Source organism: Heloderma suspectum, chromosome 1 (assembly GCF_057233095.1).
Source record: "Heloderma suspectum isolate Gila_16-S chromosome 1, 16-S_ref, whole genome shotgun sequence".
In the NCBI taxonomy this organism is placed as follows: domain Eukaryota; kingdom Metazoa; phylum Chordata; class Lepidosauria; order Squamata; family Helodermatidae; genus Heloderma; species Heloderma suspectum.
In genome coordinates, this window is record NC_139458.1 from 81413267 (window position 1) to 81517453 (window position 104187).

Consider the following 104187-nt stretch of genomic DNA (forward strand, 5'->3'; position numbering starts at 1 on the left):
CTTCAACTGAGCCAATAAGGTGGGGAGCTTTTGTATTTGTCCTTCCTACCAAGGCTATTATTGATTATACCAACAACCACCTACTTCAAAATGTCCATAATATTCCCCCTCCTTCCATTCTGTAAGTCTCAGGGGAGAAGGGGGATCAAGCTCTGAAGAGCCTGGCTCCTGAAAGCAGAATTATGAAACTTGCATAAACTTATTCTAGTCACAGAACCTTGATTTCTTTGACAATAGTTTTCAAAGCTCTTCAGGTAGGCTTACCTCCTAGTTCTTTTTCCTTCTTAAAGAGCAGTTCAGCCTCTCAGGTATGACAAAAACGTCGTCCCATACAAAACTTTATTGAACATCTCAATATCATGAATAAGAGTTGAACAAAAAACAGGAAAAAACCCACAGCAGTATCTGCTGCAATATAAAACCCTTAAGGCCACTAGCCCTGGCCACAAGCAGCCTCTTTAAGAAGCTTCTGTCCTTCTATATTGAGGCCCAGGCAGTTCTGTAATATCAGCTAACTTTCAAGCAAATGCAATTGCCCCCAGGTTAACAGTTACCTCAAACTAGGCAACTGAAGAAGGGATGGTGGGAAAGAATACCCAGATTCACCTTTGTATGCTCATATTTGGGGGCCCAGTACTAGAGGACAAACACAGGTTGCTCAATACACCGAAGAGAGTCAGTTCTGAAAATACAATCTGAACTGTCAGCATAGCCCAGTTCACTACACTGTACCATGTCCCAGATGATCACAAACCACCAACAATGCAGAAATACGGTATTCCTTTAGGCCTAATTAAATGCATGTGTGCACAGCCCATTCTTTGTCCTTAATAAAGGATACCTTGTTTTTGCAACACAACTCCCATGATCCAGAGAAGTTGGATTAGGAAAAAGGGCTTGCCCCCTCCAAAGCTGCTGTAGCCCAGCATGCCAGCACAGACTTTGCTCTAAATCAACACTACAGATAAGCTTGCCCGATCAGTCCTGTGGATCCTTTCCCTTCCTCTTCTCTTGTAATTTGTGTACTTTGTCCTTTGTTTTAGTGTCCTCTAATTCAAGACTGAGTACTTTAGTTTTGAGTTTGCTTGTTCCTGTGTTTGACTGCCTCTGCCGCTGTCCTCCACGTTGCGATAAGTTCCTGAGTCCGATTCCCTGCTCTGTCATAACTTGCATAAGATGCTCCTGCTTCTTGGTTATCATCTCCTCCCGACTCCAGATCAGAATATTAAAACCTGCCAGGAAAACAGTCACAATTTTAGGAATTCTGATTTGGATACAGTACAGCATAATAAAAAGGTATGTGCCAAGAGCTCAGACATCATCTGGCAGACCAAGTTACTTCCCAGTCATTAAAGTTTAATGGAACAATTGGCTTTTGATACCAAGCCTACAAAGTCTCATTACAGGAACAGAATTTCAAGTAGTAGTTAATAATTGCGCTATGTAATTCACCTCGCCCAACACAACACAGAGAGCAGTATCTTTAACCAATGGTTATACAATTATGTCTGACTTGTTTTATATGATTGTTTTTTATTCTATTATTGTATTTCATTTCAGTATGATTATTTTGGTCATGCCCTGTAAGAATGAAAGGCAGTTTAAAAATATTTTTAAAATACATACACAGATGTTGCTAATTTCCCTACAAGTGAGGAAGGGCCTTTTAAGATATGAACTTTACTAGGGACAACTATGGAAGCTAGCAAAAGTTTACTGATTCTGTGAATAGTCCTTAAAACAATGTAATGAATAGTCAAAACTAGTATCCTAATGGTTCTACTAAACACTGTCCCAGGTACTAATTTCACTTGAAAATCTTAAAAGAAATACTGTTTAAACTCCAAGATTTATGTATTATGGTCCTTCCCCTTTCAGCATTACTGCTTAAAAGGCCAACAGATGGCAGCATTCCCTCCTTTCACAGGCAGATTGTTCCTAGGGATGGCGGAGAATTTCTCCCCGAATCTTCGGGAGGCCGAATGCCAACACATTCGGCCCCCTGAAATTGGTGGGGAAATTCTCCGCCGGCCCCTCGCCCCCCCCCCCGGATGGGACTTACCGTGGCTGAATGTCCCTCTCGGCGGCGGGTCCCGGCAGCGGTTCGGTGGGGGCGGCGGCCGGTCTCCTGACCGGCTGCCGCCGCCGCCATTGCAAAAAAAAAAAGTAAAAAACCCCCAAAACACCCGTGATAGGTTACGTAACGATTTACTAGCCTATCATGGCTAGATTTCCAAAGTCAGCCATGATAGGCTACGTAAATCGTCACGTAGCCTATCATGGGTGACTTTGGGAAAAAAAAAAAAAAGCACGTACGCAAATGGCGGCGGCCCATGGGTGCCGCCATTTGCGTTCCTTATTTTGGCACGTCTAGTCTACGTAAAGATTTACGTAGACCAAGGGGAAAATAAGGGAACGCTATTTGCGTTGCCCTTATTTTCGCTGTAGTCTACGTAAATCTTTACGTAGACTAGACGTGTCAAAATAAGGGACGCAAATGGCGGTCCCCATGGGAGCTGCCATTTGCGTACGCGCTTCCCCCCCCCCCCCAAAGTCACCCGTGATAGGCTATGTGACAATTTACATAGCCTATCACAGCTGACTTTGGAAATCTAGCTGTGATAGGCTACGTAAATCGTTACATAGCCTATCACGGGTGTGGGGGTGTTTCTTTTTTTTTTACTTTTTTTTTCACGGCCGGGTAGACGGGGCGCTTCTACCCGGCCTGAATTTCGCCGGCGAGGGATGGGGCACCTCCCCCCCGGCCTGAATTTCGGCCGGGCGAGGCGGGGCGCCTCCCCCTCCTCGCCTGAACTTCAGGGGGAGAACCGAAGCACCTCCCCCCCACCGCGAAGCAAGCTTTGAGAACAGGTAAGGGACTTTCGTCCATCCCTAATTGTTCCAACCTACCATTTCCAACCTAAGAACAAAGCCATCAAGTAGGTGTGATATGGCAGACATATTTTCTATTTTCACATGTTTGCCCCATTCACATATAAAGCAGGAATGAGAGTCTTTAACAGTAAGAGGAGGGGATGGAGAGGGGCCATACCCCAGTGGTAGAGCCCCAGCTTTGCATGCAGAAGGTCCCAGGTTCGATCCCCAGCATCTCCATGCAGGGCAGGAAAATCTCCTGCCTGAAACCCTGGAGAGTTGCTGCCAGTCAGTGTTGACAATACTGGGCTAGATGGACCAATGGTCTGATTCAGTATAAGGCAGCTCCCTGTGTTCTTATGACCCTACAGGAAAGGGATGCTGAATGCTCCCCCAGTCCCATGCTTTATCTCCAGCCATTTCTGTCCACTTCTGACTCAGTTCTGGTATTGGAGCCGAGAAAAGGGCTGGAGCAACAGACTAGTAAGGTAAGGCAGGACCCTTCATTCCTGAGCTTTTGATGTCAAAGCCATCGCCAATCCTTCCCTTCTGTATATGTGAATATGCAAGCAGAGCTACTACTGTTAAAATATGATTCTTATTTTACTGTTTTGTTTGTTGTTAGCCCCCTTGAAATTCTTTTGAGGAAAGGAAGGTTTAAAAAAGGTGTTAATTAAACAATGAAATGGGAGGTTTTATGAGCAAAGTCACAAGTTCAAACCCATTCTTAGCACATCTTTGTCTGGCAAATGTGTTTACCTTGATCTTGGAGGAACACAGACCCGCCATCAACTCTGTAAGATTAAACTAATCACTTACCCATTCCAGAAGCCAGTGTGTCTCCCATAGGGTTAAACTTATTGAGCTGCAAATGTAAACATAGTAATGCATTGTAACTTTGTCAGCTGCTCACTTATCAAATCAGAAACCAGAACATTCTAACAGAGCAACGGAGAAAGGCACAGCATTGAATGTGGAAGTGTTCTGCACAAATCAGCAGAGCTGAATCTGAATGGCAGAATCTGAATGGCAAGCCTTTCCCCATCTCCCAACTATGCTAGCAGCCTCCACAGCGCAGCCAGTGCATCATGAGACCTATATGGTGACAAGTAGCAAAGGAATAAAAATCCTTCCACAGAAAGTGAATTGGGGAATCTCCCTGGGACCCCCAGTATGTGGCACTCATGAAACTTAAAGGAAATCTGAGAGCAGGCAGCCTGGGCAACAGCATGTAAAACATTTCTTACACCCCAAGGACAGAGATGAAGCCCTGCCTTAGAAACTGCACAGAATGCACAATCAGATGGTCAACTAAAGAGTTATTCAGGCTCTAGTTCTGAGTCTGAACATCCCTCATGGAAACAAACACTAAATGCTGGCTTACTCTCTTTGGGTTTCTTTCCCCAAGCCCACACAGAAAGTAAAGTGACATGAGCTTTGCCGAAGCAATTCAGATCAGAGATCCACAGCTATCCCCTCATCTGTGAAATTTAGAAAATATACAGGCATGCCTGTAGAAGAAAGGGATGGGCCTGGAATGTTATAGTAGTCCATACAGGCATTCAGCGGAATACTTGAATCTGGTGGTCAACACCATCCATTACAAGATCAGCAGCTCTAAACAAAACAGCTAAGCTTGAAAAAAAGAGGAGGGAATCAAACAGAATCACCTACTAGAGTTCACAAAAACAGTTATCAGGTCAGTAATGGCGACTATAACTTTGATTCTGGTAATCACCTGTGCCTGACCCAGCAGAAGGTGAGAGATGCCACTTCTTTTCCAAGATTTCCACACACTGCAGAGAACTCTTGAGGGTTCTCTCCATGGGGTTAAGAGGCACAAACCATGGCCATACCCAAGTCGTCTTAACATGCACAGAGAACCCAGTGAGAGGGGAGTGGTCTGATCTCTGACCTCCTGCTGGGCTTTGAAGGCATTCAGAAGCAGCAAAAAGTCTCAACCACAGCATAAAGTCCGAGAAGACACAAATGCACCAAGTCCTCTTTGCATGCCAGAAGACTCAGAAGGGCAGAGTGATGGAGACCACAAATAATGCTTGACTACAAAGGCCTGCTAAAATGTCTGGTTACCTTGTCACATCTAATATGAAAGAGCAGGAAAGGTTTCAGACGGGGCCTACTCTTTCTAGAGTAAGCACCAGAGGTTCTAACAAGAAGTATTAATGCAGGTACTGAAGGGCTCCCTATCCAAGTAAATTCTTGCCATGAATATGTCTAGAGAGCCCTTAAAAAGAATAGTTTAGGAAGCTACAGAACCCAAGTATAGTGGTCTGTGCTAATGAGAAACCCAGTAATAGACACATGCTTCTGTCACAAGCAAAGCAGTCACTCAAGAACATGACGTTAGAAAGTGAGGAATCTATTCTTGTCATTCCCCCTTCCCTCTGCTTTTTTTAATCCCAGAAGCAATGGTGGACACAGTAGCTATTTGAAATTCAGACTTCTATACTGACCGAGATAATGCCTGATGCATTTGGATCATGTAGCTGGCACACCATCTCCCCGCTGTTTCCATCAAATATGTCAACAGTTCTCAGCTCATCTGCTCTGTATCCTGGGAACTTAGGGTCTGGGTAACGACCAGCCACAATTAGGTCATAACGAGGATGCCATGTTGCCTAAAATACAAAAGAAGTGATTAAGCAAAATCACTGCTAAGGTTGGTAGGTGTTACAAAAAACTAAAACTACAACAACTTGAGGTTTGCCAAGTGCCGGCATTCTGCTGGGCTAGAATCTAGTCTTTCAGGTTCAGCTTCTACTCCTCCTATGGGATCAAACAAACTGTAGACCTTTCGAGACATAATCATGTAGCAACAGAATTTCCAAAGGTTTTTAGTAGCAATGCTACTTGGCAGCTGAACACAAACCTATAGGTCAAACCAGCACTCCAGACATTCTGGTTGGAATTAAGTGCCTCTGCCCTAGGATTCCTTCTGCCCAACCCTACCTCCAGTGCTTGTCCATTCATGCCTACCCTATGCCACAGATTTTCTACTCAGAAACCCACTGAATACTGGTCCATTTATTTGCATAGATCCATAGCAAACAACAACAACAGTGGCTGCTTATATGCCTCTGAGCCCAATTCAAAGTGCTGGTTTTAACCTATACAGCCTTACATGGCTCAGGACCACAGTACCTGATGAAGCGCCTGTCCCGGCATGAACCAACCCATACACTATGCTCTGCATCTAAGGCCCTCCTCCAGGAGCCTTCTCCAAGGGAGGCTCGGAGGGCAGCAACAAGGAAGGGAGCCTTCTTGGTGGTGGCCCCCCATTTATGGAATAAGCTCCCCGAAGGGGCCTGCCTGGCGCCAACATTGTCATCTTTTTGGTGCCAGGTTAGAACTGCCCTCTCAGGCATTTGGCAGCAGATAATGGGTTTCTTTGATTGCATCTGGCTGATCGTTTTAAATTGTTTTAGATATATGTTGTTGTTGTGTGTGCTATTTGTTCTACATCATTACATGAATGGTTTTATACTTTATATAATGTATTTTAATGTTTAATTTTTGTGAACCACCTAGAGCGCTTCGGCTATAGGCCAGTATAGAAATATAATTAATGAAATTAAACAACAGAATGAACCACTCTGATAAGAACATAAGAGCCATGCTGGATCAGACCAAGGGTTCATCTAGTCCAGCATTCTGTTCACACAGCGGCCAACCAGCTGTCGACCAGGAACCCACAAGCAAGCGATGAGCGCATCAACACCCTCCCAGCCATGTTCCCCAGCAACTGCTGTACATAGGCTCATCTAGATCCTAGCCTTGGATCTGAGTATGTAGATGAGTCTGCCTGGCAATCAGGCTCCCAACAAGTTTCCACACAGGAGGTGGATGCTTTTCTTCTTAACTTTCTGCCACCATCAAGTGGGCAGTGACCCTTAGTTAACATTCCTATTTCTTCACCTTAATGGGTGTGAGGTGCTGAAATTGCCGATGGGGATGCGAAATCAAATGTTGTGGTTTGGACCAATCAGAAGAAGAATAAACCCGGATTTCATTGTGCTGGTCAGTACTCAATAGTTTAGCACCATCAATTGGGCTGAAATAAGCTGAAAGGGGGAGAAAAAAACAAAACACAGAAATATATGTTAAATCACAGTGCTGTGGCTACTAAAAAGAATTTCCAAGAAAAAAAAATTGTTGCGGTATTTCCTAGACATCCCAATTATGGATTATCATTTCACTATGCTTAGTCTTGTAGAAGCATATGTTATTATAATAATGCAATTATTTTATTACGCAAACTTTATAATTGTCTTAGAGAGCAATCCTATGGCCACTAGACACTGTCTAGACGGCCATAGAATTTTTCGGTTTTTCAAAAACGAGGTTGTCCAACCTCGGTTTCCGGAAACCACGTTCCTTGCCCCCTCCCCCTCCCAGCCCATGTGGTTCTTTCCATGCCACCGCTGCCACCATACTCATAAATGGAGTGCGGAAGAGGGGTGATCCCAGGGGTGGGCAGGGGACTGTGGAAGCTGCTTTAGACAGCTTCTTATCGACTCTCCAGTTCCCTTCCCTCCCCCACCCTGAAAACATGCATCTAGCCACAAATGCAGGGCGGCTGGAGCACGGAGGAGAGGATCCCCTCCATGTTCCGTCTGCCCTGCATAGGATAGTCGGTAGCCTCCGAGTTCAGAGGCTGCCGACTGTCTCAATAGGATTGTGCCCTTAGTCACTTTTTTAGGCTGTGAAACAGGCAAGAGCAACAAATGGATTTGTCCTAAATAACATAGGTTATGGATATAACTAGAAATAGAAAGTAACAACCAGCCCCATATTCATATAAAATCAGTATGGAAAAGGTGCTCTAAAGCTAAAATATTTGAAGACCATGGCACCTAAACATTCCCAAGTTGGCAACAGTGCTGTTACCACTGTCACCAACCCCTTACTACCTTTAAACAAAAACACTACACATAGTTACAAATGTCTAATGCAGTTTTTTTAAAGCATGAAGGGCAACACCAAATATTTTTCAACAAGGTTTGTAAGTAAGTGACATAATTAACTTGCCTCCTGCACTGGAGAAATTGATTCTAAGACTTAGAAATTGGCTGAAATGGCTACATTGGCTAATTAATTAATTAGCCCTCCCAAGATAGCATACAACAATAAAATACACATAATAAAATTCATAATAAAAATGATGAAATAAATAAAGCAGCAAAAGTTCCACAAAACAACAAACAGCAGCATAAGACAGAACTTACAGTACAACTGCAGCTGTAATTAGGGATGCTGGAGAAATTTGAGACGGACTAAAATGAGCTCAGATTTCTAAGAATCTGACCTGCATAATCTGCTGCGGAGTGACCCCCTCAGTCCACGCGGAGTCCATGGACATTCAGATTTTTTTTTTTTACTTTTCTAAAATCTATGCATATTTATTCATAGGAAAATATGCACGTTTCTGCCGAGGAAAAGCTGAATGGAGCGGGGGACAATACACCAAATGTTACATACTAAGGTAAATTATGTAAATTCTTACAAAACCTCTTAAGTAATTATTTACGTATTTTTCCTCATGACAGGAAAAAAATTGCATCTGTTTCTGAGAGGATGATGGAACAAAAGGCACCTGACAATCTGCAAAACACAGATGGAGTGGATTTTACACAGTCCATACATCCCTAGCTATAACCTGGTCAGATAAAACACGATCAGGGGAAAGCCAGAGTAAACAATTTAGTCTTCAGGGCCTTCTTAAAAGCCTGTGATGATGGGGCCTGGCAGATCCTTGATGGCAACTTATTCCTGAGGTATGGGACCACTGTGGAAAATGCCGACCTAACTGCCTTCACATGTGGGCAAGTGAGAAGGGCCTCCCTTGCTGATCTTAAAATGTGGGCAGGCTGATAAGGGTGAAGGCAGTCCTTCAAGTAATTTGGTCCCAAATCATTTAAGGCTTTAAAGGTCAAAACCATGTGACTAAATTGGCTAAATAAAGTGAACCATTCTAGTTGTCCTTTATTAGCTTTATGAACACAAGATACAATTAAGATAAAAAACAATAATACTATTTTAACCATATTATAAATGTATTAAGTTTTAGTTTTTCTTAAACATGGAAAAAATAAACAAGTTACCATCCAAGTCCCTCTGTGCTTTTTATTCTGTAGGGCTAATACTGGTAAAAAACACACACACCCCACTAGATTTACAGACTCACTCTAAGTTCACTTCCTATTTTTGACAAGGTAAATGGAAATATGGCATGAATAGGACTAGTGTGGGGGCTTTTTCTCCCAATTTCCTTCTCACCTTATGCCAATGTATCAGGGCAACTTACCTTATCTTGTTTTGTTCAAACAATACTGTAAGGTAGCTGGGCTGATAATGACTATACAAGGCCAACCAGTGAACTTAGAGGAGAACAGCTGGTACAGTGAATACTAGATGAATAGACAAAGATATGGGGCACTTACCTAAAAGACAGATACGCACATACAACCAAGAATGGGTAGGAAAGGGTAAGCCAACAACAAGAGAGCTCTCACTTTTCTATCTTACCTGCATTAACAGCTTTATCATGTGGAAGGACATGAAGAGAACTTGACTTGTCCTTAATGTTTCTCAGATCCCAAATTTTGACTGTCTGATCCACAGAGGCTGTAGCCAGGAGCCAGTCACAATGAGAATTAAACTCCACATGAGTCACTTTCCTTTTGTGCAGTTTCAGATTCCATATCTGCAGTGGATATAATATAGAAGATAAAACACATGACAGCTACAGAGCAAATGTGTCTGGTCTATGGAATTCAGAAAGAGAGCATATTTTTCCTAGAAAATGGTACAGCCCCTAATACAAATGGATATGGAAGAGGGGCATGTCCAGTAGAGACATGCAATCTGTATGGAGATCTCTGGGAGGAGGGACTGATCTGTATCAGGATCACTGAGGGATGGGTTGAGAGAAGCTGCTCACCTCCCACTCCCAGAGATCCCCATACAGATCGCTTTTTCCCCAGCCACTTCTACCAGCAAGGAAAGAACAATCTGTATCAGGATCACGTATGTGTATATGCCCATGCATGTGTTTGTGCCATGTACATGTGTATGGTCATGCATGTGGCCCCTAACGTACCTTCATGGATAGCCTGGTGCCAAAAGGTTGTGTGCTCCTGATCTAGATGGAGGACTGACATTGGTGGGGTGAATTAGATGATTACTTCCCACGCAAGTGGTGTTGCCAAGTGGAAGGGAAACATTTGCATAGGAAAGAACCACAGAGTTCCTCTATCTAGGAGATGCCAAAACAGGATAGGACTGGACCAAGTAGAAGCACCTCCTCCACCCTGCAACACCACATGAATGGCTTGTGAATGCAAAAAGAGTAATCTAAGAACATACGTGATGTCAGTCAATGCAATATCATTATGCAGATGTGAAAAATTTGAAATCCAATTTAGGTGTGCCTTATCAAAGCAGCCTGTAAGGCTAAGATGAGGAGCATACAAACCTTTTTACCCTCTGTACCAAGCAGGACCACGTTGCCCACGTTATCACCTGTCACCACAGTTCGGCAAGTTGCAGATACATCAACACTACAGTACCAGAAGCTAAAAAGAAAGAAGTACAAACTCAGAACTGTCACTTCTTATAACAAGTATAAAGAAGGCGTTCTCTGGCCCTCAAAAAAGTGCAAAAGCCATCATCCCAGCATTTACATAAGTGATGGAATCACAACTGAAATGAGCCATAGGAGCCCTCTGATGTGGAATCACTTTGGGGTTATTTACCAAGTAGTGTAATAAATAGGGCAATATGCAAGAATCATAGTTCAAGTCAAGAGGCCACCTAGAGACAACATTTGCAAAGACTAAGCCCATTCTTAAAACATTCACATGTTTTAAAAAATGGTTTAATACTCTCTTCCCCTGCACATCACTCAAGCACTCATGCAAACAATATGCTGAACCACTTCATTTGCCAGAATGAACAACAGCAAACAAATTCAAATGGCCCATGACTTGATCAGTTAGATTAGCCTTCCCCAACCTGGTGCCCTCCAGATATGTTGGACCACAACTCCCATGCTGACTGGGAATTATGGGAGTTGTAGTCCAACACATCTGGAGAGCACCAGGTTGGGGAAGACTGGGTTAGATTCTGAACCAGAAATCTGTTACTTCCTATATGCCTCAGCAAATCTCAGGAGTCTGTCCTGGTGTATTCACAAGAAAATTAAAGCAAAGTTCTGAGCTGAACAGTGATCCTGTCCTTCTTACTCCTCACCAAACATCATAGAATTCATGGCCACAGACTGGGGTATGGGAGATCACATGCGCTGCTTGGCCCTCAAGATGTTGCCACTCCCTGATGCCACATAAAGTTTTTCCACTTCAAATAGGTGGAATTTCATGCCTCCCAGATAGTCTCCTGGGACATTCTGGAACATAGATGGGAACAGGAGAGGAACACACTCAAGTTACCGTGGAAGAATGGGAATAGGCTGTCATCACATCCTGGCAGAGATGTGCTAAATGCTTGGAGATGGCAGATTAATTCATCTATCTGCTTTAATACTATAATGATTAGCCCTGCCCCTAGTCCACTAGCTCTGTGCTGGCTAGTTAACTGCTCAGATGTTTATTTATTTATTTTATTTATTTATTAAATTTATTAATTGCCCATCTGGCTGGTCACCCAGCCACTCTGGGCGATGTACAACATACAATAAAAACAGTTTAAAACAATAAAATTCTACAATAAAAACATTTTCTAAAATACCCTAACCCACCCCAAATGCCTGCCTGAACAACAACGTTTTTAATGCACGACGGAAGCTCATTAAAGAGGGGGCATGACGGAGTTCCCTAGGGAGGGAGTTCCACAGAGTGGGGGCCACCACAGAAAAGGCCCTCTCCCTCGTCCCCACCAGTCTAGCTGTCCTGGCTGATGGGACAGAGAGAAGGCCATCCGAGGGTGATCTTGTTAAGCGGCCTGTCTGGTGCTGCTGGAGGCGCTCCTTAAGATAGGCTGGGCCGCCGCGTTCTGTACCAGCTGCAGTTTACATGCAAATTCTTTTCAGAAGCAAGTTCAACAAATGCTAGGAAACTATCCAATATCCTATTGAAAAGCACTTGACAATTAAAAAAGAGAAATACTAGCCAATTTCTGTCCTGGTGGACTGGTCTAACCAGCCCTATCCTACAGAACCATTCGTATTGACTTCTTACTCTCACTCTCTTCGCAACTTTTAGTGCCCATTTAGAACATTAGAACAAACAAGAACTATGCAGGGCTATGATAATTCTGAGGACAACATATATAGTATTAAAAGGTCTCACATCATGACATACATCCTCCATCTTACGACAAGAGTAGCAATAAATATCCCCAATGATTTAAAGAAAATGAAAATACTCCATGCCTTTAAGATAAAGCCAGCCTATTGCCCACACTGTTCCTTCCAGCTGTAACAGCTTCCTCTTTATTGGACTACAGGATGTGAAACTGGCAACCACACCTTGATCTGCCTCCAGGTCTGAGAGACCAAGAACAAAACAAGCAGCTTTCCATGTTGAAACCTAGGGAACCCCCTGCACTTGCACTGTTGAACATCTTCTCAGAAAGGTCTTCATTCACAGGTTCTCTCCAGTCCATGGTATCTGGTCTTTTCCAATGGGCAATACAGTTGCTTTTGAAGAAGTATCTAATGGGGATGGCATAGTATAGATTCTACAGGAAAATGAGTCTTATTCCAACAAATACCAACTTTTCTTTATTGAGTCAAAACATGACCCCTTCACACAAAAACTGGAGAGTATTTCATACTATATTTTTTTCCTTGACACACGTACATGCATCTGAAGAGGTGCGTAATATTACATGAAGGCCAAGTATGTGTCTATTTTACTTCTGATATATGTCTCAGAAAACTACTGTATCAGTTTCCTGAGGCACAAACTGGGAGGAAAATAAACCACTCATACAACCTCTCTTACACTCAGTTTAGCACAGGCAGAAGTTTCTTCACACACTCTTCAACACTGGTATTAATATCAAAATCAGAAAAAGTAACATAATATAAAGTTCCCAAGGAAATCAAAGGTATTTGAACAAGGTTGCTGCAGCTACTGCAGATAGCTGCCACCTCTACAATCGTTTTGTACCAAAGCCTTAGCCTTCAGAATCCATTTTTACAAAGCCACTGAAAATAGAATGCAACAGATCTAATCAACAACCATCATCACTTTCAGCTGCAAACCTTTTTTTCTCAAGGTCCTAGTGCCCGGTATAATTGTAAATTCTTAAACTGAATGTGCTTTTTATTTTCAAATTTTCTAATTCAAAGCAAAATTTAGAACTCCACTAAACAATTCCTGCTCCCTCGTCACATGCATAGATGGGGTCCCCTAACATATGTCCCACCTAGAGATGTGAAGGCCTGGAAAAACATGTTCTTTTCCCATTCCCACCCCTTGCCACAGGACTTTTTTTCCAGCTTTTCCCCAATGGAAAAAGTTAACATTTTGTGGAACACTGAAAAGCAGTCCTATTAAATAGTTTCTCTTTTGGAATGCGTGACATGCCTCTTACGGCAGGACAATCTACAGCATTATGGAATTATAATTCCTGTGTATACTGTAAAGTTCAATGTTGCTATAAAGCTTAACCTGATATATAAATATGCTGCTAGTCTTTACTATTGTAATGGTAGGAGACTGTCTAAATCAACCTTCCCCAACCTGATGCCTTCCATATGTTTTGAACTACATTTTTTAAAAAGAAAAAGTCCTAAGGGAGCAAAAAGCAAACGAACAGCCCAATGAGGACAGAATATGCCGAGTGGGCATGGAATGCTTTCTGTCAGTTGAGGGTGTGGGGCACAGAAAACAGGGGAGGAATGGAATGGAGTATTCTGGAAGAAGCCATGGCTGACTGGCTGGAATACTGAACAGAAGGACTTTATACTACAACATTTTGTTGCAGGTCCCTCTTCTTCAGTCTGATGTGTTTGAAAGCAAATACCTCTGCCAAGTTTGAAAGCAAATATATCTGCAATATCCCTTGCACCAATGTGTTAGCAATTTTTCAGAACAAGAATTGTCTTATTTAGACAGACTTTTCCAAGGTGAATCCTGGTTACTGCGTTTCTAAATTGTTTTAAAGTTTAAGTTGTTTTTCCATCTTGTTCTTCACCAATGTCCTTAAGAGCCATTGGGGATAAAAGCTGGAGTACATTAAAACAAAAAATAGTGATTCAGGTATAGCAAATCAGCCAAGTTCTGAGAGGGACAGCAACCCCCCACCCAAAAAACCTCTACACTATTTCCTGTATTTGTGCTGCCTTCTAATCCCAGAAGGAGTCAAAGGTGGAGAGAACTGAATTGCATCTTACGCCCAATCGTCGGTACTGGTGAAGACTCGGATTGTATTCCCATTAAAATCCTGCAGGGCAGTAGTTCCAGCAAGTGATGATGTGAACAGCTCACTAGGATTAAAAGGGTTAAACTTCATTCCTGTGATGGCCCCTCCAGCTCCCATCTATAATGAATGGGGATGAATAAAACAGAAAGCCACTCAGAGATCAGGAAAGAGGAAAGTCCCTCTTATTATCTCATCAATACCAGTAGTACTACAGCAACTAGGCTGAAGCACATATCCTCACAAGAGAGTTCCAGCTCCCCTGGCCAATACCACTCCTGCTAAATGCCTGCTATGGTGGAGAGTGATTCTGTAGAGAACCTGGTGCTACTGGGGCAGCTTCTTGTCAGGATGACAATGATCATATGGACTGTCAAGCCCCCTATTTACACTCTGTGAATAGCTATCAAATGGGACTGCCTAAGGGTACACACCATTTTGGTAACCATCTGAGCGAATTGAGTTGTTTGAGTTGTTTTATGGTGCATATTAATGGAACTTTATACATATTTTATATGCATTTTCCTTTGCACATGCAGAGGTGGGAGCTGGGAAGGAGATCAAGATGATAAAGGAAAAGGCTGGAGGCAAATAATGTTCCAGTTGAGGGAAGGACACAATATATAAAGGGTGTTGGAAAATCAATTTAGGAACTACGTTAATGATTGCTTTCTTGTGAGGATTTGGAGAATAAAATGGAAGATGAAGGTAATGCCAGGAAGGCTGTTCTGTGAGAGAGACAATAGGCCAGGAACTCTGAAAATGCCATTTTAATTGTTGTTGCTATTTTCTTATTTTTTTGTTTGATAAGCATGAAAATGAAAATCACATTTATGCTGGAGTATTAATCTTATGCTTTTGAGGGTCTTTCGTTCACATGTCTAAGACAGTAATATTTCTTGGTTGAGTACACAGAGATACAAATCCAAACAGTGGTGGCACAATATCCTCAAAGGCAGCTAGGAATTTTCAAGGAAACTATTCTCTTCCTTTTCATTATTTTGTCTGTTCAACATTCTAGAAATTAAGAACTTCACAGAGGAACACAAGTATAATTTGCCAAGATGCTTTTATCAATGGAGCAGTCACAAGGCCAATGAAAAATATCACTTTATTTCCAGGGATTTCCTCCCTTCCACTCAGTAAAATGCTTCCTCATTTGACAACGCATGAAGGTGAAGTAAGCAGTTAATGCCAAAAACAGATATAAGCTTCTCCATGTCCTTTTCTTACAGATGTTCCATTTTAGAATAATGATTAGCCAACTCAGTGACACCCCTCTCTAGCTAATTCTGCCCATTGCGTAGAAAGTAGGGAAACTACAACACAGACTCCTCAAGTGCAATTCTAACCCGTTGCCCTGAACATTAATCTAGTGTTGGGCATCACACACTGATCTAAAACATAGCATGTGAGGATACTACATTTGGTCCTCATAATGACTTACCCCTTTTATGAAGCAGGTTTTATTAAGCACTTCATAGTCCCAGAGGATAATGTCTCCACCTTTGGAGCCCACAGCAACTGTGCTCGGGTGCGTTGGATGCCATTCCAAGCATGTAATTCTCCTATCAAAGGGACTTGCTGTTCGGAACAGGCGGTACGAGTAGAGAGAACGTACAAAGGGCACCTGGAGACACTGTTGCAAAGACAATGAGAGGCTGGGATCCAAACCCTGTAATTCACATACATACAGCCTGTGCTACTCCTCCACCCATATGCATAGCTAACAGGATTAACTTTGGGCCAAAATATGTTACGTGCATCCATGTGTAACTTTTCTCTGACATTTTCTTTTTCAACAAAAAGCAGCCTCTGGATGCTGCAAGTTTCAGCAGAAGAAGAGGGGGAGGAGCTGTTTAACCCTTTCCTTTTAATCGTTTTCCACTCAAAATGGTCTCTCAGAGTTGCTTTTCTCCTAGCAGAGTAAAAGGTATAGGCTGCTCTCGTTGTTGTTTTTTAAAGAAAATACCAGTTTTGGAGGGTGTGAGGAAACAGTAACGTTACCATGACAAGGAAAAGGCATGAGAAATATAGTAGGAAGATGAATAATGTTGTAATAAGCTTTAATGAGCTTCCGCCGTGCATTAAAAACATGGTTGTCCAGGCAGGCATTTGGGGTGGGTTAGGGTATTTTAGAAAACGTTTTTATTGTAGAATTTTATTGTTTTAAACTGTTTTATTATACGCTGTACATCGCCCAGAGTGGCTGGGTGACCAGCCAGATGGGCGATTAATAAATTCAATAAATAAATAAATAAAGTGACAATACACACTGATTCGTGATGTGGAATATGCAAGAGCCAAAAGGGGCAAGAGTGCAAAGAAATCATACTATGCAAAACCAGAATTAGGGCGCAATCCTATGGCTGCTAGACAGCGTCTAGATGGCCATAGGATTTTTTGTTTTCTGGGAACCGAGCTCAGAGCCAGCGCTCCGAGGTCAGTTTCCAGAAACCTGCCTTGTAGGCAGCGCGGTTTGTCCCTGTCTCCATGCCCATTAGAGCAGTGCAGGGTGGCTGAAAAGGGGATGTTCCTGGGGGCGGGGATGGCGGAAGTGCTGTTACAACGCTTCCTATGCGCCATCTGGCCTCCCCGCCAACCGCTCCTAGGTGCCCTGGCTAGACAGATGAAATTAGCCATCTAGCTACAAATTCAGGGCAGCTAGAGCGTGGAGGAGAGGATCCCCTCTGCACTCCACCCACCCTGCATTGGATAGTCAGTTACCTCTGAATTCAGAGGCAACTGACTATCCCCATAGGATTGCGCCCTCAAAGGCTTACAATAGATGTGGTAGAGCAAATTAACATTTCATAGACAGTCATATTGCCAAACGGACAAAAAAGGAAAAATCTGCAAGTCACTGCATTATGCATACTATGAATGAGGGAACATAAGCATTTGGTCAAACTATCAGTAATAAAATAACCTCCCCCCCCTCTTCTATGCCATATGTGATCCGACAAGCATGTTTTAGATACGAATGGAATATATGAAGCAGAAGGAAGGGGTCCCTCAATATAGGACACAAACCAAATAAATCAAAAGACCCAAGAAGTAGTATGTTATTCAAAGGAGCAACATTATGCACACAAAAATGAAAGGAGGTAATCTGCAAGCCACAGATTGCCTCCTACATGCTCATGCTCATTTGTTTTCTCAGGTTGGGTGCAAGGGTTGACCTGGAACATTTGTGGATAACAGGAATATTATTCCCCTGACTTGGCATATGTTGTGGAAAATAGTTTCATTGAAGCACCTCAGTATTTTTCAAGCTTTCGGAGCATAGTAACTCAGAAGAATAAGTCTGGGTGCCAGTTACAGCAGATAAAGAAAATTAAACAATGGATTTGTTATTCTGAAGTACAGAAACAAAATTAGATTCCAGGGTTTTGCTACATACTATAATGTTTATCATATTATGTGTAGTTTAAGACAACCTACTATTGTTTATTATTGTTGCACAGACACACCTTGAATTTACTTTGTGTATGGTTGGTACTACATCCTAATGGATTCTTGAGAATCATTTTGTACATTGTTAAATAGAGACCTTGTGTCCCTAATGGCATTGCTGCACACATGAGTTGGATCACATGGGTGTGTGCATACTACAAATTGATTCTAGGTATATGTTCCCATTATATTGGTTACACTGAGAAACAATGTGTACAGTGTGTCACAATACCCCTTAGTTTGATATTTCTGTCCTTTTAAGCACTGCTGTGTGCCTGACATACGATACGTATATGTGAGTCTGGGGGTCTATATATACTACATATACATTTGAAGTAAAAGGTTTATACTTTCATTTTTGTGTGCATAATTCTGCTCCTTTGTATAATATACCACTTCTTGGGTCCATTGATTTGTTTGGTTTGTGTTAGCTATGAATGGAAACTGTAGGGAGAAACACTCACCTTTCTTAGCTGTGTCCCAATAGTACCACCCAGCATGTTCTGATAAACATAATGGACAATGTTCTTTTGCATCTCCCTCTGATGGACAAAAACTCCTGTGTTTTGGATCACAGAGCCACAGAAAGCTTGCCCTGCGAGGCAACAACAAAAGTGAACTTACTAGCTCGTTATATGCGCACATAAGATGGGCAGACTTCAGGCTTTCAGAAACTAATTTGTTTTTTTACTAGAACCCCAAGGACCACCAACTGGAGCCAGGTGCAAAATGATGGCTGCAGAGAAGGGTGAAGCTAGAAGATAAATGCTGGCTTGGGAGGAGAAATTTACCCACTACATATCATACATACACAAGAACCAATCTACCTCTGAGTTACTAAAGATAATTGTTGCTAACACAAGACACGGGCCAGCAGAATTCTAAAAGACCTGGTGAAAGGCAACTAATTAATAGAAAGATATTACAGGTAATTGAGAATGAGAGATAAGAAACTATAATAAGGCCAGCAATTGCAGAGAATTATTATTATTTTTAAAAGAATGCCAACACCCAAACGAAAAGATTAAACAGGGCAATTCCAAAACCCCACTTAGCCAACCAATCAGATATATGCAGTATTGGTTGAGGGGGAAAGGGAGTCAGAAACCTTTGCCAAACTATGGCAAATCACTCAGTAACTTCTGATCAACATTCTTCTTAACTCTGACCATGTCTGCACTGCTTAGCTCCTGCTTCGAAACATTATTTATTCAATTTATTAATCACAGCTGAAGCTCTCAGGGTGATATACATAATAAAAACAAATACAATAAAACCAAAGATAAAACACACTAAGGTTACAATCCTATACATGCTTACCTAAGACGATGTGGGATTGCACTGCAAAAGAATTTAAAAGCAGCCACAACAATAATTTAAAATAATTTTAAAAGGAGAAATAAATGTCAAAGCAGCTAAAACATGGAAAAGGATGATTTTAAAACAAAACTTTAAACATATCATTGCATATAAAACAAGCAGCAGAAAATAAAACAAGCAGAAGTTTTTTAAAATGCCTGGGAGAATTAAAAAGTGCCCAAAAGTCAACAAAGTAGGTGTCAGGTGGACCTTTCTAAGGAAGGCAATCTACAATTTGGGGGCCACCACAGAAAAGGCTTGTGCACGAGTAGCCACCCTCTGAATTTCAGTATGTGGGGGAACTCAGAGCAAGGCACCAGATGATGATATCAGAGCATGAGCAAATACGTAAGGAAAAAGGTGGTTCTAAACCGTGAAGACATTCATAGTTTAACACCAACACCTTGAATTGGGCCTGGAAATGAGCTGGGAGCCAGTCAAGATGGTATAATGCTGGTGTAATAGGGTCATAATGACCAGTTCCAGTCAATACCCTAGCTGCCATATTTTGTGCTAGCTGCTGTTTTTGGACTGTTTTCAAGGGCAGCTTCACATACCAGGTGGCCCAAAAGTAGGTATACAGTTGTTTAGAATGTTGATGGGAGGGGGAGAGAATGTGTGAGTTTTTTGTATCTCTAAAGAACCAGACCTTCTTGAAAAGATCATCTGGTCAGATGAGGCTTCTTTCAAGTTGTCAGGCCATGTGAACAGGCATAACTGTGTGTACTGGGCAGATGAAAATCCTCATTTGACTATCACATCTCAACTGAACCAGCCAGGTGTCACAGTGTGGGGTGCACTGTCCAGTGAAGGTGTTGTAGGACCGGTTTTCTTCGATACAACTGTGAATAGTAACAATTACCTAAACATGTTACGCGACGTGGTAGTGCCACAACTCAGAACCAGGGCTAACTTCGCCGAACTGCTCTTCTAACAAGATGGGGCACCTCCTCATTATGCTTTTGCAGTAAGGGACTATCTTGACAACACCTTCCCACAACATTGGATCAGACAACGTGGCAGCACTGAATGGCCGCCACGTTCACCTGACTTAACAGCAATGGACTTCTTTTTGGGGGGCGTAGTAAAGAATAAGGTTTTTGAGAGGAATCCCCGGACAGTGGACAAATTAAAAGAGTTCCTCTCGGAAGCATTTATGGACATTGATGCAGACCGGAATTTGTGTCGTACTGTGTGTCACAGTTTTCTGGACACGTTCAAGGAATATTGCAACGTTGATGGAATACATTGAGCACTTATGAGATTAAACAGTGTTAAACAAATGTAAATGTAATAAACAATGTAATAAAATGCAAATAAACTATACTGTATACCTAATTTTGGGCCACTCTGTACAACGCATTGCAGTAATCCAACTCTCACTACACTGTAGATACAGAGTAGATCCGAAGCATTCAAGTTCTTCAAACACTTCATCAGGCTGGATGATATACAAACCAGGGGCAGTGAGAAAACAATGCTACTAGGCAGGATGATAAAACCCTATTTGCCTGTTTAACAATAGAAAGGAAGAGGTGTTGTACAAAGTTATGTTCACCAAGAGATCTCAGGTTACATCAAACCTGCTCTCATTTTGACAATGGAAAAACCATCAGTTATTCAGATCAGCCTCTGTAATCGGAACATGCAGGTTCCTTGTAAGACAAGAGAGAGGAAGTAAAGAAAAATATGTCTATTCTTATATTAGAAAAGCTAGATACTCAACCCAGTGCACATCCTAAAACCAGTGAGAAGATTCCACCCTTAAAAGTGGTCTATGGATAATTTTAGACAGATCAGATGAATCTCCACTTTTGTTGTGACAACATCTTCACTATGCTCAATGATGCTGATTATTTGGATCCATTCCTATCTTGGTTCAGGACTGGCTTTGGGCTGGAAACAGTCTTGGTCGCCCTAGAAGAGGACTTCTGCCAGGGAATGAAGGAGTGTACATGACCCTGTTGGCTCTCCTGGACCTCTCAGTAGCTTTTGATACCATCAACCATGGTATCCTTTTGGATCGTCTATCTGGGTTGGGCAGACACATGGTATTACGGTGGCTCAGATCCTTTTCAATTGAACAGCATCAGAAGGTAGGGTTGGGGGACTTCTGCTCCACTTCATGGCCATTGGCCCGTGGGGTGCTGAAAGGTTCCATCTTATCCCCTATGCTTCTTAACATCTACATGAAACCGCTTGGGGAATTCATCTGTAACTTTGGGCTGAAGTGCCATCAATATGCAGATTACACTTCATTCTACCTCGCATTTCCATCTAATGATCCTAGGGAGGCTGTTGATTGCCAGAACCTGTGTCTGGAGGCGGTTTAGTGATGAACGACAGCAAACAAGCTGAGACTTAATCAAGACAACACAGAGGTACTGTGGGTAGGGAAACCAACCAATCTGGACAGAGGAATATGTTTGGTCTTAGATGGGGTTGTACTCCCCCTGAAGGATCAAGTGTGCAGTTTGGGAGTGCTCCTGGACTTGGTGCTAACTGGGGATGCCCAGGTACCTGCGGTGGCCAGGAGTACTTTTTACCAGCTTAGGCTGGAACTCCAGTTTCAGCCCTGTCGGGGAAGGGAGGAACTTACCTCAGTTATTCATGCTCTTCTGACATCCAGGCTGGACTTCTCTAATGACCTCTACATGGGCTGCCTTTAAAGACGGTTCAGAAACTTCAGCTGGTAGCACGTGGCTACTTGGACATTGATGGGGCTAGACAGTCTGCTTGTATCAGCTCATGTGTCAGTTGCATTGGCTGCCAGAACATTTCCAAGCCCAATTTTAAGTGGGGGTTTTAACCTTTCAAGCCTTAAATGGTTTGGGCCCAAGTTACTTTAAGGACCACCTTCTTCTGTACCAGCCTGCTTGCACTCTGAGGTCATCATTAGAGGCCCTTCTTACCTACTCGTCACCAAGGGTGGTTCAGCTGTTGACTACAACGAAGAGGGCCTTCTTAGTAGTGGCTTTGCACCTCTGGAATTGGCTTCCATCAGAGGTTCTTTAGGTCCCTTCTTTGCAGATTTTCAGGAAGGCTCTGAAGAACCTTTGAGTCTGTTTCCCGCCTCCCAGCTGAGCAGAGCAGAGCAGAGCAGAGCAGAGCAGAGCAAGCTGCTCCAGCTGGTCCAGGGATTACAGAAGCAAGCAAGCTCCCAGAGAGCAAGCGACCAGAGTGAGCGAACAGAGGGAGCAAACAGGAGTTGGCCAGAGGAGTTGCAGTGGTGGAAGAGACAAAGGAGACAGAGGCTAAGAGGTAAGTGGGCTGCAGGAAGCCCAGGGAGCTGCGCTTTATCCTTCTGAGTGGCTGTGAGCTCACCAGGGGCTTCTGAGAGCTCCAACTGAATTGGGGGTGTGTGGCCTGAGTACTCCCAGCAGCTGAGTGGGCGGGAAGCTTCAGTCAGTTTCCCGCCTCCCAGCTGAGCAGAGCAGAGCAAGCTGCTCCAGCTGGTCCAGGGACTACAGAAGCAAGCAAGCTCCCAGAGAGCAAGTGACCAGAGCGAGCGAACAGGAGGAGCAAACAGGAGTTGGCCAGAGGAGTTGCAGTGGTGGAAGAGACAAAGGAGACAGAGGCTAAGAGGTAAGTGGGCTGCAGGAAGCCCAGGGAGCTGCGCTTTATCCTTCTGAGTGGCTGTGAGCTCACCAGGGGCTTCTGAGAGCTCCAACTGAATTGGGGGTGTGTGGCCTGAGTACTCCCAGCAGCTGAGTGGGCGGGAAGCTTCAGTCTGTTTCCCGCCTCCCAGCTGAGCAGAGCAGAGCAGAGCAAGCTGCTCCAGGGACTACAGAAGCAAGCAAGCTCCCAGAGAGCGAGCGAACAGGGGGACCAAATAGGAGTTGGCCAGAGGAGTTGCAGTGGTAGAAGAGACAAAGGAGATAAAGGAGACAGAGGCTAAGAGGTAAGTGGGCTGCAGGAAGCCCAGGGGGCTGCCCTTTATTCTTCTGAGTGGCTGTGAGCTCACCAGGGGCTTCTGAGAGCTACAACTGAATTGGGGGTTTGTGGCTTGAGTACTCCCAGCAGCTGAGTGGGCGGGAAGCTTCAGTCAGTTTCCCGCCTCCCAGCTGAGCAGAGCAGAGCAGAGCAGAGCAAGCTGCTCCAACCGGTCCAGGGACTACAGAAGCAAGCAAGCTCCCAGAGAGCGAGTGACCAGAGCGAGCGACCAGGGGGAGCAAACACGAGTTGGCCAGGGGAGTTCAGCAGGGGAGGGCAAGGAGGAGGCCCCTAACATTTTTTTCATTTTTTTTCTTTATTTTTTTTCATTTTTTAACTAACTTTTTTCATTTATTTGTCTTGTAACACACACTTCCACACCACTTGTTCAGTTGTGTCCGACTCTCCGTGACCCCATGGACCGTAGCACGCCAGGCCCTCCTGTCCTGCGCTCTCTCCCAGAGCGTGCTCAAGTTCATATTCATTGCATCAGTGATGCTATCTAGCCATCTCATCCTCTGCCGTCCCCTTCTCCTTTTGCCTTCAGTCTTTCCCAGCATCAGGGTCTTTTCCACTGACTTTTCTCTTCGCATTAGGTGGCCAAAATATTTGAGCTTCAGCTTCAGTATCTGTCCTTCCAATGAGCACTCAGGGTTGATTTCCTTTAGGATGGACTGATTTGACCTCCTTGCAGTCAGGGGACTCGTAACAGTCTTCTCCAGCACCACAGTTTGAAAGCATCAATTCTTCAGCGCTCAGCCTTCCTTATAGTCCAGCTCTCACAGCCATACATTACTACTGGGAAAGCCATAGCTTTGATTAGATGGACCTTTGTCGGCAAGGTGATGTCTCTGCTTCTTACTATGCTGTCTAGGTTTGCCATAGCTTTCCTCCCTAGGAGCAAGCGTCTTTTAATTTCATGGCTACAGTCACCGTCTGCAGTGATCTTGGAGCCCAAGAAAATAAAATCTGTCACTGCTTCCATTTCTTCCCCTTCCATATGCCAGGAAGTGATGGGGCCAGATGCCATGATCTTCGTTTTTTTAATGTTGAGTTTCAAACCAGCTTTTGCACTCTCCTCTTTCATCCTCAACAAGAGGCTCTTTAGATCCTCTTCGCTTTCTGCCATTAGGATGGTATCGTCTGCATATCGGAGGTTGTTGATAATTCTCCCAGCAGTCTTAATTCCGACCCGTGATTCATCCAACCCGGCATTTCTCATGATGTACTCTGCATATAAGTTAAATAAGCAGGGCGACAATATGCAGCCTTTCCCAATTTTGAACCAATTGGTTGTTCCATGTCTGGTTCTTACTGTTGCTTCTTGACCCTCATACAGGTTTCTCAGGAGACAGGTAAGGTGGTCTGGTACTCCCATCACTTTAAGAATTTGCCACAGTTTGTTGTGATCCGTAGTCAATGAAGCAGAAATAGACGTTTTTCTGGAATTCTCTTGCTTTCTCCATGATCCAGCGAATGTTGGCGATGTGATCTCTAGTTCCTCTGCCTCTTCGAAACCCAGCTTGTACTTCCGGTAGTTCTCGGTTCGCATACTGCTGAAGCCTAGCTTGTAGGATTTTGAGCATCACCTTGCTGGCATGTGAAATGAGCACAATTGGATGGTAGTTTGAACACTCTTTGGCATTGCCCTTCTTTGGAACTGGAATGCAACCTGACCTTTTCCAGTCTTGCGGCCACTGTTGAGTGTTCCAAATTTGTTGGCATATTGAGTGCAGCACTTTAACAGCATCATCTTTTAGGATTTGAAATAGCTCAGCTGGAATACTGTCATCTCCGCTAGCTTTGTTGTTACTAATGCTTCCTAAGGCCCACTTGACTTCACTCTTGAGGATGTCCAGCTCAAGTTCAGTGACCACACTATCATGGCTATCAGGGACATTCAGATCTTTCCTGTATAGTTCTTCTGTGTATTCTTGCCACCTCTTCTTAATCTCATCTGCTTCTGTTAGGTCCCTGCCTTCTTTGTCCTTTATCATGCCCGTCTTTGCACAAAACATTCCCTTGAGATCACCGATTTTCTTGAAGAGATGTCTAATCTTCCTCATTCTGTTGTTTTCCTCCATTTCTTTGCATTGTTCATTTAAGAAGGCCTTCTTGTCTCTCCTTGCTATTCTCTGGAACTCTGCATTCAGTTGGATATATCTTCCCCTTTCTCCCTTGCTTTTCGCTTCCCTTTTTCCCTCAGCTACTTGTAAAGCCTGGGACTCTGCTTTTAATCTCTACTGAGTAGAGGAGCAGGCACAGGCTAGTCTAGAACAATCACAGAGCTAGACACAAAAAGGGAAAAGAGGCTATGGAAGGACAAGACTCTCCAGTGGTGGTGACCTGCAAGGTGTGTGCAATGTTTGTTTTCTTACCTGAGAACAACATGGCCTACACCTGCAACAAGTGCAAGTTGATCACGCTGCTAGAAGAAAAAGTAAGTGGACTGGAGCGGCGACTGTTGACCCTCCGGGGAATAAGAGAAGACAAAGCGTTCTTGGACAGAATGGGGGAACTACAGCAGCAAAGGGAAGACCACAAGCTTGAAGAGCAACAGCAAGATGAGGCAGAAGTGGGAAATGCTGAGGTGAAGAAAAATGGAGTAGAGGATACTCCGTGGAAAAGGGTGACAGTTAGGAGAAGAAGAACTAGACGCCACTCTGCACCAGTGGAAGCAGTGGAGCTGTGGAACCGATTCCAGGTACTACCGGATGATACTGGAGGACAGCCTGCAGAGGAAGAATCACAGGGGAACCTACATGAGAGTGAGCAAGAGGCTGAAGGTCAGTCAAACAGAGGCGATGAAACCCAGGCCTATAACAAGAAGAAGAGAAGAGTGGCTGTAGTGGGAGACTCCTTGCTGTATGGGATCGAGACCCAAGTATGTCGCGAAGGCCCGTGGACTCGCCAAGTATGTTGTCTCCCGGGAGGACGGATTAGAGACATGACTGAAAGGTTGCCTGCACTCATAAAGCCCACTGACAGGTATCCCTTTCTTCTCATCCATGTGGGAACAAATGATACCGCCAAGCGGAGCTACAAAGAAATCACGTCAGACTTTGAAGCTTTGGGAAGAAACTCAAGAACTTTGGGGCCCAGATAGTTTTCTCATCCATCCTTCCAGTAGTTAGAAGAGGGATAGAAAGGGAACGAAAAATAATCCAAGTGAATGACTGGCTACGAAGGTGGTGCTGACGAGAGAGATTTGGATTCTGGGACCACGGGCTATACTTCCTGGAAGATGGGCTGTTGGCTAGGGACACGTTGCACCTCACAAAGGATGGGAAGTATGCGTTTGGCCACAGCATGAGGAACTTCATCAGGAGGGCTTTAAACTGAATCCTATGGGGAAGGGAGATGTAATGTTGGAGGTAACAATGGACGTAGGCACATGCACTGTAACCGAGAGAACAGCTCTAATAGCACCCAATAATAGTCTTCAGACACATGTAGGAAGAAAGCCAGACTATGAAGCACATGGTCTTTGATGTCTATATACTAATGCCCAGAGTATGGGAAACAAACAGAACGAACTTCAACTCTTAATACAGGAGGGAAATTATAACTTGATAGGTATAACGGAGACTTGGTGGGATGACTCTCATGACTGGAATACAGCAACTGAAGGATATAACTTGTTCAAAAAGAACAGGAGGAACAGAAAGGGAGGTGGGGTTGCGCTGTATGTGAAAAATACATATCTCTGCACAGAAATACAGAAGGATGAGCTTGGTAGCCCCATCGAGAGCATCTGGATCAAAATAAATGGAGCAAAGAATAAAAGGAACCTGGTCGTCGGAGTCTACTACCGGCCACCCAATCAAGGAGAAGACGAGGATGAAACTTTTGAAAAGCAAATAGCCAATGTTTCAAGGAAGCATGACGTAGTAGTAATGGGGGAATTCAATTTCCCCGATATTTGTTGGGAGACAAATTCTGCAAAACATGGCCCCTCCAGGAAATTCCTGACTTGTGTGGCGGATAACTTCCTCCTACAGAAAGTAGAGGAAGGAACTAGAGGATTGGCTATCCTTGACTTGATCCTAACCAACAGAGATGACTTAGTGGATCAAGTAGCAGTTACAGGAACTCTGGGGGAAAGCGACCATATTAGTTCTTGGTTCTAAGGGAAGCAAAAGCCGAGTGTAGTCAAACGCGTACCCTGGATTTTAGGAAAGCTGATTTTAATAAACTCAGAACAATGATCAGTAAGGTCCCATGGCAAGCAACACTAACGAGAAAAGGAGTCCAAGATGGGCGGGAGCTTTTAAAAAAGGAAATTCTCAAGGCACAATTACAAACAATTCCAACAAGAAGAAAAGGTGGAAGACAACAGAAGAAGCCAATGTGGCTTCACAAAGAGCTTGGAGATGACCTGAAAACAAAAAAGGACATATATAGGAAGTGGAAAGACGGCCAAACAACAAAGGAAGAGTACAGGCAGGTGGCACAGAATTGCAGGGATGGCGTCAGGAAGGCTAAAGCTGAGAACGAGCTGAGGTTAGCGGGGGATGCTAAAAGCAACAAAAAGGCTTTCTTCATACACGTGCATAGTAAAAGACAGAGGAAAGAAATGGTGGTTCAGCTATTAAATAAGGATGGCACAATGATAACAGATGACAAAGAAAAGGCAGAGGTGCTCAATTCCTACTTTGGCTCAGTCTTCTCCCAAAAGAGAGTCTATGACCCCCCTGGCAAAGGCGAAGTACAGGCTGAAGGGGCAGGATTGCAGCTTGAGATTGATAGGCATATAGTCGAGGAACACCTAATCACTTTGAATGAGTTCAAATCTCCAGGGCCAGATGAATTGCATCCTAGAGTAATAAAGGAACTGGCAGAAGAACTCTCAGAACTGCTGTCTATTCTCTTTGAGAAATCATAGAGGACGGGGGAAGTGCCAGATGACTGGAGGAGGGCTAATGTTGTCCCTGTCTTCAAAAAGGGTAAAAAGGAGGAACCTGGGAACTACAGACCAGTCAGTCTCACATCAATCCCTGGGAAAATTCTGGAGCAGATGATAAAGCAATCCATCTGGAAGCACCTTGAAAACAATGCAGTGATTACTTGAAGCCAACATGGATTTGTCAAAAACAAGTCCTGCCAGATGAATCTGATCTCATTTTTTGATCAAGTAACCTCCCTTGTGGACCGTGGGAATGCTGTAGACATCATATACCTTGACTTCAGCAAAGCTTTCAACAAACTGCCCCATGATATCCTGATGAGCAAACTAGCTCAAAGTGGGCTAGATGAAACAACTATCTGGTGGATCCACAGTTGGCTACAGAATTGGACTCAAAGAGTGCTTATCAATGGGACCTTCTCAAACTGGGGAGAGGTAACGAGTGGGGTACCGCAGGGCTTAGTCCTGGGCCCAGTGCTCTTCAACATTTTTATTAATGACTTGGAGGAGGAGGTGCAGGGAATGCTGATCAAATTTGCAGATGACACAACATTTGGTGGGATAGCTAATACTTTGGAAGACAGAAACAAAATTCAAAGTGATCTGGATAGACTGGAGCGCTGGGCAGAAAACAACAGAATGACATTTAATAGGGGTAAATGCCAAGTTCTGCACCTAGGAAAAAGAAACCAAATGCACAGTTACAAGATGGGGGATACATGGCTCAAAAACACTACAAGCGAGAAGGATCTTGGAATTGTTGTCGATCACAAGCTGAATATGAGCCAACAATGTGATGTGGCTGCAAAAAAGGCCAATGCTCTTTTGGGCTGCATTAATAGAAGCATAGATTCCAAATCCCGGGAAGTACTAGTTCCCCTCTACTCAGCACTGGTTAGGCCTCATCTGGAGTACTGTGTCCAGTTCTGGGCACCACACTTGAAGAAGGATGCAGACAAACTGGAGAGGGTTCAGAGGAGGGCAACAAAGATGATCAGGGGACTGGAAACAAAGCCCTATGAAGAAAGCCTGAAAGAACTGGGCATGTTTAGCTTTGAGAAGAGAAGACTGAGGGGAGATATGATAGCACTCTTCAAGTACTGGAAAGGTTTTCACAGAGAGGAATGCCAGGATCTCTTCTTGATTGGCCCAGTGTGCAGGACACGGAATCATGGGCTCAAGTTACAGGAAGCCAGATTCTGGCTGAACATCAGGAAAAATTCCTGACTGTTAGAGCAATACAACAATGGAACCAATTCCCTAGGGAGGTGGTGGGCTCTCCCACACTGGAGGTGTTCAAGACGAGGCTGGACAGCCACCTGTCAGGGATGCTCTAACTTGGATTCCTGCATTGAGCAGGGGGTTGGACTTGATGGCCTTGTAGGCCCCTTCCAACCCTACTATTCTATGATTCTGTGATTCTAACCACCTGTTTTCACTGGCATTTCCATAATCTGTGGGCTGTAGGTTTTTATTGGTGTTGTTTGTTTTTATAGCATTTTTATTGAATAATTTATTTGCTGTCTATTGTATTTTGCATAGTCTTGTATTGTTTTTATCTTGTATGCTGCCTTCGGAGGGCCCCACCCTTAAAGGCAGCCAAAAAATAATTTTAAATAAGTAATATGTTTTTCCTTATTGGCTGAGATCGCTCTAGGAAGGAGGGAAAAAAAGACCTATCCAACCAGAAAAATATGGTGCCAAAGCAGCAGCAGAAACAGGAAACAATGACTGAAAAAAGGCTTGAAAAAATGTATTTTTTGAGGGAGTGTTTTGGGCCCACCAACACATCACAAATTGACACAGATGAACACTCAGAGAAACTATATTGGAACTTCGGGGTGCTTCCAGGCAGAAGATTGCCACACTTTGTTTACTTACTTCTTGTGAGGAGGGGCAGCGGGAGAGGAGAAACACACATTAGATCTGTTGTTCTTCTGCCTTTTCTCAGAACAGAAAAAGTCCAACATTTTTTAAAGGAACGGAACAGAAGTGCAATCTCCCGAGTTGCAGACAAGAAAAGGTGCAAATGAAGCATGGTTGGTGATGCCCCACCATGTTCTGTTTGCTGATGCATTCTGCAATGTCCCATTCGCTATTACTTTTCAATGACTCTAAGGTGCTACTGAGGGAAGGAGCAGCTGTGTGTGTTTTAAAATTCTCCTTCCTCACAGAGGATATCCAACCTTCTCTTGCATCAGAAAGCTAGGCTGGGAAGAATGGTGTGGACTTTTCAGCCCCAATGGCAGCTGAGCTGGAGCTGCTGCTTCCCCCTTGAAGGCGCAGCCTCATGCTACTGCCAGATCAACCTTCACTTTGCTGCCTCCTTCATATACCAGCCGCCCCTCTGAATTCCAGCCTCTCCTTAGAGCACGCTGCTCCTCCCCCGCACCTAATTTCTCCCAAAGGGAATTAGCACAAGAAACACACACATATGGAAGAGATTAATATCACTGAAATAAAAAAGCAGTATAGCAGGAGTTAGTTAGATTTGCTGTTCTGGTGAATTGGACCTTCCCTTTCCCCACCTGCATGGCTATGTCACTTCCACTAGTGTGAATGGAACACAGGAGACAGAAAAACCACTGCAACATGCTCAAGTGTGTGGAAAGTCAAAAACTATTCCGCTTGTAGCCTACAGCAGAAGAACAGTGACTTAGCCCTTTGTGTCTGGAAACACCCTCAGACACAGATAAAAGTAAGAGAATGGGAGAAAATCTTTCTTAAGTACAGTATTCAAGCAGCAGTGACAAAGCAGAGATCAGCTTGGGGGGGGGGGGGATGTTACAGAGAATTCCAAAAGCATGAAAACATACATCCCAGCCACTCCCTCTGAAGTTCCTGCTGAAACAGAATATTCCAGGTTTGTTGGGTAGATTATATAAAATGCACAAAATTGCTGGCAGACTGTTTTCAACAAACAAACCTGCTGACACTTCATGGAAAAGCCTAAAAACACTGTTGTCCAGGGAGAATTTTGCTGAGCAATTCAACTTGGAGTTTGCTTGTTTGTTTTAACATTAGTTCTACACTTTGCATTTAATTACCAGATATATATATATATACCAACACAAGGTCTATTTAGCTCTATCCATGACATGTCTAATCACGCCCTAAAGCAATGGGATACAACATCTCAAAATCTCTTAAAGACAGATAAGGAAGAAGCAGATCATATGAAACTCTTAAACATAAGATTCTTCCAGAGAGAAGGCTTCTATTGCTAACAATCAAAAGCCATTGTGCAGCTGGTTATGGCCCAACTACATATAATAGCAGCATTCCCACCTCTTTAAATATAGGTCATCCCCATTTACATGTAAAACCGTGTGTGGGTACTACTGAAAGGGCCAAAGGGGTGGACAACTGGTGAGGGGGGGAAGTTGCTGAGCATGTCTCCAGTCCCCCCCACCCCCAGTATGTTTCTTACAGTCAGGCTCACTTCCAACATTTGAGCCTGGATGTGAGGGAAAGCACCTGAGGAGATAACCTGCAGAGAAAGGAGCTATGGAAGGGTTACCATCCCCCTCCTCTTTGGCTTTTTCCATCACACCTTCTGCACTCGATTTTACACATGAAAGTGGAAGATCCAAATTTTAAAAGTTGATGTCCTGCTACTTTCACATAGTTTGGGCCTCAAATATGAGTATGTATACATGCAGATGCTTTTACGGTCACACATTCCTAGTATCAGAAAGTTTTAGCACAGAAAGTTATACTCAGTCTTGATTATATCCTGAAGGTTATTTCTTTAAGAGATTTATTTCTATCACATTTTTTGTAACACAAAACAATCTTTTAAGCCCCCCCTATGGGGCTAACAAGAGAGGTTAGTGAAGAGGAACACCAAACACACCTTAAGTTAAATCTACTTCATATATTCCATTTTTCCTAACAAGAGAAAACAGCCAAGGAGGAAAAATATCAAGTATGAATTTGCTTGGGATACTTTGCGGAGAGTTCTGGAATTCCTTAAAGAGGAAATAATTTTTAAAAAATACCAAGAAGGCAATTTACAATTATCCATGCTGGTACATTTTATCTCTGAACAGCGGTCAGTGCACAATTAATTTGCAAACTACTATCAGAATGTTATATGACCAAACAATGCCAACAGAATGCAAATTACATTAGCATTACATAATGGTGTGTATGAGGGAAATTATGAAGCGAGATTACCAGTTTTCTCCAGACACTTGGGAGCTTTTCTCACAAGTACTTTTTTTGCTTGTGGCTCATTTTCTAGTTCTCCACAGTCTCGTTTCCTTTTCCCAGTTGATTTTGCCTCTTTTTCTGATGGACACGCATATGTTGTCAGATGTTTCTTGTCCTTTGACTGCTTCCCAGAGGACATTTTGTGAAATTACTGAAAAGGACCAATGTATGGGAGAGAAACTATTTTCACTGGACTTCCAACATTTTAGTCAAGAGCAAATGGTAACATACCTTTAAACGCTTCTAAAAGTGGAGATTAACAGCACATGCCATGGGAAGTCTCCTGTTTTGCCTCTTACCTGCATAGTGATAACTTCTATACCAGAATGAAAACTGAAAACTGTTCATTAAATCCATCAGTTCTAATTAGATTGCCTTTTTACTTGCATGACATAGAAAAATAATTGCAGTAAATACGACATGGGACAGTATCCCATTCAGCACTACTAATAATGTCAATTATGTTGCACTAGCGTAAGCTACGTCTAGCGCAATGTCAATAACTTTTCCTGGCAAGACAGTTTGCCTGGAACACCTAGTGAGGAATAGGATACTGTCTATTAGCTTTAGAATTAATGCTCTCAATTAGGACATTAACCCTTTCCAAAGCAGACAACCTTTACAGCACAAACCTATGCATCTTTACTCAGAAGTAAAGCCCACTGAGTTCAACAGGGCTCATTTCCAGGTAAGTAGGTTTAGAATTGCAGTCTTGATATGCTGACAACCACTCACCTACAACTATGAAACTGCCAAGTTTGCCTAATATTGTATTTGAAATTAGTATTCATTCATTGTTACTTATGAAATGGAAAAAAAATTCTGCAGAAAAATAAAGTGCTGGAAAATGGTCTGCCCCACATCATTGGCTGGAACTGTTTCAAAAGCAGTAAATAAAATGCGGTTGAAAGATGGTTCTTAAAACAAGCATTGGAAGGTTTCTATGTGTTGCATATATCTGAGAGGTTCAGAAGGTAGCCTATTACTGCCATCTTTACATGCAAGTCATGAGTTCTAGGTTCTGTTCAGATGTTGCTACTATCTGTCTCCTTCTCCATGCAATACTGAACTGTTCCCTCCCCATCCTGTGCCTCAGTTCTACTAATACAATTCATTGTTATAGAATCTATCAAACAGCTGAATAAACAAGAACTGATCCAGAAGTACATTTTAAGCTATTATCACCAATGATCACCAAAGTGTCCACAAATACTTCAGGTAGGAAGTAAGTGATTACCACAGTGTTTTTTTTCATATGCAGTAGGTCAGACCACCACTTCATATTTTCAGTCTTCACTTCAGACACATCATTAAAAAAAAGTAGATCTACCTGCATTAAAAAAGCACTGAAAACCAATGTAGCCAGTAGCTGAAAAGAAAAATAAAGCTGCCTCCTGCTCATATCAAACGTTTGTAGTATTTTCATAATGGGCAAAAGACCTTCAGCAATAAAGTGATTTATATTACCACAGAATGTTTATCCTACACAGTGATAAGGACAAGAAGACTTTTCAGTGTGGTGGTGTGGCTAGAACATTGGGTTTAATTCGGGACACCCAAAAGGATCATATTCCTGTTCAAGCATGGTGGGTGGCCTTGGACAAGTCACTCCCGCCCAACCTAATCTGCTTTACAGAGTTTTTGTGAGGTCAAATCACAGTTTTGATTGCTGCAAACAAATACAATTGTAACACATACATATATTTTCACCAACACTGGGCAATAGCTTAATGTAGTTAGGATAACTTTTAAAGGGAAATAATACAAGAAGCCACACGGCAGCTCCAAATATTATTGCAGGAATCTGATTTCTCCTTCACTTCACAGCATGTGAAAGAGCCTGAAATCAGCTCCCCAAGTTGTATACATTTAGGGTGCGATCCTGTGCATGTTTAGACAGAAAAGAAGTCCTACAACTCCCAGAATTCCTCAGCCAACTGTGGCAGCCTGGGGAATGCTGGGAATTGTAGGCCTTTTTTTTTCTGTCTAAGCATGCATAGGATTGCACCCATGTAGGATGCAAAGTAACTAACGTGAGGCATGACCCTAACCCAAGCCCCCAGTTCCGGCACAGCTCAGTGGCTGTCTACTTAGAATCCCCCTAGACTAGCTTTCTCCAACGTGGTGCCCTCCAGATGTGTTGGACTACAACTCCCAAAACCTATGCTGGCTGAGGGATTCTGGGAATTGTGTTCCAACACATCTGGAGGGCACCACGTTGGAGAAGGCTGTCCTTCACCACCTTTCCGACGTGAGACGGCTTCTAGCTGCGGCGGGGAGTAGTACGGCGGGGTCCTCAGCGTCAGAGATGAGAAACAGGGAATGCAATTGAAGGGGAGGCCCATGTTCCAAGGAAAAGTATCGCCCGAGTGCGGAAGCCTCCGTGACAGGCTAAGGGGTTGAGAGGGAGAGCAAACAACAGCGGGGACGCCCCTCACCTGAACGCCCGCGGCCCAGAACGCGCGCTCGCCTTTTGTAACGGTGCTGTGGCTCGCTGGTCAGGCCAGCCCCGCCGCGGAACTTGACTGATAAAAGATGCGGAAGAGAGCTCCTCCTCGGCGGTTTCATAACCTGGCCCGCGGGGCAGAGGAGGAGCGGCAGCAAGTAGGAAACAGAGAAGCACTTTACGCGGGAAACCGTCGCCGGGTTCCGGCGGGACCTCGGCACTCTGGGGGGGGGTCCGTAGGTTAAGCGTTCTCTCTTTCCACTCGCCCAAGGGCCGGGCGGGGCGAGAGATCGGCTATATAAAATGGCAGGACCCGCTCTACAGCGGAGCACATGAGAGACAGAACAGGGCCGCTCCACATCATCCCTCTGCTCGCAGTTTACTTCGAACCAGAGCTCAGCCCTAGGGTGTATTTTTATCATAAAGAGAACGAAATACGAGGGTGTTCGCTTGTTTTTTAAAGCCAGGACACATCCCTGGAATACGGGTAAAAAACTCTTAGGAGCATGTGCAGAGTTGTCTGCTGTTACCTATAAAGGAACAACTCTCACACAGAACCAGTTTCTAGGGTATGCTTGAGCCCCTTTTTAGAAAGAACCAGCGGGGAAGGGAAGGTGAGATTTCCCTGAAGAGAAACACACTCAAGCAATAGTGCTTTTATTATGCTACCTCTGTGATATCATGGTTACCACTTCCGCACAGTTACCACTTCCTCATCAATCATGCTGCACTGAATGATAATTTCTAAACCTGGGAAAGTTCCCGGCCAGCATGGATTCTTCTTGAATGCTTCTGTGATGTCATACTAATGTTATGATTCTGTATTTTCTGGAAAGTAGATCTAGAGTGTGAGTGGTATGAATGACAGCAGGTAGGGTGTATTTGCATATGTGAGACGATTTTGAGTGAGTTGGGGAGGGGTGAAATGGTGTATGAAGAGGGAGCGGTACCTGGAGTCTAGGTAGAGAAGACTTAGATAGGGCTTGTGAGGGATAGATAGTGACTAGGGTCTGTGTTTATATGATTAGAGTAGGGATCGAGTGTGTGAGAGAGGGGATATATGGAAGGTTTTTAAGGGAGCAATCCTATGGCCGCTAGACAGTGGCTAGACGGCCATAGGACATGCTGTTTTCCAGGAAATGACCTTGGAGCTCGTGCTCCGAGGTCAGTTCCCGGAAAACCAACCTCCCCCCGCTTCCGCACTGCCTCCAAGACAGTGCGGAACAGCCCCGTCCTCCGCACTTGCAGGAGCACGGAGGGGCTGGAAAGGGGCATGGCTGGGGGCATTCCGGGCCGAGGAGATTGTAGCTGCCTGTAAGACACATCCAATGCATCGCTGGCAGCCTCCTTCCCCGCTCTGTACTCCTGCGTAGGGATGTCAGAGAATTTCGCCACGAATCTCGGTGGTGAAACGATCTGCCCCCCCTGGGATGGGACTTACCTTGGGCGAATCTCCCTGCCGGCAGCGGTTCAGTGGCTGCGGCGGCCGGTCTTCCAACCGGCTGCCGCCGCCATTTCCAGTAAAAAAAAACACAACGTGATAGGCTACGTAAAGATTTACGTAGCCTATCACGGCTAGATTTTTAAAAAATACTGTGATAGGCTACATAAATGTTTATGTAACCTATCACGGCTGAGTAAAAAACAAACAAACCCATGGGCACCGCCATTTGCATTCCTTATTTTGGCACGTCTAGTCTACGTAAACATTTACGTAGACTACGGTGAAAATAAGGGGAACGCAAATAGCGCAGCGTCTACGCTATTTGTGTTCCCCTTATTTTCGCCGTAGTCTATGTAAATGTTTACGTAGACTAGACTTGCCAAAATAAGGAACGCAAATGGCGGCGCCCATGGGCGCCGCCATTTACATACGCGCGGGTTTTTTTGTTTTTTTTTACTCAGTCGTGATAGGCTATGTAAACATTTACGTAGCCTATCACGGCTGACTGCAGGGACGCAAACGGCGGCGGCTACGGCCGCCACCATTTGCAGACCCGGTCAGCCAGAATTTCGGGGGGAGGGACGGGGCGCCTCCCCCCCACCTCGAATCACATTTTGTCAAAAGGTAAATGACTTTGGTACATCCCTACTCCTGCGGCTACACAGCCGCAATCAGCTGTCTAGCAGAAAAAGCAGTGCAGGAGACGTGCAGAGGGAATGATCCCCTCCGTGCTTCTCCTGCCCTGCTCTGGATAGGCAGTCGCCTCCGAGTTCAGAGGTGGCCGCCTATCTAGAGAGGATTGCGCCCTAAATGACTTATTACTGTAACTCAATTATTTATGTGCAGGAGGAGAATAAAGTGGTTATTCACTGTTTAACATCTTCTGTAATAAATATTTCTCTACTTTTCAAAATGCTACACCTACGGCTCTTGGCTACCCAAGGAAAAAGTGAAAAGAGAATAATGTAGGTCAGAATAAAAAGCTGGCCTGTCCTCACATCTTGAGAAGTAAAGGTGTTGGACCTGAGGTAAAGGTCCTGGTGGCAGCATTACTCTGTGTGTGTGATGGAAGGTGTTGCCTGGTGTGGGAAAGGCCTTACAGAAAAGGTAAAGGCAGGAATGCCAGAGTCCCCTATGTGAAAAGCAAAGGAGGAGGTGGGGGCGGGATTAGGCTTTTAAAAGGGGCCATGAAAAAGTAAAGGTTCCTCTTGTGCAAGCACCGAGTCATTACTGACCCCTAGAGGGATGCCGTTTTTCCTCGGCATGTTCCTGGCAGACTATATAGTGGGGTGGTTTGCCATTGCCTTCCCCAGTCCTTATTACCTTTCCCCCAGCAAGCTGGGTACTCATTTTACCGACTTCGGAAGGATGGAGGGCTGAGTCAACCTCAGCCGGCTACCTGAAAATCAGCTTCCGCTGGGATCGAACTCAGGTCGTGGGGAGAGTTTCAGTTGCATTACTGCCGCCTACCACTCTGCGCTGCATGAGGCTCTTAAAAGGGGCCATGGCTCAGTGGCAAATACAAATACTTTGCATGCAGAAGGGCCTGGGTTCAATTCTTGATATCTCCAGGTAGGGCTCAAAAATTCCTGACTGAAACCCTGGAGAGCTGCAGCCAGTAACTGTCAACAGTATTGGGCTAGATGGACCAATGCTCTGACGTGGTATATAAAGTAGCTTCCTTATGTTCCTTTGAGGCTATATCCTTCTATCTCAAATGCTACTTTACTACTGCAGGAGGTTTTACATGGGGTTCCACCTTCCTACAATCTGAGGTGGTACAGTCCAGTAAGAACTCCATCATGTCATTCTGACCGTAGCTCAATTCTCAGATTCTCTATATAAAAGGAGCTTTTCTATCCATCCCTAAGTGGGAGCTGTACTGTGAGAATCAGCTCTTGGAATCAATGCATCCTGAATATTGAGGGGCACCTCTGGGTACCCAATTTCTTTTAGAGGGATCAAGTGATGAGGTTTTCAAGCACTGAGCTTGAATGGTGTTTATAAAATGGGTTCTCTGTCTAAAAAGCAATATTATGGGACTAGTTTGGAGGGCCTGTATAAGTCAGTGGTGCAGAACCTCTTTCAGCCTAAGAGCTGAATCCCATTTTGGAGAAGCTGGAGGCGGGGGGGGGGGAGAGAAGGGCAACATTCCAGTGGTGGGTGGGGCCACATATTAAAAATACCAGATTATTTTAGCTTAAAGTTTTAACTGCCAGTAACCAAGCCTTAGGAGAGGCATTTCAACCTTTTAGAATGGGAAACAAACCCTGTATAAGCCAGGAAACCACCAAACATTTGGTGATTGAGGGAATGGGAGAAAGGAGGTGAGGCCAGGGGAAAGGGATGTGGCCTTCTGGAGAAATCCTGAATGCTTAATTGGGATCTCCAGAGTAAACCTGGGCTTCAATTTTTGTGAACCGCCCAGAGAGCTTCGGCTATTGGGCGGTATAGAAATGAAATAAATAATAATAATAATAATTGAGGTTCTGCCCCCATGGAATAAGTCTTGAAAATGTGTGGCTGGCAGCCTGTTCCTCTACTGCTAGCTCCTGACCAATTCATGTGATCCTGCTTGCCATGGGCTGGATACATTAGCACTACTCAGACAATTGTTATGTGTAAAGTGAATGTGTGTGCAGGGATGGAGTGAGATGTCAGCAGCAAGCATCACCTTCTGACCTATGCATGTTCATTGCACTGCCTATACAGTCCCTGTGCACATACAGCCTGTATGTGTGTGCAGACAGTGTACAGGTGGCCAGGAACCCTGGAGTATACCTGTGTAGGCAGCTCATTAAAAATAAATCTCATTTCATTATATACTTTAAATCATGTGGAAGTCACTTAGGAGTCTTTAGGATAGCTATATAATGCATTAGCAGCAATCTTTTCATGTGCTCTGTCTGTAAAAACACTTGAAATGAAAGGGCTTCCAACCCAGAATTAGTATTAGGAAAGCAAAATGATGGACTAATGGCTTTACTCTGCCAGAAAGGAAAAAGCAACCAACTGTCTCTGTTAGATCACTGACATGCCAAATGGGAGAGGGAGAGAACAGTCAAGTTCAAGTATAGTACTTGTAGCCAACAAAAAATTGCAGCAAGCATATTGATGCTGAAATAGATTAAAAGGCTAAACTAATCCATTCTTTCAGTTCTAATTCTTTATTTTATGTTAAATAGATACATCTCCAGGCAAATCTCATGTGTGTAAATGTTCTGTTCAATTTCATTGCATTGACAACCAGTCATTTTCAAAACAGTGAGCCAGCCCGTAAGCTAAAACATATTTGACTAAAATACAGCCACTGGTTACATCCAGAAAAACAACAGCCCTTAAAATTTAATATTTAAAACCTAAGAGCAAACCATCTTGGCTTCTCTTACATTGAACAAAACAAAATTGAGTGGTTTGAATTCAAAGCCCCTTTTCTCACTTTCAGAGCAGAATTAATATTTTGCAGTTCTAAAAGCAGCATAATAATCCAGTCCATTTAATAACTTTAGCACCTTATCCCTTGATGTTTCCAACCTCTTTTTCTTTAGGAGTGGAAAAATATATTTGAGTCTCAAATCATCGTATTTAGCACACTCTAGCAGAAAGTGAATTTGATCTTCTACTGTCTTGCAACCAAATGGACATAGCTGACATGGCCTGGGCACATTATGAAATCTTCCCTCAAGGGAATACAGTTCAGTCGACATTTAGTCATAAGAACCTATAACGGATAGGGACTTGGGTGTGCCAGATATTGTGCCGCCGGATTAAAAGTAGCTGGCAATCCAGCATATAATTCATTTGATCTACAATTAGCCACCTTGGCTGTGTCCATTTGCCACAATGTATCTGCTATCTTCTGCTTTATGAGTGATTTGGCCACATCATAACCCTTTGACAAAAGAAATTCATACAAGAAACCCATCTGGGTCACATACTCTCTCATTATACCTGACCCAGCCACATAATTCATCTCTTCAAAAGCAGACTGAAGCAATGGTGAAGTTAGCTGGAAAATCAATCTGAGCCAGAGGTGAGCCGCTGCCTTCATTACCAGGCCCAAAATGGGTAAAACCCCCATTTCAGTTCTTATTATGGCCCTTAGAGTGCTTCTTGCTACATTTAAAGCCCTTGTTAAAAACCCATGTTGAACTGACTCCAGCTCAGCAAGGTCTGAGTTTGCGTATAGCACAGCCCCATAAAACATTTGTGGCAGTAGTTTACAACAATAAAGTTCCAAAAGTGTGGAAGTTAAGTGCCTTCCCATCCCAGCTGAAAACCTTAGGATTGCCCCACTTGAAATCTTAGCTTTCTCTGCTATCCCTTTTATATGGTTATCACATTTGCCAGCTTTTGAAACAAATGATTCCAAGATATTTATATTTAGTTATAAATATAACTAATGGACTCCAGGTTATGGCCATTCAGCAACCAGTGATGGAACTTTCTTCATCTACCAAATTCCATAACCTTTGTTTTCTTATAGTTCACAGTCCACATTTCTTGCTGGCAAAACTTGGAAAGAGCCGCCAGCAACCATCTCGTCCCTATCGAGGTGTAAGACAGGATGACAGCATAATCTGCATATAATAATACAGAAATCGGACAGTGTCCTTGAGATGGTGGAAAAACCTGTGGACCAGACTGGGCATTTACCATGTCATTCAAATATATAGTAAATAAGGTCAGGGCCAGCAGACATCCCTGTGTTACCCCCCCCCCCCCTTGACAGGGATATCTTTGGATAACCTTCTACTGGGGTCCAATCTGACTTGCATGATGGAATTTGTATATAGTCCCTGGATTCTTGCTCCCAATCGGGGGTCAATCTGAAGATCTCTGAGTTTCTGCCATAGGCACAATCTTGAGATTGAACCAAATGCAGCTTTCAGATCCACAAACATTGCGAACAGCACTTTGTGCAGTGGAGAAGTATATTTCCCAATCAGATGGTGTAGGAGAAAACAATGATCTATAGTAGAGCGTTCTCTCCAAAAGCCCGCTTGTTCCTCAGCCAGGATCCCAGACTCTTCTAATCAGGGCTCTAATTTCTCTAAGAGGTATTTACTATAGAGCTTGCCAATCACGGCCAGGAGACTAACTGGTCTATAATTTCCTGGGTGAGATCTAGAACCGCCCTTGTGGATTGGGATGACAATTGCCATAGCCCACTCCTTTGGGAATACCCCTGAGAGATCAACAGTTGTAAACAAGGATGCAAGCAGTGGGACTCACCAATTAATTCGATCTTTCAAAAAGTCAGCAGTTATACCATTGAAGCTTGGGGCTTTACCTTTCTTTAAGCCTGTAATTAAGTTAATAACTGTTTCCAGGGTTATGGGGGGCCACACTTGCTGGTTTACCAAGTCCCTTGAACCCATATCTATCTCTGTCCCTACTACCTAAAACAGCTTTTGAAAGTGATCATCTCAACTAGATACACTGATGGGGAATAAACTTTGTGGAGGACTTGGCTTGTGATGCTGATTTATCAGCCTCCAGAATTTTGTTCTATCCTTAGACTTTAGGGCTGGCTCCAGCTCTACACACTGGGAAAGGAAGTACTCCCTTTTTTTTTTAATTAGAGTTTTAAACAATCAGTGTTGCTCAAGATTCCAAATTGGAAGGGAGATAGTTGCACTTAATTTACACATATTATGAGCTTTGTTTAGTTCTGTCTTTTGTAGCTTATGGTCTGAATCAAACCATGGTTTGGAAGAAGTTTTAGGGCCTAATAACAGTCATGGGGCATGGAATAACAAGGGTTCCAGCTCTGCAGTCATGTCCTGGAAAAGGTCAATTTTAGCTTCCCCAGTATGACCATCCATTATTAGATCATATAGGTGTCTCATTTTATTGGAAGCAAGTGTTTGTCCTAATTCCTGTTGATCCACATTTTGGCATTGAATCCTTATTCTGGCACTCCTGAGTGGGCCTGTGATTCTAGTCCTGGCTTCCCCTCTCTTCACTGAGTTATGAATGTCTATTGCTAACCTCACTGGTTGATGGTCCAGCTCTGGATAAGAACCAATTGAGAAGTGCCTGTCCTTGTCTAGGCAACCCCCCGAAATCAGAATGTAATCGATCACACTTGCCCCCCAGTGATTAAAGAAGGTGACGTCACCCCCAAGATCTTCAGAAGATAAACCATATAATGGGATTAAACCTGCCTCCCTTATCAGCAGACAAAAATAATGACTATGGTTATTTATTGAGAGGTCTTTGGACTGCCTTGTGGGTAAATCCCAAATTGGACTCCACTTTTCCAACCCCTCTTAATTATTTTGGACCAGATCCCAAGATGACCCAATGCTGGCATTGAAGTCACCAGCCAAGATGATCATAGATCTGGGAAACTTCAATTGGATGGCCTCAGTTGATTCGCCCAGCAATTGCCACATTTGGGCAGAATAATGAGTTGAGCCCCTTGGAAGAACATAAATGTTTATCAGTATCAAATGTAGTCCTCTAAATTGATGACTAATGGCTTGAAACCACTAGGAGTGGATAATCAGCACATCTGAGCGTACCTCAAGGGATGTTGCAATTCCACAAGCAACACCACCCCATGGACGGCCTTTAGAAGGTGGGGCCTGTTATAAAAAAATAATCATCTAATAATATTTATTTCAAAAGCCAGGTCTCTTGAAGCAGAATTATCTTAAATGAAGTAATTAGCTCAAAAAAAGAAGGGTCATTCAGCTTGTTTGACCATCCTGCTATATTCCAAGAAATTAAAGACACCACCAAAGAAGTTAATGGGACTCTATTTCCTACTAGTCAAGGGGAGGGAATAGAAGTAATTTTGTTGAGTGTAACATCACAACATATGGCCCCATTCTTTGGCTGTGGTGTAGGTATGAGGATTTGTGAAGAGGGTTTTTTTTCTGTGGATCTCAAAAATTTTACTTCTGCTGTTATCTCTCAAAAATTTGACATATATGTTGAGTAGGCTGAGCATTACTCTGTGCAGGATTCTCTTGCAACAGAGAGTCATTAGAAAAGTTTGCACTTATAGGGTCACAATTCGGCACTGTCTTAAAACAACTAGTGAGTACAGGATCTTTGGTTGGTGATTTACTTTGAAAAGTTTAGAAAAGTTTGCACTTATAGGGTCACAATTCGGCACTGTCTTAAAACAACTAGTGAGTACAGGATCTTTGGTTGGTGATTTACTTTGTACTGGATCTAGAGTTAAATCAATCAATTAGATAGATCTTGTGTTTTAAGGAAAGGTCTAGCTTGGCTCAAAGATAGAAATAAGGGTTGTACTTCCCTGTTTTGGAATACCCACCTGGCTCTGATGTTAAATTTTTGAAGAATACCCTCTGACACCATTATTTTGTTCACAATTCAAGATGAAGAAAGGGTTTCTGGTATGGTAATGTTGGGAGTATCTGAAAAGATTTCAGATCTCTCGTTAGGCCCAGCTTCAGCAAATTATTTAAATCTGACAGAATTCTAGATTTCCCATGCCAACTAGGGAGGGAGACATTTTGTAAAGGGAAGACATCAAAGGCCACTTGACATGAAGAGATTACTAGCTTGTAACCTGTGGGACTCAAATCAGTCCTTGAGGTAGTAACAGACATCACTAGATTCTGGGATGCAGGTTTTCCTTTGCTTAGGGTTTGCTCCTGTTCATTTATGCCCATAAGTAGTTCCACATGATTTGAGATTTGCTCAAGCTTAGATTTCATTTCTGGAATGAATGCAGTTTCTGCTTTACGTTGGTTGAGAGCCTTAAAGACTGCCGCCAGTGTAGAGGACACCAAAGTGCAATGCTCTGCAACTTGGTTAATATCAAATATTTCCTTTTGCTGGGGTATGAGCTGGGAGGGGGTGACAGTTTGGGTTCCTACATGACCAACTTCATGACCATTTGGACTATCAGGAGGGTCCTCCTGGGTAAGTTATTTATTTATTTATTACATTTCTATCCCGCCATTTTTCCTCTTTAAGAAACCCAAGGCGGCATACATAATCCTCCTCCTCTCCATTTTATCCTCACAACAACAACCCTGTGAGGTAGGTTGGGCGGAGAGTCTGTGATTTAGCCCAAAGTCACCCAGTGAGCTTCCATGGCCCAGTGGGACTAGAACCTGGATCTCCTGGCTCCCAGTCCAACACTCTAGCCACTACACCACACTGGCTCTTATAGCGATTTTGTAACGAGGTGGAGCATAATAAATTAAGGGTTCTATCTATGTACCAGTTATTTTAGACTGTTTGGTTTTTGGAATTATGTAGGGGGATGAAGGGTGCCTTGTTCTTTTTTACTTGACCTCTCCATATAAGGTAATCTGCCATTTACCTTTCCCCCTTACCACCTCCCAAAACTGTGACATGAAAAAGCCCCATTGCCTTATAAACCCAGGATTGAATGTATAAACACAACTATGGATTAGAGTGTTTTGTACAATGCAATACTACGATCTAAATAGTTTGCATTTAGCCCTAACCCTGACTGCAGAACCCCCCCCCCCCGCCAGTTTCTCCTCAGATGGAATTCACTCCTACCTTATTAGCCAAATCAATTGCACAGACTTCCAGGCATTACTGCTTGTGCAACTTAAATAATTGTCATAGACACTTGTTAAGTCTCTTAAGTAAAATGTCACTTGTAGAGTTTCTTTAAAATAGAAATGCTGACAAGCCAATACTGAACTCTCAGCATCCATGAAGCAAAGCTGGCCAAATGTCCAAACACTTCTCCAATATGCCAGGGAATCCATAACCTTTGGTGAATATAAGAAGCTGTAGAAACGACAGGACATAGCTCTGGCCAACTTGGTCTGATTGCTTGGGAATGAAGACTTTGGAAATGGCTAAAGTTTGTCTTCTGTGGATGATAAACAATACTAAACACTCCCAGGCCTGTCAACCATCCTTAAATCAGTCCTATATTATCAGCGATTGTTAATTGCCTCAGCTGCAAAAGGTCTTCTCAGTGAGTAAATTCCAAACAACCCAAATAAGGTAGGAAAACCCACAGAGAGGCAAACTCAGCTTTCTTCAGATATCAAAGCCACTTGTATCTGCTGATCCAAGTATTAAAACCAAATGAAAAGGTAAGCTATTAGTTTACAAATACTCTAAATACTCTGAAGGCCCTCCCTCCAAAAAACCCAGCCTGAATGCTTGAAGAAGTACTCTAGGATTCGAACAATCCTTCAGCACCTCCACCACGCTGAAGTTCTCAGAAGCAATCGCCTCATTTCAATGCTGATAAAAAAATCTGTGTTTTCTGCAGTGTTTTTATTATTGAAGGATAATTGCTGTCTAGGAGACCACGATGTGTGTAAATTAACAGGCACATATTAGCTTTAGTTTACAAGCTGCTTAGTTACTTCACTGTCTTTAGAAAACTATGTAAATCAGCAACCAAGGGTAATGCTTTAACAGGCATGAATTCACGTTTATTTTTTATCCGGTACTAATGTGTACTTGCTTTTCTTAGAAAAAATATGCAAATTTATCCTTTTTCGATCTTGTAGCCCAAACTGATTTATATTTATTCAGAAGTAAGTCTCACTTCGTTCAGTGAGACTTACTTCCAAGCTAGTGCTCATAGGATTGCTGCCTTCAGGTTGTCAAACAAGAGGAAGGAAAAATGCTACTAATTCCATTGAGGGAAGCATAAGTATAATGGGGTTAAAGTTTAACTATAGGAAGTTAGTTTGGCTACATATTAGAAAACATGTCTTAATTAGTTCATGGCCATAGTTCAGTGGTAGAACACATACTCTGGATGTATAAGATCTTAGTTTCAATCCCTATCAGCTCCAGTTAAAGCAGGAGTGGGCACCTTGTAGCTGTCCAGATGTTTTGGCCTACAACTCTCATCAGTCCTACCCACCATAGCCAATGGGGGATCATGGGAGTTGTAGGCCAAAACATCTGGAGGGCCACAGGCTGTCCATCCCTGAGTTAAAGGACCTCCGGTAGCAGGCTGGGAAAGACCTCTACCTGATGCCTTGGAGAGCTGCAGTGAGGCAATACTGGGCTAGCTGGACCAATAGGCTGACAATGTAAGCTGAGGGTTCAAAAGAAGTTCAGCCAAAAAACAAGGGAAGGTGTGGAGTCTCAAGAAGTTGAAAAGGCATCAATTGGGGGATGTTATAGAATCTTTTCTCAGGGTAAAGGACTGAATTTGACCAGCCAACACAGATCAATTATGATGTCTCAGCACAAAATTAACTTGGGAGTTTTCCTGTTAAGCATGTTTGTGCTGTGTAATTTGGGGGGAGCACTTAACCCCTTTCAAAAGTCTGCAATCTAAACTATTCAAATTTAGCATCCAGGAGTTTCTATTTTGATTCCCCAAGGTTTTCATTATAGTTACTGCAAGCAAGCCTGCTACTAACTAAATCAACCAGTTCAGCACCACTAGTGGAAAACTCATAGGACAGACAAATCTATCAAGAACATGAAAGGAATTTGAAAACTCAGTGATACTAATTATTCAGATTTTAATTATTTGTATGTATTGTTTTCAATGTCTTAGACTCCAGTGATACTATAAATTAAACTATGGTGTACAGCAGGTCTAGGAATCTGCATGGGCGTAATCATGCTGAATAGACTAGATTGTATCCAAAGCATAATCTCTTGTCTCAAAGAATCCAGAGAATGTTGGCTTTTATATATAAAGAAGCATGTTCCTAGCTCTCTTAGCAGCAGAGCTGCGGGGAATGAAAATGTATCAGTAGCATCTGGAGAGAGCCAATAGCTCAGTGGTAGAACACATGCTTTGCATGCAGAAGGTCGCAGGTTCAATCTCGGACATCTTCAGTAAAAAGGATCAAATAACAGGTGGTATGAAAGACTTCTGCCTGCAATTCTAGAGGTGAGGAACTCCTTTCAGCTTGGGGGCCAAATTCCAGCAAATTTTCCAGAGTTCTGAATTGTGTTGCAAGAATCCATGGGTACAGGAGGCTCTCCTCTTGAGAAAGTCATCCTCCGCAAGTAGAGGGTGATGGAAATACATGGACAGGGGAAGCGAGAGCGGTTAGCATTTTCCCTCTCCTCACATATTTACTGTATCAAGATGTAGAATGCTTGAATAGGGCTTTACTCTCTGGTAAGTGTACAAGGGATTGCTGTTGTAACAACAGTTTAGTTGGATTGAAGACATTGTGCGGTATCCAATACCGCTATGCTTCCACTTATTACATTGCACCAGCGGGACACACCGCTAGCGCAGTGGGGAGTTAGTGCTTCCTAATGCAACTCCTGAAATGAGTGGAAACACTTGTTTTCAAATCAGGACGGGTCAGTTGAGCTCCTTTCTGTCAGCTTTGCTAACCTGGCCCATTCCAGAACCAAGCATTGCTTTAAGAACCACTAGCTCCCACTTGTGCTAGCAGTGGGTCTCACTGGCACACAGGCAATGTAGAATACTGCCCAGTGTCTTACTCTTAAACTATGACAATCATCTCAATATTGCAACCGGAAGAACCATATACACTAAGGGTGCAATCCTACTGGGATGGCTGTAAGCCTCCAAATTCGGAGGCTTATGACCATCCAGTGCAGCATGGGAGGAGCGCCTGAGGCAATCTTCACCTCCTTTTGCACTCCTCCCGCTCTACATTTGGCTAGATGGGCTTTTTCACCCATCTAGACAGGGCTCTGTGGAGTGGAAGGAAAGGAGGCCGAGGAGGCCTGGGGATATATTGTAAGCCGGCCTCCCCAGTCCCCTCCCTGCACACTGGCAGGCCCCTTTCGCTCCTCTCTGAGGTTGGCGGCAGGGTTCTCTACATCAGCTGTGAGGGGGAGGGGGTGGGAAGCTTCGATTCCTGGCTCCAAGGTCGGAGTGCTGACTCCAACCTCAGATCCAGGGATCGGAACCATCCTATGCCCCCCCCGACACTGTCTAGGGGCCATAGGATTGCTTCCTCCGTGTGTGTATAGATATATAATTTATTCCTACCACAAGATCAGAGACTGACCTATGTAAGCAAACACTTCCCAAATTACGACTAAATCCCAAAGTGATGGTTTTAATTCAGAGAACCACCTATTGACAAATAAAATGGCTTAAAAACTGAAGGAAAGGGGATCTGGTTCTGAGCATTGCTTAGAATCATATGTAAGCTCCTTGGAAGTAAAGACGGTATAATAAATATAGCAAATAAGGGCACAATCCTATGCATGTTTAGCCAGAAAAAAGGCCTACAATTCCCAGCATGCCCCAACCAGGCATGCTGGGAGGTGTAGGCCTTTTTTTCTGTCTAAACGTGCATAGGATTGTGTCTTAAATAATTAAAGCCTTGGTGCTTGCTCAGAGGTATACTGCCACTATCACATAATTCCCTCTAAAACTGAACCTGGATGGTCCCATAGTTATCAGTTTGGAAGCAAAGTTAGACACCCCCCAAAAGGTAGTAGGTGGTTCTGCATACTGAGTAAATGCCACAGGTATGCAGAAGTATAATAGTTTGTAAATAAATAAATAAACAGCCTGAAAGGGGCCTATGTTCATTGCCTTCCAGGACTTACATAATGTTGAGGGCAGTTGAGTAATGGGATGCTGAGGATGTCACTTGGAAAGTGGGGAAAGGAAAATGAGAATGGGAGGAAATATATATTTTTGAGCCTTAACATTTTATAGTATCCTAGACTAAAGGTGGGGATTAGGATTAAGAGAATGTGCTCCAAGAGGTGGTTTCAGGAAGGAGGGGAGGAAAAAGAACTCCCCCCCGCTTTCCTGCTCTCCAGAAACCTCCCCTCCATATAGCAATGAAGTGCTTAGGTTCATGGCTGGCAGTCACCTGAGGCCTTTAGCACTAGAATAGGAAAAGGTTTCAGGAGGGTGGGAAAGAAAAGAGGGTCCCCTTTTTATTTTTGTCCCCCGCATGCCCTGAACAGTACTAAAAGTATTATGCTCCAGGTTGGACAGAACCCTGAACAGGTGCACTCCTGTCAGGGGCTGGGGATACACTGCAACATTTTGTTCCTACTTACAATGCCTTATTTATAACCAGGCTTATTTATCTTAATTTAAACTTATTCAATGGTTCCCTGTAATTATATATAAAAGGTGAGAAACGTAAGTGAATCAATAAACACTAGAGAGTTCTGTGTTTAGAAAAGCAGTAATCCTTTCGGAATTCATCTTATGCCATGACAAAGGACTCTAGGCTCAGGGGAGGTACTGGAATTCCCAGGAAGTAAGAATTAAGTTAGTAAGGGTGCAATCCTATGCAGGTTTAGACAGAAAAAAGCCCTACAACTCCCAATATTCCCCAGCCAGCATTGCTTGCTGGGGTATGCTGGGAGTTGTAGGACTTTTTCCTTTCTAAACCTGCATAGGATTGTGTCCTAAGTGGATGTCTGAGAAGAATTTGTTAGCAGCTGCTTAGGTGAGAGTGCTTATGCTCCAGAAAGGGCAAGTGGAAACTTGTTTGGGGATCACTGGAACCATCTTACACCTGAGGTACCATGTATGTAACCAGGAACAACTAAAAGGAACATCTGGGCCTTGGAGAATCCTGATTAGGAGATGAGTTAAATTCTATAATTTTTATTACTTTTGGAGAGGTAACGTGGTGCCCTAATAATCTACCCTGAAGAGCAGGGATGGAGAACCTGTGGACCTCCAGCTTTTGGACTACAACTCCCATCATCCCTACCCACTAGCTATGCAGGCCAAGGGTGAAGGTAGCTGAAGGCCAAAATCTGAGGGCCACAGGTTCCCAAACCTGAGAGAAGCTGAGATTTATACTTGTAAATATGTGGCATTATAGGATTGAAGCCTAAATCTTCAGTGTTGGAGAGATACCATAATGTGGGCTACTGGCCTTTATTTGAGCTAGGGCTGATCTGGGTTTACTTCTGGTACAGATGAAGCAACATAAACCAAAAGAAGTTATCTTTAAAGACTGCTGCTTTACATTTTAGGCTGCAATTCTATGCACACTTTCTTGTGATTAAAACAACGTCTGTGTGGTAATCTAACAAATTTATTCTAGCATAAGCTTTCATGGTCCACTTCATCAGATGTATGGAGTATTATGAAGAATTTCAGGTTTTTATACAGTACATATGGTACTGATGATGATCACATTATTAAAAATAGTCCTTTACAACGCAGCTGTTGCAAACAGCCAGTCTCTAAAGAAAAGAATAAATGGACACAAATGTGACATCAGGAATGGCAATATTCAGAAACCAGTGGAGGAACACTTCAGCATCCCAGGGACACTATCACAGACCTTAAAGTGGCCATTGTGGAGCAAAGCAACTTCAAGGGGAGAATACAGTGAGAGACTTCCGAGTCAGAATTTCCAGAGGCTTGAATCAGAATAATGGATTTTTATCACACTACATGTGTTAATTGGCTGTGCTTTTACCAAGATGTTTGTTATCAGTAACAGCACCACAAGTACTGTATGAAAACCGAAACTCTTAATAACACTCCATGGATCTGATAAAGTGGACTATAGTACACAAAAGCTCATGCCAGAATAAATGTGAGAGTCTTTAAAATATCACAAGACTCTTTGTTTTTGTTGCAATAGACTAACACGGCTACACTCTGGAAATTGTTACTTGGGATTAAATTCCAATGAATTCCGTAGGGCTTACTTCTGTGTAACATGCTTAGGCCTGGACTGCATATTTCTAATTGTACTTTTCCACATGGAAAACTTAACATTTATCTTCCAAATGTGGGTGCAATACACATACATGCTTGCAGGGAGCTCCCAATTGGCAGTGACTTCTTGCAATTTATAGGAATGCAAGTAGTTTTCTGATACAATGTGTACAAAATTCCTTTCAACTCTCATTAAGTGACCAACTACTAGTCCTCACCCATCTGTGCTTAGGAAAAAAAATAATATAGGGTGTGAGCTCCAGAAAGAACTGAGCTCAAGTACCTTTTACTTTGGAGTGAGGCCTGGTGGGCGGTAGCATTATGTCACTTGAAATATAAACAAAAATTCAAACTTACATGCAACAAGGAAAATTCAAGATTGTCAAGGCCAGCAGAAAGAAGACTGAACAAGTAAACATTTCCCTGCATGTAATGTAAAATCTTGTCTTAAATGTGGAGTCATAGCTAATCTGTGGTTTAAAGGAAGTGGAGAATGTCACTGGAGTTTTCAAGGAGCCAAACAGCTGTAAAAGGTTGAAACTGAACACTTGGATGGGGTGATAAAAAGAGGGGAAGGAGGATTTTGCAGATTATTTTTAAATCCAGAACTGATCTTTACGGGGAGGAGAAACCAGGCCCAAAGTTTCTTACTATACAGATAAGGCAGCTCTTTAAACCTGGTAACAGAGGTGGAGAGACACGGTATCCTTCAGAGGGGATGAATGGAGAAACACACGTGGGTGAAACACCTCCAGTTTCTCTTCAGCCAAACATGTCTGTCCTTTGCTCCTGGAAACCAACTGATTGGCTGGTGTTCGTGGCCAATAGAGACGTGGAGGAGCAGAAAAGGTGGTCTGGCTGTTCCAAGAGGACAGTGCCAGCAGCCTCGTCAAGCGAGCTTCCTCGCAGCAGTGCTGTGCCCGCCCAGCCAGCCGCTAAAGGCTGCTTGAGAATAGTCAGAGAACGCCTGTCTGAATCACAGCTTTTTCCTTCTTTGGCAGGGAGCTGACTATTGGTTCCAAAGGCTAAACAAATGCGCCCGTGTCCTTTCTCCCGTCACAAAATGCCCACACCACCCACCCCGAGAAGCAGAGGGAACCACCCATCCTCCTTGGTGCCCGTTCGTTGCTTCCCGCCTTGGCACAAAACGGCAAAGGAAAGAGTTTGGTCTCCCGAGCAAAACAGCGGTGGCTAATTTCTTTTTTTTTGCATATAAGGGAAGTGCGGAGGCTTAAGCCCGTCTGAAAGCCACACGGGCTTCTGGCGTGGAAGCCCTGCTGCCTATTCCTAGACACGGGGTCTGGGTTGTGGTTATTCAACGATGAGTCACGCACTCTCCACATGGGCAGAGGCGCTCCTACTTTTATGACGTCCCAGGACTGAGCAAGCTTTGCTTTGGAAACGTGGTTCCCCCCGGGGCTGAGCCCTGGCGGTGGTTATATTAATATCCCGCCCGGCCACCCGCCACCCTTTCCAGGGTGGCCAGCTCACCCGCTGCTTCTGGGCAGGGCCTCAGTTCATTCCCAGAGCGACAGCAGGCTAATTGGATCAGTAGCTCCCTCCCTCCCTCCCTCTGTTAGAGGGTGGAGGAAGCCTTCGGGCCCGTGGCTCCTTGCTCGAGCTCCTTTCTTGCCAGCAGGCCTTCTTTGCCTAGAGTCCTCCAGCAGCGCCCCTCACAGGGCTCCGGGGCTCTGCCTACGTCCGCCCACCGCCAGGGAGGCGGGCCAGGCCGCCCTTCACTGTACGTCCTGCAGCTTGAAATAGGGGGAGGGGCGACAGAGAACCGGCTCTAGAGCCGGAGCGAGCGGTTGCGCAGGAGAGAGGCGGGCGGATTGATACGGGCAGGGTGGGCTCGCAAAAAAAAGGTGCCTTTCCCCTGGAGACAGCCTGTTGCGCTCCAGACGAGCCCCGAGGCTCTCGGCTGAGCGAGAGTCTCTAGAGCAGCCCCTTGGAGAGGTAAGTCTCCTAGTAACCTTTTTTCCCTGTGGGGCTCGAGTTCTTGCAGCGTCTCCAAGAGCCGGGGGGAGCGGGAGAGAAGAGAATCTGCTTTCTCGGAGCGGGCGAGGAAGGTTCCTTCGCGAGTCCTGTTCCTTGGACCTGGTCCCCGGCAAGCGCTAGGGCGCCCAGGGCCTCTTTCGCTCGGCTTCTGGGTTCGTTTTGGGAAGGGGCTCGAGCCCTCGCTTCGTGAGTGGGGGAGACAGAGCGCAGTTGTCCTCTTCGAGCCGGCAGCTGCAGCTTCCAGGAGGTAACAGCTTCTCGGGTCGGGCTGAGACTGACTGCGGCGTCCCTGTTTTCTCTCTGGACGGGAGCACGGGCGGGCAGACCTGAGCGATCGCGCGCTCTCCTCCCCTTTCCTTGTCAAGAGCATTCGCTGCCCTCTCCTTGGGCTGCGTGCGTAGGTGGGAGCAAGTCCTTCATTCAGCCTGACTGAAGGAGCCGCGATTTTGGTCTCCCACGTTGCTCCCTGCGGACATTCCTTTCTCTGGGCTCTGTGGGCAGGTAGAGGGGGCAGCAGCAGCTGTCCTGTGCTGAAACTACCACACCCACCTCAGGATCTCTGCGGGACAGAGACACCATTTTAAGTTCTCAAAAATTCGGAACGAATGAATCAGCACAGCGTTCTGGACCTGGTTCTTTTCATGTTTGCGCCCCTTCGTTTCCTCCAGCTGCTCAGGCGAGGACTTGGGGGGGGGGTCCCTCTGCTGGGGACCACGCTCCTCTGCTTGTGTGGGGTGGGTGAGAAGGAGACATAAGGTGGCGACAGAGCTCCTTATAGAATCATAGAATAGTAGGGTTGAAGGGGCCTACAAGACCATCGAGTCCAACCCCCTGCTCAGTGCAGGAATCCAAGTCAGAGCATCCCTGAGAGATGGCTGTCCAGCCTCGTCTTGAATGCCTTCAGTGTGGGAGAGCCCACCACCTCCCTAGGAATTGGTTCCATTGTCGTATTGCTCTAACCTTGTGAAGGTTCTGGGGCAAGCTGCTTCCCACACTGAAACTCGAAGCCGCAGCCCCTGCAGTGGAGTTTAGCAGCACGTCGTATTAAAGGGAAGAGGTGGCTTCAGCCACACCAATAACCCTTCTCCACCTTACTTCCCCCTTCCAGGGGCTACGTCTTGATGTTAGTAGTAGTTTAACGTTCTGGACAAAATGTCCAGAAGCATTTTGCACTAATTTCAACTTAGCCACCAGAATGAAATTTGCTCAAGCAGAAGACTAAAAAACAAAACAAACAACAACACTGCAGTTCCCAGCCAAACTGTAAATGGTGGAGTGTCCAAATAAGAGCTCAAAACACAGTAGCATTTCATATTATGTCCAACTTTGGAGGGGCTCTGGAAGCGCTGCTTTGGCCTTCTTCTGATTTCCTATAATTGGACATAGGCTTAGAGCCCAGGGCTTTGAAAGCTGGTAATGTGAATCGGAAGAGACACTCCAGTTAATGAAAAAATCTGGATAAGATGTGCAAAAGTGTTGGGGAGGCAGGTGAGAAGGTAAAGTGTGAGATAGCTTTGAGCTGTAGCTTATACAAACATAAAATCAAAGTAGCAAATCTTGTGCCTCTGATACTGGCACTAGAAGGTGGGATGCAAACCTCTGCAGTATTTACTGCAGTCTTGCACTGGTAGGTTAAGAAGAAAACAAGCATCCTTATGATCCTGAGAAGTATCTCTCTGTAAATGTCAGGCTGAGAAGCAGTTGGCTGAAGACTGAGGTAAAGACACGCAGACGCCAGGGACTGCTTTCTCAACCCATGTGATTTTGTTATCTAGCTTCAGAGATTTTGGTTTACTCTGACCGTGAAGGAAAGAGGCTAATATGCTTTGCTGATATTCTTGCACAAGGAACTTAATACTGATTTGGCGGAGAGAAAAGACCATCTGTGGTTTGTCCTTTCTTGGCCACAGGAGAGGTCAGAAGCTCCTTAAAAGAAATGTCAGAGGAGCTTTGCAAGCTGTACAAACTGTGAACCAGTCTAACAGCTTGCTGTGCCAGCTGAATTTTCCTTACTTGTTGCACTTAGCAAGATCTATTTCTTTGAAGGCTTTGTCTAAGGGAGGAAGGAGAAAAGCCACAAGCAGCTTGAAATGTGCCCTTCTGAATTTCTCATGTCTTCCAAAGATGCTAAAAGATACTAAAGTCAACTGTGAGCCTGATTGCATTGAAGTGTCTGATGCTTTAGTGATGGTTAGCAGCACACACCTTTCAGAGTGTCTCCCATCTTGTTAAAGAGTTAAAATCTTGCTTTAAAAAGGATATGCTAGTTGACTATACTTTCCTTTGAATAACTTGCAAAGGATTTCCAGCTCTGATGCAGAGAGTAAAATGACGACTGCTAGACAGAACTCTGTGTTTCTAGGTGTGAGCTGATCTCTGGGTGGAGCCGAAATGGAATTTTTCCTTGTGTGTTGCATAACTAGATACACTATGGCTCACTGGAGCTTTGTTTTGCCCTTGGGTCTTCTGATAGTAATGACTACTGAAGAAACTTAAGGATTGTTTAACATATCATGATAGTTAGGAAGCAGAAATGTATGAAGCTTGCTACAAATATGTGTCTCTCTGCCATGGGTACTTGGATCAGGTGCAATTTCATCATAGGTCTTTTTTGGTAGCAGTCTTCCTGAGTACAAAATATATCACACCCCTTCAGTGCAGGTGAGACCTGCTGCTTCTCAGGCCAGCACAAGTAAGCTTCTTCTTGCCTTCTCCTGGGTGTTGGGTGCCAGCTGCTTCTATGCTGGCTCCTCTGGGTCTCTACCACTCTGGCTTTTACTCCCTGGAGAACCACAGTAGTGCCTTCCACAAATTCAGTGCATGAGAGAACTAGAATAGGAATACTACCTCTGTGAAATGTGGGACATCCCAAAGTTAACTAGCCTGTCCATGTTCCTCACCCTTCTGCAACATGTGTCAATTAATAGTAAACAAGAAAAACTTTACTGAAAACAGCTAGAGTAATGGAATATGGAGCAAATGTACTTATAAAGAAATAAAATCAAACCTAGACTATTACTAGGGGTACATTACTAGAGAGCTTCGGCTATTGGGCAGCATTAAAATGTAATAAATGTAATAAATAAGTATTAAAATGTAATAAATAAACATGTGGCATACTAAACAGTAAGAAGTTCAGTTCTTGGTCAGTCTTCCATGCTTCTCTAAGACTGGAGCTCTGCAAGGATCCCAAACACTGGTTTTATCATTCAGCTTCACCCCCAGTGGTCTCACATTTGTAAATCTCTCAGGCAGATTGTATAGATGATTCTAAGCCAGATCTCTCTTTTCCTACTGAAGTAACATTTTAGGTCAATTTACGAGGTCTAATGTAAACAATGATTTAATTCCTTTTGCTTCAGATGCTAACTTCAAGCACAGCTTAATTGGCTGGAGTAATGTATCTGAGCTAAAGAGACAAGTTTCCCATCAGTTATAGAGGGAAGTCAGAGTTCCTGCCCTTGGTATAATTGGGAGACTATGGGAGCCCTATTTATTTATTACTTCATTTCTATACCACCCAATAGGTGAAGCTCTCTGGATGGTTCACAAAAAAATCTCAGATTATATCTGGCCCAACACTTGTACAGATCACATGTTAGACTGTGACTTCCGTACTGGCTTGGGGATAATGATCTGTGGGCAGGGAAGGCTGTAATGACTCCATTGTCATGGACAGATTTTTACCTGATTCATATTGAAATTGTGACCACTTGCAGTCCCATACAGTTTGACAACCTATATTTATGGCCCGCCTTTGGAGGCTGATAGACCCAGAAGGTTTCCTGAGGCTTCTGGGGGAGCTTCCAGCAAACTGAGCAATGGTCCTGCTGAAGCCCATGTCTCTGCCTGGAACAGGGAGAAGACAAGGGCCACTGATTCAATCGCACCCAAATGTCCTTAACCCAATAGTAGAGCTGTGTCAGCTCCCTGGTTTTCTGGAGAGCTTCAGGCAATGAAATGGTAAGGTCAACAGAAGTGGCAGAATGATGATGACTAGACACAGGTAAGAAACCATTATAGGGCTTAGTCTGCGACGATGGTTGCAAATAAATCTTATTTCTATGCCACCATTGTATCTGTGGAATTCTGACTAAATGAACCTTCTTCATGTGGTGAAGAATCTTTTCCAGATTTGCCTAAAGTATCAATAAAAGGAATCTGTGAAGGTCCTCCGAGACCAACTTGCATTGTGTTTTGCAGCTAAAACCGCTTGCATTCGTTCTGACCTGAACGCCATGGTTTCATCAAAGATGGATGCAGCCAGAACTCCAGATGCTGTTGTGTTAAATATTTTCAGCTTATGCAACCATAGGATGTGAACAAGCGCCTTGGAGGGTTGTGGCCTGTTAACTACTCTTTGGATCCTTGCCCTTCCTGACTAATAAAATCTGCCAGATCTGGGCTGATTGTGTGGACCTCAAAAGTGGTGAATGATTCCTTGAGGGGAGGCATAATGCCAACTGCCTTAAGGAAAGTAGTGGTAAGACCTGAATAGAAAAAAGTCTAACTTGGATCCTATGGTCTTGGCTAATTACTGCCCTGTATCTCATGTTACATTGTTGAGCAAGGTCCTGGGGAGGTTGTTAGCAGTCTTGGGTGACACTGATTATTTCAGTCTGGCTGTTGGCCTGGTCTTGGTACGGAAACAGCCTTTGTTGTCCTGGCGGATTATGTCCTCTGGGGAATGGACAGGGAGTGGTGAAGTGCAACCCTTTTAGTTCCCCTGGGCCTCTCAGAGGCCTTTGATACCATTGCCCATGGTATCCTTCTGGATCACCTGACCAGGGTTGGGCTGGATGGTTTGGTATTAAGCTGGCTTCAGCTTTCTCTGGCTAGGCATTCTCAGTCAGTGTCGCTGGGGGACTACTGTTCTACCCCAGAGCTCTTGGCTTATGGGATACCAAAATGTTCTATTCTGCCCTCTGTGGCCCAGAGGCATTTGTGAGAAAAGAAGATGGGAGCAACTAGAGGCTCTCACTTTGCTTTGAAGCGATTCCAGTTGCCAGTAAGAAACTTTGTTATTTTTTTTTAAAGAAATAATAAACGAGAGGGATAGAGCACCTCGGCAGGCACCAAGAAAGGTGTCCAAGGGCACACTGGTGCCCACAGGTGACATGTTGCCTACCCCTGCCCTATGCTCTTTGGTATTTACATTAAGCTGCAGGGGGGAGTCATCTGGAGTTAGGCTGAAGTGTCCTAAGTATGCTAATGACATACAGCTCAATGTTTCCAGTTGCTGATCACAGGGAGGCTGCTGAACTCCTGAACAGGGGTCTAGAGGCTGCTTGGGGATGGATAAGAGTGAACCAGTTGAAACGTAACCCCAACAAGATGGAGGTGCTGTGAGTGAGAAGGAGGCAGGTCTGGATAGTGATATGCAACCAGTCTCAGATGGAGATATGCTCTGTCTGAAAGACCAAGTTTGCAATTTGGGGTCCTCTGGCATTTGCGGCTATCTATGGAAGGACAAGTGGCTGTGGAAGCCAGGACTGCCTTTTGCCATCCGAGGCTGGTACTCCACCTGCAATGTACTTTACAGTGGGCTTGATTCCCCCCTCCCCCGCCCCAAGTTCACATATAGGTTGTAGACAAAAGCTGCACTTCTGTGTACTTCTGTGTCATTCATAAATCATACAGTGCACATGCTTTCTGCACTCTGTGCCCTAGTAATCAGCTGCTTGGCACGCATGTCCATGGCAGAAAACTCCGATGGATCTTTTCATAGGAAAGTGTGAAGTGTTTTAGCAAATACAGTCATGTCAGGTTCCACAAGGAAAAAAATGTTGTTTTGCTGAAGCATTCGTCTTGCCTCAGGTTTCTGCCTTAAACTGGCTGATGCGTTCACCTCTTTCCTGTCCTCATCTGAAATGGTACCCAGAACCTTTTTATTAATACACATCTATAGTCCCTTTAGCTGTGTAAAATGTCTTTGCAATCCTTATGTCAGTTTCTTCGTCTTTCTGTGCTACACTTTCTAGAAAGTACTGTATTCCTCATTGGAGAAGACCAGCTTAAGCTCTCCATTCCTAATAAACCAAATGGTCTATTGGCCACTTAGAACAATCGCTCTTAGCTCCAGTGAGTGAGAAGAAAAACAGATCTAATCTGTGTGTAATGAGAGGGATTGCCAATATAAACAGCTTCGGGGTAGGTTACTTTCTGGTTAATGGCTGTTGCTGTATGTAAACAAATAATTCATACCTGAAAACTCAGTTTTATGTATTTATTAACATTTTTATACCACCTTATCTGTTAAAAAGCTATCAAGGCAGTGTACAACAATTTAAAAAAATAAAACCTTACAACAATAAAAACAAGAACAGTAAAAACATTAAAAACAGTTAAAAAACTACATACTATAAAAGGCTAAATTGAAAAGATGTATCTTTATACCCTATCTAAAGGCCAAGAGAGTGGGGGCCAATTGTAGTTCTTGAGGGAGTGCATTCCATACCTTGGGAGTAACACAGGAAAAAAAAAAAGCCCTCAAAAGGGCTTCTCCCGCAGATCTTAGTACTTGGGCAGGTTCATAGTGAGACTGGTGGTCCCTTAGATAGCTGGGTCCTAAGCTGTTTAAAATCATGTCACCAAGACAAGCTGGACATTTTTGGCATGCACATCTACATGTGGGTGTTTGTGTGTGCTGAGGAGGACCACGACTAAATTAAGCCATGTAATCCTTCACAAACTACATGGCCTGCAATGCAGCCTGCTCTGTATGGCAGTCTGTACAGCCATTTGGGAGAATCATGGGTTCTTGTTGGCGTAGTCTACACTGGCATAGGCTATAGAAAACCTCGCTCTGAAATTAGGAGTGGTGGCTAACACACTTGCCTTTTGTCAGTAATCAGGCCAAGGCCAAAACTGGATCTGTGTTCACACAAGTGTTCCCAGTCTGTTCTTATTTTCCATATTGTGCTAGAAAAGTCTTCCTCTTCCTAAGTGAATGTTACTGAGCTATTCCAGGCTAAATATGTAGTATTAGATGAAGCAAGTGGCTAGCCTTGCTCTGCAAGTCTGCCTTGATTATCCCTAGAGGAAACTTATTTTGTGTGCTTTCAAGAAAAATTAACTTGCCAGTGCTGCCTGTCATAACAATATATTTCTAGACTTGAACCAAAACATACACAAGACATTAATTGTACTGCTTCTGACTTTCTGATGAATTCTAAGGGTAACCTAGCTAGTCCTCTTTGTGATATGTTTGTTTATCCAACACATGCAGGGTTGAGATCTTTCATAAGTTGTGAGACTTCACACTGTTACATACAAAAGCCAAAGAGAGAGGCAGTTCTCAGCTGTGTGCTCCATACCTTTGATGCTCTTACTCCTAGGTGGCACCAGCTGTATTACAGAGCCTGAACACCAGTAGAGTTCAGATTGATTAGTCAAATAAATTTCTGGCCCCGGCCCACCATCTGGAGAATAGAGTTACCCCTGAGAATATTGAAGTTGGCCTTCCCTACTCTACTCTTTACACTGACATTACATGGGTATTTGCTATTTCTGGTAGGAGGAAGGGAAAGGTGAAAAAGTTGGCTGGCTGTCCCATTATATAATCATCTGTGCTGCTAACAATTGCCTCATTTGATCCACAGTCTAGAGAAGAGGTGGCTGAGCCCAGTATTGACCACACAATCTGCCTCCTACACAGTTATTTCTAGCCAATTAAGGGACCAATACTGCCTGACAATACTGAGGTGTCATGTCAACAGACTAGTATTGGCATAATTTATTTCACTAACATCAAAACAGTCCTAGCAAATGCCTAGGTATGCCATGGTTAAAGATAAGGCATTACTTTAAAGGTCTTTTTATTTATATTTACAATGTTTAATATTAGCTTTTTCTTCTGTGACCACCATGATGATACAAATGAGCTCCCTCTGCATACCTCACAAGTTAAGACAAGATCTGTGTTCAATGGGATATAAAATAGCAGTGCTTGGAAGAAGTTTGTTAAAGATTTTAAGGAGGTCACATGAAAGTGAGAATTTAAGAATGGTTAGAAATCTATATGAGCCTCTGTTCTCAGATGTCGTCTAGCAGACTATAAGCTCAGGGTGTTAAACTTGTTAACTGAGTTGCTGTGCATCGCCTACAGGTTGATAGGATCTCTTAATTTTCCAGCCACTTCGTAGTTGTCCTATCAAGCTCTTTACATATATTAACTCAGTAATCCTTACAGCAAAGCTCTTGGTAGGCCAATATTATCCCCATATTACAGATGGGGTCAGAGAGATGAATGAGAGAGAAAGAGATCTCTTGCTAAGGTTAAGCAGTAAAGTCATGGCTGGACATTGAACTAGGGACTAGCTTATGCTCTTAATCATACACAGTGAAAAGTATGTGTCTCAGCATGTCTGGTATTTGTTTTAAGCCATATGGTCACAAGTGTTTATAGACCGAATAGAACAAGGGGTGGGGAACGCCTTTCAGTCAGAGGGCCGAATTCAGTTTTGGAGAAGCCTGCAGGAGCTGCACTCCAGTGATGGGTGAGGCCAAAAGGGCAAGGCCAAAGGCAAACCACAAAAATATACCAGTATATTTTAGCCTAAAGTTCTTACAGCCAGTAACTAAACCTTAGGAGGGGTATTTCAACCTTTTAGAATGGGGAAAAAACTGCAAAAGCTGGGAAACCACCAAACAATCTCTGGGAGGGGGAAAGGGGATGGGATGGGGGCATGGTCATCTGGGGAATCTTGGAGGGCCAGAATGGGACCCCAAGTGGACCACCTGAAGTTCCCCACTCCTGTAATAGAGGGTTGGTAAGGTAATCTTTTACCACAGGATCAAGCAGCATTTTGCCAGTGCCATAAATGTAAATATTCCCTCTCTGCCCCTGCAGATAAGATAGGATTAAAACTGAGGGATGTAGAACAACATTTGCGATGTAGTTTAACAGCTTTAAGGCACATTCTAGTATGTTTATTAGCTCCTTTCTACATGAAAATTAGAATCTTGGTTCCAACAGGTTAGCACTGGGTTCAGATATACTCATGAGATATGCAAGAGTGGGCAGACATGCATATTACTGGACAAGTTCACACACCACACTAAGCTACCCTAGGTTATAAGCCACCATAGTTTGGTTTTAACTTTTTAACCTGACAGACAATCGGGTACTCAGTGGCTTGCCATAGTTTATTTTCCCCCTCAGTCCTCTTGCTGGTTCCAGCATGTATCCCAGGCGCCTTTGTGACAGAACTCCTCATTTCTTCAGTCCCTATGTCAGCACTTTTCTGCAATTGGACCCCTGGGGTTGCTGGCTACTGAGGGAAAGTCCTCCACCCCCTACCCCACCTCTGCATCAAATTGCCAAATAGAATTAATTTTCTGAGCCCTTATAAACGCCGCAATGTGTTTGCAAACATTTTTTTAAATTAAGGTTTTGCGCAACAGTGCAAGACCGCTTGCCCGCTATTTAGCCCAGCATAACGATATCCCCCTCTTGTCAACACCCTTATCAATTTCATCCTCCACTTCAGGGTTTGCCTTGCTAGCAAATAACCTTTTTTAAAGGTTACTTCACCGACTCCTGAAGTAAGCATACCTGCCCCAAAAGCTCCTTTTTCAGCAGCTTTCAGCTCCCCTCCCGCTCCACTTTGTGCTTGTTGCTTCTCTCCACTGGTCTCTGTTGTTAACTGCCATATATAATATGGGATACAGAGCAGTGACTGGGATCGGTAAACATATGCAAATTTCAAGGCAGAGCAGGGATTGAGGGGGATCTGTAAAGATACACAAATTTCAGAGTAAAGATACACACATTTCAAGGCAGACAAGTGAGCAGGATTGGTAAATATATGCAAATTTCAAGGCAGAACAGTGAGTGGAATCAGTAAATATACACAAATTTCATGGCAGAGCAGTAAAGCAGAGGGGGAAATTATGCATATTTCATAGCCACAGACTTTAGAATCTGCGCACTTGCGCAACACTGGAAAAAAGGGCTGTGAACTCATTCGGGACACTCTCCGGTGTCCTTTCTTCTTGATTTTTAGGAGCTTTGGGCAGACTGAATTGAGAAGGGATGAGGGAGGATGGTGGCAGGACTAGTGAGAACACGAGGAGCGACAGAGGTTTTTGACGCTCTTGCTGGGCAGCTCTCTAGCTGTTCCCAACAACCTACAACGAAGTCACCCTACCAAGTTTGGATGTTACAACAAGCCACCCTGGACAACCCAGTAATAAGCTATGGGTTCTCAGGGTGGCTTGTTTGTGAAAAATAAACTACCCTAGAGAAACTGCACTAGATTCAGATGGCACAACAACCCACCATGAGTGATGACCCATGGTGGGTTGTCTTGTCATGTGAACCAGGTTATATTGTCAACCAGCTTTTGGTTCCACTAAAATATTTCCTTGGTCTTAATACCTGTTTAAAATTAATTTTCTTGCTTTGCTGTTTCACATGAGAAAATTGGAATGCTATGAAGATAATGTTTTAATTGGTGAATATAAAAGTCACCAGTTAAACTTCTAGAAGTTATAGCTGAATGCACAGTTTGTATACATATAGTTTGTGTAGTCTGTGGTTAGTCAAAGAATTGCCATAATGGTGGTTCTTTTCCAGCTCAACATTTTGAAGTGGTTAACCACCAAATAGGATTTGCTTGAGGAAAGCAGCAACTCAAAAACAAAAAATAATTTCTTCTATGAGATTCTTGCTCATTTTGTTGCTTGTTTTGTTGTGGGTTTGCTTTGTTACTGTCTGTGTTGGGAGTGTGGGCTGTGAAACAGCAGTGCAAGGCAACCTTAGCAGCATTGAGCTGAGAGGAGGAATTCTCTGTACGTTCCTTTATAAAGAGTAGGTAATTCTCTGGAGTACGCAGTGGTGAGCTGTGGCAAATTTCTAAGGGAAGATATACACCTATTTTTTATTTTTACCTCCAGGCTTTTACAGCATGTGTTCTCTTCTTTGCTGCTAAGGATTCCCCAAAAGGCTTTTTTCCAGGCTGAAGTCCTTGGCAGATATCTAATCTATGGCAGTGCTGCAGACTGGTATTCTAGTAAATCACAGGCCCTGCTATAGAACTTGACACAGAGCTTGCTCTCTGTCCATCTGCTCTGTGTTGCCAACATCTAAATGGAGGGGGTTGTGCTCATGAACAGATTTAGTGATTCAAAACTAGAAGCATCTTGAGAAGCAATATCTCCGTTTATAATATCGCAGACAGAAGGCTAAAGAGATGGTAGGTGAAATAGAAAACCTGGGATCAAAGTCTTGAATTGTACAGAACATAGACTAGTGTTCTGCTTCTGATTCTCCATGTAGAAATGGGTTGAGTGGGTATATGTGTATGGAGAGAAACAATGTGCTAGCAATGCTAACTGGCTGAAATGACTTCCAAAAGTGTGCTTATTGCGAGCAGTTATTACATAATCAGAAACTGAGTACCACTTGAAAATATTTGGTGCAAGGTTTGGGTTGTGCAGCTGACTAATGCCAATGGCATCCTTTCTCTTGAGCCTATGAGCTCCCCCTCACCTTTTGGAAAGTGTCACTGTTGTTCTTTCAGAAAATGTGCCTTCTGAATGTACTCGATTGTGTTGATCGATATAGTGATTATTTTAGGGCATATAAACTTCATTTTCCATGTATAGGACTTGTGACAGCAGCTGCATTGCCAAGGAAAAAGTATGCTGGGGCTGAGTTCCTATGCCAAGATCCTATCTTCTGTTAAAAATTAATGTAAATATTTGTAATGAAACTAATTAGGAGGAAGCTTTATTTTGTGCAGTATGTGTCCGAATGTTAAGCATTTTGTAGGAACGATCAGTATTGAACGTGAATGGAGATCAGCTGTAGAATAGTTTTGGGAATCACAACCTGACTTCCTTTTTCAAAAAGAATGTGCCACAACTTGTTCCTTATGCCCATTGTTTTAAAAGGGACATTAGAACAGTGTCTTGTTGGGAGAAAATAACATGATTGCTTTCAGGCATCCTGCTTTCCTAAGTATTAGGGGTCCTGAAAGTTTTGTCAATGTGTGGCAAGGGATGTGATTTTGTTGTAAAGTTAACTTGTTTCTGTTAGATGGCATCTAAATTCAAATAGGGTTTTTCCTATAATTGCGCAAACAAAAAATAGCATGTCAGGAAAAAGAGTCTAGCCTAGCTTTCTCCCTGGCATGATCTCTTCGTGTGTACATGGGGAACATTCAGGCAAGCAGACTCCCACATGCAGCCTGAAATCGTTCAGTCCAAGGAAAGTTTTGCCATTTGGTTCTGCTGATCATTTAAACTGGGCCAGAGGGGAGGTAAGGGAGAAAACTTTGTTAGGTTTTATGATGCACAGCCCCTCTAAAGCCAACTGTTGACCATATGCAGCAACAGCTCTATTCCAAGCTGGACAGAGCTTAAGGAAGAAAGTGGGACCAAACATGTTTAAAGGTATCATTTGAAGGGGAGAGAAAAACTCTTATTACTAACTCCTGATCAATCCACAGGAAGATTGGAACATAAACATACAGAGGTGCCTGTGTTACACTACTGAAAAGTAGTAGGTGAGCACTAAGGTACAGGACCTAATGTGCATACAGTTTGCTGAAGAGCACCTCTAATGCCTCACACAGCAACTATATGTATCACAAGAGTGGCACCCCTTTGCTTTTCAGAACATGGCTTTAAGTAATCAGGATTTTCAGAATAGTTGCTTCATTCCCAGTGGCTCTAGCTTCAAGCTATCCCTGGGATGTTGTCTCCATTTAAGAAACAGATGGTCCATCTTGTTATATATTGAAAGTATTGCTAATCCACTAGAATCTGGACTCCTTCTCATGCTGGGGGGTGGGGTGGGGGTGTTACTATGGGTTAATGTTTTTTAACCTTGGTAGCTCCTACAGAGTTGGGAGTAGCAACAGTGGGTAGAGCTTCTGCTAAGTTCTTCATTTCTGTGTGTGCTGAATAAAGAACAGTTGTTTTTGAGGCCTGCTGATTCCTGTAGTCATTCCTACTACCAATGCAACATTTTGTGGCGACGAGGATGGGATTTGAGAGCAAAGGGGTACCATTCTGTTCAATGCTAATGATTATACACTTGTCTACAAACCAGGAAAGGCAGTAGCTGATGCCAATGGATTGAGTCAGGTACCACTTCAAATTCCAGATTTTGTTGTACCTCCTCCCCAGGAAGTCTTGATGCTAGAAGCCCTTCCTGACCCAACTTGTCATGTTGATCAAATTGCTAGGCTAACTGCTTGAGATCCTGTACTGGCTTGTGTTTTAAAATGGGTATGGAGGGAGTGGCCAGACGAGGAACTGCCAGAAGAATGTACGCCATTCAGACGCCATCAGCATGGGATGTCTGCCCATAAGGGATGTCTGCTATGGGGAAATCGTGTCATTATTCCAGATAAGAGTCATCAAACTATCTTGAGCACACTGCATGCAGCTCATCCAGGATCGTTGTATGAAAGCATTAGCCACAAGCTATGTCTGGTGACCAGATATTGTCTCAGATATTGAAAAAACTGTAAGTGAATGCAGTACTTGTCAAGCCACTAGGCACAGTCCAGCAAGGGCACCTATGTTTCCATGGGAAGTCACCAAGAAGCCTTGGTCAAGAATCCATATTGATTTTGCAGGATCATTTCAAGGAAAAAACTTCTTGTTTGTGGTAGGTTCTTACTCAAAGTGGCTTGAAATAGTCTTAGTACTCTCACAAACAGCTGCTGCAACAATCATAGCACTGTGCCACTTATTTACAACCCATGGGTTGCTTGATACTATAGTCTCAGACAATGGGACTGCTTCTACATCTGCTGAATTTAAAACATTTGCAGACAAGAACCTTATTCGGGCTGTCACCATTGCACCTTGCCATCCCTGAGAAAATGGCCAAGCACGGATGGTGCAGACAACAAAAGATGTCCTGAAGCACATTGCAGGAGGAGACTGGCCAACATGCCTTGCCAGGTTTCTCATTGCTCAACATGTTATTCCTTGTGCAACAACAGGAATCAGTCCTGAAGAGTTACTTATGGGGCATCATCTGAAACATGGCTTGACCGTCTCCACCCCGAGTTAGCTGAAGACTTACAAAGCAAACGGGAGCAAGCTCTGGATCCTGCTTTCTCAGCTTCTACTCTGTTTATTTGCCCCACAAGTTCAGGTGTTTGCTAGGAACTATGGTGCTGGAGTGAAATGGGTTCCTTCTTCTATCACCGAGGTCACTGGACCTGTGTCATACAAGGTCCAGTGTGCAGATGGGTCAGCGTGGCATCGCCATGTTGACCAGCTGAGAAGGCCACAGTGGGAAGGCCACAGCAGAGGTAGCTGCTGAAGATCTATCTGGAACTGATGTGTTTCTCTCACTGCCGGTTGAAGCGCCAGAACCACTAAGTGATGGGAGATAGATAGATAGATAGATAGATAGATAGATAGATAGATAGATATTACATTTATACCCCACCTTTCTTCCATCATGGAACTCAACGTGGCTACATGTGGTTCCCAGGTGGTCTCCCCTCCAAGCACTGACCAGACCCAAACCTGCTTAGCTTCAGCAAGGTGGCTGTCTCAAATGCCTTCAGACTATTCCCTGGGACCAATACTCCTTCCTTACCTTACAGCACTTACTGAAAGAAAGTAATCTGTGCAATCTACACCTACTAGTTGAGTGCAGAGACCATGCTGTGAAAGGGTACCTCCTCATTGGTTGGACGGCTATAATAGCTAAGGGGGGAGGAATGCTATGTATCCTTGGTGGGGGTTAGTGTGGGTTAGTCATTGTTTTTGAACCTTGGCAGCTCCTGTACAGTTGGGAGTAGCAACAGTGCGTGAAGCTTCTGCTCAGTTCTTCATTTCTGTGTGTGCTGAATTAAGAACAGTTCTGTTTGAGGCCTGCTGATTCCTGCAGTCATTCCTACTACCAATACTACAGCAACTATATGTAACACTCTTAAGAGATGCACCCCTTTGATTTTCAGAGCATGGCTCTAAGTAATCAGGATTTTCAGAATAGTTGCTTCATTCCCAGTGGCTCTAGCTTCAAGCTACCCCTGGGATGTTGTCTGCATTTAAGGAATAGATGGTCCATCTTATATCATATTAAGAGCACTGGTAAACCAATAGCATCTGGGCGCCTTCCCATGCTGAGGAGAATGTCAGCAGTGTTTCTCATGGGTGGGTGGTGGTCCCTCCCTGATGCTCTTCTTTCTGCTATTCCCAGATAAGTTCTTCCCCCAAAGAGGCCTCTAAATTGTGCAGAATAGGCTGGTGTGCAGGTGTTGGCCTCTGGGGTTCATACTTCTGATAGCTCAGAAATTTGCCTTTCATGTTGTTTGGATTTACTTCTTCAAGGAAGCAATTTAATGAACTAGTTACAGTGGCAGGTGTGAACAATTAATCTTCCCATCATCAAAGAAGAGGAACTGATCATAATGAGTAACAGAAGCATAAAGACCCCCCTCCTTCCCTTTCCACCGCATTGTGCAATAGCTACCGACCCCTTCATGTTAATGGACTCCCAAGAAATCTGCCTCTTTATCTTCATTGGCTCTCCTATGAAATGTAGGTCAAAAAGCCAAACTTGGACGTTTTACTTTAGACTCTTGTTTTTATTATGTAGCAGTTTGGGAGATGTTTCACAAACAGGGATTATTAAATTGGGTAATGTACAGCAGGCAATTGGAACAATGGACACAGAGTTGTAGTTACTTGCTGAATATATCAGGCTTGACTGCCAAGGGTAAAAATATATGAACTGTAGTTCTGTGTATAAAAATAATAAATCAAGAGTTGTAAGTGGAGTGAGTGAGAACAGTGCCTACTTGCCAGGTTTAGTGGAAAATTTGCATGGGGAGATGGCTGATGCAAAAGCTGAGTGGTGCTAAACGCAGAGCAATTCTATACCACAGAAATGGGCAAAAGATCCTGAGGCACTGAAGTGAAAAGTGAAATATGAATCTTCACAATGAAACGAGACATGAACAGGATTTGCTGGCCGGTGTGTGTCTTCTTTTTGCAGTGCTTCACCAATGAAGGGCGCTTGCTCAAATTATTGCAGATCTGCAATGTGTTAAAAGAAAAAGCTAATTTTGCTTCATGGTTTGTTGTTTGGTTTTGGTTTTGGTTAATGCACAATTTTTCCGCTCTACTTGGCTCCACTTGTTCCTTGGCTGGTTCACAGTTCTCAGTTTGTGGCATCATTGTTCCTAAAAGTACTTGCAAATATGGAAAATACCAGGGCAAGGAACAGGAATTTTAGACTTCTAAGAGGAGTACGAGGGTACAACCTTTTCTATTGGTCAAATTACGTATCTTCTTCAGCTCTTTTAGAAAGAGGCTGAGGAATGTATAAATCAATTCTCACTAATGATGAAGTACAGAAAAGCCTCGGGAGATTGTGCTTAACAAGAAAAATGTAGGTTAAATCATTGGGAGAACTATTTGGCACTGGTGTGGGCTGCCAAATAGGAGAGTAGAACAGCACAACTCCCCAGAGTTTGTCCAGAATTGATTGGATGGTTTGGGGATGAAATCACGCCTGCCGTGACATAGAGGTGGATGGGGAGGCAGAGGGGCTACATTTTTTGAGCTGGAAGGGACCTTGGACAAAGTGTCTGATTCAGCTTTTGCAGGCAAATTTGGTGATCAGAGAGATTAGAAATTTAGACAACACAAATGGCAAAGTGTTTTGAAGGAAGTGAAATAATACAGTACATTCATGTGGAAATGAGTCAATATAAATGATACCATTACATATCAAAGTTAAAAATACCATGATCTCCAGCTGGCATCTAGGAAATATTAAGCAGTGAGTACAGATGCTATAAGTGATGGGAAATTATGCTATTTAGGGACTTGTGGGTTGAGGAGTTGTACTGTCACCTGTTCTTGTATACATTAGGTGCTTTTAGGGATATTAATTGATAGTGCGTTTTCCTGTAGCTGTGGGATGTTTACCCATGGTTTACAGATAATTAGTCCAGATGAAAGATTAAGAGATGAAGAGAGATCTGATCCCTCAACAACTAGAATAATAGAATTGGAAGGGATCTCAAAGGTCATCTAGTCCAACTCACTGCTGGTGCAGAAAATCCACTACTTGTTGTTGTTCAGTTGTTAAGTCGTGTCCAACTCCTCGTGACCCCATGGACCATAGCACACCAGGCCTTCCTGTCCTCAGCTCTCTCCCGGAGTGTGCTCAAATTCATATTCAAATCCACTACTACAGCATTCCTAGTAGAGGCTGGATGGCTACCTTTTTAAATACATCCAAAAAGGACAGCCTGCCTTTTGAGGCAGTCTATTCCATTGTTGTGCCTAAAGGTTGACTCTTCTCTGACTTCGCTTTCATCAAGGTTTCTGCTGTGGGAATGTCACTGGTGTGCCACCTTTGGGGCTGGAGCAGCTAAAGCTTTTCTAAAACTGGATTAGTGAGTTCATACAGGCCTAGATTCCAAGGGAGAGGCTGGGAATTGCTGGTTCCTGACTCCTTTCTCAACCAGGTGACTCCTCCAAGGGAGTGCCCCCTGGACAAGGAAAAAACATCCATTGCACAAGTTTGCATAGGCCATTCTTAGTGCTGTTCAGCACGGCAACAAAAGCTGCTTTGTGGAATACTAGATTATCAAGTTCCTCTTTAAAAACACACTGCAGTAGAGCTGCATTCTTGCATTGTTGCCTCCTTGGGATAAGATAATTTTTTCTGCCGTGTGAAATGAAAGCAAGTAATAAGCACTCAGGGGGTCCTATTCAGTTCATCAGTACAAAGGAAAAGGCCTTCTCTGTGGTGGAGCCCCGACTTTGGAATGCCCTTCCAAAGGAGATATGATTGGCGCCGACTGTGTTTTCTTTTTGGTGCCAGTTAAAACATTTATTTTTACCCAGGCATTTTAACATTTTAACGTGTTAATATTTTAGAATCTTTTTTAAAAGCTTACGTTACTTTTTAACTGAATTGATTTTTGTTTGGCTTGGTTGGTGAAGAGTTATTGTTTAATTTGTTTTTTAATGTGTAATTGTATGGTTTTTACATTATATTTGTTTGTATTTTTATATTGTGTACACCACCCTGGGATTCTGTGGATGAAGGTGGTTCATACATTAAAAAAAAATCCTTAAAAAGTCCAGCCTAACACAATTCTACTTATTTATATTATGTAGGGTGTAATCCTATTCATATTTAGACAGGAAAAAGTCCTACAACTCCCGGCATTCCCCAGTATGGCTGGCTGGGGAATGCTGGGAGTTTTAGGACTTGATTCTGTCTAAACATGCATGGGATTGCACCTAACATAATATAAATAAGTAGAATTGTGTTAGGCTGGACCACCTCATCTCAGTTCAGAAACACTTGAAATTTTATTTTATTTATTTACTTGTTACATTTATATCTTAGCTTTTCCTCCAAGGATCCCAAAGTGTCATAAAGGACTCTTCTCCTCTCCATTTTATCCTCACAACAATGTTGTGAGGTGGGTTAGGCCGAGAGTCAGTGACTGGCTCAAAGACACCCAGTGAGCTTCATGGCTGAGTGGGGACTTGAACCTGCATCTCCTTAGTCCCAGTCCAACACTCTAACCACTACCCTACACTGGCTCAAACTGAACACAAATGACTGGGGGGTCCTGTTTCCCACCTCCCAGCTGAGCAGAGCAGAGCAAGCTGCTCCAGCTGGTCCAGGGACTACAGAAGCAAGCGAGTGACCAGAGCGAGTGAACAGGGGGAGCAAACAGGAGTTGGCCAGGGGAGTTGCAGTGGTAGAAGAGTCAAAGGAGACAAAGGCTAAGAGGTAAGTGGGCTGCAGGAAACCCAGGGGCTGCCCTTTATCCTTCTGAGTGGCTGTGAGCTCACCAGGGGCTTCTGAAAGCTCCAACTGAATTGGGGGTGTGTGGCCTGAGTACTCCCAGCAGCTGAGTGGGCAGGAAGCTTCAGTCTGTTTCCCGCCTCCCAGCTGAGCAGAGCAGAGCAAGCTGCTCCAGCTGGTCCAGGGACTACAGAAGCAAGCAAGCTCCCAGAGAGCGAGCGACCAGAGCAAGCAGACAGGGGGAGCAAACAGGAGTTGGCCAGGGGAGTTCGGCAGGGGAGGGCAAGGGGGAGGCCCCTAAGATTTTTTTTCTTTTTTAAGTAACTTCTTTTTTTCATTTATTTGTCTTGTAACACACACTTCCACACCAGTGGGACTCTGCTTTTAATCTCTACTGAGTAGAGGAGCAGGCACAGGCTAGTCTAGAACAATCACAAAGCTAGACACAAAAAGGGAAAAGAGGCTATGGAAGGACAAGACTCTCCAGCGGTGGTGACCTGCAAGGTGTGTGCAATGTTTGTTTTCCTGCCTGAGAACAACATGGCCTACACCTGCAACAAGTGCAAGTTGATCATGCTGCTGGAAGAAAAAGTAAGTGGACTGGAGCGGCGACTGTTGACCCTCCAGGGAATAAGAGAACATGAAGAGTTCTTGGACAGGATGGGGGAACTACAGCAGCAAAGGGAAGACCACAAGCTTGAAGAGCAATGGCAAGATGAGGCAGAAGTGGGAAATGCTGAGGTGAAGAAAAATGGAGTAGAGGATACTCCGTGGAAAAGGGTGACAGTTAGGAGGAGGAGAACTAGACGCCACTATGCACCAGTGGAAGCAGTGGAGCTGTGGAACCAATTCCAGGTACTTGCGGATGAGACTGGAGGACAGCCTGCAGAGGAAGAATCACAGGGGAACCTACATGAGAGTGAGCAAGAGGCTGAAGGTCAGTCAAACAGAGGCGATGAAACCCAGGCCTACAACAAGAAGAAGGGAAGGGTGGTAGTAGTGGGAGACTCCTTGCTGCATGGGATCGAGACCCAAGTATGTCGCGAAGACCCGTGGACTCGCCAGGTATGTTGTCTCCTGGGGGGATGGATTAGAGACGTGACTGAAAGGTTTCCTACACTCATAAAGCCCACTGACAGGTATCCCTTTCTTCTCATCCATGTGGGAACAAATGATACCGCCAAGCGGAGCTATGAAGAAATCACGTCAGACTTTGAAGCTTTGGGAAGAAACTCAAGAACTTTGGGGCCCAGATAGTTTTCTCATCCATCCTTCCAGTAGTTAGAAGAGGGATAGAAAGGGAATGAAAAATACTCCAAGTGAATGACTGGCTACGAAGGTGGTGCCGATGAGAGATATTTGGCTTCTGGGACCACGGGCTATACTTCCTGGAAGATGGGCTGTTGGCAAGGGACACGTTGCACCTCACAAAGGCTGGGAAGAATGTGTTTGGCCACAGCATGAAGAACTTCATCAGGAGGGCTTTAAACTGAATCCTACGGGGAAGGGAGATATAAAGTTGGGGGTAACAATGGACGTAGGCTCATGCACTGCAACGGAGAGAACAGCTCTAATAGCACTCAATAATAGTCTTCAGACACATGTAGGAAGAAAGCCAGACCATGAAGCACATGGTCTTCGATGTCTATATACTAATGCCCAGAGTATGGGAAACAAACAGAATGAACTTGAACTCTTAATACAGGAGGGAAATTATGACTTGATAGGTATAACTGAGACTTGGTGGGATGACTCTCATGACTGGAATACAGCAATTGAAGGATATAACTTGTTCAAAAAGAACAGGAGGAACAGAAAGGGAGATGGGGTTGTACTGTATGTGAAAAAAACATATCTCTGCACAGAAATACAGGAGGATGAGCTTGGTAGCCCCATCAAGAGCATCTGGATCAAAATAAATGGAGCAAAGAATAAAAGGAACCTGGTGGTCGGAGTCTACTACTGGCCACCCAATCAAGGAGAAGACGAGGATGAAACTTTTGAAAAGCAAATAGCCAATGTTTCAAGGAAGCATGATATAGTAGTAATGGGGGAATTCAATTTCCCCGATATTTGTTGGGAGACAAATTCTGCAAAACATGGCCCCTCCAGGAAATTCCTGGAAACTTGTGTGGCGGATAACTTCCTCCTACAGAAAGTAGAGGAAGGAACTAGAGGATTGGCTATCCTTGACTTGATCCTAACCAACAGAGATGACTTAGTGGATAAAGTAGCAGTTACAGGAACTCTGGGGGAAAGCGACCATGTTGTATTTGAGTTCTTAGTTCTAATGAAAGCAAAAGCTGAGTTTAGTCAAATGGGTACCCTGGATTTTAGAAAAGCTGATTTTAATAAACTCAGAACAATGATCAGTAAGGTCCCATGGCAAGCGACGCTAATGAGAAAAGGAGTCCAAGATGGGTGGGAGCTTTTAAAAAAGGAAATTCTCAAGGCACAATTACAAACAATTCCAACAAGAAGAAAAGGTGGAAGACAACAGAAGAAGCCAATGTGGCTTCACAAAAAGCTTAGAGATGACCTGAAAACAAAAAAGGACATAAATAGGAAGTGGAAAGAAGGCAAAGTAACAAAGGAAGAGTACAGGCAGGTAGCACAGAATTGCAGGGATGGCGTCAGGAAGGCTAAAGCTGAGAACGAGCTGAGGTTAGCGAGGGGTGCTAAAAGCAACAAAAAGGCATTCTTCAGCTACGTGCATAGTAAAAAGCAGAGGAAAGAAATGGTGGTTCAGCTATTAAATAAGGATGGCAAAACGATAACAGATGACAAAGAAAAGGCAGAGGTGCTCAATTCCTACTTTGGCTCAGTCTTCTCCCAAAAGAGGGTCTATGACCCCCCTGGCAAAGGCGAAGTACAGGCTGAAGGGGCAGGATTGCAGCTTGAGATCGATAGGCATGTGGTCAAGGAACACCTAATTACTTTGAATGAGTTCAAATCTCCAGGGCCGGATGAACTGCATCCTAGAGTAATAAAGGAACTGGCAGAAGAACTCTCAGAACCGCTGTCTATTCTCTTTGAGAAATTATGGAGGATGGGTGAAGTGCCAGATGACTGGAGGAGGGCTAATGTTGTCCCTGTCTTCAAAAAGGGTAAATAGGAGGAACCTGGGAACTACAGAACAGTCAGTCTGACATCAGTCCCTGGGAAAATTCTGGAGCAGATGATAAAGCAATCCATCTGGAAGCACCTTGAAAACAATGCAGTGATTACTCATGGATTGTCAACAAGCCAACATGGATTGTCAAGAATAAGTCCTGCCAGACGAATCTGATCTCATTTTTTGATCAAGTAACCTCCCTTGTGGACCGTGGGAATGCTGTAGACATCATATACCTCGACTTCAGCAAAGCTGTCGACAGAGTGCCCCATAATCTCCTGATGAGCAAACTAGCTCAAAGTGGGCTAGATGAAACAACAATCCGGTGGATCCACAGTTGGCTACAGAATCGGACTCAAAGAGTGCTTATCAATGGGACCTTCTCAAACTGGGGAGAGGTAACGAGTGGGGTACCACAGGGCTCAGTCCCTGGCCCAGTGCTCTTCAACATTTTTATTAATGACTTGGAGGAGGAGGTGCAGGGAATGCTGATCAAATTTGCAGATGACACAACATTGGGTGGGATAGCTAATACTTTGGAAGACAGAAACAAAATTCAAAGTGATCTGGATAGACTGGAGCGCTGGGCAGAAAACAGCAGAATGACATTTAATAGGGAGAAATGCCAAATTCTGCACCTAGGAAAAAGAAACCAAATGCACAGTTACAAGATGGGGGATACGTGGCTCAACAACACTACAAGTGAGAAGGATCTTGGAATTGTTGTCGATCACAAGCTGTATATGAGCCAACAATGTGATGTGGCTGCAAAAAAGGCAAATGCTCTTTTGGGCTGCATAGCTTCCAAATCCAGGGAAGTACAAGTTCCCCTCTACTCAGCACTGGTTAGGCCTCATCTGGAGTACTGTGTCCAGTTCTGGGCACCACACTTGAAGAAGGATGCAGACAAACTGCAGAGGGTTCAGAGGAGGGCAACAAAGATGATCAGGGGACTGGAAACAAAGCCCTATGAAGAGGGACGAAAGAACTGGGCATGTTTAGCCTTGAGAAGAGAAGACTGAGGGGAGATATGATAGCGCTCTTCAAGTACTTGAAAGGTTGTCCCAGAGAGGAAGGCCAGGATCTCTTCTCGATCATCCCAGAGTGCAGGACATGGAATAATGGGCTCAAGTTACAGGAAGCCAGATTCCGGCTGAACATCAGGAAAAACGTCCTGACTGTTAGAGCAATACAGCAATGGAACCAATGACCTAGGGAGGTAGTGGGCTGTCCCACACTGGTGGTGTTCAAGATGAGGCTGGACAGCCATCTGTCAGGGTTGCTCTGACTTGGATTCCTGCATTGAGCAGGGGGTTGGACTTGATGGCCTTGTAGGCCCCTTCCAACCCTACTATTCTATGATTCTATGACCGTCCTAACTATACCCTGAGCCTCAAATCTTGAAAATAATACCTGTACTTGCTTATGTGCTTTGTGTTTGGATGTAACACTGGGTAGCTAAACGTTTTAGCTTTTGTAATCTACACAAACTTGTTTCTCAGTTGGTATTCCCAAAGAACTATATACATCTACTCTGTGTTGAATGTGCCCCTGAGGGGAGTTTATTTGTTTCTGTGCTGTTGCTGCTGCTCTCTACAGTGGAGAAGCCCATTGCTCTTGTTGACAAGGAGACTCAGATGGATACACTTCTCTAATACACCCAGATAGTGCCTGGGAACTTGAGTGGAAGTACTGAAGGGTGGTGCACAGGGAGAGGCTCTGTTTTCAGTAAACCTTTAGAGGTGGATAATTTCCTTGCTACCTGGAATGTGTGTGCACACAATGAAAGCAGTTCATATATTTAAAAGCTATGGGCCATTCCCTTCAAGTACTTATTTATTTGATTTGTACCCCACCTTTCTACCAAAAAAAATGGTAAAAGGAAGCTTACAGGCACAATTAAAATTGATTGAAACAATAAAACAATACATGGGAAATTTCCCCCATTTTTAAAATTGGGCTTATTCTATACTTGTCTCTTACACAGAAATTCCCAGATTAAGTCCAGAAATTCGAGATTGTTAAAGAAAGCAAGAACATATTTGTTTGAATCTTAAAACCATCTAAATAAGAACATTCCTTTTGAGCTAGAGGTTCAAGACTTTGTTTCTAGTGACTTTGGTGTTGTATTAGGGTAGCCTTGTGTCTTGGATCTGAAATGAGTTTATGTGTTCCAGAGGCTGTATGAATAAGAAACAGACTAATGGATGCAAGGAGCTTCTGAAGATGGAGGGGGTTTGAAAGACAGAATTACTATAGTCTGAGAAATTGGATCTTCTGCAGAAGAGCTATTTTTTCCATATATGTATATTAAAACCCTTAAAAGTAAAAACAAAAGGGCATCTGGCACATTAAACACTAGGAGTGGCAAATGCCAAAGAGGAAGCCCTGTTAAAGTAACTTGTCAATTATTATACTAGGGCTATCCCTAGTTTGGCTTAGAAGGTGTAAGCAGTTCTGTGGGTGATGGGTATGTGTCTGAAAACTTTAGTGTTCCCCTCTTCAACATTCCCATATGATGTTGTGCATAAGTCAGCTATATTCTGCTTGCAGAAATTTAGAGCATCACCAGGGGTCAATTTGGAGCCAAGCCAGCTGGATAAACGTCATTTCTTAGCTTCTGCGATAGAAGAAATCCACTTGCTGACTCACACTAAGGAGGCATGATGTGGAAATTGCAGAGGAATTAACCTGAGACCTCTGTGCCCTTTGTTCTTGCCCTCTGACTCAGGTTTCTTTCTAAATAGATGGAGACTGTCAGCTATTTTCCACCTCTGCTCCCATGTAAGATAGTAAATCCGGTGCTAGAATCAGAAGGGTGAAAGTCTAATTATTGCCCCCTTTGGCAGTGAAGATGTCTCTGCAAGTCCCTGAAATGCTTCTGTGAGGCCATCTGTCTTTGTGTCTGGAGAATTTCCACTCACTGTTTTTGAGGTGTCCCCGCTTAATGCAGACTTCTAGCTCTTTTGTTTGTAGGGAGAAGTTTGAATATGTGGTACTTAGTTGCTGAGCACCCTTTGCTGACCCCTATGTCACAGGAATGCAAGTGATGCTGAGATGATTCTCTGAGTTTTACTAGATCATGGTCACATTCGGAGCTTGAGCACTTAGAGTAAAGAGGAGCATCATGAAGCCGCTTCTTGTTTTTAAGAATATAGATATTCGTGACACACACACCTCTACCAAAAGAAGGGCATGCTCACTCTTTTCAACCTTGTGATAACTTGTTTTGTTTTACTCCATTTCATTTTATTTTTTATTTAAGGATTGTTTTTCTCATCTTTTAAAAACTGAAAAAAAGTCCCCCAGTTGTAATAGGACTTTAATGTATCCTGTTTAAATTGAAGCAGAAGCTGTAGAGATACCTTGATGTTTCCCAAGTGAATGGGTGTCCTCTTCTGCGAATTACCTTTCACACCTTTTGTTTCTTTCACTTAGTAGAAGAAAGTGACTCTTCATTAAGGGTGCAAGGTTGAGTAAGCCCTTAACATTGAGATTGATTTCCAGAAGCCTTAAAAATATCACCAGGCTATTGGACAGTCCTTCTGCACAAGCCAGACCTATATTGTCCATAAGAATATAGGACTTATATTCTGGCTTTGCTTCATGCAAACACTTAAGCAGACTTACCCCCCTTTGTGGAAGTGGGGGTATGTTGTTATGGCTTTTGGTTTGTTCCTCTCTTCATATTTTTCCAGTTCTGCATGCCCCCATACAATTTAAGATGATCAACTCTGTCAGTGAAATGTAACACATCTTGCCACTTCTGAAATGCCATCACTGGCTGCTAGTCAGTTCTAGAGCACAATTCTGGCTTGCCATTTAAAAAGACCCATGTGGCTAGCGTGGGTACCTTAGGAACCACCTCCTCCCATGAGCCTGCCTCCTCCCATGTGTTCCTGCTTATATATTAAGATCAGTGTTGGAGGTCTTTCTCCTGGTGCCCCCACCTTCTGAATCTGGGCAGGGGGCAACCAGGAAGAGGGCCCTTTTGCTTGTGTTGCCCCATTCATGGAATGTTCCTCTGAGAGGGGTTTGTCTGGCACTATATTTCCCCTTTTAAAGGCATTAGCTGGATTTCTGCTGCCCTGTGTTTATAACGTCTGCTTTTTAAACTTAATTTTGATCATTTGAACTGTGTTTATTGTTAGCTGCACTGAGAGCATTTTTGACTTAAGGGCGGGATATATTTTTAAATAGTAAATAGAACAGTTGTATCCTGGTTGTAGGATACCCAGAAGAGGAAGTAAGGAGGATTAATTGGGGCAGGTCGGAGAGCAGGGCCCAGCACCAATCCTGCCCTGACAGGGGATCCATGTCTGTGTTGGCTCCATTGGGTTGGTGAAAAGCTGCTGCTTTGTTCTGTTGTTATGACCAAACCTTTTTCCTGCTACATGTCATCATGCCATCCCAATGCTGCTAAACTCTGGGGTAGTATCATTTTACACTGGGTCTTGGTACCTCTCCAGTATACAAGAGAGTGGCACCTTGGAAAGCAGGGGGTAGCAGCTATTGCTATATTGGGGGTGCCCCTCCCTGGATTCCATAGAAAGGGAAAAGTACTCTGGGATGAGAGCTGTCTTATTTTGTCAGAGTGATGCAGTAGCTGTATTTGAGTCAGAATTGGCTATCAAGCTGTCTTACTCCACTTCTTCCAGCACATTTAGCAGGGACTAGAAGAGACAAGCTACTCGGTCTTGCATTTAGGTATGTAGGCCTGTAATTAAAGATGGGAATGTAGCCATCTGCTTTATAGAACATGGGACTCTTAACAAATGGAGTGGGAGAAAGTGAGTCCATTTCACTGTGTATGAGTCTCCTGCTTTGCTTGATAGAGAACGTAAGGTTCTGAGAGGCCAGGTAAGCTAGAGCTGTTAGAATTTTCAGTATTTAAAAAAGGAAGGGCCATGCATTTTTAAAGCCCTTTCCCATGTAATAGGAGAGGGCTGATGTGGCAGCTAGCATTGGCATAACCGCCTTATCTGTTGGTGAGTTCCTCTCTTAAGAGCTTAGAATTGTGGAAAGCATTGCCACAATGCAAGGGATTTAAGGGAGGATGAAACTCTGCTCCTTCGTGCTATGAAACCCTGGTTCTTTGTGTTATGAGAGTTCAGCTTGCCATGGGAGCAAGTAGATACCTTTCTGGGGTGTGTGGGAGCTTTTTATAGCCAGGAATGTGCAGTGAGAACTAGTTGAGCATGTCTGTCAGTCATTAACCATGAGCTAGTCTTTAATGAGCTGTACCCTAGTAAGGTGGCAGTGGGAATCCCCCTCACCAAAACAGGCTGAGGAGGGTACATAAGAATCATTTGCTGTATACAGTTCATACTGTGTAAATCATGTGAGAGAAGGCCACTGACACAACTGTATTACTTACATTTGCAGTGGCTGGATTAGCACAAGTCCAGATCAATGTGAGTATATATTGGGGGAGGGGGGCTAGGATAAAAAGCAAGCAAATGAGCTGAAGTGCAGCCACACTGGTGGTGGTAAGATGCAACCATGGTTAGGGGTTCTAGGATGATATGTTGCCTCACCCCACCTGCTCATGTCTGCTTTTTTATTTTGCTTTGATAAACAGCTTGGTAGTTCATTTCCCTTCTAGGCAGTACATGTCATTAGATAGCAGGATGGATGGTTTTGTTGTTCAGTCGTTCAGTCGTGTCCGACTCTTCGTGACCCCATGGACCATAGCACGCCAGGCCTTCCTGTCCTCCGCTCTCTCCCGGAGTGTGCTCAAGTTCATATTCATTGCATCGGTGAAGCTATCTAGCCATCTCATCCTCTGTCGTCCCCTTCTCCTTTTGCCTTCAGTCTTTCCCAGCATCACGGTCTTTTCCAGAGAGTTTTCTCTTCGCATTAGGTGGCCAAAATATTTGAGTTTCAGCTTCAGTATCTGTCCTTCCAATGAGCACTCAGGGTTGATTTCCTTTAGGATGGACTGATTTGAGCTCCTTGCAGTCCAGGGGACTCGTAAGAGTCTTCTCCAGCACCACAGTTCGAAAGCATCAATTCTTCGGCGCTCAGCCTTCCTTATAGTCCAGCTCTCACAGCCATACATTACTACTGGGAAAACTATAGCTTTGATTATACGGACCTTTGTCGGCAAGGTGATGTCTCTGCTTCTGACTATGCTGTCTAGGTTTGCCATAGCTTTCCTCCCAAGGAGCAAGCGTCTTTTAATTTCATGGCTACAGTCACCGTCTGCAGTGATCTTGGAGCCCAAGAAAGTAAAATCTGTCACTGCTTCCATTTCTTCCCCTTCTATATGCCAGGAAGTGATGGGGCCAGATGCCATGATCTTCGTTTTTTTAATGTTGAGTTTCAAACCAGCTTTTGCACTCTCCTCTTTCACCCTCAACAAGAGGCTCTTTAGATCCTCTTCACTTTCTGCCATTAGGGTGGTATCATCTGCATATCGGAGGTTGTTGATAATTTTCCTGGCAATCTTAATTCCGACTTGTGATTCATCCAACCCGGTGTTTCTCATGATGTACTCTGCATATAAGTTAAATAAGCAGGATGACAATATGCAGCCTTGTCGTACTCCTTTCCCAATTTTGAACCAATCGGTTGTTCCGTGTCTGGTTTTTACTGTTGCATCTTGACCCTCGTACAGGTTTCTCAGGAGACAGGTGAGGTGGTCTGGTACTCCCATCTCTTTCAGAATTTGCCACAGTTTGTTGTAATCCACACAATCAAAGGCTTTAGCGTAATCAATGAAGCAGAAATAGACATTTTCCTGGAATTCTCTTGCTTTCTCCATGATCCAGCGAATGTTGGCGATGTGATCTCTAGTTCCTCTGCCTCTTCAAAACCCAGCTTGTACTTCCGGTAGTTCTCGGTTCGCATACTGCTGAAGCCTAGCTTGTAGGATTTTGAGCATCACCTTGCTGGCATGTGAAATGAGCGCAATGGTGCGGTAGTTTGAACACTCTTTGGCATTGCCCTTCTTTGGAATTGGAATGTAAACTGACCTTTTCCAGTCTTGTGGCCACTGTTGAGTGTTCCAGTTTTGTTGGCATATTGAGTGCAGCACTTTAACAGCATCATCTTTTAGGATTTTAAATAGCTCAGCTGGAATGCTGTCATCTCCGCTAGCTTTGTTGTTACTAATGCTTCCTAAGGCCCACTTGACTTCACTCTCAAGGATGTCCGGCTCAAGTTCAGTGACCACACTATCATGGCTATCAGGGACATTCAGATCTTTCCTGTATAGTTCTTCTGTGTATTCTTGCCACCTCTTCTTAATCTCATCTGCTTCTGTTAGGTCCCTGCCTTCTTTGTCCTTTATCATGCCCGTCTTTGCACAAAACCTTCCCTTGAGATCTCCAATTTTCTTGAAGAGATCTCTAGTCTTTCCCATTCTGTTGTTTTCCTCGATTTCTTTGCATTGTTCATTTAAGAAGGCCTTCTTGTCTCTCCTTGCTATTCTCTGGAACTCTGCATTCAGTTGGATATATCTTCCCCTTTCTCCCTTGCTTTTCGCTTCCCTTCTTTCTTCAGCTACTTGTAAAGCCTCATCAGACAGCCACTTGGCTTTCTTGCATTTCTTTTTCTTTGGGATGGATTGAGTTGCTGCCTCCTGAACAATGTTACGGACCTCCGTCCATAGTTCCTCAGGCACTCTGTCTATCAGGTCTAATCCCTGAAATCTATTCCTCACCTCCACTGTATATTCATCAGGGATATGATTGAGGTCATACCTGAATGGTTTAGTGGTTTTCCCTACGTTCTTCAATTTAAGCTGAAATTTTGCAACAAGAAGCTCATGATCTGAGCCACAGTCAGCTCCAGGTCTTGTTTTTACTGACTGTATAGAGCTTCTCCATCTTTGGCTGCAAGTACATAATCAATCTGATTTCGATATTGACCATCTGGTGATGTCCATGTGTAGAGTCGCCTGTTGTGCTGTTGGAAAAGAGTGTTTGCTATGATCAGCGTGTTCTCTTGGCAAAACTCTATTAGCTTTTGTCCTGCTTCATTTTTTACACCCAGGCCATGCCTGCCTGTTATCCCGGTGATTTCTTGATTTCCTACTTTAGCATTCCAATCCCCTATGATGAAGAGGACATCTTTTTTTGGTGTTAGTTCTAGAAGGTGTTGTAGGTCTTCATAGAACCCATCAACCTCAGCTTCTTCGGCATCAGTGGTTGGGGCATAGACTTGCATTACTGTGATGTTGAATAGTTTGCCTTGGATTCGTACTGAAATCATTCTATCGTTTTTGAGATTGTACCCCAGTACTGCTTTTCCCACCCTTTTGTTGACTATGAGTGCTACTCCATTTCTTCTAAGGGATTCTTGCCCACAGTAGTAGATATGATGGTCACCTGAATTAAATTCGCCCATGCCTGTCCATTTTAGTTCACTATGGATGGTTTGGGGATCTCCAAACATGGTGGGTGTAGGAGGGCCATTGGGACTGTAAGGGAAGGATTTCCCTTGACTACAGGAAGCCTTCCTCAAATCGCTTTCAGTTTTCAGTGTTTATTGACCACTGCCCATAGGAGATGAATTCTCTGTGATGCTAAGAACTAGAAATAAGAGACCAAGAGGAAAAATATAAACTTCGGGAGCTACGCAATTCTGGACAGACACTTCATCTTAATTCCTTATTGTGGGTGTGCCGATTCCTTTCTCTTTGGCTATGCTACTTTTTCAACCTAGCAGTTGGTCAGGAGGCACTCTCAATGCTTCAGAGGGCACTACTTGTCTCCAATGGGCCTTGGTTTTTGTTACATGTGATCCCTTTAATCCTTCTGACTTCATATTGAGAAGCTGAAGTCCTCTTTCTGGCACAAGCCATAGCTGAAGTGGTGATATAAGGGGCATGCTGTACTTCGTACATGTTCTTCTGCCTGGTGGCATTGAAAAACGGGGGCCAGCTGCATCTCTTGGTTCTGAGATTTGACAATATAGGGTAGAGATCTCAGTTCACACAGTTCAGAGAATCCTTGTTCACTGCTAGGTTTTATTCTGGTTGTACTTTTATATTGTACTTTTAAGCTTTTATATTTTATATTGTTTTATGCTGTACTTGTGGTTTTAACTTTTGTGAGCCTCCCAGAGAGCTACGGCTATTGGGTGATATAGAAATGTAATATAAATGAATGAATGAATGAATGAATGTATGCAGCAAATCATGGGTTTTGATCCATTATATTTGCCATAGTGTGTGCTAGGCATTTTGAATATTCAACTCCTGATCAGGTCAGTTGGGCTACGTGACATCTGAACCCAGACACAGTGACCCAGTTCACACAACCATGGTTGCCCACCATGGCTTGTTTAAGGCACAGTGAGCTGCTTGCCAGGTAGTTTTTGAATATTCAAGCCGTGGCTGGTTGTGTCATCGAAACCCGGGCGGTGGGTTATGTGAGGGTTGTTTAATGCTCACATAACCCCTGCCGCCCAGGTTCCGATGACATGACAAGCACCTTGAATATTCAAAATGCCCGCAGCCCACTGTGGCTCAAATAAGGCATGGTGGCTTATTTGATGGTGCAAACCACCGTATAGATTAATCATGTCTTAAACAACACACAATTAACCTAACTACTAACTGCAGAAACTTGGAAAATAAATGATGACATGAGGTTTTGTAGGTGAAATAGTGCTTCACAATCCACTACAAGATAGTGAGAGCCCATCAGCATGAATTTCAGGGCTTGGATGTGTTGAGCTGACACATTCAGTCCCTTAAAACTTATCTACGATATTTTTCAGCTGATAGGATCACTGCATCAGGGCTCAGGGCTGGCATGTTCTGAGCGTTATGGCTGGGGGAAGGCCAGTGTAAACAGATATGATATGATATCTGTTTACATTGGCTTTCCCCCAGCCATAACCTATATTTGAACCAACCTTATGGTAATGTTGTGCATGTATGCATATGTGTATGTAGTTTTTGTTTGTTGCGTGTTGGTGTTTATATTCTCTTGTAAACCGCTTCAGGATTTGATTCAAATGAGAAGCAACATATAAATATTGCTAATAAAGAAATAATAAATAAACCAGCATCCAGCTTTCTACCTGGGGATATCCAGAGAGGCAAAAGACACTTGCCTTTCCAGAGATGCCTCCCACGCTCCTGTGAACCAAATTAAAAGTGCATGTAGCTGCTATGTAGGTATGGACTGGAGTGTATAAGTGGGTGTGTGTATATATGTGTGTGTGTGTGTGTGTGTGTGTCTGTCTGTCTATCTATCTATCTATCAATCATACACATACACACACACACATCTATATGTGTGTGTATATCTCTTTCTGTATATGTATGTGCATGCTTTGGGTGTATCTCAGTTGAACCCTGCCCCAAATCCTCCCACCACTGGGAAAAGCTGGCCTGTAAGTAGTTGATACCTTCTTAAAATGAACTAGGAGACATACTCAAGAGGTGATATTGGAGGAATTCATAAATGAACTTTCTCCCTAAAGAAGCAAAACACCTACCCAGTTACCACATTTGTGTCTCTCTGGTGTTTGATCAACATTGGTAAATTAGGGCTAGCCTGTTTGGGATGGAGAACTCCCTACTTTCAATCTCTCAGCTGAATTGCAACATCCTGTTACATGTACAGTTTCTTGTTTTTCTTTCCAGCTGCATCAAAATCTGCAAAAATTCTCTGCTGCAAGGAAACCAGAGTGATGTCATCAGAGGATGATACTGGTGGGGAGGCTCCCAGTGGCAGTTTCTGGGAGGTGAGATGCAAATGGAGGATAGGGTGCCCATTCCTCCAGGGTTGGGGAGGGAGTGCTGAGAAATACTAATAACCCATGGTTTCAATGCCTCCTGACAGAGAGGCAATGACAGCAAGCCTAGGGCAAGCTGACATCAGATACTTCTTTTTATGGTTCCACTATCTTTAGTGCTGTATAATAACGCAAAGCCTGGAATGTGTGACCACTATGAAAATCCCTGTTCCCGCTCCCCCTTCCCTACCCCTGCTGGGAATTTGGGTGAGGTCTTGGATGGGTATGATTCAGGAACCTTCAAAGGGCTTCTCTGTTCTGTGTGGGTGGGAGATGCTTTGCCTCTGACTCGTAAGATAAATCTGAGATGAGCACAAGGACGACTGATACTGTTGTCTAATTTCAGCCTGGCAACTACAAGCGGACAGTGAAGCGAGTGGATGATGGCAGCCGGCTGTGTAACGACCTTGTCTCCTGCTTCTACGAGAGAGCCAAAATTGAGAAGAGCTATGCACAGCAGCTAACAGACTGGTCCCGCAAATGGAGGACTGCTGTGGAGAAGGGTATGGTAGAAGAGGCGCGTCACTCAGGATGGAATGTCCTGACACTTTAGGGGAGGAGGGCAGTTTAAATCCTTATACTGCATGATGGGAAGGCTATGTGTGATGGTAATGAGTAGGCAGTGAGGAGATCTGGGTGTAGGGTAGAGGACTGCCAGTACAAATTTGATGATTATCCCTCAGCAGGTTATTTCTTGGATTCTAAAGGTAGAGAATCAAACAAGTCTTTGTGGAAGAGAGAGTCATCGGGAATTTGTCAGCACATGCTAGATGCAGTTATCGAGTAATGAGCCTAGCAAATCATATGTATGTAGGCAGACCCACAGTCACTTGCTGCCATCAATATGCATTCCTCTCACAAAACATTTGTTCTCTGGATGGAAAACCTGCCACAAGGATTTCTAGGACAGATGACACTGGTGACAGATGAAGGCTGGCTTCTGAATTTAGTTCTTTTTGTGCTTGGCATCATGACATTGCCATGCCGTCTTTCTTGGTTGCCCTAGGCCCTCAGTATGGCACTCTGGAAAAAGCCTGGCATGCGTTCCTGACTGCTGCAGACAAACTTAGTGAGATCCACCTAGAAGTACGGAACCGCCTGGCTGGTGAAGACTCGGACAAGATTAAGACTTGGCAAAAGGAAGCCTACCATAAGCAGATGATTGGTGGCTTCAAGGAGACAAAGGAGGCAGAGGATGGATTCCGCAAGGCCCAGAAGCCCTGGGTGAAAAAGTTGAAGGATGTGAGTGAGAAATGTGACCAGGAGATGGGGGAGGGTTAGAGAAAATATCCAAGATCCTGAGGATGGTCAGTCTGGGACTTCATTTTTTAGTTGGCTTTATGCTCTGTGGCTTGACAAGTGTCCAAACAGCTTGTTCAGCCTTATGTTGCTGGTCATAGGCTAGGTGTTGCTGAGATGGAATCTGATCTTGAAGCTGGCCACATTGGTGTTTTGTCTGTTCCTGTCAATGCAAGACAGACTTCTTCCCTCTGTGGGAGACACAAGTGGATGGCCAAGTTAGGAAGCCTTCTCTACCACTTCCTGTTGAATGCAGGAAGGCCTCTTTGCTTGTGATGAAGAGCATCTCCACTTAGCAGTTTGATACACTATTTAATACGCTATCTGTGTTAGGTGGAAACTTCAAAAAAGAGTTACCACACTGCTCGGAAAGATGAGAAGACTGCACAGACACGAGAGAATCATGCCAAAGCGGATTCTGCTGTGTCACAGGAGCAGATGCGTAAACTGCAGGAACGTGTGGAGAAATGTGCACAAGAAGCAGAGAAGGTGGGTAATGCTGAAGGTGCGCTTGGGCTATTGAGTCTCTCTTAGGCTGAGGGAGAGTATTAAACCAGTGTTGGAGATGTGGGGCAATTTGGTTTTGGATTCTTCGTAGCTGACTAAATTCTGTGGGGAGAGTGACAGCAGTGCTTCAGTGGATAGGCCATCAAGGATTTGGATCGTTGTCCTTGCATTTATATTGTTTGCTGCATCTTGACCCGATGGAGAACTTGAGGTACCAGAAACTGAATGGCTTAAGGTCCTGTTATAAAGAGTGTCAAGGATAGCCCTTAAACTAAAATGTTATTTGTTTGTTATTATTTATTTAATTTACACATTTATATACCACTTTCCATGCAGTTATCAAAGCAATGCGCATACAGTGTCATTGCCACTACAATATAAAACACAACAATAAAACAGTACAATAATAATTACTAATTAGCAATAAAACAATACACTCTACTGTGTACTGCCAACTATAACTGGTGGGGCCACACCTCAATCCTTTGTGAAGAGAGGTCTTAAGAAGACGTTTGAAAGTCAAAACTGTGGTCGCCTGTCTGATGACAATTGGTAACATGTTCCAGAGGGTGGGTGCTAAATGGTCTACTGCAAATGCTCCTGAGGCGAACCTCAGGACCATGTGGCACCATCAGAACTGCTCCTTCAAAAGACTGCAGAGACTGGAGAGGGACATAAGAGGTGAGGTGATTCCTAAGGTAACCTGTGTGTGGGGAACACTCTCTCTCTGTCTCTGTCTCTCTCAAGAGAGAGATCAGGATAAGTAATTCACTATATTCTCCCTCAAGTGGTGAAGCTAGTAGAGCAACCAGCGTTTTTCTTGGTTCCCTGCAGTGCAAGGATCAGTATGAGAAGATGCTGGAGGAGCTGAACCGATACAACCCTCGCTACATGGAGGACATGGAACAGGTCTTTGAGGGCTGCCAAGAAGCAGAGTGTAAACGCTTGTGCTTCTTCAAAGAGATGTTCTTGGATCTGCACAACCATCTCAACCTGTCGACCAATGACAGGTCTGTGTGAGAGAGAATTGGACTGTCACACATGTGAGCCCTTCTGTGCCCTTCATGACTTGCTGTGGGATGAGAAAAAACAGCAGTCATTGTTTTCTTGAAAGTCTATATCTCTCTAGACTATAAATACCTACCCAGCATTCATGCAACCTCCTTTATCACATACCTATATACTCTCCAATAGAGTTTCTTATGCTTGCTGTGTGTTGTGTCCGCCCCCCCTCCCCAACTGCAGCTTCCATGCACTTTACCGGGATTTGCACCAGGGAATAATGGCTGCAGATGACCAAGAGGATCTGAAGTGGTGGCGCAATACCTATGGGCCAGGCATGGCTATGAACTGGCCCCAGTTTGAGGTAGGCTGTTCCTCTCCAGCAGGAAGCCTTTAAACAAGAAGCATAATATTCACAGCATGCTGGGAACAGAGGAAGCTGCCAGATCAGAGTGTCCATCTAGTCCAGTACTGTCTACTCCAAATGGCAGTGGCTCTCACAGGTCTTTCCCATCACTTGCTGCCTGACCCTTTTAACTGAAGATGACATGGATTGAAGCTGGGACACTAGTAAGCAATGGTCTCTCCCCAAATGTTGTGCGCCACCTAGTTGACCTGTAGTTTAGGTCCCTCTCCATGCTGAGGAAGTTGTGGACTTGGAGCTACAGTCTTCTCAGCCTAGTACAAAAAAAAGATGGGGCCAAGGATTCAAGGGTGAAAACAGACCACACTCAGACATTCCTTGTGCGGGGAATTCAGGAAGTCTCATATTGTGGTCCTGGGAGCATAGCAGAAGGGAGCAGGACAGCAGGATCCAGCTGTACCAATCTCTTGACAGGTGTGAGTGGGCTGATACACTAGAAGCTCGGAAGACTTGCTGCCTATTTCATTCTCACATCTGATGTCCAAACTAGGTGTGACGGTGGCACAACATAAGAATACCTTGTCTGGTCCGACCAAGAGCCTATCTAGTCCAGTGTCCCATTTCCCACAGTGGCCAATCACGTGCCTGTGGGAAACCCACAAGCAACAAAATGCGGATTGCGCTCAAACTCCTGTTATAGCTGGGGTGGATGTGACTGGGGGAATTTAAAGCACCTTTTGGGTTAGGGGCGCTGAAGCTTGCCCATGCTTTTACCCAGCTGCTTTCTTGCTGGTGGGGATTACTGATGTGCTCTCAGAGCCAGACAAGGCGAGAAATAACTAGGGAGATAATTTGGGGGGGGGGAGCACAGGTTGGGGAAGGGTTCAGTACCCCTTTTTTACTTAGCCCTAATAGACCTTAGTACCCCTCACACAGACACACACTTTAATTGCAATTCAGCAACAACCTGATTCTGAAATATGGGTCTCCTGTCATCTCTAGTTTGGCCCTGAGTGATAGACTCTAAAGGTTTCTATTTCATATCATTTAAATGTTGTCAATTCAGTTCCCCTCATCTTTTTCAGTAAGTTTCAACTGGGGCTGTGGAAGTGGGGCCGCATGCAGTTAAACTTCAGAAACATATTTGAAGCCAGGGACTGATACCTTTCTCCCTCCAGGAATGGTCTCTGGAGACACAGCGGGCAATCAGCAAGAAGGAGAAAAGTGGTAAAATTGGTGAAGATGTGACTTTGACCAGCATTGTGCCTGCAGGGGATGGTGTGAAACAGACCCCTCCACCAACAAAGCAAAGGTAAGGGTTGCAGCTTAATGCATGCATTTCTGGAGCAGTCAGGGCAACCTTACTGGCAAAATGGCTAATTTATCAGAAATGGGGGATGAAATGTTAAAAATTCTACCTTCTGTCTCCCTTGTATGCCATTGTTAATTGGAATTCTTATTTTCCAAGGCCAGGTCATTGTAAACTTTGAAATAAATTTAGTAGTCTTAATGCAGGGGTGGGCAGAAGATATATTGGGATCTGCTGGTAGGTCTCAATGATTTGCAGTAGATCAGCAAGGATTTCTGACTCCCAATTGTTTAACAACAGTAAGAGATGAAAAAGGCTCCTCCATCCCAAGTTAGACCACTGAAATGAAGAATGCTTGGATGGAAACCAGGGATGGGTTTATGGTGAAAGAACCATGAGCTCAGTTCTGCTACTGAAAACAAATTCCTGGACTGAGCATATGCACAGAAATACCCTGTTCCTTTATTTCTAAGTACATGTCTTCCCTGTAAGCTAAGATTCTGAACTTGGGTCCAGTTGGTAGATATTGGGGTTCTAGCAAAATACAGAGTAGATCCTGTCAGTCTGAAGTCTACCCAGCCCTGGTCTAATGGAATGGGACCTGTGTCCACCTGGTATGTAGATGTCTTGTTCGACCAGCTGGAGCCTAGCGCTATAAAACTCCTGTGTTCCACTCTGATGTGTGTCTACTTCTGTTTGTTCCATCCCTTAACAGTGAGGATGCTGGCAGGATTTTTTTCTCCAGCTGTTGCTGGCCTTGGGAAAGAAGGAATTCCTCTAGCTGGAACATCAGCAGCTTTGGATTCTTAATCTGCTTCTGTTCCCTACATAGAGAAACGTTGGCCAGCTGGTCCTTCTACCCAAAGAATTCATGTTAGCCTTACACTGAAGCTGGTAGATACAGATATTCTAGATTTCATAGTTGGGCGCTGTGCATCCAAAACCCAACCGGATGACTTGCTGAACATGCTAGTCAAGTGGCTATTGGCAGAAGATTACAGAATGGAAAAGGGCATTTGTGATCTCCTGTAGTTCTCCTTTAATGCCTACTCCAATATAGTCTGCTTTGTTCACACGAATATCACTGGAAAAAAGGGACAGTGGAACAGTGTTATCTCCTTTTCCCAGTTTAAAGGGCTTATTTGCCAATCCACAGGTTCTCATACCAAGAGGAACAAAACAGCCACTTCTATGACACCCTGAGGGCCTCGGCCTGTATGAAGTTAGTATGAAACTAAGACTCCTTAGGTTACCTGTCCTCTTACTTTTCCTTTGCCATATGTTCTTAGTACTTTCTGCTTAAGGAGATGAGCACTATAGCATACTCTTTTCCCCATCCCAATGGACATAACCACCTTGTCTCTACCCTCCTGTAATCTGAAGTAACTTGGGGCACTTTATTTTGATCTTCAGAACTGGTCAGGATTACTGGAAAGATGGAGTTGTTGAAGGGCTGCCATTCTGCCAGTTCTCTTGCCTTTTTCAAACAAAGCTACTGGTGATTTCAGTGGGATATCTCTGCCTTTCATCTTTTTGTATCTACTTCTTATTTGGTTCTAATTGTAGAAAATTGCATGATATGGGGGTGGAACACTTTTTCAAAATTAATGAAGTGGAGTTTTAAATTGCCTTCATTCCCCATTCTCCCTCTCCCTTGCATAGTGGAGGGAAGGAAGAAATCTCAGAGTGGTCAGATGAGGACACTCCCAAGAAGTGCCTGGAAGTCAATGGGCACGAGGAGGACATAAAGGTACCAGGCGTGCGGGTGCGAGCACTATATGATTACACAGGACAAGAGGCTGATGAGCTGAGCTTTAAAGCAGGTACAAATGCACTAACCTTCTAACTTGCTTGCCATTTAATTTAGGGGCTGATGAATGTCAAATTCCCTATAAGATCTGGATGGCCCCAGGACTTTTCTCACCAGACACTTCACGTTTCTGAAAGAATCCTACGCTGAGTCATTTGCAAAGGGAGTCAGCAGTGTGCTAAGTAATTGGCGATGGATGAAGTGTATTAATGAAGTACTTTGAACTTCTAGGAAAAGTGGAAAATAAATTGGTTAAACAAATAAATGCCACTTCAAACCACTTCCAAAGTGATGGGAAAAGGTATGGACTTGCTTAGGCAATCTGCTATGAGAAGAACCTGTGAAGAAGGTTCACAGTTGCTTTAAAATGCTACTGCTGAGGCATCGTATGCATAGCTGGGCCATGTCCTGGACCACTTGGGTTCTTTTTAATAGCAATGTAAAATGGCCAGTGCTTCAGTGTTGTGGCTCATAGTGATGAAAGTAGAGCCAAATTTCAAGAAATACAACTCCAAGCCTGCAGTCTAAAGGAGAACTTAGAAACAGGAATCTTTCATCAGGAGCTGACAAACTCTGGACTTGAGTGGCCTTTAAGTTAAATTTACTGTGTGTAACCAGATGGAGAGATAGTCATCTGTTGCCACCAATGACAAAAGCTGAACATTATTGCACTGGGTTATGGATTTCTGGGTGGTTGTGAGCATGGTAGTGGTAGGCTTACAGCAAGGGTATAAAACCACAGGCTTGGTGGCCAAATCCAGCCCTTGGGGGGGGGGGGTCCCAGTCCAGCCTTCTGGGGGTCTCAATTCAGCCTTCAGCCCCCTTTCCCCCAGCCACTGACCGTTCGGTGTTTTCCCAACTTTTGTGCAGTCCCCCCCCCCTTCTAAAAGGTTGAAATGCCTCTCCCAAGGCTTTGTTACTGGCTGTAAGGGCTTTAAGCTAAAATATGCTGGTATTTTCGCTATTTGGGCCCCATCTCTTTTGGCTTTGGCTCTACTCACCACTGGAATGTGGCCCAGGAGAGCTTTTCCAAGATGGAATGGAGCCCTCGGGCTGAAAGAGGTTCTGAACTCCTGGCTTACAATGTGGTTAGTGGCTACAGATTGCCTTGCCACATTGTCAGCCGAAGTGCAGTATGCTTAAGTGCCTGCCTTGTGATTATTGGTGATCTGATCCCACCCAAAGATAGGGACTTTGTCTGCCAGCCTGAATCTATTGGAGGGGAGTGAAAAGAGCACACGTGCATAGGGGCCATCTTGATCTTGGAAGTGTGTCTCATTCATGCTTTTTAAAACATTTTATTTTGCAGAAATTTGAATTTTTCTTTTTGCAGGTACTAAAATCTTTCAAACCCAACACTGGGACTGCATGAAGGTTGCTGTGTTGCTACTATTAAATGCTTGTAGTACTAATTTATTTTGGCTTGATGTGCCTGTAGTGACATAATTCAACCTGGAGTACCACAGGAATCCCTGTAGCGTGAAAGTTAAGAGATGATGGTACAAGAAGTAGAACCAAGCTACTTTTGGGTTGCCATTTGTACACTTCCAATATAATGACAGATTTAGAGTGAACCAATGGGTGTTGGGGTGCAAAATCCTTCTAGGTACCACCCTGTCTTTCCCTGATTATCTATTCTATCTTTTTCCTTGGGAAACGAAGGGAAAGGTACCTGTGTTTTTAAACACCTGGTTTGCTTCAGACCCTACTGTATATAGCACTAGCTAAAATAGATGGATTGGTTTACTAGTCAAAGAACAATTCATCAATTTATATTTGCTTTGCAGGCATTGTAGCATATGCCCAAGGGCTTATGGGAACTGGGTCACTCCAGTTTCTTAAACTTGTTGGCACAGTAGAGGCATACTTTCCCCATATAAATGCCACTATAACTTGGATCCATATTGTTAATGCAGTACATCGGCCATCTCACAGTGGCAACCCAAAAGATATGCACTTTTTCCTGTTACTGGGAGCTCTATTTAATTTTACAATTGAACTGACATTTCTCCTTGAATACAAAGTTAGAGCAAGTAATAGTGGGTCTTTTTAATGCATTCTCTGGGATGGTTACACCTTTTTTCAGGTGGTCTTTAACTTCACTAATCACTGTGTTTGAATTCTGCATCGCTCATAGTAAACCAGCTAGTTGACTACAGATTGAGTCAACTGAGGATGACATGGGTACTGGAGAGGGCAACACTGTCAAGGAAACCTCTTCCAGCTGCTCATGCCCAAGAGCTAAGTGTCTTTTTAAGATGCTCCTCTGTAGAATGTCTTTGTTCCATAGGCCACCTTAATATGTCTGTATGAAGAATAGAGGCTAACACTGATCCTAAACTCACACACTTGGAAACAAGACACATTGATTTTTAATGGAATTGACTTCAAATAAGTGTGTTTAGTATGCCAGCCTTAGAGTCGCTTCCCTATGTGTGCAGATGCTGCCATCTTGGAAGGCAGAGGGAAAAGGAAGACTTGGTTCACTTTAGCACAGGGGTGGGGAACCTTTTTTCTGTTAAGGGCCACATTCCCTTAGGAGTAATCTGTTGGGGGCTGCATGCTGGCGGTTGGCAGGCCATAGCCAAAGTGAGTGGACTGACCCCTTTCTCTCTCTCTGCCACCCCATTTGCTTGTCCCACCTCTTTCTCCCTGCCCAGCAGGCTGCTGTGTAAGGGATAGATCATTCTTGCTAGAGGTCTGAATGGATCACTTGCAGAGAGTTTCCCTCCAAACGCCTTCTACTGCTCCATCAATTTTGGCTTTCCCCCCCTCACCAAAGTTCTGAAGAGATCACTTGTAGAGGACTGCCCCCCCCCACCGCTTCTTTTGCTCCATCAGCTTTTTTCTCTTCCGTTCTCCTTCTCCCCCCTCTGGGCTCTCTCCACCTGCATGAAACCAGGCCAAGGACTGCATGCAGCCTGAGGGTCTCAGGTTGTCCACCCTGGCTTTAGTGAATACCTGAGTCATTGAAAAGAGTTGGGGATTCCTGCTGTGTTTCACTTACTCTGGGTTTTCCTTCCTCTAGGGGAACAGCTCATGAAGATCAGTGAAGAGGATGAGCAGGGCTGGTGCAAAGGCCGGCTTCAGACCGGCCAGGTTGGACTGTATCCTGCTAATTATGTTGAGAAGGTCACTTCATGATTGCTTTCCCTCACCACAACCAGCTTAAGGTGTGCGTCCTGCATGCAGTTTCTCCAGAGGTCACCAACTCACTGGCCTCCAACTTGCATCAAAAACCATGTGCAACAATCTGGACCTTTTTGAGGACACTTTTCTTGTAACCAATACTTCATTTTAAACATCTAGCAATATGGTGATCTTTTTTTTTTTTTTTTCTAATAAAGAGAGATAAAATTTTCTGAATCTCCTGTGTGCTATAAAGGATAGAAAGCAGAAAAGAATCCCTAAACAGTGAAATACTGAAACTGTTTTTGTGGGGCTGGGTGAGTGTGTAGTTTGTTTGTTGAATTTTAAACCACGTAATAACAAGTTCTCTTGGTGGTGAACAAATTAAAAACATAAAAAAATATCCTTGTTCTCTTCTCCCCCCAGCAGCTGTTGCCTTAAAAGCAAACACTAAGGAATATTTAGAAACCAGCTACAGAACAGCAACTCTCCAGTAACTTATTCCTAGATTAGTCAAACTAGCCATTGTAATTACATGCCCTCTGCTACTGTCTAGCAACTAGCATTAGCCAAGGATCTATCCCATTGCTCACTTTTTCAGTATTAACTTCCTTCACCTGTAAGCAAGGTTTTACAAAAGCTAAAGCAATTAAGGAAGCTTAACCATGATTTGGTGTGATGTCTGACATCATGCCAAGCCACAATTAATGCAGACCATGGTTTGCAAAGCCACTTCATCCCACAGTTTCTGATTTTGCCTTGCTGGATGGTTGTACACCATGATTTGTCAATTCAGACACCACATCAAGCCACAGTTTCCTTAATGATTTCAAATGCACTTTAAGGTTGTAAACTGATCACACACTCTAGTGATATCAGGAAATGGTATTATTATGTTTACATTCTTACTCAAATATGACAAGGGAAAGATTTAAAACTTTATCTAATAAACCATGCTTGGATCCTAGTTTGATAACTTGTTTGCACAAGCCAGTGTTCCCCATATTCAGATGAAATGCAAAAACTGGTGTTACAAGCCGAGAACTGAAGCTTTAAATCTCCTCTCACTACAGCTGAGTGTGTGTGTGTGTGTGTGTTTCTGTGTTTGAAAAGGCTTTCTCAATGCAAAGTAATGTGGAGAAAGGAGAAAATTATTGTGTAAGTCCTACTGAACTGAAAATAACTGACATGGGGGGGGGGTGGAGTTGGGGAGGAAAAGGAACATAGTGAGGAGATCTTGAACTATGTTACAAAATGATTTTCTGTCTAGCCAGAGCCTATATTGACAGAGATTTATGTTGGGCACTGCTATGTAATTTGTTGGTAATTTGGTTATCTATACCTTTTGTTTTAAAGTAGTTGCAGCAATATCTGTAGTGCTAAAGGACAAGGTCTTCCTGGACAAAAGAAATTATGTGCGTCTGCTCCCAGTTGGGCTGTATTAACAACATTGTGGAAGCTTCGGCTTCAACTGCATCAGGACTGGAGTCATTGATTTTAAGCCTGGTTGCACTGAAGGTCAGAGGCTTCTATAAAATACTGTAATTAAAGCCAGGGTTCAGCTTTCCAGAATTAGGTGTGGTGAATTCATGTTGCTTTATTCATACTTGTAACATGCTGCTTTACAACTCAGTGTCCTGTTGATACCCTGCCTTTGTCACATGGAATAATAGGGAGGTGGATGGTGGGGGGACAAGAACAAGCGACACTGGAATACTTAACATGGAGCAATTAGTTTAAGGTTGAGTAAGGCTTTCTCTTTCTGTGCTGCAGCAGCAAAATCCTGTAGATATCTAACAGAACTACTGACCACAATCTCTGTCTCACCTTGCACTGGGGGAAAAAATGCTCCACCCATCCCACAAACAAATTCACTTACATGGAAATACAGGACAGTGGGCACATGTAGCAGGCAGTCTCTTCTTCCAATGGCTTTCTACTGCTACAGCCAAGAGACACAGCAGTGTGATGACACGCAATACCTTTTCTGAATACAAAGGAGAAAAGGAAGTGACCATGACACTTACGATAACGATGCATAGCTTATTTCACCACTGCTTTGAAACATGGCTAGGGACTTATATTTGATATGACAATTCCTTCCACAGATATTGGCCCTAATCTAGTACTAGTTATTTTATACTTGTACACAACTAGTGGGCCTCTATCCTTTAAATATAGTCAAGTTGATTAGATGAAGAGTAGATGAGCACTGAAATGTACTTCTGCATGTGGTAATAGATAAACAGCACTCCTATATGTGGATCTCTAGTGCTGGATCAGGGCACTTGTGAATGGAGGTGCTAGTGTGGCTCCCAGAACCACTTGAGGAATGTTTGCAGCTGCCTTGACCCCACAGAAGGAATGGCACAGCATTCCTCACTGTGTCACAGATTGGCTAAGAGCTGCCTTTTCTTAACCTCTCCATACAGACTTGTGGAGCTATTTTATAGAACACCGTTGTTTGGGCAGTGGACCACATAGGACTGGATCAATCGCAGTCTTGCCAGAAGTTGCACAGACCACTGTGTCTTATGTAGCAGACACACTTAGTCTCATGGCTGACATTTTGCAACAGGTGCAAGTCTGCTGAAATCCTGAGCACAGCTGTTGTAACAAGTAAACGCTCATTCCTCTCCTGTTTACTGACCTAGCCCAAGGCCTCAGCAACTTGGTTCTGGACTTTACTTCTTTGCAGCTAAAGGTCAGAGTTGTGCTCTAATTTGGGCTGCTGCCTCAGCTGTGCTTCTACATGCCAGGGTGGGGCTAGGCTGGCAGTAGAAAAGTTTCGGTAATGAGAATGGTGGGAGAGGGGGGGAATACCAATAAAGGGTTGGGCAAACGGTTGGAGAAAAGATAAAGGCCTCCTGAAACTTCAGGGCTGGGACTGTACTAAAACAATGCAGCAGGCTTCTCTGCAGATTTACTGAGACAGAGCTTTTTCTTGCTGTCTTCCCCCCCCAAGCCTGGTTGGTTAACATCCAGCCTGACGAAGCATTCTGGAGAACTTGAAAGCTTGCTCACTATTTTGCAACACCTAAGGAAGGCATTGCCTGATCATGGGTTTTAGTATAAGCTAGTGGTTTGGAGCAGCATTTTGGAAGGATATTTATTTTATCTAAAAACATATGTACTATTGTTCATTAAACAAAATCATAGTGGTGATAGCAGAAAGGAGGCATGGATCTCATGCAACGATTCAGTTTCGTAACACATGGATCTGGAGCTGGATGATCTCCTTATCTGTATTATGTTGGTTGTTTTACTTTTCCAGCTCCCAGCAGTGTTGAGATAAATACCAGCATTTCTGGGGCACAACTGCTATAGTGGCAGTGGACTAACTGAAGTGCTTCAACAAATCTAGGCTTCTTGCCCTGCAGCTGCTGCACAAGCTGAAAGGACAGAGCACCATTTCTGACACGAGGGGACTTTGCTCAATCCCCTTGTATAGAACCACCAATACTCACCACTTTCTCTTCCAGTCCATTTGAGTCCACTTCATGCCCAGCAGCTCTCCAATAAAACGTGACACGATGGAATCAATACAAATATTGTATTTGGAAACAGACAAAATAGCTAAAGGTCATCTTAAAAATGTGCTATAGTTCATCCAAGATCATATGAGACCTGGTCAAGCACTTCAGGCAAAGCTCAACTTTGAATCTGACCCTCTGGCTGCTCTTTCATTCCAAAACAATCATGGCCATTTTCTGACAGTAAATTAACCATACCCCCAAGCTGCGTTGCATGATTCACGTTTCCCAGACCAACCAATAAAAGCTCACCTTTTATACAGTTTGAACAGGCTGCACCAGGGGAAATAAATCCTTGTCTAATGTCCCCCATCACAGCCTTTGGACTCAATAAGCCATTTCTTTCTCTGACTGGATGGCAAGATCCCTAAGCTGTACACCCTGCGATGATGCTCCTCAAAGACCCCCCCCCACACACACACACACATTGCACTTTCACTTGAAAGGCTAGCCCTGGCGGCCCTTCTACATGTCGGCTTGTGGGACCCTGTTTTTCCAGCCACAAACAGCCAACTGCACAGAGGCCTCAAGGCTGCGTCATGGTTTTCTGTGCATCTGTTATATGACCTATCTCTTCTCCACTTGGCCATGCAATCACTAGCTCGTTCCAGTCCATCTCCTTCAGAGAATCTTGTACCATTGTGTGAGTCCAACCATTTGCGGAGGCCAGCTCCTTCTGGGGCAATTTGTATCCCCTATGCTCTGCTTATTGCAAATCTTCTTCACAGAGCTACATGTCCGAGTCAGGGGTATGGATTGTGATCCTTCCAGTACCTTGAACCACAGCTCCAAGAAGGTTTGCACAAGTTCCTGCAGTAGAGTGACGTAATGGTTGGAAACCAGAGTGTTGCTCTCAAAGAGGTGATCGACCAGGGAGGTGAAAAGATCAGGTTCCTCGCTCACATCTGCCAAGATGGCCAGCTCCTGTGCTAAGCACCCATGGTGGCTGGAGTCCCTGAAGAACCAGGAAGAAACTATCTGCTTTGCTCTACGGATCACTCTCCGTACGGACTTTGCTGGGAGATACCGTCCTCCTTTGCTCTCCACACACATCAGGGCACTGCCTGCAGGCACCCCCTGACAAGGGCACAAGAGGGCAGCGCGACACTCCGCACAGGTCAGGAGTGGCAGCAGCTTTTCCAAAACAGCACAGGAAATGTAGGTGATTGTGTCTTCCTCTAACTCAGCCAGAAAGGCTGGGGCTATAACTATATACTTTGTCCCTTGGGGAAGCCAACTGCCCCAATGCAACTGCCAGATTTGCCCTTGCCCTAGAGGCCATGAGGCCTGCAACTGCAGGCTAGTCCGTCTGTGTAAGGATATGTCTAGCAGGTTTGGTGGGTCAAGGCCCAGGCCAGAAACAGTTCTGTTTAAGAGAAGCCTGTAACCATGCTGGAAGTTCCACGCTGTGGAAAGATCTTTATGCCCACATGCTTGCCGTATGGCTCCCCTGCACCACTCCAAAGGATCCAGGCTCCACCAACATGGGAGCAAGTAAGCAATTGGGTTATCTTCTGCCTGTAGATGGGTCTGCGCCACCCACTGAAAGCTGCGCAGGTTCACCAGAAAGCCAAGAAAGCCCCACCGATGCCTGCTCAGCCAGAGTGGCTTCCCAGTGGCAGTGCGCAGTGTGCGAAGCAGGTTCTCATACTCATTGCTGAGATTGTCGAGGGTGTCAACACTGGCAAGGGACAGCGGGGCTTTGAAGCCTTTTCCGTTGGAGTTCCAGCTGTTGCATGCATCAAAAACGGCAGTCAGCAGCCCGATCAAGTGGGTGGTTGCCTCATGACCCTGAAACTGGGGCAGGCCCAGCCTGGCTGCCAAATGCAAGGCCTGAACAGTGCCCTCGCTAAACAACTGTGTGGTGCCATTTCCCCACACCCGCTGCTCCTGCAGGCTGGTCCCTCCAGCCCGGCAGGCGGCCTGGAGCACCTCTGCTTCCTGCAAAGCACCCAGATGCAGGAGGTAGTCCCAGCAGACAGCCTTGCCGCTCACCTGAAGACTGCTGTTGGCTTGGAGCAAGTTGCGGATCAGGGACACCAAATGGCTGGGATCAAAGTAGTAGGCAATTTCCAGCATAGGGGTGGCTGGATGGAAAAACGTGGACTTGATGGTGAGACCATCCACCAGCACTCCCAGACGCCTGGCTGTGTCAATATTGGGAGCAGTAGCATCAGACGTCACAGAAATGACCTGCACACCAGTGTCATACAGTTTGAGGATACAGTGGCGCAGGAGCTGGGCCTGGATGTTACCTCGAAGGGTGGCAAGGAGGAAGTAGCCAAGAGGCACGATCCATTGACCTTGGAAACCAACAGCCACCAAAAGCAGCGCTTCTGCTGCTGCCAAAACCTCATCTGCATCATAATTCCCAGCACCGAAGTCCACCAGACCTTGCAAACTCCTAGTGGAAGGGTCATAATGGATTCTCCTCTCCAAAGGCATTGTGCCAATAAGGAGGGAACACATCTTGAAGGCTTGCTCCCCCGCTTGAGATCTTTCTGCCAATACATCAAAGGCTTGTTGGCTGAATCCTGGCTTGAAATCTGAGTTTGAGAGCCACCTATGATAAAAGAAACATGGGAAAGAAAGATATGAGCCCAATGTTCAGTTCAGATGAAACTCTTCTACTATCAAGTGTCAGAGACAGGGAGGCAGACAAAGTCTGAGTGCATTCTGCTTTTATCCTGTAGTTCTGTCTACTGTTTTTGAAATACAGGAAAAAAAAAAATCCTCCATGTCATCAGGTGAGCAGGCAAACCTGGTTTTGCCCCCACCTTTCTCTGTATGCAAATGTGGGAACTGACCCATTGACCTGGTTCACACAGAATGACAACCCAGAGTACGGGTTAAGTATGGGTTGTTGTTGAATTGTGAGTTGTTGTTACATGTAAACCCTGCCCTATGGTTTAACTATGGGTTGTTAACCAACAATCCACGATTCAACACCAACCCATACTCAATCCATACTCTGGGTTGTCATTACATGGGAACCAGGTCACTGAATTATCAGTGTGGTTTTCTTTGTCTTGCTGGCACTTCTGGCACAATTTGCCTTGGTCACTCCTCTAAAGCTCACTATAGTTTGGATAAATGCTCACATGGCAGGCTGAACAGGAAAGAGCTTGTTTCCGCGCAAGGGACTATATTAGATGAGAGGAAGGTAAAGTTGCTGCCCAGCACAGTGATCAGTATTGTCCAACAACAGAATATATTTCATTTCTTCTTCAGAGTGCCAGTTGGTGTGCTTCTATGGCATCCCTTACATCACATTGCCATTTCTGTCTTTCCTGGTGTTTGTACAGACCAAAGCTATTTTCCCCACACCTGGGCAATATGGAACAGAACCGTAAGTTCACTAGTGACACGGCCTATCGGTGCATGGAAGGACAATACCTCCAATCTATTACATTTCCATCTCTTCTTTGGAGTTACTGAGCGCTTGGTTAGGAGAGGACCAACTATTCAGACTATCTTTTTAGCCTACAATCCTCGAGGCACTTACTTGGGATGAAGCAAGTCCCATTGGGGATAGTGGGACATACTTCTCAGTAAACACTTACAGAATTGCAGGGTTGCCTACAGCTCCACAGTCTAGCTTTATCAACGAGCACAGCCATTTCCTCTTCCTTGTGAATTGTCCATTCCGCTGCTTCCTTCCCTTCACAGGATTGCTAATAAATCTGATCCCATTTCACCTTCAAGTTGATGGAAATCTTAACTCAAAGGCTAGGCACTCTTCCTCTTCCAATCTCTCTGTCTCTATCTTTCTTTCTGTTTAGTACATTACTGAATCTTTCCATGAGTCTTCCAGAAGAGTAGCCAGGTCAGCATTGTATCAAAAAAGGAAGAGTCCTGTACCACCTTACAGATTAAATCCACCCCCCAGCCTGTTTTCATAAGCATGAGTCTTCTTCCTCAGTTGCTTTTGATGAAGTAAGCTCTTGTTTACAGAAGCCCATGCTGTAATTGTCTTCGTGGTGCCACAGGAGTCTCTCTTTTCCAGGCTGTCATACCCATTTGTATCTCAGACATCCAGACCTAAATCCTAGGTTACCAATTGGCACATTCCTGGGGCTTAACAATTCCCTCCTTCTCATAATGTACCTTTTCCCCAATGTTATCAATTTGATCAAATGACAAAATGACCCAAAAAAATGACAAAATGACAAAAAATTGATCAAATGACAAAATCAAAACTTCCTTTCCCAGGAGGTCAGAAAAGGCTCTGGGAACTTCACTGAAAAGCAAGGTCTGATTTTCAGATTCAGATTTTTGTTTTTGGAACAGGGGAGATGAATTTCTTCTCCACCGCCCCAGGAAGGATTGTTACCCTCTGCATCATCTTCTATGGTTTTATGGCACAGGTTCACAGATGACATGACCTTTCCCTAATTGGGATGAAAATGGCTAAAGAGACATCCTCATCATATAAGAGCAGTCAGTCACAAATCTCACACAGGAAGCCTGCAGATTAAATTTAAGAGCGCAAGTTCTATGTTCCAATTGACAAAGTTGTGTGTTTTCAGGCATTTTCTTCCTGCTTCTTGACTCTCATCTTAGAAGTGCCAAGAAAAAGTAATTTCTAAAGTGGGCAAGGGGATTATGGCTGTTGTAGTCCAACACAGCTGGAGGGCCCCAGGTTGGGGAAGGCTGCATGAAGAAATCATAAAGCATATATCTGTGCATTACTGCTTTGTATGCTTGACACTGTCATCTCAGCTAAACCAAAGAGCATCAGAAACAAGTAAAAATTACATACCTGTATAAGGTGGTGGGCTCTGGCAGTTGGAATGTCCTCTTCATGAATTCGTAGGCCTTGGCTGAGAACAAATGTAGTGAGACTGCAAAGTTGCGGGTGGCAGCTGGATAGCTCTCACACTGGGCTCCCTCGCACTGCAAATTGAGCTGCAGGTCTGCTGAAGCAAAGAGGGGTTCCTCAGGTAAGGGACAGACAATGAGCTGATGCTAGTTGTGAAGATAATGCTGCAACAGATGAGTCTGCAGCATTGGCATCAACACAAACTCTGCCTTGTCATTAAGATCAGCAGAAAAGACCCTTTTGAAAACACCCTCACTTGCAGAGGCCTGTTTGTTTTCTCTTGTATTACGCTCGAACTCTGAAAGACACTCCCACTGGAGTTGTGACTAGTTCCCTATGTCTGCATTCAGGAAGGGGGTTAAGACACATTTCTTTGACTTGGCTTTTTAAGTTGTTATGGTTTTAAAGGTTGTTTCTAACATTTTACTATGCTTTTATTTGATTATAGTTTATATTTTGTGAACTTTTTGTAAAGCGCCTTGATTGGCTTCAGAAAGGTGGCACAGAAATTCAATCAATCAAATCAATCAATAGTTTAGATTGGGAGCTTAGAGCAGATTCAACATCCTATTCACATGGGAGGAAAGTGGGTACAAAACCAGCAAGGATTGGGGAGATCAGAGAAGCATACAAATCTATGGTGTGACCACATTTGGAATACTGTGTACTATTCCGGTATCCACACCTAAAAAATATATTGTAGAGCTGGAAAAAATGCAGAAAAGGGCAACTAAAATGATCAAGGGACTGGAGCATCTCCCCTGTGAGAGGAGGTTACAACAGCTGGGATTGTTTAGCTTGGAAAAAAGGAGGGTAATGGAAGACATGATAGAGGTCTACAAAATTATGCATGGTGTGGAGAATGTGGATAGGGAGACATTTTTCTCTCTCAAAATACTAGAACCTGGGATCATCCTATGAAGCTGATTGGTAGAAGATTCAGGACAGATAAAAGAAAGTACTTCTCCACACAGCGCGCAGTTAAACTATGGAACTCGCTACCATAGGATGTAGTGATGACCACCAATTTGGATGGCTTTTAAAGTGGGTTGGACAAATTCCTGAAGGAAAAGGCTATCAATGGCTACTACTGGGCCACTGGGCAAGGTGCTTGAGCAGGTGGTTGCGGGACAACTCCAGGCA

The 104187-nt window shown here is 44.0% G+C and overlaps 2 protein-coding genes across 14 annotated transcripts; one reads left to right on the forward strand and one right to left on the reverse strand.

Annotated features, from left to right (window-relative positions):
- Nucleotides 1-311: 311 nt before the first annotated feature.
- Nucleotides 312-52338, reverse strand: DDB2 (damage specific DNA binding protein 2). 4 transcript variants are annotated; one of them, XM_084849849.1, is made up of 12 exons: nucleotides 52133-52338; nucleotides 43334-43436; nucleotides 32114-32300; nucleotides 18201-18331; nucleotides 15728-15919; nucleotides 14255-14400; nucleotides 10370-10469; nucleotides 9421-9598; nucleotides 6811-6956; nucleotides 5349-5513; nucleotides 3694-3739; nucleotides 312-1232 (listed from the first exon to the last, which is right to left on the reverse strand). In XM_084849849.1, exons 3-12 carry the CDS (start codon nucleotides 32286-32288, stop codon nucleotides 979-981), a joined length of 1533 nt encoding a protein of 510 aa, XP_084705975.1. In that variant the 5' UTR covers nucleotides 32289-32300; nucleotides 43334-43436; nucleotides 52133-52338; the 3' UTR covers nucleotides 312-978. The 4 variants fall into 4 exon arrangements, with proteins under 4 accessions (XP_084705975.1, XP_084705966.1, XP_084705983.1 ...); XM_084849840.1 differs by lacking the exon at nucleotides 43334-43436 and having other exon boundaries at nucleotides 52133-52334; XM_084849857.1 differs by lacking the exons at nucleotides 43334-43436; nucleotides 52133-52338 and adding an exon at nucleotides 50999-51080.
- A 202-nt stretch (nucleotides 52339-52540) lies between these two features.
- Nucleotides 52541-96322, forward strand: PACSIN3 (protein kinase C and casein kinase substrate in neurons 3). 10 transcript variants are annotated; one of them, XM_084849887.1, is made up of 11 exons: nucleotides 52541-52597; nucleotides 85118-85218; nucleotides 85616-85772; nucleotides 86276-86511; nucleotides 86902-87057; nucleotides 87910-88085; nucleotides 88321-88441; nucleotides 89620-89753; nucleotides 90907-90972; nucleotides 91413-91573; nucleotides 94589-96322. In XM_084849887.1, the coding sequence occupies exons 2-11, from the start codon at nucleotides 85165-85167 to the stop codon at nucleotides 94702-94704; spliced, it is 1377 nt and encodes a 458-aa protein (XP_084706013.1). In that variant the 5' UTR covers nucleotides 52541-52597; nucleotides 85118-85164; the 3' UTR covers nucleotides 94705-96322. The 10 variants fall into 10 exon arrangements, with proteins under 10 accessions (XP_084706013.1, XP_084706021.1, XP_084706071.1 ...); XM_084849895.1 differs by having other exon boundaries at nucleotides 52541-52886; nucleotides 94589-96263; XM_084849945.1 differs by having other exon boundaries at nucleotides 91413-91500; nucleotides 94589-96259.
- The last annotated feature ends 7865 nt before the right edge of the window (nucleotides 96323-104187 follow it).

Coding starts and splice junctions, on each gene's coding strand:
- DDB2 (XM_084849849.1), bottom strand. CDS start 32,288: ATGTCCTCTGGGAAGCAGTCAAAGGACAAGAAACATCTGACAACATAT. Junction 9,599..10,369: donor TTGGTACAGAGGGTAAAAAG/GTTTGTATGCTC, acceptor TATCCACTGCAG/ATATGGAATCTGAAACTGCA. Junction 5,514..6,810: donor AGCACCTCACACCCATTAAG/GTGAAGAAATAG, acceptor TTTGTATTTTAG/GCAACATGGCATCCTCGTTA.
- PACSIN3 (XM_084849870.1), top strand. CDS start 85,090: ATGTACAGTTTCTTGTTTTTCTTTCCAGCTGCATCAAAATCTGCAAAA. Junction 85,219..85,615: donor CCAGTGGCAGTTTCTGGGAG/GTGAGATGCAAA, acceptor GTCTAATTTCAG/CCTGGCAACTACAAGCGGAC. Junction 86,512..86,901: donor GGGTGAAAAAGTTGAAGGAT/GTGAGTGAGAAA, acceptor TATCTGTGTTAG/GTGGAAACTTCAAAAAAGAG.